Source organism: Lampetra planeri, chromosome 13 (assembly GCF_965212315.1).
Source record: "Lampetra planeri chromosome 13, kcLamPlan1.2.h2, whole genome shotgun sequence".
In the NCBI taxonomy this organism is placed as follows: Eukaryota; Metazoa; Chordata; class Hyperoartia; order Petromyzontiformes; family Petromyzontidae; genus Lampetra; species Lampetra planeri.
The window spans coordinates 8,213,492-8,330,800 of NC_136119.1; the positions used below are offsets into that span (position 1 = coordinate 8,213,492).

At 41.4% G+C, this 117,309-nt stretch overlaps 1 protein-coding gene across 1 annotated transcript; it reads left to right on the forward strand.

Moving 5' to 3' along the window:
• The first annotated feature begins 11,925 nt into the window (after positions 1-11,925).
• ADGRV1 (adhesion G protein-coupled receptor V1) lies at positions 11,926-115,052 on the forward strand. Its single transcript, XM_078600104.1, has 91 exons — positions 11,926-11,947; positions 13,569-13,756; positions 14,428-14,580; positions 14,787-14,882; positions 15,955-16,059; positions 18,096-18,209; positions 18,536-19,098; positions 19,329-19,599; positions 20,360-20,725; positions 20,937-21,113; positions 21,378-21,601; positions 22,289-22,321; positions 24,054-24,180; positions 24,652-24,843; positions 25,337-25,517; positions 26,474-26,637; positions 26,803-26,926; positions 28,282-28,551; positions 28,989-29,118; positions 29,516-29,733; positions 30,332-31,437; positions 32,528-32,701; positions 34,009-34,189; positions 35,415-35,617; positions 36,778-36,907; positions 37,631-37,723; positions 38,872-39,008; positions 39,154-39,757; positions 40,601-40,816; positions 41,754-41,969; positions 42,408-42,652; positions 43,381-43,562; positions 44,797-45,614; positions 46,063-46,272; positions 48,532-48,662; positions 49,611-49,710; positions 49,944-50,123; positions 51,816-51,979; positions 52,143-52,233; positions 52,595-52,624; positions 52,729-52,807; positions 53,091-53,229; positions 53,881-54,022; positions 54,712-54,974; positions 55,437-55,612; positions 58,034-58,158; positions 58,660-58,847; positions 59,902-60,030; positions 60,172-60,282; positions 60,552-60,831; positions 61,942-62,070; positions 62,482-62,704; positions 63,080-63,284; positions 64,093-64,239; positions 64,507-64,759; positions 66,940-67,142; positions 67,505-67,681; positions 68,071-68,253; positions 69,457-69,636; positions 70,065-70,229; positions 70,450-70,570; positions 71,413-71,536; positions 73,053-73,191; positions 76,463-76,648; positions 82,663-82,898; positions 83,787-83,932; positions 84,547-84,748; positions 85,176-85,395; positions 87,643-87,882; positions 88,806-88,955; positions 91,671-92,129; positions 92,297-92,440; positions 92,933-93,104; positions 93,836-93,971; positions 94,635-95,461; positions 96,142-96,262; positions 97,113-97,284; positions 97,598-97,840; positions 99,948-100,364; positions 102,170-102,354; positions 103,044-103,281; positions 104,243-104,382; positions 104,881-105,041; positions 106,015-106,115; positions 107,042-107,158; positions 108,303-108,481; positions 109,323-109,480; positions 109,857-109,978; positions 110,335-110,526; positions 112,522-112,699; positions 113,860-115,052. The coding sequence occupies exons 1-91, from the start codon at positions 11,926-11,928 to the stop codon at positions 113,976-113,978; spliced, it is 18,771 nt and encodes a 6,256-aa protein (XP_078456230.1). The 3' UTR covers positions 113,979-115,052.
• The last annotated feature ends 2,257 nt before the right edge of the window (positions 115,053-117,309 follow it).

A 117,309-nucleotide genomic window follows, 5' to 3' on the forward strand; every position in this document is an offset into this window, starting at 1 on the left:
GAATATTACTTCTGAAATCTGAAGCAGGACAAACAGTTCAGAATGTACTCGATTTCTTTTTTTTTATTCTCATCACTTTCGACGTGTTGTCTGAGGTGGACAATTTATCAACACACACACACACACCACGTATTTGTAACACGTGTACAAAGATTTAGTATCGACAAGGCTCGATTATTGCAACTCACTACTCTATTAGACGTCTGGTAAAAAAAATGTCCACGCTGCCGTGCGCACAAACATTAATTGGCATCTGTCGTGATGTGTACTGCAAGATCCGTCCACGTCTGTCCAGTGCTCACCGAGTTGCATTGGCTTCCGATTGCCGAACGAATTCATTATAAGGCCGCACTCATGACACACAAAGTGCTTGCTGTCAATGAACCACGATACCTCGCTGGTCTCGCCAAGGAGCGTAAACCATCACGTGAACTCCGGGCATCCTCGCGGTGGCTTTTGGATTGCCATCAACCAAACACGAGCACTGCATAGCGTGCTTTCAGATGTGCTTCTGCGGCCTTCTGGAACGCTCTTCCTCCCAAATATTCGGAAGCTACTGAAGCTATGCACTTTAAAATCTTGATTGAAAACTATATTCTTTAGAACTGCTTTTTGTGTTTAGTTTGGCATCGTACCCCCGCACCTTCGGTTGGCTACGTTCCGTGCAAAAGAAGGTCAACATACATACGGACATTTGTTGCCAACGTGTTCAATTATTTTTTATAAATCTGAACGTTATTGTGTCTTTGGGGGGAAAAGATGACGACCGGCTCGCGGTCTTCTCTGCCACGTGCGAAGTCGGCGGTCGAATGATCGACAAAGGGATTCCTGGCCTGATGAGCAAAAGTAAAAACGGCCCAAAGGAATGTGAATGTCAGCCCGTCGTTGCGAATAATGCAACCTCCGGTGAAAAAAATGCGATCATATGGCGATGACGATGTCCTGGCGCTGGAAGAAACCCACAGGGTCCGAGTGCTCTGGCTAGAAGATAAACGGATACGCCCTCGATTACGCAAGCCGCCATCTGAAACGTGATCGCAAAAGAAAAAGCAGATGCCATACGAAAGAAAAAAATTGTGTCTTGCATTAAGTTCATGATAATATTATTTCACGAGTAACTGCGTGTGTTCACAATTAAGAAACTATGTATGGACACATTATTTTATTTTTTTATTTTTTTGAAAAACAATTGTCTGCAAATGTCCACGGGCAAGCGTAATGTGAAATACATTGTGTTAAAGTAAGAGCACTGCATGTAACAGTGCTGCACATGTTCAAGCGTGAAAGTTGTTTTTCAAAATAAAACTACAGAAGAAGTTCCAATTCAGCATGAGCTTCCACGCAAAGTGGTTCTTAAGCAGCAAAAAAAGAATGACAGTACCCTCTAGTGGAATCTATAATCATTTACAACCGGTATGTAAACCATTACAAAGCGCCCTTTTTAACGTATAGGTTTGTCGCAGCCGCTTGCAATCCAAGGGTGGTGGTTTGTCCAGTTTGATGGGTGTCTGTGTGCGCAGTTCTTCTCTCGCGAGTTCGCCACGCGCGGCGAATTATCGATGCAAGTCACTGACGTGAGAAGAAATACTCAACACACAGCCCAACCGAGAATACTGCGCTTGGCAATACAACTTCCGTTGTACTCATCGAACCTAGGCATGTTCAGTCAAATACCAAATATTGTATTGAACACCTAGAAATTAACATTCGACTGATGTATGCAACTTGTATCGGTGCTTTTTTTCAATTCTCTATGGAGTGTGGTTTCACCATCGCTGTCTAAATAACCCAACGTTTCTGGTAAATGCTAAGTCTTCCGCTGGTAGTTTACAGCAAAACGTGTGATGAATATGCACAAACAGTTTACGGCATCTGAACAGTCACTTATGTTTGCCCGTGAGCGAGTTGATGGAACAGTAGCTGGGTCAAAAAAATACCTCTCTTGTGTGCTTGGCAAATACAGGCATGTGCTACATGGCAAACACACTGATCATGTCCAATAATGTATCCCGGAAAATGATTTACCTTTGACCGGTCAGTTAGGATTGCTTCACTGATCAATGAACAGGCAACAAACTGAAGGCGCTGCTGGGCATGCAGAAATGATAGCCAATCGTGTTTCAAATGAGTGAAACCCGGCATTGGAAAGTAGTCAGATGGCTTTTTTGTGCTCAGCGCTTGAATCTTAGACGTACCAAGAATTTGACGTAATTGGGGTAGAGTGCTCTCATAGACAACACAATGGTTTTAAGTTTATGAAAATATATATGGATGTGAGTATGTCAGCTCAATGTATGTATTTTAACCGTGCTAATCGGAGGTGCGGAGGAAGGACAAGAAACCAAACACAAAAATGAGATTTAATGAAATGAGTTTTCAATCTTGATTTAAAATTGCATTGTTCCAGTGGCATTGTGAATACATAAATTGGTTTGGAAATGCATGAAAAGATGAAGCCACTGCTGGAAGACGACCTGCCCAAGTCACGACCATGCTTCACGGTCTATGCAGCGCCTCTCACCTGACACAATCTCTTACCTGCATCTCTGGGGTCGATATCCTCTTGAGCCCGATGCCTCTTTGGGCTGCCACTCAGTAGCTATGCTCACCCACCGGCTATCATCCCTTCTGTTGAGTCGTCCTCCTCAAGTCCACTTATTTTTCTTCAAGTTACGTCTTCAACAGATATCTCTTAGTGTTTTAATGACCTCGTTGCGCATAATCATTTGTTTTTCATATTTATCTTCAGTCTTAACTTTGCACCCTTATGTATTAAGTTCTCCCATAATTTTCTGTAGTTAACTTCAATTGGATATTATAATGACAATGTCATCAGCACATCTAAGATATGTTTTTAAATGTATGCAGTTTTACCAATCAAAATATATATGTGAACCTGTTATCACGAGTACAGCCATGCCGTACAAACAATGACATTGCAGATGGATATCATTGACCACCAGCTCATTGCATGCTGTACTCTCAATTGGCATTCATTTACATTCTGTTTTCATTTGATCGTGAAAATGGAAATATAATATTGTATAGTTACGGAATTAGGTGTAGAGAAAAGGCCGTAACAAAAGTGACCATGAAACATTTTTTTTTATTTTGCTGAGATACTGAACCGAACCACCGTGGCATTACTCCACGTTGTAAACTATTGGCGGCGCTGTGGTGATGAGAAGTTAACTACCTCGCCTGGTATGCAGGAGGTCGTGGGTTCAATCCTGTATATTTGGAGTTTGCATGTTCATCCCTTGGCCGCGTGGATTTTTCTCCAGGTCCTGCATTTAAAGTATTTGGCTGCTATACATTTCCACATAAGTCACTTCGTTGAGCTATCATTTGTGGTCAGGACGCTTCTACACAATGAACTATACAGTTCATTGTGACTTTTATGGTAGATAAAATAAAACGTTTCTTTAGTGGTTTAGTTTAGTAGTAAACTATACAACATATAGTAATAGGTTTGTACCCTTTCATCTGGTACAAAAACTGACACCTTTATACAAGGGGTCATGTTTGCAATAACCACAACACAAGCAGTCAAAATGCAAACAAAAATAAACAACTTCTTGGTTCTTTCGGTAAAGTCACGTAGAAGGGTAATAATAAAATAATATAAATAAAACATAATAAAATACAATTCTCACGACGTTTCGGCCACAACGCAAGCAGCCGTCCTCAGGTGAAGAACAGGTCTGTCGGGAAGACAGCGTCTGAATGAACACCACCAAGCTTGGCAGCATATATTTAAGCTGGGTTAGAGGGCGCCTTGACAAATGAATTTGCATATCAACAGAGGGATTTAGCATATTTATGGAAAATGCAGATATGGGATTAGTCACTACTTGTGCAATGTGTAGGAGGTAGGGGGGGTCTCAAAGTCATATTATGCTCTGATAATGATATGCACTACAGGAAAGCCACCCACACCTACTTGAAACCTGATTCCCACCACCACCCGTCTCAAAACACTATACTACAAGAGACCCGACCAATCAACTTCAAGGACAGTGCATATCATTATCATTATCAGAGTTGTTTCTTTTTGTTTGCATTTTGACTGCTTGTGTTGCGGTTATTGCAAACATGACCCCTTGTATAAAGGTGTCAGTTTTGTACCAGATGAAAGGGTAAAAACCTATTACTATATTTTGCCACTGGTAAAGAAGATGTCTCATAGTGTAAAAGCTTACCCCGAGCTCTCAATACTCTGATAGTGCACTGTTTTTGATTTGTACGCCTTTTGGCGTCATCTGGTCCAACACCAATAGAGACTAGACTCTCAGTAAAAGCTGTCTTGGGTGTGGACCAATCAACTTCAAGGACAGTGCATATCATTATCAGAGTTCTTTCTTTCTGTTTGCATTTTGACTGCTTGTGTTGTGGTTATTGCAAACATGACCCCTTGTATAAAGGTGTCAGTTTTTGTACCAGATGAAAGGGTAAAAACCTATTACTACATTTTGCTACTGGTAAAGGAGGTCTCATAGTGTTTACAACATATACTAAACTATCCTGTTCTATTATTAGTACCTGTTTAATTAACCATAAACTGCACCTATTAGTATAATTCTGTTTTCTGATTAACTGTACCCCCGGGTAAAGCCACAAAGTATTTTCATATTCCCTCTACCGTAACTATTTTCCAAGATTTGCATGGATTAATGGAATGCCCTGGAAGTGGCAGAGAATACGGCCTATTATCTGTGTTCATCCAGACTTTACCACCTTGATCAAACAAGTCATTGCCACACATAAACGTAACATCATTTACCCCTATCAGCCCCGACGTAAAATCGGATGAGAGAGATTTCCACAGAAATGCCATACATTTCACATTTAGTTCATAGGCTGCAGTATCAATTGGTACCACATAAGGGAGTAACATTTTAGCAGCACCGATTAATGTGTATGGCTAATGAGAGTGACTTATTAGATAACCCCGCTCATATAATGGGTATCACAACATTCACTGGTCACACAAATAAATTGGAACACACTAAAGTTCGGTCACCTCAGGTGGTACCGACAAGTGAAATATGTGGTCTGGGCTCGTGGACTAATTTCTACTGTTCGTATCTAGTGCATATGTAGTGGTGATAACTACTCGCTGTTCGCAAGCGGTGAGAGAGCAGTTAGTAAACAAGATTTTCCCGCTCAATCAAACGGTCAGGGTCAAATGGGGTGAGGTAGGATGCAAACGCCAGATTGGGAAGGACCAATCGGAGGGGTCCACGAGGTGGCCGGGGATTGGTCAACCCGGCCATGAACAGGTATAAAAGCCAGAGCGCTGGGAGCTCTTGGCCAGTTTTGCTACACGAAGACCCAAGTCGGCTGAAGACATCTAGGACCCTGGACCAAGCCCTCCAGCCCTTATCAGGGCTAGGGCTCAGTGTAACCAGTGGTCGGGGAGAGATCCCCTAGGTCCAGCCAGAGGACGCTGGGATAGCAGGGAGATTAGATAGCCTGCAAGGTCCGGAGGCTGTGTCTCCTCAGGGTAACGGGTGAGGGGACCATATACCCCCTTTGTGTGATAGGGACTGTGTATTAAGATAATAAACAGTGTGTGCCATGAAGAAGTTTTAGAAGTCCGTCTTTTACAACACTACACATACACAACGATTCACAAATACTGCAGAGGATGCGTACGAGGCACTCTGTAAACGAATCGTGCAGCATAGCCTCATTTAGCCACACGGTGGCAGAAACCTCATGCTTGAAACGAGCTCACACCAGATGACACGTGTAAATAAAAATTAACCCGTAAAAACAAAGTTTTTCACTATAAATCCTTTATATGCGTGGCGGCTAGAGTCCTCTCGTCCTCTGGCTTGAGATGGCTGCCACCTATGGGTCAGATGATTGCCTGCCACCATTAAGCAATTGGTAATTAATATTTTTAAAAAAATTCCTAAAAAGTGTAAAGTTATGGAAAATTTTTTTCACGAAAATAAATTGTCACGCACAACGAGTTTGTGTGCAAAATGTCAGCCCAATTGGATCACGGGAAGTGGGTTAAAAAAACGACCGAAAGATTTGCACGGTCGTAAGCGCGCAAGCAAGCAAGCAAGTGAACTTAATATAAAGGATTTAATAATAAAGCAACATGCACGTGGCTGAACGTGTATTCACAACGAGCCCATTTATACGGAATGTATTAAACGCACTGTTAAGAATTCCCCTAATTAAAGTGCAAATATATTTACTGTGTTAGAATTCACAACGCTCTGATATTGTGAAGCTACTGGAACTGTGCACTTTGAAATCTAGATTGAAAACTAATTTGTTTTGAACTGTGTTTTTTGCGTGTGTTTAGTTTATTGTCCTCCCCCCGCATCTCCGATGATCACGGTGGGCTACGTACGGTGCGAAAATAAATTCAAAGTACGGTACATTGGCTTCTTCACGGTGTCCCCCTGTCTCGTTTGGCCTTGGGCTACGCATGCCTCCTGCTGTCCAATTATCAGATGACAGTTATGACCACGCCGCCTGCAAAGAAAACGAGTTACACGAAGCTTCGAAACAACTTGAAGTTCACTCACAATCAGTTGTAATTAAATATGGGATTGCATTTGGAAGGTGTCGTGTATTTGTTTCACTTGACATGTTTTCAATTGAAAGTGCTAACACCGCCACTACCGCATTGAAAGCCATTGTTGGCACAGGTTTTTTTTTTAAACCAAGAGCGGTGTGGAGTCGTGCAGTTTCCTTCAGAGTAGACGGCAATAAAATGCAGCAGGTGGAAGGAATTGTGAAAGCTGGGCTCAGTGGCCAAAATGAAAGCTTTTCTTCACACTTGTGAATGCATGCACATGTTAACATTTACAACGTATTGAGCCGCAAGGAAACCGCATACGGAACGCTGACAGCATTGCATGGCCTGGTAACTTTCCATTCAGGTACCGATGGATTGTATAGAAGGCACGCAGTATAATTGCTGCGCGTTATTTCCTTTGCACACGGCACACGGATTCCCTTTGTTTGCAAACTTGGAAACACGTCAATGACTTTTTGATTGATGAAAAAAAGTGTGTCATGCTCTGCAAAAAAATAAAGTAGGGCTGTTAATAGATTTATTTGTGAAAATACTGAGCACATTTGTCTGCATATAGTATCATAACTTTGTTAATCTTATCGATGTCAACGCTGTATTGAAATAACTGTTAACAGCTGCTAGAACATTTAGATAATCAATGTAAATTTTTTAAAACAATACTATTTGGCCAGTTAAATGTGCGTGCTTAATTAATCATGACACGATAATTGTTCGTTCAGATACAGTACACGTTCGTATAAGAATTCCGACATTTAATGTTTGACTTGTTATGATAGAAAGAATAACACGCATGATGTTAAACTGCATCCAACACTGTTGAGAAGGGCAGAGGAAAACAACCTCTACCATCCTTCCCTAGTTATGGCTCAAGGAGTCTAGATGGAGTGTGTTTTTGTAGTAGCATTGGATCGATGGGACAGAAGGCGCTTGAGCCATATACCTACCCTCAGAGAGAGAGTAACGAATGCTTACAACTATATTTTATTGCATTTTAAATATGTCTGACATTAAAATTTCAATCGCTTATCCACGTTGTTTATTTTCTGTTAGGTATACCAATATATCGATTAAATGCTGATAAATAGACCTCACCTGTGGCTGAAGAATTTTCACGACCGAAGTTAGCATCAACATACAGCAACACACGTGTATGTTGATCTTAAATTCCGTCATGAAAAGTTTTGAATTTGATCAATACATAGGCATGAATAAATCATATCGTTGTAAACTCATTGAATTGGTCACAAAAACGTACATGTTACGTTCGCAACATATTTTTTTTTACTCAAAATCATTTTAGATTTTTTTTTTATATACTCACGCCTTGAATATATTTTAATGCTTTAATCTATTATACTACACTTCTAAAATTTCAGACGATGGTACAAACTGCGTAGAAAGTATGCTCATCATACATGTTCGTTAACGATACACCACTGTTTCCAAAGAGATTGTTCTGCATATACAGTGCTATAATTAAGCATACACTGAATGCTTGTACTTAAAGAATAGAATAAATACTTAACGGCTAGACATAAACAAAGACGTCAGCCTTGTGAGAGACCACGGTTATGGGCTGGGTCTAGCACCATATAAACAAGGATGCATTTATGGCAACAAAGCAGCCACTGGTTCCAGGAACGCCCCACAGAGAGAGAGAGAGAGCCAGCCAGCTGTATATACGGATCGGCAAATTGAATGCATAGCAGTGCGCTTCTTTTGTTCGTCCGGTCTGGGCCATGCCTGCTGAGCAGTGCCCATCGTGCATGCTAATGAGCCCGAGGCAGGGCGAAGCGTCACGGCGAGAATTCTCTCGCGTGGCCTCGAAGCGATCGCATAATCCACACTGAGCAAACATGATGTCAGACTGTAAACAAACTACGCGGAGGATAATGGGAGGCCTCTGAGGACAACAAAAGGACTCTTTCTTGTATGGCATCAGTTGTGTGCATTTGTTAATGTCAGACACTATATGATCACAATACAAAAATGGGCGTATGATTGTTTGCAAACTTGTCACTATTGGGGCAAAGTATGCACTGCTACGGGAAACTCTGGCTGATAAGCGTATTTATTTTGTATTAATACTGACTTGAATCGCTGCATTTTATGGTGGTACTATAGACATTCACCAGTTAAATATACATTACGAACTTTCAGGTGGGAGGGATTTTTTGTTTGTTTTGCATTTATGAACGTGTATTAATAATACATGTCATATCAGTAGTTAAAGTTTATTCAAGGCCGAAAATTATTGATATATTTAGCTAAAATATTATCCCTGTATGTATGTTGAACTTCTTTCGCAATGTACATAGACAACCATGCTAACCGGAGGTGCAGGGGCAGGACGACAACATTAACACATCTGGATTTAAATGTGCATTGCTCCAGTGGCTTTGCACTTGTAAATCTGTATGTAGCCATGCGGTGTCAAATTGCAGTTAAATGCCCTTTGCATTAAGTGCATTGTGTACCTCATTATATAACACATCTGCAGACACGTAGACCATGTGGTTAATGACCATGTCACTAGTTTCCGCAACAACAATATATGTGAATTTTTACTTGCAACACTGTTAACCGTGGCAAATTGTTGCTTTGAAAAATTATCAGCCATGCAGCAAATGCACACGTTGTTCAGTTTGGCCTCTGAAACGAATATCAACGGGAGAGTTTTGCCATTAAACTGACAAGGGTTGAATTAGAGCCAGGGCTAGCGAGTCGTCGGCCTTTCCCATCATGGAGGCACACAGTGGAGGGGTTAAGACATCCATGACATGTCAGGGCCATCCATCACAGGCAGTCAGACCCCACGGAGATCTTACTAGTTAGCAGCACAGCTGTTGCCAGGCAGGATTTGCTATGAATATGTGAATTGATCTATGGGTTTGGGTGAAGAAACCTGTTGAAAGGTTCTTTCTTGCGACTTGATGAAAACTGAGGTGCAGTGAATAGCGAGCTCCGAAAGGCATTTTGCGGCATTATTGACACTGTTAAAGGGTTATTTGTCCAAGTTTGCATCGCTGTGGCAAAGCTGCCTAGAAACTGCGGTTCTTTCTTTCACGCGACACTGAGATATAGCTCCGATTAATTACATTTCTCACACCAAGGCTTGCCTTGGCCACAAGCAGTTTGCTTCATTGTTAAAGCACTTTTTATAAAATCCCAAACGATTCCCGTTTAATGAAGTGTTAATTTAAATATAACAATCCTTTATTGTGCTCTAGACGTTTAAAAGGGGCCGTTCTTTTTTGTTTCAAGTAATACTGTAATTAGGAATACTTTATGAAGTTAGCCTTCATGAGGTAAGCGTAATAAAACAATTCATACACGGTATTTCAGCTTTAATTCACAGGAGGATTCATGAATAAGTAAATAGTATGGCTAAAATTTGATTTTCCCAAGAACGACCACTGTCTCCTATTGTGCATGTTGAGCAAAGGCAGCGATGCCAGTCGGTATAAGATGACAACCTGTGGCTGGCTCACTGCACATGTTGTGTTCATGTGGAGTCGACAGAGCTGGGAGTACCACGGGGAGCAGCAGTCAAATGCATAGCGTGAGACAGCTCAATCACCAACTTATATTTATTTTTTCCCGATAAGCGTATTGATTTATTTCCAACGACAATACAATTGCTGAGAATATGTGGGGTTGCAAGTGGATTACAGTGCACTACTAAGTCAAATGTTGTTGTATATGTGTGTGTGTTCTGCTTGTCTTAGAGCTCTGAATAAATGGCCAGAGAAGAGGGTGGGATGATGAAAAGATGAAAAAGAAACACACACAAGGAGCATAGGCAGGCGTTGATACTGCCCTCACGGCGACGTCACGAAGTTAACTCCTCCCCCTTCCAGCACCCTCCCCATACCTCTCACTTCTGTGGACGTATGGGACGTGCTCCGAAGGTCAGGATTTGTATTTATTTGCTGCTTTTTTGTTGTTGTTGTTGCTGCTGCAAAAATGGTTTAAAACCCCCTCCCCCGAGTATATATTTCGTTGGAGTTGTGAAAACTGAGTATTGAGTGCAACAGTCCTTGTAATTGTCAGAACTGCTTTCCGTTTTTAGATATGATTTGGAATGTGCAAGGCTGCGTTTGTATTTGCAAACTGGTGGATCTCAGAAGTTTGGAAGCGCAACGCTAATCAATTACATGACAGCCGAGGTCAGAGGTGATAGAAAATTGCTTTGTCCATGACAAAAATAAACAACTACAAGGTAAGTGAAGACTTTTTGCTGTCAATTTTGATCAGCAGTTATATTTTTTGGAATTCCACTCTGTTCAATTTTGAAATGTCACTTAATAACAACTGTACTTATAGTATTAATGATTGTGCAATGCTAACGTTTTCAAAAATATATTCTATTGAGATGAAAAAACTATGTTTCTTGCCAATAAAATATAATTTTTTATATTAAATGGTGTTTTCTATATATTGAATGCAGTTTTGTTATTCACTCTTAATGCATCATTTGACTATGTAATAATTAACATTATGCTTTTTAAAAGATTATGTTCGACATCATATGTTTTTGTTTGATCAATTCCGTGAGTGTATTTGTGTTTATGCTAATATAGAATATGTGTGCCAATGCATAATGTGTTGCAAAACATGCTTTGTATGCCAAATTATTTTTTATACACTATGCATGAATTGAATTATACATACATTTTTTGGGGGGGGTTATTAATTTTATTACACAATAATACTCAATTAAATCAGTTGCGTTATTCATATCAGAAGATCAGAATCAAAATATGTATTCATTCCGGAGGAATCTGATGAGCTGTAAAGCTCTTTGTAACAAATGTCCAGTCGAACAAATATTAAAATTGCTATGCGGCTCATATTTTACAAGTACTTTAGTTTGCTACTATTATTATTATTGTAGCACTGCGTTGCCGTCGGGCAAATAAGTTCATGTTGACGTTGCCTCGTACCAAGACTCAATCCTACAACCTGATGCTCCTCCAGTCGGGAGACACGCACTGCTGCTGCTTATTGATAATCCCCGTCTGCTTCTCACAAAGCCTCCAGTTGGCGGGGGGGGAGCTGTTGTTAGTAGCTGTAGCTCCCGAAAGCCGTACAGAGCAAGTGTAATAAACCCGTGTGTCTGCAACTGCAAAGAAATGGTCGTGATCATAATCATAGGCAGTTGTTTCTGGCAGCCAAGATGATGTGATCAGTGTTTTTTTTCTCTCTCTCTCTTTTGTTGTGGACGGAAAACCATCCATCCGGCTATGTAATAGGTGCCATGTGTTTTCGTGTAAGCAGGTCAGCTCCTCGGTGGTAATCCAGCAGCTGAATGCTTTTGTAAATGTGCCTTAGTCGATAACGCCATCCGAGACGGAAAAATGGAGTCAAAGCAAAACAAATGTGAGTATGTACCCGATTATATAGAAAAAAATACACAGCAATTCAGTGACATGTTGTGATAATGTAATATTCGCGAAGATAATTGTCGTTTACAGCCCGCTGTTGTGAGTCTTTATTATCGACGTTATCGACTTCCTCGCATGTTATGCAATGTAATTGAATGAATGCTTCCATTCGCCTGTTTGAATGTTAGTTTGCATAAAGTGCCGTAATAGGGCTACATCTTGACATGTGATGCATCAGCAGCAAATGCCACTCTGTTCATACTCTTTGGTTCTTTCGGTAAAGTCACGTAGACAAATAATAATAGATCACGACGTTTCGATCGCCACACAAGCGGTCGTCCTGAGTCGTGAGCTATTATTATTTTTCTACGTGACTTTACCGAAAGAACCAAAGAGTATGGATTCCTGCAGTCACGAAAGCTTCAAATCAAGATTGAGCCAATCTATTGTTAAAAAAATTAAGCACCCTGATTGATAACACAACAAGTATTATCTTGCATAGTTAGGGAATTTCCTCCCCAATGTGGGATAGTCAGTGGGACATGGGTTAAACGATGCAAGCCTCCACCTGTGCCTCATTTATTATACAGGGTGTCCTATAAGTCTGGAATCATAGGAAAAACACAACTCTGTGTTATTGGCTCGCGGTCTGGATGCAGTCTGTTAAATTCAACAGCGACCTCCCTCTGTCTCTGATTCCCTACGAGTAGAATTATCCGGACTCGTTCTTCCTTACTCAGATACATCTTGGGGCTGCAGAAACAAAAAAATATGAATTCGTTCTTTTCCCCTACGATTCCAGACCCATGGGCCACTCCGTAGGGCCAGTATTAACACTACCGCATATTTTGTACTGTAACTATGAAAATGTCAGACATGTATGCTGGAATGTAATAAACAAAGAGAAAACCACCCCTGAATAAAATATTAGGCGGTAATCCAAATTGCTTCCGTGGCAGCTAGAGACAGCCTTCTGAAGCAGCATGTGTATCGTTGCATGCGACGTGGTGTAGGTGAGGCAGCTTGCATTTCAGGAACCTGAGACTGCCTTGTAACTCCCCTTTTTTTCTCTCTCTCTCTCTACCCGCAAGCTTGAATAGTCAACGAGTTATGCAAAATTGATGTCCGTGCATAGTGATGGGCGATAATTAAATGTATAGTCCGAGAAACTAAATTTGGAGGATGCCCCACTTGCAGTGACTTAGTCCTCGCCTTGTGACTCATCCGCAGAGGAGTGGTTTTGTTTTTGAAGGTTTCCAGAGAGTGAAAATAAAATTCAGTGGCAAATACAAAATATTCTCACTTATTGCATCTTCGCATGTGGCTGTATAATATAATGCATCGTTTTAATAGTGGTTATTAAAGGTTATTTTAAATGGCAAAAAAACGTGTTGAAGAGATGTGTATAATATTGTTGAATTAAAAGCAACTCCCTATGGCATCAAATTGATTACCAAATTTAACATACAGCTATAATATTGTGAGTTGTGCTTCAAATGCCACGTGAATGACGAAATAGATACATTAATGCAAAAGTATTAAACGTAAACATCTACTGTGTTACTAAAGGTTTTCAATTATACGAATACTGAATTTCGCTACTATTTGCTTTCCAGGTATGTTTACTGTGTTCTGCTCGTCATTGCTATGCCTTATTCTGTACGCAACCCAAACATCTGGAGCTGCTGAAATAAAGTTGGTGACACAGCCACATTTTGTCGTAACTGAATCGGATGGCTCTATCGTTAAAATAATTATTGAGAAAACCGGATCAGCTGCGCAAGATTTTGCTGCATATATTCTGGTAAGTAAAACACAACGTGCACTCTGATAATTTGTATGGATTGAGTCAATTTCCAATTACTTTGACATGAGGACAGAACACACATGGCAATCAATTTAACGGAGGTAAAAAGAAAGTGAAAAATTTTGATTTGCAATAACAGACAAATGTTCGCTTGCTTCTACTGACCTATAGATGAGTGCAATGTATATTTATTATTTAATTATGGTCAGATTTAACTTACAGGACAAAATAAATACCTGTACATATTTGCATTCGTGAGGAACGACCTAAATTTGATTCGTGGCAATGGTTAATTTCAGCGGCAAGTGATATTTGTTCAAATCCTGGGCTATTTCACCTTTTACCAAACCACACTGGTCAGGACAGTGAAGTAAGTATTGGTCAACCAACTCCCGTGACCAATACGGTTGTAAGAAGGTCGTCATCCAGCAGTGCATTGACAAAGTTGTAAACTACTTTATGTAATATATATATCTATATCACCCTTGGAGTGTAGCAATACATGCAACTAGAGATATGAAATTGCCATTATGCTGTCTTTTTGTGAATGCTTACACAACAACGCGTTGTTTGAATACAATCAATGAATTCATACGCGATGAAAGGATTTTGCTGTACGGCCGCAAACAATGCGCTGTAGTGCTTGTCATTTGTATTTGTCATCGCAGCTGCAAGGGGAGAACACGTGGGACTTCTTTACTCCCTCCGTGGTCGCTTCATTCCCCGCGCTGGGAAACCTCAGCAAGGCTGTGGTGCTCGGAGTCTCTGACGATGACATTCCCGAGGCAGATGAAACGTTCACTTTCTACTTGGCCGCACAAGTAAATCAGCAGCAGCGGCAGCCACACACACACACAACAAAAAACCGCACTTAAACAATTGTCGCCGCAACCTTTTTTTGTCCCAAGAAAAAAGAAAAGCCTTTCACGAGGGCATGGAAAAGTCGAGAGCGTAAAAGTTGACACTTTTGTGGTTTTTAGCGGGATGCGTTGTCCAAGTCGATTGTTGACGTTGCTGTGATTCCCAGGGTGACACTGCGGACGTGACGGTGGGGAGTCCGAAGTCAGTGACGGTCACCATCCTCTCAAACGACAATGCCTTTGGAGTCGTCGCCTTTAACACGGTGCGTCGCGGTGTTCTGATTCACCAAATACGCAGCGCATCAAACGCAACGGGGCACACAGACGATTGAAGTGTTTACAATTTGCTGGTAATTTATGGGGGGAATGGCGTGTGTCATGACATTGGCTGTGTATAATTAAGTGACAATTCAGTAGGCTTGTCGCCATGGTATTAGGCAATGTTTCCTGAAGCACAGTGAAGAGACGCTGAATACTGATAGCACGTATTTGTAATTTTTGGGTCTCAAGCATTTTTAAACCTTCATTTTATTTCCCCTTTAAAAAAAAAACCACGCAACAGGCCTATAACGTCAGTAAGGTTTGCCACAAGCGTATATATTTGATTTGTGGCCGAGCTTATCTGTTAATTTGTGAGGAATACAAATGGAGGGAAGAATGGAGTGGGGGGAGGGTTTCTTCTTATTTATAGATTTGAAGCTTTCGTGACTGCAAGGATTCATATTCTTAGGTTTTTTTGGTAAAGTCACGTAGGTAAAAATTTAAAATTAATAAAAGTAAAATAAAAACCAATTAAAATCACGATGTTTCGGAGGCAACACCTGAAGACGGAAGCTTGTGGTGCCTCCGAAACGTCGTGATTTTTATTTGATTTTTATTTTACTTTTATTAATTTTTATTTTTTACCTACGTGACTTTACCGAAAAAACCTAAGAATATTTCTTCTTATTCTTCATGGCTGCTGACGTCGAGGCAGAGCAACAGCTACAATTTCACAATCAGGTGGCCGAGCCAGACCACCGCATCAGGAGCAGCGGAGTGTTTTCGCCGCAATGTCTCCTTCGTGTTTGTGGATCGGACATTGCGTCGTCGAACGTTGCACGGTCTGTTCTGGATGACCACAGCCGCACTCTGTTGCGTAGGGCAGTGTGGTTAGGGTTCCAAAATGTGTGAGAGAGCTCAAGGTTGTATGGGATCATGGGGGGGGGGGGGAGTGGGGGTTTTACTCCGCACCCTGCTGTGGGAGAATTTTGCGTGTAAGCAGGAACACTGGTTAAAATCCCTGATTTAAAAAAGCCTAATTGGATTATGTTTTGTTTCCTTCATCTCCTCCAGTCATCGCCAATCACATACGGCGAGACAAGAGGCCGGAACCAATCGTTGGAGCTTGTGCTAAGAAGAGAAAAGGGAACGTTTGGAACTGTGTCTGTGATGTTTACAGTAAGGGCCACAAAACGATTTTGGTGCCACAAAACGGGTCATGATTTTGAGCATTTTCTAGACTATTTTTCTACGTAATTTAACAATGTAATAATTATGATTTTTCACACATGAGCAATATATTAATTGTCCATGTTTAACACTTTACAACTTAGGTTGAAAGCATTCATGCATCAGCTCTGTCCATCTCTCCTTGTGTTTGTCTGTATGTATGTCCATCTGTCAGTAACCTGGGGTCACAATAACTCACGTAAAGATGATTCAATGTAAACTAAAGGTTTGGATGAAGTTGTATTGCTATTATGGACGTACCGTATTGAATAGCATACAAATTGATCAAGCGGTTACCTTAAATTCGGCAAAATAAACCCAGCGTGAAAATAAAAAAGCCTTATTCGGCCAAGGCAATGATGTCACACGTCATCCACCATATGATGTCATCTTGTACGACCCAGAAAATAACGTTAAAATTAGCATCATAATCATCAACCATGATCATCCTACCGCTGATTTAAGTTTTCCCAAAGCTTGCCACGATTCCCCAGGGTCCTGTGATGTTACATTCCACCCAGCACCTGCACACAAGTTGATTTTAACCGCTCCTTCTCTGCGATGGACGCCCTCTTTTGTGTGCTCCCTCCCTTGGCTGGAACTCCAGAATTATTCTCAACCGACAGCCATCATCCCTGTTTATAGATGCATCTTGTCTCAGTCCACTTAAATCTTGACTTAAAGCTTTCGTGACTGCAGGAATTCATATTCTTTGGGTATTTCGGTAAAGTCACGTAGATAGGTTCAAAGAAAATAACAAAAAACTACGAAGTTTCGATCACAACGCAAGCGACTTCTTGTGTTGCGTCTTTCCTCCTGATGGAGATCGCTTGTGTTGTGATCTTTCGATTTAAAGCTTTCGTGACTGCAGGGATTCATCTTCTTGGTTCTTTCGGTATAGTCACGTACAGGGGCGGTTTCTTCATTAGGGCGATTGGGCGACGCACCACCAATGTCATTCAACCACAGAGTCACGCTAGCCGTCACTGTCAGCCTCTGGATATAGTCCAATCAGCGTCATGTCACGTTCTGTGGAGTACCGCCTCTTTTTGGGCGATTTCACTACGGCTGAGAATCGCTCCGAGTGGCCCCATAGACTTACATTCAAAGATGTTTTTTTTCGAACGGGGGCGCTGCAATGCATTCTCTATGGCTTCCGGGAGGGCATGCACTAACGTGCTTACGTAATCATACGTGCTAACGTCATCATACGTAAGCACGTTTCATCCAACAATATAATTTATCGCCACCTAGTGGAATCTTTAATAAAATAAACTTGAGTGGTTTGTTTTAATAGTGAGTATATAAACAAACAAGATGTATTGTAAGAGTCACTTTATTTTTCATTAATATTAAAGAAGTGAAGTTGCCTTTACATGCTTAAGCTGTTAATTTATTCATTGCATGGGTGGACCTTATTCTTATCAATCATCCAGACATTTGCCCCCCCTGAGAGATTTTGCAGGAGCCGCCACTGGTCACGTAGAAGGGAATAATTATTATATTATTTAATTTTATTATGTTTTATTTTAATCATTTTATTATTTCCTTCTACGTGACTATACCGAAAGAACCAAGAAGATGTGTTGTGATCGAAACGTCGTAGTTTTTTGTTATTTTCTTTGAACCATCCTACGTGACATTACCGAAAGACCCAAAGAATATCAGTCCACTTACTTTTATTAACAGTCCATATTATACTATCTCTAACCTGCCTGTGTTCTTTATTTAATTGTAAATCCAAGTATGAGCCTCTCCCCGCTTTGTAGCATGCTTTTAGCGTACACTTGCCATTATTTGTTCATTTTCCTTTTTTTGTCTTTAATTTCCATGCTTCTGATCCACGTCAAGGCATATAGTACACATTCGTCGCATTCGCGAATGAATCTATGGCTTTGTATAATTCCTCTCCCCTGCTTAATATGAGAATGTTGGAAGAAAGTTCAATAAAGCGGTGTTTTTTTTTTACATTGATTATTTTTCAGGTTGGCAATGACACCAATAATGCAGAGGGAGATGTGTACCCAACAAAAGGGAAGATTACGTTTTTACCAGGACAATCTACGGTTGTTTATAACATTTACATATTGGATGACCAGGTGAGCAGTAAGGTCATTGTATTGCATCTTTGAACGGAAAGCAGACCGGATTTTTCGTACGTTGTTAGAAGTCATACACACATGGAGTAAATGGTCATTAACTGAGCTCACTTTTTTTCCAACAAAAAAGATATTTTTGACTTACTGTGGTTATTTTATTTATGGATTTTATGTAATATAAATATACATACTGTATCAAGGATTGAGGTTTATTTTATTACAGTATTAATGTTACACAAAGCCAAAAAGAAACATATACTTTGGAGATATTGAATATAAATAATCCACAATAATTTCCATGTGTCCACCACAAATCTCTTGCACAGATCCCTGAAATTGAAGAGGAATTTGATATCAGGCTTGTGGCCTGTGATGGAGGCGCCTCGGTCGATGAGACCAAGAACGTTGTCCGTCTCATCATCAGCAAAAACGACAGCCCTGTGCGTTTTTCGCTCAGTGAGATCTCAGTGCTAGAGTCAGCGGGAGAGATTAGCATCTCCGTTATTCGGGGAACAGATGAAGTTGGTGCTTTTGCAGGCCTAGACGATGGAATTGTGACAATTGACTACCAGATAATTTCTGACGGGCCTTCAGCTGCCATCTTAGATGTGGACTTTTTGGATTTGCAAGCAAACAGGACCGTCACCTTTGCACCTGGGGCGAAAGAAGCAGAGCTGTACTTCCGTATTGTGGATGACACTACCCCGGAGATTAAGGAGACCTTCAGCGTGGTTCTCCAAGAAGACAGAATTGAGGGCGATGCAGTGTTGACCGAACCGCATGTATTGCACGTCACAATTGAAGCGAATGACAAACCATATGGAGTTCTAAGCATTAACAGCAGTATGATTATGCAACCACTCCTTATAAACGAAGATACAACCCCAAGGTAATAATAATGATGATAAAATGATGCAAATATATTTATATAAAACCAACGCACTTAGTGTACATTTGATACGGTAAGAATTTGTGTTTTTTTGTCACGGGAAGGTAAGAAAAAAGAAAGAAGTTGGTAACCTTCCAAAATTCACGGTCATGCCACTACAGCCACCACTGTTGGCATCCACAGATTCGTCACTGTCACATGTAAATGGTATTTTTTCTCTTTTGGCACAGGATGGAGGTTATTTTTGTGGTACGCACAGGCGGCACATATGGTGCGGTGTCTGTTGGGTGGAGAATCACACGGGGTGGTGATGACCCTTCTCCAGTGACCGCTGACCTATCCCCAACTTCTGGAGTGCTGCAGTTCGCTGATGGGGAGAGGGCTGTGGCCGTGAGTCTGCAGGTGGTGCAAGATGTAGAGGCGGAGGAGGCAGAGAAATTCATCTTTGAAATGATCAACGGGAGTGCCCAGGGAGGTGCAGAGCTAACGGACCCATTCCAGGTGCAGAGTAACCCTCCTCCAATGTTAACATTGCTTACCCACATGCTGTCTTGTTTAGTATATATGCAAGTAAACTCCTTGTTGCAAATGAGGTATAGGTGCAGTCCTGAAAAAGTGCTTGCTCATTCCACGTATTGCTGAAGGACCTCCACTCGAGGAAGCTCTCGAACGCCTCTCTCGAGGATATTTGGGTGACTCTTCTACACTTGCCAGATGTCTTGGAAGACACGAGAGGACCAATACTCTATCACACCACATATAAACTGCCGATCAACTAACTGTGGTATACCCATTGAGACTGCTGGTTGCAGCATCATTTACGATTTGCAACAGCACAGTATAATTCTGTATTGAGTTATATACTGCATTATTTTCAGCACCTTTGCAAAGTGTGGCATTAACCAATGGCTGAGAAGGTAATATGCCTGTCTCTGAGTTTAAATTCCCTAGTTTGAACCAAGATACCCCTGACAGTGTGTTCCTAGGACAGTATCAGGCATCTATTCTCAGGCAAGTTGATAGGTACCTTTGTCAAATTGATTAACTCGCCATAACCCACATCATTAAACATTCACATTTTTTGTTCGAGAATTGCACACTCATTATATACATTGCCATGGCTAGTTGCATCTCATCTATCCCTTTTGCAATTACCACTCTTTGGAAGAGATATACAGATTTGCAATGACCACAGCAGCAGCAACAGCTTTACAAAAAACCGTGCCACAAAACCTAAACAGAATTGCATCCCGCTTTGCAGGTGGCGTTTTTCCTGCGGGACAGCGATGACGTCTACGGGGTTGTGGAGCTGCAGCCCGCTTACGAGCACAGCATCGAGGGCTCTGCCGAGGGGAGACGCCTCACCCTGGGCTTGACCCGGCAGGGGGGGACACGCGGCGCAGTCAGGGTTTCTTACACGCTTCGCTACCTGCCCCCGGGAGTCCTGGAGCCCTCCAGGGGCAGGCGCGACGTTTTCAACGCCACGGACGTCAGCGGCGGCGGCGGCGGTGGCGGTGATGGCTTCAGTGGCGGTGCCCTCATGCCGTCCGAAAGCTCTGCTGTGAACTTCACTGCTCTCATCCGCAGCGACGCCTTCCTGCAGAGCGGTGCCCATTTTTACATTAAGGTGAGAAGCAAATTAATTGTTCATGTCATTGATCTATAGTTACACGAATGAAATGTTTACGAATCAGCTATTTCACTCTTGATATGAAATGTAGTTTTATATATATGTTTAATATAAATGTGTTAACTAGCGTAATACTTTATTTTAAACATCTACCAGCTGTGGAGTGCACACAAATCCAAATTAAAACTATGTATTCTTTGTTTTACAGCTTGAGAAAGCAGAGTTAGCTGATGTGGTACCATTGGTACCACCACTGAGTCCGCGAATTGGAAACTACCGGAGTGTTTTTCTGCCTATTCCTCTACATGTTGCCAATGAGGAGATCGGGCTGAACACCAACCAGACTTTGTTTGTCTCAGAGCCAGAGGATGGTGCACCAGTCCAGGTGAAATTAAGTTACTTTATTGAACGTGAATTGAAAGAATTATAAGCATTTTCAAATAACCAAGCAAACATATGCATGATATTTTGACCCATATTTGTTAGGAATCATAAATTATGTTCTGCGTTTAAATACTGGACTGCCAATACATTTGACTACACCTACCAATACGGCCCTCATTATTGCACTTATATAATGTTTTTTTTTATGAAGTTGTATGCGATTGGAATTTGGTGAGATGCAAATGTAACATTTTCCCTGTCCCAGATAACCATCCCTTTGCAGAGGGAAGGCTCTGATGAGCATGCAGCTGTCTTCTGGAGTTTAACCCCAGTTGGACCAAGTCAGCAGTATGTTTCACTCTCTGACATCGGCCCCTTTGAGGGTTCGGTGACATTCGCGAGTGGCCAAGGCACATCGGCCATAAACCTGACCATCTGGCCTGACGACATGCCAGAAATGGATGAGATTGTCCGCTTAACCCTGAACAGGTCAGTGGTATTGTATATGCAATAAGAAACATTGATGAACATTATCCATGCTACGTAAATTGTTTGCATATTATAGTTTAATTATATTATATTTTCCCCATAATAATTATCCATGATTGTTGTATAACATCAGTGTTCTTTCTATTTAAAATCCCAATTCGAAATTTAGTATTTGTAAACACATACAGACGATGCTAAAATGTTTACAAACAAGAAAATGGCTATTGAAATTTTTTTACAATTTTTTTTTATTTTAAGTGCTATGAACCTTTTTATTATTCTGAAAAGAGGCACAGAATTTAAATGAGCCTATTTTAATTAGTTCAAAATTCCCTGTCGCTACAAGCAAGTCCCGTAAATGGAAGAATACAAAAAACGGAAGAGGGAGGAAGGGAGGCATTGAAAAGGGACATTTGTAAGCAGCTTTTTGAGTTCGTTTCGCCAGGCCCACTCCTTTGACTTGTCACTGGCTAAGTGTGCCTATTGAGAGTGAATAGCGGCTGTGGCTTGGCATCTGTGGTTTCCAGCTGGCCTCAGAATTCAGGAGACCTGTTCCCACAGCCATGCCCAAGGAGCACCCCGTAATCCCACCCCCCTTGAATTTGCTTTCCAGGCCAGGATCTAAGCCATACCCATACCACATCTTTCCTCTTCACACGCTGCATGCCGCTCTCTTTCTTTTTTCAGGGTAGAGACAGAGAGGTTTTTAGTCTATTACGGGTAAGTGGTAAATTCCTCCTCGTTATTCAGTGTGGCAAGACTGCGATGAAGTGGCTTTATAGTTTTCGACAACTCGCTGTAAACTTGTGTTTTGTTGCACATTTAGATGTCCTTTTTTAATTGTGAGCCTTCAGTGGAGCCTTTGTTGTGTCATTTGTGTAATGCTGCATGCACTGCCATGCAGCATAAAATAAATGTTGGACATCGTCGCTTGTAAAATTGTTTAGCAAATCCCATGTTATGGAGAGCAGCAAAATGTGTATAAAGTGTCTGATAACTGTATTTTCAGATGGGTAAAAATTGCGCTCTGTAGTCTTTACTACAATAAATAAATGTATAAATGCATTTTGCTCTCTCCAGATGGCCCTTTACCCTTTTAGCTGGGACCCTGCTGGGATCTGTCAGTTCCTTATTCAAGATAACAGCAGGTCTGGCCCAATGCTGTGCATTTATAACAAAACTGGCATCCCCCAATGCCCCAGATTCCCTGCAATGTTCATCTTCCAGCCATCCTGCCAGGCTATCCTTTTGATGCATATTGATCACAAGCCATAATTAGCATTCCGTAACATAATGCATACGCGCTGACATTAAATTGTACCCTTGTGCCAAGGAAACAAAAAAAATATTCGCTTTGTTTTTTTTCATCATGCGAAGCGTTATGAAAGTATTTGCTGTGTATATTATACTGCAAGTTCGTATGTGATAATTTTCAAGTTCCAGCCCTCATGCCGCGCAAAAGCAAAAAGCATATGGCTTGCCAAAGTGACGAATCATTATTGCTATAGCAATTTGTACACAGCCGCATGCGTGCAGAATTGCATGTCACACCCCAACCCTACCCATTTCTCCTCCTGCCATGCATGGTGGCCATGCAAAGGGATATTGTTCCACACTATGGTTCTGTGTTAAATGGCCTTTTAGTTGACACGAACTTCACTATGGTTCATGCACAACACGTGAGAAATGGGAATAACTTTGAGAAACAAAAGCAAAAAAAACTTAGCAGTGGTACAAGAATATATTTGTGCTTTTTGTACCACCATGGAAAATGAGGTCTGTGACAGCTATACAATGAATCTAGTGATTGCTGTGCTATTGCATGAAATGTGACAAATTTAATGTATTACTTTGTTGTATTAATGCGTGTTTTGATTTGTTTGCTTTACTTTTAACACTAAGGACCTCTTAAATAAATGTTTACCCCATGTTTATGTCTCCTAAACAAAGTTTCCCAACTTAAAACGTATTTACTTATACACAAATTACAGACAATCATCGTAGTTCAAGTTTCATTTCAAATTTCATTTATTAGGTATAGCCCTGTGAGCAACCGCAACAAACAAAATATGAACAGAGAACATCTTAAAGCGACGACGCGCAACAGAAACATCCTGGATAAACCAGCAAATCTTCCAGAAAAAAAAATCGTATTACAACGCTGCGTGCAAAAATCTCAGTGTGATGCAAGTCAAACAATGACAACCATAAGACAATTTAGATTAAAGTTATCAGGCCAACTCCGCACTTCCGCAAGAAACATGGCTTAACCACATGTTTTCGAAATCACCAAAATAAAGCTATGAAATACAATGCAACAACAGTAATCATAGGAACTTTGATTCAAATTTTGATTCAAAGTAGTATGGTCAGTCTTTCAACCCTCGATATTAAATAGTGTTGAATGTTTCGTGTTAAATACTAACACTTTTTGACTCATTCTTTGTCACAGAGCAGAACCAGACAACCAGATACTTAAGTCCGGTTTTACCAGTCGAGAAATAGTCATTCTGCAGAATGATGATCCGGGAGGAACATTTGAGATCTCTCCATTCACTCAAGGACATGTCTTTGTTAAGGTAATGTCACGAGTCATTGCACTTTACATACATTGTTGGTGTACGTTTGTTGGAAGAGGGACCCATTACAGCATTGCTGATGATGCATTTCTTCAACGCTAGTTGCATTGGTTTCTCCTTTAAGCAATGCTATTAAAGAAGGGGTGGAGTGTCACAGTCAGCATGCTATGCTCTGAACCTGGCAACCTGAGTTGAATTCCCTGCTGTGGCTAACATCTGTGGCAAAGGATATCTGAACTGGTACTGAGCCGGTTCCAGCGTGGTGGAGTAATGTGAAACAACCCCGTCAGCAACCCACCACGGCAAGGCCTTTATCGAAGAGTGGAATGACAAATAATGATTTTTGTTAAAATTCAAAACAAAAAATGGTTCAAGAAATAAATGCCCTTTCAGCTTCTATCTGTATGTTTGTAATCACACAATACTTATATTTACGTAATATTCATGATTGTAACATGTATCTACCCCCAGGAGAGCCCATCCAGTATTGTTGCTGTGCGTGTTGTCCGGCATGGAGGCAGCCTGCTGCCCTGCCTACTGCGGTACCACGTGGTACCAGAGGGCAGCCTCCAGTTCATGGGCAGCAATGGAATTTTAGATTTTTCTCCAGGCGACACAGAGAAGGAGCTTTCCCTGGTCCCGCAAGCAGACGACATCCCCGAGGTGTGAAATCCTGGAGCAGATGCTGCTCTTATGAAAACTATATATTTGTTCCTATGGTTTATATATGCATACATATCTTCAAAAGATCAATAACATTTGTGTTACTATTATTTACCCAGGTCACTCAGTGTCTATTTTCAGCAGAATCTTTCTCGGGATTTTGATCGATGCGCTATTGAGGGGCACTGTGGTGACGAGATGTTAACTACAAAAACAGATGTTTCTCAAGCACCATTCTTCGGGTCAACAATCAAGCCAAGATGTTTACTATAACCATACCTCTACCATTTACATTTAATTACGTGATTGTGATGAATGGCTGATTGGCATAGAACACGTGACCGGATTGAGACCCGTGAGAGGGTAGTTTGAAAGCAACTCAGGAAAGTAATCAAACATTGTGCTATAGACACAATTACAGCATTATTTTGTGGTGGTGGGGGGGGGCGTGCATTGTTTTAATATATTTTACATTTACATTTTTTACGAACAGCTAGATGAAACATATTTGCTGCAGCTGAGCAGTTTAAATGGAAGTGCGTGTAAGGTGGGAGACAAGGATTCGTTGAACATCACAGTGCTGAAGAACGATGACCCCCACGGTGTGTTCGTCATCCGGAGCTCCCACCTTCAGCAGCGAGTCCTTGAGAGCAACGGGCAGAACAACCACACAGGTATAGCCTCATCAAAATGGCGACCGGCACGCCCCCGATGCATTACGTTAAAACCGTTACATTTGCTTTCGTCGGTATTTGCTAGTGTGCTGTTTTATTCATCAATGGTGTTCAGTTGCACGTGTAATACAATACAGCGTCCCTTCTCTGAGTACTGTAGTGGGTTAGCATCATGGGAAATAGCAGGCATAGTAGGGCATCAGACGAGTCCATGCTGGAGGGACACTGATCTCTTACGATGTCATAGCAACAATTTCCATTTGCTAACTGCATTGACAGCGTGTGTGGTGAGAGGTTTGTAAATGCTATGGCATGCGACATGACGTTCCCCTTTAAGTGCGATAACATTTGTAATCTGTTAGTGATCCTCGTTATCATAATTGTCACCATCGTCATTGCTTTCGAATGCATTAATCAATTGAAGACACTTGATCTGAAACCTCGCAAAAATGCTGGCGTCTTGTGTATGTATGTTGAACTTCTTTTTGGTTCTTTCGGTAAAGTCACGTAGAAGGGAAATAATAGAATAATAAAAATTAAACATAATAAAATAATTCTCACGACGTTTCGGCCACAACGCAAGCAGCCGTCCTCAGGTGAAGAACAGGTCTGTCGGAAAGACAGCATTCAGACGCTGTCTTTCCGATAGGCCTGTTCTTCACCTGAGGACGGCTGCTTGTGTTGTGGCCGAAACGTCGTGAGAATTATTTTATTATGTATAATTTTTATTATTTTATTATTTCCCTTCTACGTTGCTTTACCGAAAGAACCAAGAAGATGAATCCCTGCAGTCACGAAAGCTTCAAATCGAAAAAAATATGTTCAACTTTTTTCGCACTGTACTAAGCCAACAGTGCTGATCGGAGGTTTTGGGGAGTGGATTGACCATGGCTGCTGATCATGGTGATGTTGATGATGTCCTTTTCCTCTGTCCTCACTATCTTGTTGCCACACAGCTCAGTTCTCTGTGGAGAGGCACAGAGGCAGGTTTGGTGCCGCTTCTGTCTCGTGGGTAATCACTCCTGGGGGCACACGGGATATCTCTCCAGTCAAAGGGACTCTGCTCTTCGGTGACCAAGAGGCAGAGCAGAACATCACTGTGCAGTCCCTGCCAGACGAGGTGATGTCATGAGGCAATCGTATGCATTGATCGATGTTAACTTTACTCTGCCTTAGCTGCGTGAACATAACAAAAAAACTGCATGCAAATTTGTTTAATTGTTTTATTTGCTTGCGTAGACATTGCCATAGTCATAAAAAGGCTTGTTGCTTTATTGCATTCCAGATACCAGAAGATTATGAGAACTTTACGATCACGTTAAGTGACACCACCGGAGGAGCCTCCATTGGGAGCCCAGCAGTTGCCATTCTGACTATCGCCAGCAATGACGGTCCAATATATTTTAAAGGTTGTGTGTACACTGCGTTGCAGACCAAGCGTAATGAAAGCATTGATTGCAAGGAGGATGGAGTCCCACTCATTACCTTTGCAAAGGGCTCCAACCTCCAATAAACAACACCGCGCCTGCCATTGATTATTCTCGGCAGCCATGCCACCTTTCATTCACTGCAACTCGGCGTTATTAAACATGCCTGTTTACCCAGGAAAGTAGCCTCACTAAGTCACGTAACTCTTTTTCAGAAGAGTTCTGCTTACTTTTCACGGTAGGGGGTAATGATTGCTATGTGGATTCCCAGTGAGCAACTTTACTGTTAGCATAAGTTTTGTAAGTGTGTATGTTGAACTTCTTTCGCATCATACGTAGCCAACCATGCCTAATCAGAGGTGCGAAATGATAGTACAGGTTTTGTGTAAATTGCAGTGTAAATTGTGTATACATGAAAAACACACTAAAGTGCAGCATGAGGTTAGTTTGTTGTTTGATCAATTAAGAGACCCCCACACATGAATGGACTACAAGTATAATGTTAGAGTTTTAATGTATTGGTATTTGATAAACTTGCATGGTGATCAATATATACTGGTACAATATTTGAAAACATAGCTGCAGTTGTGCCACCTATTCAGTTAAATATTGGACACCACAATATTGGGCAACATGTTTAAATGGTAAATAACCCGCTAATTGTCCGATTAACTATACACATTTGTTTTTAACAAAAATACAAAAGGAGCACTTCGCGAAAAACAATTCTTAAAAAGCACACGTGTGTGTGCACGGATGTTATTCTACTTTCCAGGACAAATTTGGCTTCGTAATTATTGAGTTAGCGATGATATACATTCACATGCAATGATCTAATGAGGCACATATGGCTTGCGACATCATCACCGTGGCCGAAAAGGCTTAATCTACTTCTGAGTTTTGACCAACATTGATCAATTTGGCCAGTTTTGAAACAGAGTAAGCCTCTAACAGCAACACAGGTGTATAGAAGCATCTCATTTTTATTGGATCATTGGCACGGGATTTATCGTCACCGCTAGCTACAGACAAATGGACAGATGCTTTGACCCTATCAACTTTATACGGAAACTGTTCTTGTGTTTAGCTTGTTGTCCTTCCCCCGCACCTCCGATGAGCACAGTTGGCTACGTACTGTGCAACATAAGTTAAAATACATACATTGAGCTAACATACCCACATCAACATATAGTTTTCATCAACTGAAAACCACAGCGTTGTCCATGAGAGCACTATACCCCAATTACATCACGTTATTGGTACGTCTAAGTCCAACGTGAAGAGGCGCACCTTCTCAAGTGACGTGTTTCAATCGCACTGCTTGCATGCACTCACAGAACCCGCAGACCTGCGGGTGTCCGAGGGCTCCGTGGCGGTTATTGCCGTGCGGCGCGACGGCTCCAGGGAGAGCGCGGCCACCGTCAGGTTCAGGACCCAGCCTGGGCTGGCGAGCGCCGAGGATGGCGATTTTGTCCCAGTGGCCGAAGGGCAAGACGTGCTGCACTTTGCTCAAGGGCAGACGGAAGCCTCGATTTACATTTCGACCGTCGACGACGCGCTCCCGGAGATTGAGGAATCGTTCTTCGTTGTCCTCTTCGACCCGGCAGGTACCGTGGACGTAAAAGAGAGTGTCGCTGTTCGTAATTAAATCGTCTTTTGTAAACGTGCGGGTGCCATATGTAGAATGGACAACAACAGGGGCATTTTATGTCGTGCATGAAAATGCATGGAACCGGAAGGTGAGGGAGCCCTTACGGAGAATGGTTTGATGACTTAAAAGAAGGACGTGCACTTCCTGAGCCTATTGGCACAAGACAGAGGAAAGTGGAAACAAATGACGAAATGTGTGGTGGACAACTACAGGCTGTCTGCCTATGGATCGTGATGATGAAATGCATATAAACTACATCGCAACCTCCTTTATTTTATTACTCTCTTTCACGTACATTAATGAAGTCACTTGTCAACGTATTTCTTATTTGCTGATGTAGTGATTTATGTTGGATATATCACACGTGACTTTCTCCTCTCAAACTACCTCCAGGCGATGTTGTTCTTCATGGGTCATCAACAGCCACGCTCATAATTGAAGCCAACGATGATCCTAATGGATTGTTTTCTTTTAACGAACCACACGAGATCAACATTGAGGAAGGCAGCACAGCAATTTTAAGGTGTGTAACCTTACAACTTTTTTTTTGTACCACTGCTGGTGGATGAGGTTCTATTGGAGGGGCGGGGGGGGGGGGCTCTAGTGGGTCCCTCTAGATGTATGCAGCATTGTTTTAAGGTGCCTCTCCTTACAATTAAAGGTATCATATCCTATCCAATTATGCATGTGCACTGTTCGGCATGTCTGATATTCCTGCACAGCAATAAAATACGTCGCATCTGAAATGTCTTTGCAGTATCATCAGGGAAGTTCCTCTAGATGTATGCAGCATTGTTTTAAAGTGCCTCTCCTTACAATTAAAGGTATCATATCCTATCCAATTATGCATGTGCACTGTTCGGCATTTCTGATATTCCTGCACAGCAATAACATACGTCGCATCTGAAATGTCTTTGCAGTATCATCAGGGAACGTGGGTTGTTTGGGCTGGTGGCTGTCTCCTGGCAGCTGTTCAATGGCAACGCAACGCCGCTTGTTGGAGAGGAGTTCAGAGACAGCAGAGGGACTGTGGTGTTTCTCGCTGGCCAGAGGGATCACTCCGTGGTGCTCGCCGCTAACGTGGACAACATCCCCGAGTTTGACGAGACCTACACCTTAAAACTCACCTCTGTCTCAAGTAATGGATGCTCGTTTCTGCGTTCAAAGCATTGAGCCGAAATAGTGTCAGCGGAAGCCCGGTTCATGGCTGCACATTCGTAAAACAGATGTTTTAGTCCCATCAATTTTGATTTGCTAACATTCGAGTCTCCAGACCAACGTTATCTGGTAGCATTTGATTAAACAAGCAAACTCTGGATGGGTCTCACCACCAGTCAAGCTAGTTAAACAAATGATTCTGGGTGAGGACATGTTATTGGCAACAACACTCCCTCTAAACCATGGGGCCCTGTTCAATACAATTGAGCAAATATTGTATACAAACTCAAGACACAGAATTAAGTTCTGCTTACATGGGCTTCATCTTAAAATAGGTGTCATTTTTAAATGTTGAACATTAGATATAAATAAATTAGTTACAATTGTTTAGTTTGGTTCTTAAGTTTGTATTGTTTTGAAATGTAACACAATATATAATTGCATTTTTTCATTGTAAGTTGTGGAAAAGGATATCCTGTATATAAAAAAGACCTTGCAATTCATATATTGGAAAGTATTATTCTGTAAATGCACATGGAGTATGTTATTGTAATAGTTAATTTTTATTTCGCATTAAGGTGGCTTCCCAGGGCCTGGTGGACACTTGGCAAGGTCTGGCATCTTAATTAATGTTACAATCCCCGAAAATGACGACCCACGAGGGATTTTCTCAATCGCCTCAGAGAGTCTTTACCAAGAAATTTCAGAAGACCTGCTATCCCCTGACGATGTCACAAACGTCGCCAGTTTCACTGTAATGAGGAGGCAAGGCTTGCACGGAGACGTGAGGGTGGCGTGGGAGGTTTTGTCTAAGTCTGCTGCGGAGACGTTTCCCACCTCCAAGGACCTGATCCTGCTGGCAACATTTCCAAGCGAGGTTCAGCTCAGGCCCGAGGCGAGGAGGCCCCATACAGGCACTGATGCCTTATACTTTTCTGGCGACGATTATGCATTTGGAATCGTCACGCCTAGTCACCAGCCCGTCATCACCAACGCAAGCTTCACAATATCTGTGTGGCTCATTCCAGATCCAAACACCAAAGGATACATTGTGGCCAAACATGTCAACAGTTCACTGTTTTACTACAGCCTCAAAATCACGACAGGCATGGACGCTTCTTCTATTCAGTTCAGCTACTGGCACGGGGACGTCACCCGAAATGAGACCGCGGTTTTCAACAAACAAGTGGAAGACGGAGAGTGGCACCACCTCATTGTGGGTTTCGAGGCGGGCGCATGCGACTTTTATTTAGACGGCACTCTCAAACGAGGGGGCAGCAGCAACTTGGCGAATGGCACCACCGCGGATGGCCCCGGCGTGCTGGTGGTCGGCGCAGCGATTGGCGGCTACGAGCCGTACACGGGCCTCATGCAAGACTTGCGCATCTACGGCCGGAAACTCTCGCCGTCCGAAACCCACGAGGTGCATTCTTTGCCGGCCAAGTACGACCTGAGCCCAGTGTCGGGGTACCTGGAGTATTGGGAAGGCGAGGGTAACAAATCCTTCATCGTCGAGGCCCTCAACGACAACCACGCCGAGGGTGAGGAGATCTACACCCTGAGGCTCTTCGACGTCAGAGGCGGGGCCAGGGTGGCTCCTGTTGGGAGCGAAGCCAAAATCGTCATTGAGAAGAGCGACTTTGCCAACGGCCTCTTCGGTTTTGCTGGGCCGTGCATTCCGGAGGTAAGCAACGGCTCTGACGCGCGATGGAATTAAATAAATGCCCCCCTTCGCCATTGGAAATATTCAGGGGGAACAAACAAAAACACCCAAACAACCCGGCAACAGTACGTTTCCACGCCAACGTACATGCTCATTCAATTTTCATTCGTTAGTCACTTTAAACACAAGGGTCACCTATTTTGGATATATGTAGTAAATGTTGCGTTGAAAATACATTCGTATTGGTTAAAAACAATACTGTTATGCATGTAGTTGTTTACTTATTAACTTCACATCCTTATATTTCAAACAAAGTGGTTTGTCATCATACGATTGAGTAAGGGGGCTTATCTTTGATTAGGAGGAACCAGGGATCTATGCTACTGTGTTCGCAATTATCTGTGACCTTTGACCTTAAGTTAAAAATCAAATCTTGACGAAATAAGTGAGTGGCGCGCCGCCCAGTGGACACACCGCGGTATTGCTCCTCGTGTGAAACGTGCCTGGGTGGTGTGGGACGAAGTTTTCACGGACCTTCAGGTCCACTCATGCGATGCAGTGGCATTAAGGATTGTGATATTAGACAAGCTTGTCCATAGGACGTGTTGGTGCCAGATTGTTATTATTTAGCAGTTAAATAAATTAAACTATATATATAGTTTTTTTTTTATTTTACCAGGTTTGTTAACCCTTAAAGTGCGTAACTGATTTTCAAAGGAATAGTTGCAAGCGTTTCTGTTTTCAAAAAAACTTACATGAAGTGGTATGATGAGCTTTGGTAATCTATTTTAAACTTTTTTTTTCCAGGTAAGGCCCATTGAGCTACGTAGCAATTTTTTCAGAAGCGAGTTGGCTACAAATGAAATGGATTATGTGGAAAATTATAGGAGCTAAATATTATAAACGTAAATTTCTAAATGTGGAGGGAAAAACTGGAGAACCCGGATAAAATGATCTTATTGCTCATATTCAGTGGTTCTTAACCTGGGGTGCATGCACCCACCCCCTGGGAATACGAGATGCCTTTTCTGAGAATCCAAGGGGTGCAGGCTGCGGTGAAGGTGAAGAATCACTGCTCTTATTTCTTCACTGTTTCTTGTGTGTTACTCAGGTTTGTAGTGAGGGCTCAAAGCTATCGTGCATTGTGGAGCGGACGCGGGGAGACCTGGATTTCGTTCAAGTCAACTTCATCGTCACACAGACAGACTCACAACGCACCGATATGGAAAATGACTTTGACGTGCACGAGGGAGCCATCACATTTAAACCGATGCAGACGTTTAAGGTGAGCATTTGACGTAATAACCAAGAACGGTTTACAAATGAAATCATAAAATAGACGATTCGTAAACAAAATTTTTTGTAAGCACCGTCGTATGGAGAGAAGCGCATTAGATTGTGTGGGTACATATGTTGGCAGATGGTTATTCAAGCTTTGAAGATCGTGGTCTCTTGGTACTTCTCCATTTCCTTTATCAGGACAGATGTTGCACACTCGCACTGAAGGACGTGGGCAGGTGCTCCAAATCGAGGGCGAACACATTTATTGTGGTCAATCTGTAAAATGCAACAGCACGTGTGTCACACAAAGCAATCCTCAACCGAGTCGCCATTAACCACGTGACTGGTGTAAAAGTCCGGTTAATCAATAACCCTGCCAGCCACCCACAGGCCCAACTCAGTTATCGCATGCTGGTGTACACATGTGCATTGATGTACTGCACAGCACATAAGGACTTTTACAGCAATCCTCAACCGAGTCGCCATTAACCACGTGACTGGTGTACAAGTCCGGTTAATCAATAACCCTGCCAGCCACCCACAGGCCCAACTCAGTTATCGCATGCTGGTGTACACATGTGCATTGATGTACTGCACAGCACATAAGGACTTTTACAGCAATCCTCAACCGAGTCGCCATTAACCACGTGACTGGTGTACAAGTCCGGTTAATCAATAACCCTGCCAGCCACCCACAGGCCCAACTCAGTTATCGCATGCTGGTGTACACATGTGCATTGATGTACTGCACAGCACATAAGGACTTTTACAGCAATCCTCAACCGAGTCGCCATTAACCACGTGACTGGTGTACAAGTCCGGTTAATCAATAACCCTGCCAGCCACCCACAGGCCCAACTCAGTTATCGCATGCTGGTGTACACATGTGCATTGATGTACTGCACAGCACATAAGGACTTTTACAGCAATCCTCAACCGAGTCGCCATTAACCACGTGACTGGTGTACAAGTCCGGTTAATCAATAACCCTGCCAGCCACCCACAGGCCCAACTCAGTTATCGCATGCTGGTGTACACATGTGCATTGATGTACTACACAGCACATAAGGACTTTTACAAAACCACACTTTTCTCCCTTGCTGCACGTGGAAATAATTTAAAGAGTGGTCCATTCCTAATGTGCCACACAGAGCAATAGACCGGGCTTAAATGACCCTCTTGTCAACTGGAAAATTCGCTTTTCCACGTTTAACAAGAAAGTATAATGCAAGCAACTGAATGTGTCTACTCAAGCAGATAGCTAGATAATTGTTATTATATGCGCTCGTATCGTTACACGTACTCCGGCAGGAGATGACCTTGGAAGTGCTCGATGACGATCGACCGGAGCTGATGGAACACTTTGAGGTGGCGCTGGTGGCGGCGCTCTCTGCAGACGGGAAGGCAGGCAGAAGTCCGAGCAGCGGGGCGAGCGTCGATCGCAGCAAGGACAGGGCGCTGGTGGCAATCCAAGCCAGTGATCACCCACACGGTACGCCAGTCGCGGTGCTGGCCGCAAGAACTCTTCTCAAGTCAAATCAGCTGTGTCCCCATACTGCATGCAAGCATTTGGGGCACACAGGACTCAATTCAGTCGGCAGACCCTGAGCCAGCGGTGGAAATTCCACATTCGTATGGCCGGAAACAGACCCAGCCATCGGATGACCGACATTAACTTTTCAATAGTGGTGCCCGTGTGATTCTCGCTCAAGGGATGACAATACTCTACAGCGTGCACATTTACTTGTCGATGTGGATTGAAGCTGTTTGCCGAATCAACGTTCATGTTTTGTTTCCTGCGCATTTTAATGAACCGTTATACATTTGAATTGTGATAGTTATTCAATAACGTTGCTGAAAAGGAATGCACTTGACGACAAATTATACAGGATTATGCATTAACAGAACCTCTACTGGTATCTAACGAACCTCTGCATTTTCTTATCAGCAGGCGATTTAAAATTGTGCAAGCAATGGATCCATATATTACCGAGGAGTGTGTTAAAACAAGTAATAAGTGTAATGAGATTGATGTGAGACGTGTAGAAGTTATAAAGTGAAATGTTGTTCTCTATAATTCCCCCATTTTATCTGAGTGCGGTATCCATAATTAGATCACCCTGTTTAATCACACAGCTCTTGACATCAACATCAACATAGCACCGCTTTAGGTAACCATATGCAACAGTGTGTGCACCTATCTGTGATCTTAGCGCTTGAAACGTTACAATTGTTTTCTATGAGACAATGGCAGAACGAGTTAAGAGAATGAAGATTTAATGGCAGAAAAGGGCAGTGGACACCACAGTGGCGAGATGTTGACTACCTCGACTGGTATACAGGTCGTCGGTCCGATCTTCACGCCGATGCTTTAAACGCACATTTAGAAAAGTGCACTTATAGTACTCTTTGGTTCTTTCGGTAAAGTCACGTAGATATAAAATAAAATAAATTAAAAACATGAAATAAAATAAAAATGTATTTGATTTTATACCTACGTGACTTTACCGAAAGAACCAAAGAGTATGGATCCCTGCAGTCACGAAAACTTCAAATCTAGATTGCGCTTATAGTATTTGGCTGCTATACATGTCCACGTGATAAGCCACTTCGTTAAGCTGTCATTCATGGCCAGGTCGCTTCTCATAAATAAATGAATAAAACAATTTAGTTTAATTTAGAACGTATGACCATGCATTCGTTCTGCATTCCTGTAGGTCTGCTCCAGTTCTCTCTGGAGTCTGCTCCGAGTGACCACGACCCCGTGATCAAGCCCGTGAAGTCCGCGCCGGTTGTGACCGTTCAGGAGGAGGTGGGCCGTGTCCAGCTGCTGGTCGTGCGGACCCAGGGCTCCCTGGGGGATATTGTCGCTGGTTATCGCACCGTGCCACTCACAGCCACCAGCCCCCGTGACTTTCAGGTGAAGGGAGGCTTCGTCAATGAAACGCGACAGAACAGCTTCTCTTAATGTCTGTAATTGACAGTGGCAAGGCTCTGTCACGTTCACGTTGCCTGCACTGAAATCACCCTGAATGCACCCAATCCTGTTGCATCGTTGAAGCGAAGCAGGTTTGAACCTGGTCAGGACTGCACTACAATAGGAGACTGGCTGGGGATTATTGGTGGGAAGGAGATGGCAGTCGAGAAATAGTTTTTTTTTTACTTCATCGGTGTGGAGCTTTTTATTGATTTTACCCCATGTGTGAGGTTTATCTCCCCCCCCCCACGAGTACTCCAGTTTTCTCCCACATGTCTCACTCATTGGCCAAGAATCCCATTGCAGGACCCTGCTCAAAAAAAGTCTTCAGCCTCACTGCAGTGTTCCTCGATAAAGATAATTGTTGCTGCAGTGTTGTTTTATATAACACATTAGTTTGCATAATGGTGAGATAAAGAAAAAGATCCCTTGTATAGCCTTCAACAGTCTGTTGGGGCAAGTGCTGTTAGCGAGCACCTATGAAGACCAGCACGGCACATGAGGGGGTGGGTGGCCAAGACCATGCCTGGCCGCCTTTGTCTCCCCAGCGGCAATGTTTAGACACCGCATCAGGTACTCGTTTGAGGCTGAGTCGACCTAGGGGAGGCCGAGGACCAGCTCAAATAATATAATTATCACTGGGGTTGGCTGCGAGCGGGAATCAAACTCGGGTCACTGGATTTGTAGCGCAGCATGCTAACGGCTAGACTCCTTACATTTACTGCAACAAAATTGGTAGCCCTGTGAATAGTTTTGTTGCTGCTATTGGAATATTGAGTTCCCACTACTGGCTCGGGGTTACAAACAAAAGATGAGCACCAATCCGTGATGTGAGACCTTAATTCTGATCATGTTCGCAATGTATAATCAACGTTTGCACTCGCACACATTTATCGGTGACGCTGCATTGACGTTTTGATTTAAAGCTTTCGTGACTGCAGGGATTCACCTTCTTGGTTCTTTCGGTAAAGTCACGTAGAAGGGAAGTAATAAAATAATATTACTTCCCTTCTACGTGACTTTACCGAAAGAACCAAGAAGATGCATTGACGTTGTTGCACCGGCACAGCAGCATAAAAAGTGCCTTTGCCGCGCGTGTGCAGATGACTTCCGGTAGCCTGCATTTCCGCGAAGGAGAGAGATACAAGAACATCAGCGTGGAGGTCAGAGATAATTCAATCCCTGAGCTGCCAAAGTCCTTTCTGGTGCAGCTCTTCACTCACACCACGGGAGGTGAGTCGTGGCGACGGAGCGTTCCCACCGAGCCACTGCTTTCCCATCTGCTTTTTGTTTGTTGACTCGAGTACAAGGACAATGTTAACACAACGTGGGAAGCTTTTCGCGTGGTGATTACATTTTGAGTCGGTTCAAAGGCAAATGTGTAATTCATTATCTACTTATGGTTTATTGGTCTGGAACAGGAATTGTAATGCGTACGGTCATGGTAGCATGTTCATTTGGCTATAAAGATGAAATATTTACTGATAAAATGCAGTGCTTAATGATGACATGTGTAAGGAGCCAAGTATATAACTTTAGTCATGCAATAATGAATACGGGTATGTGATACATACTTTCAAAGCAGGCTTATCTAATCTTAAAATACACTTTTTTTCTTAACTGCAGCGGAATAGCTTGCAGATCCTGACAATGAACACTTTGAAATTTCAACCACGTGAGAATGTGCGTGACGTATTCCCATTAAACCTTTATGGATGGAGAGACAACCATATCTAAACTGCACCGGGGGGGGGGGGGTTACTTTCAGTGCAGTGATAAATCGCTCTTGAAAATACCCGTATATTTTCTCTGCAGATGTTTGCCAATATGGGGGCTGGGGGCACGAACATATGTTTCAGCTCCCCCAACTCTTGATGGATCGCTCTGCGTGAGTCATGCCCCAGCTTGCATGTGCATTTATATTTGTCGTCAGTGCTTGTGCAAACTTTCTTGCAGACACGGAAGATCTTCTTGATCTGGCTGCCAGTGGCAGTGGAGATGGAGACTCCGACTCGAGTTTGTTCGTCTTTAACAATTCCTATTCTTGGGGTGAGGAAATACCTTTTACACGATGACCATGGTTGTCACTGCACTTTGAACAATCCAAAGGAACATCGGTAGCTTTTGAAATGTATGTCGCGTATATTTGCAGACGTGAATGTGTCCCTAACATTGCTGCCGTACTGTGCAATTAAAAACAAACAAAAAATGCCCGCTTATGACTTGAAAGCTTATTATAAAATCAGACATCAATAAGCTTCAGCCCTTTGTAATTCCACTGCTGGATGAAGAAGACGTGCCCACACGAGGTCGTTCACGGGTATTTTTTGAACACGCTACAACTCAATGGTTCAAGCTGGTCAAGGGGTAGCGAGGGTGGCAGGACTAGTTCAGATCCGACCATGTCCATCCAGTGCTCGCCACACTGCTTTGGCTTCTGGTTTCCGAACGAATACGTTACAAGGTCGCACTCATTACACACAAAGTGCTTGCCACAAATGAAGCATCATACCTTGCTGATCTCGTCAAGGATCGTAAACCATCATGTGGACTCTGGTAAATCCTCACAGCGGCTTTTGGCTGTCCATTGGACAAAAAAAGTCACTGCATCGCGCTCTTTCAGATGCGCTTCTGCGGCCGTCTGGAATGCTCTTCCTTTCGATATTAGGAAGCCACTGGAGCAACGCACTTTTAAATCTCGATTGAAAACTAATTTCTTTAGAATCGCTTTTTGTGTTTAGTTTGTTGTCCTTCCCCCGCACCTCCGATTAGCTCAGTTGGCTACGTACGGTGCGAAAGAAGTTCAACGCACATACATTAAACAGTAATATTATCCAGGGCTGGCAATCAAACTCAGGCCATTGGGTTCACTTGAAGTGCACTAACCAAAGTGTCACCGCTCACTTGTGCTTATTATAGAATTGCATGAAAACTGTTCGTAAGCCAGTGACTTCACTTATAAACGTTTTATTTGGTTGCTTACAGACTTGAGAGAGTTTGCTGATGTTATATATTTACTTGTTAAAGTCTGATATGTTTTTTTAATAAATATAAAAATGGGTACATTTTTTGTTGTTGCAGTTAACATAGCAGTCTGAAGTGAATAAAATGTACTAACTACTAATTCACAATTAAAATAATGTGATTCTCACCTGAAGTAATGTGTGTTGTGTATGTGTCCGTCTATCTGTGTTCAGCTGATCTTGACAGGGGCTCGAGCATAGAGGTTATCATCGATGCCTCTGACAATGCTTACGGAGTGTTTAACTTTGCACCAGAATCATTGTCCGTCTTTGGTAATGAAAATGCTGAACAAAGCCTCGTCACACTTCACGTAAGTACAAGCATTCTTTACTCATGGAAAGAGAACTTTTTTTTCCTTTCCAAAAAAATATCTAATTAAGTACCGAATATTGAAAGTTATTACGAAAATGTCTGCGTAAATATACTTCTCAATTGTTTTATTTTATCTGTTGCAGGTCATTCGGTCTTGTGGAAATCTTGGCAGAGTGACCATTTACTGGAAGGTGGTCACCGATTTTGACCACGACCTTGTGACCCAGACGGGCAAAGTTGAATTCGATGTTGGTCAAATGGTGGGAAACGTGTCGCTTTGGATTGCAGACGATGCATTTGCAGAGATGGAGGAGACTTTCACGATAACTCTCGCGAATGTTTCAGCCGGCCGACTGGGAACCGATGCCACGTCTACGTTAACCGTCTTTCCTAACGATGACCCGTATGGCGTATTCATTTTCGCAAAGAGCAGCCACTCGGCTATAGTGCAGGAGGAATCGGGAAATGCAACTCTTACGATAGTTCGAACGCAAGGCCTTACTGGCGAGGTATTAGTGGCATTCTCTACCGTTGAAGACGACGAGTATTTGTCCCAAATGCTTCCACACACCTTGCTGGCAAATGAGCAAAGAGATTACCTTGCAACGGTTGGAAGTGTTATTTTTAAAGAAAACCAGAGCGAGGCTTTTCTCTCCGTACCTATTGTGAACGATGATGAGCCAGAAAGGGCTGAAACGTTGCTTGTGAGGTTGTTGAACGTGAGCCTTTTAAAGGGAGACGTCAAAGGTAACGATAATGTTCCTGCAAGTTCTGACACACTACTAATAACTGAATTGTTATTTTAAAAATAATGATTGTTTTACCTCTTTAAAATTGATTTCAAAGCTAATAACCACAAACTCTGCAGTACCAGTAAAACGGAGTGGGAATCAACCCTGCAGTGTGATATTGTTTAAAGGGCGGCATACAGAAACTCAGTGAAGGGGCATTGCACAGTCAATGTTAGACAACCTTTGAACAAATGTTGACCACAAACCAGAATTAGCGATATTATCTGCTCTTGTCTATCATGCATTCTGATGAAGCCCTCACACCCCATGTGTACGGGTTGGCTACGTACGTTGCGATATAAGTTCAACACGTACATACAGGAGAGACTGCGACATCTATCACTTAATTATCTGGTAATAAATGCATTATTACCCTCCCCCCCCTGCCAGGGACGCAACGATACGACTATGGACCTCACTTATTTCTCCCGACTCACTTTTACTGAAATACCAACGGATATTTTTAACCCGTATACAATTATATGTAGGCTATAACTATATATATTATTTTAGTTCCACCGTGTATCGGGTTGAGGAAGACAGTCTCACAGTGGAAGTGTTAATCAAATATGTAAAGGTACAATGCTCACAATTGTTATATTCTATTGCTATGATAGCCAGATGCGTTAATCGGGCTTGGTCCATGGCAGACTGCCCCTATGCATCGCATACGCTGCTGCATACCCCCCCCCACCCCCATAGTTGCGACCTCCTCCCTCCCTGCCCGCAATGCCACGGGGCCGGTGTGCACCATGGCATGGGCCCTCTAAGCTATCGGTGTGTGCTCTACGTTTCACAGTCGTGGATCCTCCACGGCTTGGGCCATTGGCAGACACCGTGGCTCGGATCGTCATCGCTGCCAATGACGATGCCAACGGAGTGCTTCAGCTCTCCGCTGCCAAGGTGCTCGTGTCTGAAGATTTGTCCGGCTCCTTCATCAATGTGACCAGGACAGGGGGTCTGTTTGGAGATGTCACAGTCAAGTTTAAGACGATACCGTTCACTGCACGCATAGGTAAGGACAATGACACAAGGCTGAAGGCAATCGTAAAGGTGTGGCTCTGTAATTGCATGCCCATGCCACTATTGTCGCAAGGACCTCCAGTAGAGGGAGCTCTAGATGAGCCCTTTTTCGGGTATTTTGCCTACTCTTGCACGCTGGCCAGACCTCTTGAAATAGGTTGGAGTACCAACGCTTTAACCCCACCACACGTGACTTACTCATCGCCAAGCTGTGGTGTCTCCATTTATACTGCTGGGTGGACAGACGCTAAGTCCCGTGCATTCATTCCAAATGGACCAATCGACCACGTGCCGGCATAAATACAGCACAGGTATACAAACGTTACGGATGCAGCGGACCCAGAACCGGCCCTAGACCTTTGGGGGCCTTAAGCAAAATTTGGTTGGAGGCCCCTTTGATGTATGATTTTTTTCACCCGCTAGCTAGCAGTGACTCTAGGGCAGAGGTGAGACAAAGTCATTGTTATGCAAGTCCAAGTCGAGTCGCAAGTCATCAAATTCATGACTCGAGTCTGACTCGAGTGCAAGTCACATGACTCGAGTCCACATCTCATAGGTGGGACAAAGTCATTGTTATGCAAGTCCAAGTCGAGTCGCAAGTCATCAAATTCATGACTCGAGTCTGACTCGAGTCCAAGTCACATGACTCGAGTCCACATCTCATAGGTGGGACAAAGTCATTGTTATGCAAGTCCAAGTCGAGTCGCAAGTCATCAAATTCATGACTCGAGTCTGACTCGAGTCCAAGTCACATGACTCGAGTCCACACCTCTGCTCTAGGGGGCCCTCTGCTGGCCACGTGGCCCTTTGCAATTGCAAGGGTCGCTTAGTGGCTGGGCCGGCTCTGAGCGGACCGTTTCTGTAAGTAGACCGGCGGTAGATGTGTCAACGTGAGCTGCCACCCTTGTGCCCCGTCCGCCAAACTGCAGGGGAAGACTTCACTGTGGGTTCCTCTGACGTTCTTTTCCACGAGGGCGAGACCTATAAGGCAGTCCCGGTCTACATAATCAGTGACATCAGCCCCGAGCTGGAGGAGACCTTCACCGTCCAGCTGATCGATGAGATAACGGGTGGGGCCCGGCTCGGGGCTGTGTCCTCTGCTATCGTTACCATTGAGCCGTCAGACGATCCCTTTGGCTACTTCGGTAAGTGCGTTTCCTTCTGTGCAAACTCGTAGTATGTATAAGATGAAAAAAAAAAGATCAAGGTGTGGCCCTGCAATTTCTTGTTTCACGCCGGCTGGTGTTGTCCTATAATGGTAACACCACCGCCAATGCAATGCCATTTTACTTTATAGAACGCATACAAACACATTGCAAGGGATTTAGCTCGTAAACACGAAAATGGATATTATTCTTATTCAGCAAACTTAAATGTTTGTACTCTGTAATTTTTGTTCGTTCTTCACTCCTTATTACCAAGTGCTCAATTTCAATGCAGGAAATACTTAAAGGTCCTGCAGTGCGTACCACACTCTTCCTCCACGTAAATCCTCAGGCAATTGAACAGAAAATGTGGACCGCAGCGCGTATATAACGGTGCTGTGAAATCGCCACGCGCTTTCGGTTCGACCCTCGCTACAGTGCTGCAGGACGTGCTCGCGCTGGTGGAGGAGCCGGTGCTCGGCACGCGGCCGGTGAGCCTCGCTGTCCTCCGAGCCGGCGGTTCCGTGGGAAGCGTGTCGCTCGCGTGGAGGGCCACGCTGGGGGGCGTCGAGGCTTTCGACGACTTGCTGCGGTCGTCCGGCGACGTTCTTTTCCTGCCAGGAGACACGGAGCGCGCAATCCGGATAGACGTCCTCGCCGATGACGTCCCCGAATTACAGGAGGTGAGAGCTGGGAATTCGTGAAGCTGCTTGGGTTTCGAGGAGGTTTTTTGTTGTTATTGTAAAAGAGTTAATATTGCCTAAGAGGGGCATGAATTAAAATACGTAGCAAAACGCTAATTTCGACAACCGTACGTAACACAGGTCTTACAGGTTGCCAATTGGGGAGCCACGTTGCCTGCAGAGGTCAGTGCAGAAATGTCAGATGTTGCACTGCACTATGCTCCCTGCCTTCGCCTACCTGCACTGACCAGCGTGGTGGAGTATGTGAACTCACCCCCACAGCTTGCATGGCGCGAAAAGACCCCCATCCAGCAATGTATTGGCAAGATGGCTGCAACTGTGCAGTGTTGTTTTGGTTAATGAAGGCTGAATGAAGCACTAATTAATGAAGCACTTTTTTTCCTATGAAGGTTGGCTTCGTACAATTAGCACAATTGGTAATGTACGGTGCGAAATGAGTTCAACAATACAATGCACACATCAGCGCTCAAAATATATCTGTGGCAATCAGAGCCGGCCCAGCCACTAAGCGACCCTTGCAATTGCAAAGGGCCCTATGGCCAGTAGAGGGCCCCCTAGAGTCACTGCTAGCTAATGGGTGAAAAAAATCATACATCAAAGGGGCCTCCAACCAAATTTTGCTTAGGGCCCCCAAAGGTCTAGGGCCGGTTCTGGTGGCAATTCGAAGTAAAGACTTCTTTCGTCCATGCGATGCATTTGATCTGCAGGTCTTTCTGGTGGAATTGTTGAACGCCTCCAACCGTGGTGTGGTTGGGTGGCCGGCACTGGCACAGGTCATCGTGGCAGCCAACGACAACCCCCATGGCACTGTGGAGTTCCTCTGGCCAGAATACGTCGTTCATGAGCCTCAGTCCGACAAAGACACTGTTAACATCACCCTGCACAGGATGTAAGTAGAAATGTTGCCAGGTCAGTCAGTCGCCCCCTTGTCACTCTTTTATCATGACTACCGTGGCTATTGCTCCCATTTTATTTATTTAGCGAGTGCTATTTCACGCGAACTTCCAGAGTCAAAACACCAGATACATTTACAAAATGTATAAATGGATAAATAATTAAATGTTCTTTGAGTCGACGCTAGTTCACAGAGCCACAGAGCCACTTTGCAGCCTCCTCCTCCAGCACGTGCAGAGCAACCAGTCTGCCCGGCACACCCGGAGGCACTGTACATTCATAGACGATGGTGCACCATGGTCTTCTGCTCCCCGCATTCACACAGTAGTGGGCTGTCACGTGGCACACCCCATCGATGCTCGGAAGCAGCACCTCACTCCCTGGTCACAGCAGAAGCGGTTTAACTGCACCCATTGGTGTCTTGGGAGGTCACTGCTCCCATGAACTGCACTCATTGATTCCTCCATCCATATTGAGGACTCTAGTCTATCGGACTGACTAGTCTCATCCATACTGTGTTCAGCCACCACGCTGCAGGTCAAAACAATTATCTTTATATTTCTTTCCTTGCACGGCTGGATTTTGAAATTCCCTCCCACTGTTTCTTTTCTCGAGTTCTTAGAATCTGGCTCGATTCAAAAAATGTATAACATTTGTTCTATGACAACTTTAACAATTGTGTTTGTTGCTGACCATTTTGAATTTTGCCCTTTGGGCTTGTGCTGAGCAATTTTTTTAAATAATGAAGATTTAGAGGTAAAGGCCTTGAGACACTAATTTCTAAAACTGCAGTCCTCACTTCTCCCTGGAAGCAATCGCCCCACATTTACCATTTTCTCTGTTTTCAGTTTCAGTTACTTGACGTTAAAGCTTGCATTGTAAATAAGCTTGAGAATTGGAATCGGAGAGCCCCTATTTTTGACTGTTAGAAGATTTGTTTACCTGTAAACATTATGCGGTGCACATACACTTTATTGCCATATACAATACTGTACTTTTTTGTACACAGTCAAAGCATCCAAGCAAACAATTGCCAAAGCCCTGATTAACCATCGTTATGCTGATTGCTCGGAACTAAGAAACAGAATACTGAGGTAATGACGAGATCTGTTGAGTATAGTTTTGTGCTCGTCAGAGAAGTTACAATATTGATTTACACCTCAACCATTTTTGGATGTGCACACTATAGCGATGTAATATTCGTTCCTTTGTGTGGTGTCATTTTCCAGTGGTGGCCTTTTTGGAAAACTGCGTATTTATGTCCGAACCTACGAAATCGGCATATTGGAATTGGCGCAAGATAGTGGTGCTACCGTCATGGATTTCTTTGAAGAAGCTGTGAATGGGAGTGCGACTGCTCGAATTGCTGTGCCCTTGCCCCTTCACGCGAACAACGAGACCGAGGTTTTGCAGTTTTGTGCGGCCTCGTGTCTACAAGAGCAGGCTTGTCTGGCCTTTCAATACAGAGCCACGCCTTCTGCTGCCGAGTGTTATTGGATGCCAACTTTGAACGAGACGTTCAACGACTCAACGGGATTCGTAATACGATCCAAGAAGACGTATACGTCGGAAGTGCTTATGAGGAGAATGGCCTTGTCCGGCAGTGATTACGAGGGGTTGACCTGGTCAAGCTTTGTCATGCCTCCAGGGGTTGAGTTTGTCCACATTCCTATCGTTCTGTTTGGAGATGACGTTCCGGAGATGGACGAGGCGTTTGGCCTGTCAATTTCAGGCGTCGAACTTGCGGACGCCAGCGCTGACGACACGATCCTTCCAAACGTTGGCAGAGATAGCTCTTGCAGAGTCATCATAAGACAGAACGATGACCCACACGGGGCATTCATCCTACGCAGCGCCGGACCTCAAGCAGGTCAGGATGCTCGTGAGATAATCGTCGAGGAGAGTCCACAGTCATTTGTGCAGATCGCCGTGAAGCGAGAGGGAGGAAGCATCGGTGATGTCAATGTGACGTGGGCTGTCGAAGGGGGAACAGCTCTGAGGAATGTAGATTTCTTTGCTGATGATGACATGCTTCTCTTTCAAGAAGGTGTGTGGATATATTTATTTATTGCAGTCATGCTTTTACCCACATTGTTAAACATCCTTTTAAATGTATGTATTTTACCCAATTGACGCTCGTTTAGTTTATAAGTGAAACATCTTTTAAATCACTTTAATTAATCAGTTTGTTTTCCTATTTTTAGTTATAAAAAAAAAGTAACTGTGCACAATATGAGAGCATAGTGCTGGTGGTAGCTATTTGGTGTTATGCTCTGTTCAGTGTTCAGTGTTAACTGCTTCAATAATTCGCGTGGGTTTCAACATTATATTCGCCGAGCTTAATAAAGTGCACAGTTTATTATCATTAGCAGCGGGCTACATTGATTCATTTGGAGAAAGAAATCGTGACATTCCTTATGCAATGAGCAAATGCATACATTTAAAATGAGGCTGCATTATAAAAAAAAAACATCCCTTGTTCCTTGCCACGTCAGGCGAAACGGAGAAAATCATCGAGCTGCGGGTGGTCGATGACCACTTTGGCGAGGTGAATGAGACCGTTCTGCTGGCACTGACGGCCGTGCAAGGCGGCGGTCGCATTAAGCCAGGGGAAGGAGCGGCCACTGTGGTTATACTGGCCAACGACAATGTGGCTGGCATGGTTGGCTTCCACGTGGCCTCGAGGGCTTTCATTGGCGATGAAGGTTTGTACCAATGTGTGCATGTTGAATCTCTTTCGCGTCGTGCGTTGGCGACCGTGCTAATCGGAGGTGTGGTGGAAGGACAACAAACGTAAACACAAAAAGCTGTTCTAAAGAAATGGGTTTTCAATCTAAATTTTTAAAGTGCATAGCTGCAGTGGCTTCCTTATATCAGTAGGAAGAGCGTTCCGGATGGCTGCAAAAGTGCATCTGAAAGTGCACGATTCGGTGATCGTCTTTCTTCGATGGCTAGCCAAAAGCTGCTGCGAGGGTGACCGGAGTTTGCATGATGGTTTACATTTATTTACCCTGAACGTGACTTGCGAATTTCCTCGTCAATTCTCCCTCTTGTTCTTCTTCTATGCTCCATTTCTGCTTGTCTCTCCCTTTGCAAAACGTGCACATGGCACTGCTTTAACGTTTTTATTAATCGGGGCGCCTCCCAAGTCCTTTCAGCTGACATTTGACACGTTTAGATGTGACCGAAAAAGAAATGAGTTCATGCAAGCCGTGTTGCCGAGGAATTACTCTTTGGTCACGTGATTTGTGGTTACATACATGGGTCCACGCCTTCTAACAATATCTGCTTGGGCTGATAAAAAAAACCCCATTATACTCATAATTACTCGGTGGCCTGAATGGCAATGTAGGCAGAAGAGGTTGCATGTGCTTCAGAACATAGGGGAAGAGGGAGGAGGATGGGCCGGGCAGGAGGGCCTCTCAGCAGTTTTTTTGGGTCATTCGGCTACTAAAATACAATTTGAATTATTTGTATTTTTAAATCCTTTATATTCAGTTCACTTGCTTGCTTGCTTGCATGCTTACGACCGTGCAAATCTTTCGGTCGTTTTTTAACCCATTTCCCGTGATTCAATCGAGCTGACATTTTGCACACAGACTCGTTGTGCATGACAATTTATTTTCGTGAAAAAAAATTCCAAAATTTTCCACTTTTTAGGAATTTTTTTTTTTCATATTTAATTTAAAACACCAATGTGATAAAATGAAACTCTTACTCAAGAAAAACAGAAATGAATAATAAAATAAAACCGATGCCACGCATATAAAGGATTTATAGTGAAAAACTTTGTTGTTACGGGTTAATTTTTACGACGTAAGGTTCACTCAGATTTCTAGCTCTTTTTTTCTGAAACGACCTGGCCACAAATGATAGCTCAACGAAGTGGCTTATCATTGTGGAAATTTATAGCAGCCAAATACTCTAAAAGCACGGTTCTAAATGTGGAGGCAAAAACCGGAAGACCCGGCCACACGACCGCAGGGAGAGTTTGAAAACTTCAAATATACAGGTGTCAGGGCTGGGCTCGAACCCGCGACCTCCTGTATACTAGGCGAGATAGTTAACATCTCGTCACTATAGCCACCCATGGCTATGTTCTCCACCGATATTTTTTTCCATTAACTTGTTCCCACGTGTCTGTAGAAAAGGGAATGCAGCTGACTGAGCGACACATCCTTATACAATAATAAACAGCATATTTAATCGCAGGACAATGAAAGGCGCTTCCTGCATGGCAATTTTAAACTATTCGTTACAGCAAGAGCACCCTCGTTGGGTCAAAATTCAGCATAGTCACTTCATGCATATATTCCATTTGGTTCGACTGGACAGCAATGAATATCGCTATAAACCTTAATACTTGTGTGTTGGTTGATGAGACAGATAAAATCATGACTGCCACACATGCATAATAAACCTGGCCAGGTAACTAGAAGACCAATGGCACCCATAGTGGGGTGGTGGGACCCTGGGTAATCTGTTGGTTACGAAAGAGGCAGATGAGACCCACGCGGTCGCGTGGGTCTCATCTGGGAAAGGTGTGGTTACAACCTAGCGTCTTGCTCTGGCTCCCAACTGCCATTTTATTAAAATTACAAGAGTTGTTTTTTTCTGCCAGCTCAAACGTCACCCAAATTACTAAGGTTCGCACAGTCCACTCAGGTAGCGAGATGGCTGTGGTGAAAAGTTGGCGAGTGGGCCCTGCCTCCCACCGACTATGGAACCATAGTTGCATGACAGTATGGCGACTGAAACGAAGAAGATCTAAGAGCAGATGGTGAGATACTGTTGGGGCTGATCGTGGAGGTTGTGTGTCTCCTGCGCAACAGCTGCATCATCATCTAACAGAGGTCATAAGAGTGCTGGCGAGGCGTGCTGGAATCGGCGTAAGCCCTGATGACATTTTTATAATTTTGATCTTGGTGGTGTGCCGTGTTACTTGTGTGTTTTCGTGCTGCTAGGCGACGTGTTGCTGCTCCGAGTGGAGAGAAGTGCGCCTGCTGCTGGCGCTGTGATGGTGGACTGGTCCATGACAGGGAAGAGCATTTGGAGAAACTTTCTCCCATACAATGGAACCATCCATTTTGCAGAGGTTCGGACTCACAGAATGTCGGCTCAGTTACTGTTGAAACAAAGTCAATAATAATGATTTTTATAAACACAAAACTCAACAGGTGACAAAAGCTTTAACTCCAATGCATCACATGTGTAAGGGATGCCGAGAGACATATCCTGTGAATTAAAAATAAATAAACAATCAATACTCGCCGAGTGACGACTTGTGAGTTCAAACAATGTGCTCAATTCCCATCGGTGATCTGTCACATTGAGAGCTGCCGTCTTGAGCACCCAACATGATTGGAGGGTTGGTGAAACATTGAAATCTGATTGGCGGAGAGATTAAATTGGAAAAGTCCAGGACACGTGAAATGTTCGTAATGTGTCGGTTGGAGGAGCGTTAGGGGAAACGGAGTTGATTGGCGGAGAGATGGAGAAAGTTCGAGAAGGGGGAGAATGGGATTAAAGGAACTGGTAACGGGAGCCCGTGGCGCCTGAACGAAGTAATTCACAGACGTTTGTAGGTGCTGCGGCTTGCACCTGTTGAAGAGTCATAAAGAACGAGCTACAAAACTTACCCCGACTGGAACTCCTTTACACGTGTATTTAACTATCGTGCATGCTCTTCCAAGATCGACAGTTGTACAATCCCTCAGATATAATATTAAGAAAATATCTGAAAATTTAAATAGCTGGAAGTGAAAAGTCTTGTATGTTATAAAATAAAAACAAGAAAATAACGTTTACAACCTTTCCATTTCTATTAGCAATAGCATGACGTGCACATTTAAAAGTTATCCTTCGTGAGCTTGTGAAATTCTAAAAGCATAGATGAAAGTGTCTTCCAATTTGTTTATTATTCTTAGTCAATTGTAATGCGTTATTTAGATACATATGCATTTATAATACATATGTATTTATAGTACACATATATTCCCCGCTCGTTTTCTCTCCGTGTATCCTCTCATCTGTGTCTGCTCAGGGGGCGCTCGGCGTCAACTTCTCGGTGAAGCTGCTGGAGGACGGAGTCCCGGAGGAGGAGGAGGTGTACGGCGTTCTGCTGTCCAACGTCAGGACACTTGGTCGGTCACGTCCCATCGTCTACACCGCTTGGCCCTGTGCACTTTTCATCCGCCTATGATCGTTGCAGGCCAGGATTTCTCCTTATAGCTCTACCCCAGTTAATGTCACATCTGATGACTAACCTCTGTCACTTCGCGTGCCGTGCCGGCCTTCATAGGCGCTCGCTAACAGCTCTTGCCCCTACAGTCTGTTAAGGCTATAACGGGGGTTCTTTGTCTTTGCGGTGTTTTAGGGATGTGGTGGGGTGGGTCAGCGGCCCTTGACGAGCAGGCGTCGGAGGCCGTGCTCACTGTCTCAGCCAGCAACGAGCCGCACGGAGTCATCGGCTTTGCCCCTCAATCTCGATACGTCTCGACAGCAGAGGGAAACACAACGATCACGCTCTTCCTCGTCAGGGAGTTTGGCTCGGAAGGTATCAGAATCATCTAAATGTTTAATTAGACTGGAGGAGGAATTCTCTCATCGGCGACGAAGCTCTTTGTAACAGGTGTTCAGTCTGGGCACGGGCGCAGCAAGTTACAGCGGCAAACGATACAAAAACAACGATAGGAGTGCAAAATAGAGGAAATGGTATGCAAGTCAAAAATTATAATTAATCAATTTAAGGAATACTATTTATCAACATTGAGCAAGGCAGCAAAAAGACCAACAGGCAAAACCTACGATGGGTATTTTTTCTAGATTAGAAGTTTTCGTGACTGCAAGGATCCATATTCGTGGTTCTTTTGGTAAAGTCACATAGGTAAAGAAAATAAAATGAAAATAAAATAAAAGATACAAATAAATAAATTAAATCACGACGTTCCGGGCACAACACAAGCGTCCGTCAACAGGTGGTGACAACCACAGCAATAAAATTGCTGAAGTAGGCAAAAGAGCAGATTGTGACAAGGGATTATATAGCTGAGGAAGGGGGGAGGAGCCAAGGGGAATGTGGTGGCGGGGCGTGGGTCAGAGGAGAGTGGCAAATAACACTGATGACTACGATGGGTACACTGCCTTTGCGCGGTGTTTCTGATTTCCCATCAGAATGCTTTTACTTCATATTAATTCGTATCGCTGCACGACCGCGTGGGTCAGGAATATCGACGCGTACGAAGGGAAGTTCAGAAAAGGTGAGAAATGCGCAAAGAAGCGCGAAAGAGAGGCATGCTCAGAATGGCATTGAACAGACGCAGAAATGAATGCACGGACCAGGGGGACAGACACAAATCGGAGACATCTCGTGTTGATTGTCAATCAGAGGCATAAGTCATATTGATGTGTGCAGGGCACACACACAAAAAAAGAACAAAAAATTGCCTGTCCATGCGACTGGTGATCAGAATCTGTATTAAGACTGCAGGAGGAATCCGATGCGCTATGAAGCTCTTTTTAGCAGGTGTTCAGTATGGGCATGGCAACCTCAGAGGTGCGAATGCACCCAAGAGGGGAACCACCATGGAGATGGAGCAATCACATCCGTTCATATGGATTGTTCATCTGCAGGCGCAAGATGCATTATTGTTGCAGCACAGGCGTGTGATGAATGCTCATCCAACAGTGGATTGATCATGAATTATTTAATATAATTGCTCCTACGTTACAGTTTGGATAAACTGTTGCAAGGCAAGATTGAGGATTATTTGATAGAATTATACCGAATTCATGGGTTTTCTTTATTTAATCAACGTGCATTCAGAAATGCCCCTAGCCACAGTACAATCAATGGTGATGAGTCCATGCTTGTATGCAAATAATGTATTACCCAAAACATAAATTATTTAAATGCTTAAATGGACTCTATTGCTGAACCAACAACACACATTTATGATAGATGAGTGTATCAATGCACACATATGTGCGTATCCTTGTCATCATCATCATCATCATATCGCACCTCACAAATATAAAATAAGTCTCAAAGCACCAACGGAATTGAAAAGCATGACTGAACAGAGCAGTGCACCTAGGTAGCACACAAACATCGAATCACAAAAGTTGAAATAATTATATCAAGCACGTACAATTATTGCACACATCCTGACATGTTTCCATTGAACTCTGAATTTTTTGCAATGGTGTCATCGGGCTGTAACGACTGATGTAATAATTTCGCTGACAGGAGCAGTGAATGTGACGTATATGACTTCTCGGGGTTCCATCAAGCCACTGGAGCCTGGAGAGATGGCTTTGGCAGATCCTAAGCAGGACTACCTGCACACGGCCGGATTCTTTATTCTAGAGGAGGGACAGACATCAACGTCCATCCGTGTCACAGTTCTGGAGGTAAATGCAAAATGTAAGGGTAGGTTAAAATTTCAAGGAATGAAATAAAACATGCAGTTTAATTGTTGAACTTTTCATGTGCCTGCACAATTGATGAGGGGCATTATATTGAGCTTCTCGTTCGTGTAAATACTGTGCACTTTGGCCTTGTATTTTTTTCTAGGACGAAATTCCAGAGGTCAGTGAGGTCTTTTTGGTGAACCTGACATCAGTCCAGTTGCTTGTGTCAACAGCAGCTGGGCCTCCACGTCTGGGTAAGCAGCTGTCATTCCACTCCCGTCACATTCCACACCTGTGCTATGCAGGGAATTTTGACATTTCAAATCGGAAGACTGATTTTTTCCAGTGTGGTGCATTGTTTAATAGGGGATATGTCACTTCACTGTTTTTTGTATGTGCATATTTATTTTTTCATAGTTGCTCAATGTATAACATTTGAGAAATTATTTTCTGACATACTTTCTTTGGTGCTTCCATGTATTGCCTTGCTGTAACCTAATTCTAATTACTTTATTGTTTCCTTTCAATAACTTTTTGACTTTTCTTCATCTTTGATTCTCTTCCTTTGCCATGTTCTTTTCAAACTTCAAATCTGCTGCATTCAATCCCATCAAGAACCTGAAATAATTAGATATAAGCTAAAAGGTAAATATCGGAATTATGGCTCTTTATTCATTTTGATATTAGCTTACTAAGTAATATGTTTCGAATGGACAGCTCATTAACGTACTGTGACGTTGCTGGCACAGACATCTTTGGCTTGGTGGCGCAAGTTGTTATCGAAGCTAATGATGGAGCAGGAGGAATTATATCTTGGAAAACAAACAGGTAACGTGTATGTATATTAATACTGTTCACATTGATGTCTTTTCTTATTCAGCAATGATTACAATGATACTAATTGCGGTAACTATTACAAATAAAATTGTTCCCGCGAAAAGAATGATGTAGTTTAGCACTGCCTACGTTTTTCACAAATTCACACGAAAGGTTTGTTTTTTTATTATTGTATGTATGTACTACTTATTTTGCACCGTACGTAGCCAACCATGCTGAATGTACTTTACCTTTATATTATTAAGTCGCCTTGCCATACGTGTTGCATTTGCAGCAGTGTGGTGCAGGAGGACGTGGGCAAGCTGAGAGTGGTGTTACAAAGGGGGCCAGTGGCCTACGGCAGGGCATCTGTGTTGTGCTACCCACAGAGCCTGGATGCTGAACTTGGACTGGACTATATATTCACTGCTGGGGTGAATATTACTACTTATAGTAACCATACCGATAACTCATATTCTATGGATATTTTGGTAAAGTCATTTAGATATAAAAAAATAAATAAATAAAATGCTTCTGTTGTGATAGAAACGTCGTGATATTTGTATTATTTTATTCACTTTCTTTTTATTATTTTATTGTTATAAACTTTTCTATCTACGTGACTTTACCGAAAGAACCATAGAATATTAATTCCTGCAATCACGAAAGTTTTAAGTCAAAACGCTAACTCATAATGAAGGTGTTTTTTTGGGTTAGATCGCGTAAATTGTGTCGTTCACCCACCACCGCCCGACACAGACAATTAGTAAGGTTTGTCGCGTAAACAGAACGTGCCAATTAACTGCTACTTCAGCACATCGTTGTGTTGGAGAGTAAACCCGCAACATTTACAATTTGAGTACGACGTTTCACTGGTGATTACAATACTATTGTTCAATATAACAGTAACGCTACTGTTTTTGTACCAAATTTTGTACAAAAGTACATGATATATTTCTTGAATGACACCCTGGATCTCACTTGAAAGGAGACTGTCTGTCTCATCGATCTTTCACTTGTCCTAAATTAATGTCATTGATTTATTGACTGATTAGACTAATGCTGTTGTTTTTTTTACTACCCAGACATTATTTTTTGAGCATGAAGAAGACATTAAAGTTTTAGAGATAGACATTGTGAATGATACTATTCCTGAAGGAATCGAAAGGTTTCAACTGATCATCGCCAACCCTTCTCCAGGTGTAGAGATTGGTCCTCTCAACACAGGTGACTACCAAACATTACCCCACTCGTACAGGATATTGTGACACACGTATGGTTTTCAACAACATGTTTTACATTTAAAAGAAACGTCGTCCTGATTATGATGTTAAAATTGTGTCCACTGATGGTGTCATCTAAAATAAAACCGTGTTGAGGAATATATATTCTTGGTTCTTTCGGTAAAGTCACGTAGAAGGGAAACAATAAAATGATACAAATATAAAATATATTTTATTGTTTCCCTTTTACGAGACTTTACCGAAAGAACCAAGAATATGAATCCCTGCAGTCACGAAAGCTTTAAATCAAAACTTGTTGAGGATGATAAGGAGGAAACCACCTCAACGCTCCCTTCCTACTTATACCTGCTGAATCATAGTATAGAGTACGGCGTTGCGAGGTGCTTTGGTTTGTTTGATTTTTGTTGCTGTTATTCATGTAAATTAAGGATGTACTGCGTTGCATGTTACTCGTACGCTCAGCTTCATTTTATCTGCGTCTGCCCGGGTCAACAGCCCAGAAAATATATCCACACCCAGCACACAACACTCCAGTATACTTCACTCTATTACCGGAGCTACCGGTCACGTTCCTACTTCAGTTTCGCCAGCGACCCAGAAAATATTCAGTGAGCAATTGAGCCCCTTGCATGCATGTCATGAATACATTCCTCCATTTCCCTCTTTTCGCAGCCACCGTCACCATATTGGCCAACGACGACGCACACGGCATTTTGGCCTTCGACTCGGATGAGGCGGTGGTGCTGTCGGAGCCGGTACTGTTCTCCGTCGCAGACGGCGTCGCACGGATGCTGATTGTCAGGGAGCCCGAGCTCGGGGTGTTTGGCCGTGTGAGCGTACGGTTCAGGGTGACACAAAGCAATAGCTCTGGCCCCGTGCTGGATCTGACCCCGTCTGAGGGTGTGGTGGTTCTGGAGGACAGGGTCAGATCAAAGGTATAGGACGAGAACACTTCCAACGTGCATGTCGAGTGGATATTGGCTTGTACTTAATGCATTTACGTTGACTTATAACATATTGTGATGGAACAATACTGGTTGTATTCATATTATAAGTGGCTGCGTGTATAAATATTTTAGAGTTATAAATATATAATTGCATCTTTTCTAAAGAATTTTAATTAAGGCTGCCTTGCTACAAAATCAATTTCCAGGGCAGTGAAGAGTTAACTCATTGAGTTGCAAGCTGGCATTCCCAATTATCACATCTCGTTTCAATCAATTTCATTTCGACCCCCAATTAATTGGTCTAAAAAAAATGCAACGTTAATTAGGCTTGCGGGACAGAGGTGCGTGCCATTGCCGCTGCGGATGCTGACGTTGAGTTGCTTGTGAGAAGTGCACACAGGCAGACGGGGCTTTTCGTGTGAGATGACACACACGCCGTTATCTTTGCAGCCCCTGGAGATCTCAGCAGTTATAGACGATGAGCCGGAGATGGATGAGATATTCCTGGTCACACTCTCTTCTCCCACCGGAGGAGCGGTTTTGGGAAACAAGACGCAAATGATCATCAGAATCCTAAGGAACGGCTCTCCTTACGGACTCCTGAATATCTTTGCATCTCATACAAGGTGATGTTTATTCATTTATCTTTAATTATATTTCATGATATACTTATGTAAATTAATGCAGCCTTATCGGTAATTGTAAATCACATGGCAATCAAGGGCGTCATTCAAAATTAGCTGCATCGGCCAGAGGTGTGTGCTAGAAAACACACTACTATACATTTGCCTAATTGAGGTACGATTCATAACTACCATACAGTGAAGTAATTCTCTGCTGAATTTTATTAGACTCGGGAGCTTTTATAAATCTCAAAGTTTGTGCATGTTATAATGTTATAATTTTAACTTCTGCTAAATATTCCACCATTGAAATTTTCGTCTTGTATCTCTTGGTTAATCCAAGAAATATTTACATGTGTGTGCTTAATTAGGCTGCATAGTAGATTTAAATGTACTACAGATTTAGTGTTTGTTGTGGTTGATAGTAACGTCTAATTGCTGTCCAGTTTCATTTGTATTTTAGGGATAATTTGTTTCTAAAATAGCATGGGCTGCCTAAACATACCCCATATTAGCATTGTATTACCACCTTAATGCTACATATATATGTAATTAAAACCCAGTGTACGTAATTTACCATTTCTGAAACATACCTTTTTAACTTAAAGCTTTCGTGACTACAGGAATTCATATTATTTGGGTCTTTCGGTAAAGTCACGTAGATAGGTTCAAAGAAAATAACAAAAAACTACGACGTTTCGATCGCAACACAAGCGACCGCTAGTTTTTTGTTATTTTCTTTGAACCTATCTACGTGACTTTACCGAAAGACCCAAAGAATATACCTGTTTAATTCACATCCAGCAGACATTGTGACACTTTAACAGTGTGCTCAAAAAGTTAACAGAAAATAACCAATCCATTAGTATTTTTATAATAATATACAACTCTTTGTCAACCTGGTTACTGGATGAACATCTCCGCAAACCGTCTCATTATTCAACCGTACGTCACCATGTCCTTCAGTGTGGGTTGGTGAATGAGCGGTGCGGCTGGTGGAAGGAATGCTGCAGATATCACTCGTCACTCATGTTAGCTTTGGCTGGGAATCGAACTCATGTAGAACGAGTTCACACTGCAGGTTACCACTACTTCAACTTATATTATAGCAATTGACTTTGACCTATGTGTCTTTGTATTTCATGGCAAAAGGCAGTTCTAGTGATTTAATAAGCGTTTGATAACAGCACACACGGAAACAAAGGTTATGCTTATTTTGTTCCAACAACTTATTGTTGTTGTATAATTATTATTTTAGTAATTACACCGATACTTGGTAGAATAATGAATTACAGTACTTAAATAATCAGATATTCCAACTCTAGAAATGAAGGTATATACTTTATTTATTCAAAGGGTGCCACGATGGTGAGACGTGATCTTCCTCGCCTGGTATGCAGGAGGTCGGGGGTTCGATCCTGACCCTGACCCCAGCTGCTGTATATTTGCATGATCTCGCCGTGATCGCATGGATTTTTTTTCTCCAGGTCCTCCGGTTTTTTCCTCCACATTTATAAACATGCGTTTAGACTCATCTTCTTCTAGATTTGAAGCTTTCGTGACTGCAAGGATTCATATTCTTAGGTGTTTTCGGTAAAGTCACGTAGGTAAAACTTTTTTTAATTTTAATGTTTTACCTACGTGACTTTACCGAAAAAACCTAAGAATACTCATCTTCTTGGTTCTTTCGGTAAAGTCACGTAGAAGGGAAATAATACAATAATAAAAATAAAACATAATAAAATAATTCTCACGACGTTTCGGCCACAACGCAAGCAGCCGTCCTTGCGTTGTGGCCGAAACGTCGTGAGAATTATTTTATTATGTTTTATTTTTTATTATTTTATTATTTCCCTTCTACGTGACTTTACCGAAAGAACCAAGAAGATGAATCCCTGCAGTCACGAAAGCTTTAAATCGAAATTTTATGCGTTTAGACTATTTAGATTATTTTGATGCTATAAATGTGCAAGTGATACGACACTTTGTTGAGCTATCATTTGTGGCCAGGTCGCTTTTGAAAAATAAGTTAATACCTGAGTGGGCTTTGTCTGGTAGGATGGAGATGGTTTAGTGTTGTATTTGTACGTGTTTGGGTGATTTGTTTACCTTTCTTGTACTTTGCACTACTGTCATGTTTTTGTATTTAGTTTTTTTAACGTTCTTACCCACCCCGACTGGACAAAGGTGAAAAAAGAGCTTCACATCTCATCCGATTCCTCCAGTATAAATGAATATTCTGATTCTGTAATGCGAATGTACGGATACAAAAAAAAATGAGGGCAATTTCTCGGAGAGAAAAAAACAAGTAGAGTTCACCCACTCAGCTTGCAGCATGGGTAACAACACATTCAGTACGAGGTTAAGTCACGGTGGAGCACAGGTGCGTGTCACGAACTCAACGCGCGTGGCTCTGTCCGCCAGGTCCGCGTCGGTGAGCGTGCGGGAGGGCGACGTGACCGTCTACATGCACGTGACACGGAGCCAGGGTCTGCTGGGCAGGGTGAGCGTGGAGTGGGAAACCCAGCCCGGGACGGCCCAGGGGCAGAGTAAGATTCGGTAGATCCTCTCTTACGCGTGCCACCCACGGCAAACAGTGGTGGATCTTTCGGGATGGGTGCCGGCTGGCGAGTTCGTTTCTCGTTTCCAATACCGTGCAGTAACGGCTAAAATATAAAGTGCAATACGCTTACACAGTTAAAGCCCCCCCACCCCACCCTGCCCCCCACTGTGCTTCTGATTCCACGCACATGTGGAGCATTAGATACGGAGCGTACCGTTTCTGTGCGGGGATCGTAATAGGATTGGAAACCATTCGAGATCCACCACTGAAATGCACATTCACCACACACCGCATTGTGTCGCTGTGCCTCTGAAAAGATCTCTTGCCAGCAGGTTTTGTTAAGTTGTCTCCAACTGAATTTTTTTTAATTTTTTTAAAAAGCGTCACACCGCTGTTAAAATATGAGTTGCGTGCTTTATTGTGACGGCAGAGACTTAGCAGCGTGGAGGGCTGAAATGGTTGCATTGCGCACGTTGTGTTTCCACAGGGGGTGATAGTAACGCATTAGCCACTCTGCAGATGTTCCCCGAGGCTGCAGGCTGGTGCTCATTTATTCATGACGGCTCCGTCTACGGCGTGCTGCTGCAGTCAGCACGCGTGAGAAACGCGAGCGATTCGAATGGCACAGAGCAGTCCATAATCTATCGCTGGCAAGGCGTGTTTGTGCCTCAGCAGGTAGGCCTCCGTTAATTGTTTTTGTTTTAACACGCCGTGCATAATCTTAAACGAGACAGGTAATGTGGTATTACATCTATGGCCGTGTTTAGTTTGGCGGTCCGCCTGTACGGGAATGTTGTATGGGGGGGGGTGGAGGGGGGGGTGATGCATCAATCAGGTTAATATTGCAACTGCTTAGTTGGTGAATGATGGGTTGCCGACTTGCTGGTTTGAACATTGCCAAGTTGGCCCACAAGAGGGAGCGCTGGCGTTAGCAAGGCACGCCAGTCGTACTAACCACACAAGCAAACTGTATAGAAACTCAATATTGTAATACTCTACGTTGATAAATATACGGTGTATGAAGGGTGGTTGCTCAAAAGGCAATTATTTCACCGGTCTAGGGTTCAACAACAAAAAAAAACGATTTCAATTTCATTAAGCATCTAAATGCAGCTGAATCTCAAGATTGAGTATTATACACACAAATGAGGGACTCCATTAGGGAAGAAGGTGAAATGGAAAGAGGTGGGTTGAGGGCAGGGACACGTGGGAGAGGGGAGAGAACAGGAAACACCCAGGCAATCGAATTGAAACCCATTGTAATATTTACTTTAAATGGCTTCATTTGTCTTGAGAAGCGAGGAGACATTTGTAAGGAACTGGTCCTGTATGTCCACTGCGTGCATGTAAGAATTATCTGCTGCATATATATTTTCTGTATTATTATTATGATTACGCGTGTTTATCCAGCAAAGCCTCACCGAGCCTCGTGACTCTTATTTAAGGAGGTTCCTGCCCAGTTGTTGCAGTCGAGGGCGATGATTTGCTTTGTACTGTAACATTGTATTCCAACTGAGGAATTTGCGGGTAGTTTAGTTTTTTATTTGCCAAATGTATACGCTTGACGCTGACACACGAGGGCCTACTCTTGCAAATGACAACACGGAATCTGTTAATATCCACCGTGAGGCAGTATTTGAACGTTTAATACACACCTGCAGTATTGCTCAGGGCGGCCGCTGGATTCTAAACCGTGAACCTCCGCAACGACGTTATGTTCTGTCTCCAGCATTTCCCTACAGATGGTGCTTCCAGTTGTGTGACGCTAAGCGTTAACAGCACTCCTCATGTGCTCATCAGCAGCGATAACGGAGGCAGTAATCTCTACGCCTTCCTTCCAGATGGGGGTATACAGCTGGTACGCTTCATTTTGAGTCAATGCCTTCAATTAATAATACACATTCTTTCATGTAACACATATATTACGCGTATATTTTCTGTCAGCTCTTGAATGTGCATGAATGAATTAATTCATTAAGGCCTACTTTCTCTTGAACAGCTTCAAGAATTCCCTGGAGAGAGATTCAAATCAGTCAAACATTTTATTTATGAACATAACAATTATTTAATTTGCCTTGACATATTCAATGAGACTGATGTGATCACACAGGTAAGCATATGTGCCGAGTAAAAAAAAAAAGTGTAACCTGTGAAAGAGAAAACAGGATAAATTCCTTAAGGGCTAGGTGTGCATGGTTTAAGACAAGAACGACATCATTTGGGAATAGATTATAATTAATAAACATTGTGACTTGTCATACTCTTTACACACTGTGAGCATTTAATAGCAGTATAAATAGTTGTTGGAAATTATTAACGCTAACAAAAAAATGTGCAGCTTGCTCTTGCCTTGGTTAACTTGCACTTTGTTCTTGCCAGGTTTATGTGTGGAATGGAACCGGGTTTGCGTCTTACCAGAGCCTAAGCACTCCCTGGGCCGGAGACGTGGCTATGTTTTACCTCAAGGGGATTTTAAATCTCCTGGTGTTACATGCACAGGACCCTGGTGACAACGTTGGGCGTTCCCGCTTGTACGCGTGGAGAGAGTCTCGCTTTCAGAGCCCTCCTCAGGAGCTCGCTACAGGAGGAACTGGAATCGTGCACGTCTGCTTCATGAGAAATGAGACGTTCTTATTTGTTTTAAATACAAGCAGCTCAAGTAATTGTTTTTCTTCCCATTTAATGATCACATATTTAAAGCACTATTTTTACATCCAGTGTTAATTAGTAGTTAATAATCATCACCGACGTCATCGTGTCTTTACCCTATTTGTATACCGGGCGGTGGTGGGTTGGTGGTTCACCGCACGAATATAAAACTCCCCTTGGGCATGGAGCTGCCATGCCCTGGCTTTCTAGGACAAGGCAGTACAGCGAAAAAGTTCTGTATGGGATAGAGTGTTTCCCCTTTGCACACGTGGGTTTTCCCCAAGTGCTACGGTTTTCTCCGACATGTAAACACTCATTGGTTGGGCAATAACACCTTTATATATATAGAACTGTAGAGTTTGGATTACTTTAGGCACCGGCTGTCACATGGCTGCATCCCTGTTTATCTGCGGTTCCTTGCACCTCTGAGCCATTCTCTCTATACCAGAGTCAGCGAATACTGTGTGATACGTTACAAGTTTAATTTATTATCCAGTAAATACAAAAAAAATCACTGATGTGTGCAAGTTGTGACATTTTGTGGATTATAGTTTTGCGATATTTAACCACGAATTTTGGGATTAGCAGGTTATTGGAGGATGGAACTATGGAGTTCTACTTTCTTCATTGTGTTTACATTTTGTATGTAAATGTGTTGAATGTATATCACAAGTTATTCAAGAGTTTTTATAGTTGACAGTTTGTTGTTTTACAGTTCCTGTACTTTATTTTTTCCATACCTGCCTGCCATTGCATGTGTTTGCATTTGTAACCCCGATTTCTCTTAAATAATTTCACGATCAATCAATAACCCTTTCTGACCAAAATATACTTGATTATATTATGAATGGTGGTATGACAATATAGATATATCATAATTGTATGTAGAATGTATTTATTTTTTTATTATAACTGTACTTTTGCATAAAAGGCAGCATGCATTATTGGACAATGCTGCACCCATTTGGAATCCAACTTTTTCTTTTTTTCAATTCATGAAAAAATCCTATATGTATTACACGATGTGATTATCATTTTAAACAGCTTCGTGTCATATTTTACCGGATTAAGCATAAATGTTAAGCTATATCTGCGTGGCTTTGTAATTAATGTTTTACAGCGGAATTGGGAAGCATGACTTTGGACATATACCGGTGGAATTTGGAGATGTCCTCCACTGTGCATCAACAGACACTTTTAATTGAAAGCTTAAAGCGCATAAACACCTTCACAGCCTCTGGAGGCAATGGTACAGTTTCTCTTGCATCAATACTCACCGTTCATCAAAGAGTGTTAATGGAACTATGATAATAATGATGATGGATTGTGGCTGCATTATTGCTAAGCTCAAAATTCTCTAAAGCCCTAAGCTGTTGGGGATACCAGCACACAAAACATGTTTAATTTATCGTACCTTTTATTTTCTACTCCAATGAACCATCGCCCCTAAAGTAAGCAGATGGGACTAAATAAATATCGTCGTAAAGCACGTTTGGCTGGATATACATACTTGGGAGATGCATATATATATCAGTAAAACAACCGTGACGTATTTTATTATTCATAATCATCGCCATTACCAGCATCGCCTTTAGTTGTCGTCAATCACCATGCAGTCATGCTCATCAAATTTTTATGTCATATTTTTTTAAATATATAGTTTACCTGATTCTCTCTGGATCAAGAGGCTCATCTCTCTTTGAATGGAGAACAGACACGGGGCTGTTTGAAAAGGCACTGAATCTTCCTGCAGCCAATGACATCTTCCCACTCACCGTGGCTTCTTTAAACGAAAGCAGAACTTTACTTGCGCTTGCCGCAGAAGGTTATTTTGCCATATATGAACTTTCCAGCATACACCATCCGTCAGATTTCATACCTGTGTGAGTATACCTTTTTTCCCTTATGACGTTTTGTTCATCTAAATGTAAAGTCATAGTGCTTATGTTTATGGTTTTACATGCCAATGCGGCCATCCTCTTAGACCGAGTTGAATTAATATTTAAATACTCAGACATATAGAATCTGCACATAGTTGCCTGAACAAGTGTATATAAAATATATTTGAGTAAATCAATAATTTATATTTCATGCCTAAACATATTTTTGTTGGCCTTCAATAACTTTGGGGAAAAATTGTGCGTAAATATATTTTATGACAAGTAAGCATACTCCTGATGAATGGGATGTGGTTTAAAATATAATATAAGAACACAATTTTTTTATGATTATTTCATTTGGTTATTTTTTTTTTGTAGATCTAGCAAGCTGGTGTTTGAGCCCATGGAGAGCAATATGACAATTGCTGTGACTATTCTGGAAGATGACATTCCAGAAGATGATGAAGAATTTAAAATTGTTCTCAAACATCCGGATGGAGGTGCAGAAGTTGGTCCGTATAGCCAAGCCACGATTACCATCCGGTCCAATGACGATGTCCATGGGGTATTTGGATTCACCAAGGTGGGATGATTGACAGCGTGATTGGTGTTGAAGGCTCGTTTCTTTAACCTGTTGAGAAATCTTAGTAGATATTCAATCTGGGACACAATTCATGACGGGTTTCCAGCTCTCATCCAGAGTGATGGACTTTTCACGAGTCATAATTTCACCAGTGGAATTGCAGCTTTTCTCTCTTGGGGGGACATGGCAAGGTGTCATGAAACTGGTGACACATTGATTACTAATCACAGGGTGTTCGACAATGTCCACTATGCCACAATTAAGTGGAAACCTCACGACAAAAATACACCTGCCTGACCCTCTTGGAAAGGAATCAGCTGCAATGGAGTTAAGGAGTTTCCACCATTTGTGGAATTATTCTGAATGCGTGTATGTCAGGTCAATCACATCCTGATTGCTCTGTTACGAGCATGGTTGTGGATTGTTCCCATGATACCATAACACTGTGGGGAAATCTCTTGCCCTGCCCGTTACATATTATTGGCTGGTTCATTTTAGAGTGCACGGTTATACTGCAACCATTCCGCTCTGCTGAAACGTGAAAATAGTCGGTCTTGAATAGCAGAAATTCACCCTGTCCATGAATTGCACCGAAGCAGTTATATAATTTTTCTATTATTGGTATTTACGCACGCTAAATCATGTTTTACTCGTGACGTTCAAAGGATGGCAAAACAGTCTCTTTAATAGATAGCGAAAACACATATATCATTATCACGCGTGGATTGGGTGTTTTCATTACAGGTGACATGATTCCATCCTTTGAGTTTTTAGAAGTGATTTATACATGTCACATTCACTTTTGTAGGAGTCTCTTTATACAGAACTGGAAGAGCTCCCTGTAGACCAAATGGTGAGCTTCATTGTGGAACGTCAGCTTGGGACTCTGGGTCAGGTGTCTGTGCACTGGATTGCCATCGGTGATGTGAATGACATCACACCAAATTCTGGAGTGGTGAGTATCATTAAGAATATTTGATCACAATTTTTATTAACAATTTGTAACTTCATGTGTTTTAAAAATGCATAACTTGTATCGATAGGATTGATTTTCATTGTGTTGATATCTGATGAGACACCGTTAAGATACCTTTAAAACTTTTTTTAAGCATCGCTTCAGGCACACATTTACAGTGGGTTAACTGGTATTGCATCACGATTTTAATGTTTACATACACGTGCAAAAAGTGCCTAAATAATGCGTATTTTCGTTCATTTTCAGGTCTCATTTTTATCTGGCCAAAACATTTCTGTGCTGAGCTTGACTGTGTTCGAGGATGCCATTCCTGAGTTGACGGAGTCCATCTCCATACAACTGAGGAGTGTCACTGTGTCTGGACGGGATGGCCAGACAAGGGCCAGGATTGACGCCTCCAGCGGCAGTGCTTTGCTCAACATCTTGGCTAATGATTCACCCTTCGGTATATTCGGCTGGCATCCTGAGTCATGGTTCGTCACTGTAGAAGAACCCTCAGGTATTTTGGCTTCAGGGCCTCTTTTTAAATCAAAACAACGTGACACAATCTACCATGCAGTGGAATGAGAAGAAGCTACGAGGCTAGTTTATTAAAACTGTAAAAGGAAAAAAAAACGCCACTTTTTGGGATGAGTGGTATGAGACCAGTATATGTATTTCCAAAATTTAATTTTAAGTTCTGTGCTGTTAGAACACTTTTACAGTTTAAAGCAATGCTTTTTTTAAATGAAATCATGTGTTTTATGGGTGTGTGTTCATATATTTGAATTAGGTTTGGAAGCAAAGAAGTATATATGCATTTCCAATGTCAACGATTTAAATCTTTGCATGAGTTTAATAATTTTTTTCGTTAAAGGTATAACGAGCACTTTTAAATATTTCATTTCGTTAATGTCCACACACTTTATTAACTATAACCTGTAGTAACATCTAAGATTAAAATGTTAAATTAATGGACGGTTGAGTTTTAAAACAAAGCATCCTAAAACTAAGTTTAAAATTGGAAAGTGCCTTCATATTGCCTTAATTTGATCTATCCAAATTTCACATCTGCAGTCTTTTTTGTTTTTCTCAAACGAATTTAATTCCAATTATGCTATCCGACAGCACATGATGCGACGAAGAATACTTTTTGAAATCTCGCAGGGCCATACTGCCACTGTGTCAGAGATCCCTTGTGGAAGAAAGCACTTTTGATGTATCCTTTCCATAACAGGGGTCGCATTTCTCAAGCATTCTCTGAGATTTTCACATGACAAACAATTATCTTCGCTCTCAGAGATGAAATTTTGTCAAGTTAATTGTAAACCCAAATTCAACACGATATTTTGTTGGAGTGTTATCATTAGTGACAAGGGTGAGACCATCATATTGCTACACTTGAGAATCCAGTTTAATAAAATGTGGCTACCTGTATTCTAACCCACGGCAATGCCGGCTCAGTGGTTTGAGCTTTGAGGCCTCCAGTATCTTAAAGTTAATTTGTGTTCGGCTGGCTACGTATGGTGTGAAATAAGTTCAACGTACACACATCCATCCATCCATTGATTCTCCACAAACGGCCTGCAACTTATGTTTAACTCCTACTCTGCTTGCTTAACACTGTCGCATTGTGTATGGGTAATTACAGAGCAAATCTAACCACTCTAGATGCTACAGAAAGCCATGGAAATGTCGTTAAAAGCGCAACTGCCCTTTTCCATGACAATGACTATGTGCATGCTCTGGCAAACCTTTACTTCATCTTAATTTTAGAACTTTCGTGACTGCAGGAATTATTATTTGGTTCTTTCGGTTAAGTCACGTCTAAAGATAAAATAATAAATTAAATTAAATAATAGAATACGACGTTTCGATTGCAACACAAGCAATCATCATCAGGTATAATGAAATAGCGACATAAAATCTAACCAGAAAGCTATAGACAGACATATTAGCAGACAGATATCACCAAGATACATAGCGGGAGCAACACAGGTAACAGAGAGGGGTGATCGTCTCTGTGGGGTGGCCTCTAATTAACGGGCGCTGAAAGTGAATGTGCACTCATAAAAAAAATATCTTCAAGGCAAGGACGTCATTGAATCAGAGGAGATCGGGGAGGTGACGATCAATTATATATATAAAGAACCTTATAAAATTATTTTGTTTCCAAATTGCTCTGTAATTATTGATCAGAATCACCCAAGTCCACCTGTATATGTGACAGTGATCATTAGACAAGGACAGCTTTTAACGTTCCGATTTAAAGCACTCCTCAAAAGGCACACTTATTATAACGTTATTTATTTCTGCTACCGCTCTTACTTCCACATGGGTCCTTGATAGTTTCATTGTCAACATTTCAGTAATTGTTATCGACATGCCATGATGTGCAATTAGCTTTTCAGTACAATCTTACTAATGTAGGTCAATGTTTAGATTTGAAATAACTTCTACAATGACCTTCCAGGGGGTGTTTTTTTTTAATTACCAGCAATCAGAGGTCGCTATTTTTAGTATTTTAAAGGGCTATGAAAATAAAAGCCAAGCTACATCATGCCTTTCATTAAATTAACTTGGCTACATCTGACATTGGCACATCCCAAAACGGAGTGCTAATAGCTTTACAATGTAAGCATGTCAGTATCTGTTATACGAGCCATTTAGTAAAATTAATATCCTTTGCTTTCTGTGCAGAAAATGTCAGCCATGTGGAGCTAAAGGTGAGCAGGGAAGGTGGCTCATATGGAGATGTGGCCGTACATTACTTGACAACCGTCGCCAGATCCCAACCAATGGTGCACAGGGCATCTGAGAACATGGATTTTACTGCCACAGTGGCCAGCATCATCTTAAGAGAAAACACAACGGAGGCAATTGTCCAGATAGAAATTCTACCCGTGAGTATAAGCGTGGTAATCTATTTTATGCAAGAGGAAATTGTAAGGTTTCATGGATGGAGGCCTCCATATAGTATGCTTGACCATGCGTGTTGTAATTCAGCCTTTGCATTAAAAAAATGAATAGTTTTCATTTTCTGTTACAGCAGGTTTGTTCAAAATATGCACATCTTGAAATAAATCTGCGTATGTGTGGCAGCATGGTGCTTAACTCATGTGCCCGTGATCTAGCTTAATACAACGGCTATGTAATGACATTTTTTTTTATCATTTGGCCAATAGCCAAGTTGATTTTGATAGCAATTATTTAAAACGTTACAGAAAACTTGAGAATGTTTTCTTTTTACTTACTTACGCCTCAGGATGCAGTTCCAGAGCTGAGGGAGATGTTCTACGTGAACATTTCGTCCGTGGAGCTGTTGGGAAACGCGTCTGGGGACTCCCGGCCGACCGTCAGACGCCTTGGGGCGGAGCTGGCTGGGATTACTGTGCAGGAGAACGACGACCCTCACGGATTCATTCAGTTCAATGTCACCCGGGTAATAGTGTCTTGTCTCCTAAGTCCAACTAATTCCAATTACATCCCTAAATGGATGCTTGAAAGAAAAGTGTCGATAAATACTGGAATTTTAATAGACATGAAACCAGAGAGAAGCATGTACTTGTAGTTAGGTAATATATACATTATATTTCATTTTACATGAAAAATATTTTTCACAACGGTAAATATTTTAAAACGTTCATATTAGACAGATTTAAATTGATTAAGGAGTTGTATATAGTGTATCTAATTTCCATATTCCTATTCTGTTTTGATTAGCCAATGATCTCCTTAGGCTCATTCTACTCTCATATATGTGTGCTTTTTTACATCGGTTGAGTGTTTTGTATGCAATTGGCCTACTGCCACGTTGCGTGTGCGATGCAGGAGATAAGTGGAGTTGTACTTGGCCATGAGCTCCCACCCCCTGACAATGTGCTGCGGCTGCCAGTGATCCGGGTGGCTGGACACTTTGGAGATGTGGGCCTGCATTGGGAGGCTCGTGTGGGAACAGCTAGCCGGGAAGACTTCACTCCAGCAAGTGGAACAGTGGCCTTCACTGATGGCCAGGTATGGTGCCTTCTCTCATAGATTTTTTTCCCAAAAATCTCTTGCACAAGAGCCATACGGTAGGGATCTGTTGCTGGCGTTCGGAATGATCGAAAACTTGAATCCAAGTGTTGAAATTTCAGATTAATTGAATGTTTTGTTTTTAGATTGAACCATTCTCGATGATTGGATTGATGTGAAAATCATCTAAGGAAATGACGACACTAATATTACGTGACTCCTGTGCTTTCCCCACCAAAAGTGGTGTCGTGGCATTGGGTAGCATCACGCTTTACTCGTGTAGGGACAGTACGGGGAGAGAGACAGTGCGTGTGGAGACAGTGCATGGGGGGAGACAGTGCAGGTGCAGGGACAGTGCGTGGCCGAGTGGTCACGAGGTGTAACTACAGAAGGTAACCATCTGGGAAGTTCGGGAAAGTGCGAGCTAATGCGAGAAAGAAGGCGTGACCGAGGGCGGAGTTTGGGGTCCACGCCGGCAATAGAAAGGGGTGATAGGCAAGGTTCGGGGCTGCCGTGGGATCGGGGTCGACTGTCTTCATGCCATCGCTGTCTTCGCGTCGTCGCTACTTGCGTGCCATCCCTGGCCCAAGCGATCTGTGCGTTATCCTTGGCCCAAGCGATCTGTGCGTTATCCCTGTCCAAGTCAAGTTACCTGCGTGGAGCATCCTAAATAATAAATAAAGAAACCTCTACAGTTCAAGTTGTCTGAGCGTCACTACACTAGTACTAGAACACATTAAACTGAAACACAATGCAAATAATCGGATAATCTAAAGAAAAGATCCAACATTGAGATTTTAAAGTTTTTTTTACCTGATACTTGGTTTCAACATTACAGATAAATGATAATGTAAAGGGCCCAATTTACGTGGTTCTGGAAGAACGGTTTCTGTTGGAAATATATAATGATATTTTCTCTCAACTTTACATAAATTAATGATTTCTAAAAATATTTTACATTTAAAACATAGATGTTGTTAATACTGGCCTTAGAATTGAAAGCATGTCGGTAAAATGTTTAAATATGGCTCATTTTGCGTGTAAAAATTTCTGATTTTGTTTGCCATTTAAACAGTTGATGACAAAAGATCATCATGAACCCATGATTTGCTCTATTTTTGTTTATTAAAAGTTTGCCTCCATTTAAAAATATGATACTTTTTGACGGCCAAAAACATTTTTTTACATTTACGTGTGTTTTAGGCTGTCGGTGTCATTGAAGTTTCCATTATTGATGATGATATGTTTGAGCATATGGAGACCTTCAGTATTCATCTGATTCTGGTTACTGGAGGAGCCAAACTCGGAGGAGATATCATTGCCTCTATCAACATCCCAAACAACGATTCTCCTTTTGGCCTCTTTGCTTTTGAACAGACAATAGTAAGTGCTCTTTGGTTATAAAATACTAGATACATGTACATATTTTTTTACGTAAAAAAGTACATACAAATGTTTGTGTGCCATTTCTCTCAATATAATAATAATAACTGGTGTTTCTCATGCATATTCAACCCATGTAAATTTTGGTTCATGTGTGAATATATAAAGTAAAGAAAGAAACAATTACATGACATATTTCTACATTTGATTTCTAAACATATCCTTTACAAACAGAGCAATTCAACGGCCAACCATAAAATTAGGAGTATAATATTAATGCGGTTAATTTAATTTTCAGGGAGTCACTTTGTAACTTCATAACTGGCGGCGTGGCTTTAACAATGCGACGTCTCCCTTTGCTTTCAAAGTGGGTTGCCACCGTTATTCCGCTGACCCCATCAAATGTCCTGTCATTGGTTTGGCTACAGCTGCACGTGCAGGAATCGCGCACATTCGATGACCCCGATGGCCTGTTGGAAGCTGCCATCACCAGGGCCCATGGAACCACTGGGACCATCCAAGTGACGTGGCAGCTGGAGATGGCAGCTCGAGATGACCTTATTCCTCTATCTGGCATTGTCACTTTTCGAGACGTAATTGAAATGCAGACGCCATGCTTTATATATATGAAATGAATTTTTCGTGTAATTTATTTGAGCAAATATGTGAATTTGTGTCATTGTCTGAATTTAGCATGTCAATTATCTATATGATTATCCACTGCCTGTGCGTGTCCGTGCGTCATTCTTTATCAAATCGGCAGTGAGATGTCAGTGTGTTTGAAGACCTTTGTTGCGACTGTGTGTTGAACAGGGTGACAGCCGAAAGACAATCAGCCTCCGCACCTTGCCAGACTCCGTGCTGGAAGGGGAGGAGACATATACTGTACAGCTCGTGTCTGCCGCCACCAACGGCGAAATCTCTGCAACGGGTGGTATGCCGCCATGGGAAAGATTATAATCGTAATAAAATATCACACTTAAATTATAGTACAGCAGGGTGCTGAGCAGAATATCAAAATGTATTTTTTTTTTTTGCTGTCAAAGACACCTTGATTTGGCACCTTACATACGTTTTTTTGTTATTGATCATAATAGAGATGTTTGTTTTAAATCAAATACCATGTAAATGTATGGTTAACTTGAAAACAAAGTATTGGTTATCTCAGTTTAATGATTATATGTGCACTTTGCAACCGTGTAACAGGGTTGCATTAGGTTATTTGGAAAGGCATTGTATGAGGTGTGGGGTGATATTTAATATATCTAATGGCATTTAAACTTAACACATCAGTAGGCGTTGCTCTCATTTTCACCGTAGATGTGTTGCAATGCTACTGGATTTGCTGCAGATGTCATGCTACACCTATGAATGCAGACGATGTTATTGTACATTGCACATTCCTGCTGGATCATACACTTGGCATGATATATTGCCTGCCAAAATGGCAAATACATAAAAGATTCAGCTCATTCAGAAATATTTCTTTGTAGTCCGTACCATGCCAATAATACATATGTATTTGTTTATTTATTTATCGTGAACAATTATCAAAACAATAAAATATAAATTCATGAAAATAATAAAAGTAGAATTTTGCGCAAAACTTTACAAGTGTACGAACGTCGGCTGGAAAATAATAACAAACTGCAAAGGTATGAAATACTGTTTGCCAACAGTACCATTCCCTATGACGATGACGCTAATTGAAGTCAATAGCTTGTTGGTCGTACGTAAAATCAGCAATGATGCCCGCTGTTAATGTGCCCCTTGCAGGCAGAGCTGTGATTGTGATCGCAGCGGACCCAGACGCAGCAGGAGTCATCTTTGTCGCCAGCTTATCCAGACAAGTGTTCATAGGAGAGCCTCATGGGACGTACAATGGAACCGCAGTAGTGAAGTATTGGCCTCTTTTATTCTTGTTACGTCATTTCCCATTACTCTGCAGTGCGATCTCAGTACTGTCATTCGAGTGTCCGCACTCATTGTCCTCATTCGCTTCATTACTCAAAACAGTCAACGGACGTTGACTGTTTGTGCAAAAATCACACTGTGCGCTGTCTTTTGTTTTCAGGACACGGATGAACGGCGATTCAGTGTAACCAATCTTAAGATGTCTATTACAAACCTTTTGTATATTTACTGAAAAATCGACATTTACGATGACTGGGTGGAGTGGTGGTGTAGTGGCTATAGCATTACACTAAGACCTGTGTTGAGAAGTATATTTAACAACCCCTATGATCAACACAGCATGGGTAGGACCTTCATCCAGCAGTGGATTGACAAAGGGATGTTGAATTATGAATTAATATTCCTTAACATCCTGTAATACTACTTGTGTCCCTCTGAAAAAAAGTGCCCTGTTGTATAGTATGAGCAAAGGCAACTAGTTATTTCTGCAAATATGTTTTCTACTATATGAATGTTGTATTGAGAGGTTTTCAATACATGATATATAAAACACAGCCTTTCAAAATAATGCTAGGCTTACTTTGAGGCCGCATTTTCTGCACTAAAACTTACATTGAAGTGAATAGTGAAATACCGACAAATGTGGCATGTGTATAGGTGTGAGTATGAATGTCTGTGATATCCCATTTCGTGGAAATGACTGATATATTTACAGCCCACCGATTAGTATATTCTTAGCCTTCAAGATTCAAAAACTCCATTGGTATCCAAGTTTTGTTGTTGTTTCACTATTACGACAGTGACATATCTATGCTATATTATCCACTTAGGTTTATCAAATTAATGTGACAATCTTCATCTTTTGATCACATGTTTACTTTGAAAATAATATTTTATATAAAAAAAATATACATGCTGGTATGTGTCTATAAGTATATAGTATTGCCTTTGAATTATTTATATTTGTTGAAAGGTATTTAAAAAAAAAACGTTTCACGTTTCAACATATTTTATAACTCAAGTTTAGCTGTTTAACTGTTTTAATCCTAAACTGTAAACACCTTACCGCACAGTTAGGAAAGTGTCAAGTGTGTTGACATTTATTATTGATATTCAACTAAGTGTTCCCAGCACAAAACTTTCTCCAAGTGGGGAAAACACAAAATCACATTCCAATTCACCAGTGATTTTTTAAAATCAATTATTCTCCTTCAACATTCATATATATTTTCCTAAAGTTCGAGGAGGCTCATATTGAGATTAATCTTTTACGTGGGTTATTTAGTTCATGCCACTTTATTACCTTACATAGCCCGGGTAACTACTGTGAAATCGTGTTCATATCATGCTTATGGGTGGTGCATAATAATTGGTGAAAGTTACAAATATACGTAAAGCCAGCGTGCTTCCTGGTCTTATTCGGGTGACGGTACATTTAGCAATCAACAAGCTCAAAACTTTGCCCCGGTCAACACATTATGCAATGCTTTCTTGTCTTCTAGTCTTGAGCGAGGACCTGGCATCTTTGGAGAAGTTTCAGTCACATGGAGGATGGCCCCAGAGGATGACAGTGCCTTCGCAGAGACATCTGGCACAGTTTTATTTGAGAATGAACAGTCGGCCGCGAACATTTTCCTCAAGGTACCGCCACTCACCAGACACTCAGCGCGTCGCCACGTAAATCACGCTTCTCATGCGCGGCTTATTGGAATGCTGCTCATCGTCCACATGTCATTGCAAAAACCCAATCCCAGTTTTAATGATGAGGCTGAGTATGGAGCCACCCCCTTATCAAGCTTTATTCATTAACTTTATAGTATTTCCACTTAATTTTTAATAGCAGATTTGAGCACTTATCAGTAGCGCATGCTAATTTAAAATTATAGCCGGAGAGAGATTATAATACTTTCCCGCGGCGCTGAATAAATGTCAGGAAGGCGAACACGAGGCAAAGGTTAATGTGCAGCCGGTGGGTGGGAGCAGTCCAGATTATGGCAAAAGGCGTGAGCGGAATGGAATATCTGAGCAGCGCCACTTTAACCCTCTCTGGGGCAAGGAGCCCAAAGTATTTTGCTGTTGACTTTTAAAAGTGGTCCAAAAGTTATCGTGTGAAAGCCATCGACCTTGAACTGAACATTGATTATGTTTTTTTTCTCTCGAGTCAATATTATTTTTCACCCATAATCAAATGTGCAGTTGCCCCCCCCACCCACCGAGAGGGTTATTTGTATGGTTTGTTGAATGGTTTATGAAAAGGTAACTTAAAATAAGACCCAACACGGTGACCGTCTTTATAATAAATAAGCCCGAATTTTTACTTGATGTGAAAGCAAAACATGGTTAAAAGAGAAAGTTGCTGCTTAATACTTCATGTTTAATTAACTTGAAACACCGCATTTTCTAACGATGTATGTGTGGATAAGGTATGTTTGTAACCATAATCGTACCTTCGTAATGCGCTTATTGTTAAAATCTCCTGAAATTCCTGGAATGTGTGATTGTGTTTAACATTCAGAATAGTAACAGTTTAATGATAATAATATTGCACACAGAGGGATTACACAATTCTTCATTAAATTCTTCAGTCAGATAGCCAGACATTTTAACATTTGCTAATATTTTACAAAGGGCGACAAATCTTAAGTACTGGAAATGGTGTCAAAATACGTGTGGCTGAGTGAAGCGTGTGGTTTAGTAAATTGCAAGCTGGGAAATCTCCACACCAGTTTAGGAGGGGGCTGCATTTTCAGCTGCAGAATGTAATTGAGTGTCAAGTCTGCCTCCTACCCGGTCGTCACTAAGCAAGAGATTGGGTGGCGTACGGATAAAAGAATGGGTGATGGTGGAGCGAGGGAGGGGTTATGGAGTGCCAGGGGGATGTATTTGGAATGAGGGGCTTAAGGAGTGAGTGAGTGAGGAGGGGTGCTGGAGGGAGTTGTCACTGGATGGGGCCAATCGGGATAGAAGGGGGGCCAGTTGTCTTCTGTGCTTTTCCTCCGTATTTTTGACAAGATATAGAATTATGTTCAAAGCTGAATGACACAACGTATCAATTCTGTAGTGCCGTTCTTCAAACCTATTTCCAGTGGGGGGGTGCCATTTATTTAAATTAACTTGTGTTGGTCACATGTACACATGTATACATCTGTGCAGGCAGGAGACATCAAATGTGGGGCAGGCAATGATCAAGGCCTTCTTAGGGGACTTAAGTAATCTGAAGCCGCTTAAGAAAATGTTTCCGGGGCATTTTCCCATTAGAATTTTAAGGTGGTATATATTTGTGTTGTCCTTTTCACCCTTTTGTCTATTGTTCTTTTTACCTATTCATTTTGGTTTGTAATGTTTAATTGCTGCAACTCTTGTTGTGCGGTAAGTCATTGCTCTTTGAAATTCACTTACTCTGGATTTATCCGCATTTAATGGGTGATTCAATTAATCTCGTCATGATCCAGCATCTTGATTCGATTCAAGGGAGATCGATTGATTTGTTATCTCGGTGTTTTTACCCATCTCATTTGTGTTGTTTCCTCCTGTCTTCTGCGTCGCTCGCCAATTAGCCTAAACATAAATCGTAAAAAAAAACAACTAAGTCTACATTTAAACTATGCTATAAGAAATAATATGCTCTTTTAAAAAAGTACTCACCAGTCCGTCGTAGATCATTGTACGTTGATTGTGGAGAAGCGGTGGGGCCGTAGAGAGTGCGGTAAACAGCAGTTCTGTACTCTATTGTGGTCATGGGACCTTTTTTGCCAGTATCAGAGTATGAAAACTAAGAATAGGTTTTACCCTTTTCTGGCAAATAAAACAGGAGATGTTAAGTCTTCTTGGTTCTTTCGGTAAAGTCACGTAGAAGGGAAGTAATAAAAGAATAAAAATAAAACATAATAAAATTATTCTCACGACGTTTCGGCCACAACGCAAGTACCCGTCCTCAGGTGAAAACCAGGTCTGTCGAGGGGACAGCGTCTGACGCTGTCGCGTTGTGGCCGAAATGTCGTGAGAATAATTTTATTATGTTTTAGTTTTATCATTTTATTACTTCCCTTCTACGTGACTTTACCAAAAGAACCAAGAAGATGAATCCCTGCAGTCACGAAAGCTTTAAAAAGGAGATGTTAAGATGTTCAAACACCAAATAGAAACCTTTTGCAAGGTATCAAGTCTGCGTCAACCACACGTACTTGTGGTGAACATGCAAACAGAATCATGCTCTGATAATCATATATGCACTGTCTTTTAAACTGATTGGCTTACACTAAACCTGATTCCTTGCAAAATACAGAAATTTGGTGTTTGAACATTTTAACACCTGTTTTATTGCCAGAAAGGGTCAAACCTATTCTTATTTGTTTTCATACTTTCATGCTGGCAAAAAAGTTATCCCATGATGTAGCTGCTCACCCCGAGCTATGAATGCTCTGTTAGTGGCATTGTCTTTGTACTGTTCACATTTTGGCGTTCTCTGGTCTGACACTGGGAGACTAGGCCATAAAAAAGAAGGCTGTCTCTGGTGTAGGCCAATAAGTTTCAAAGACAATGCCATATATGACTAGAGCATGTTTTGTTTGGATGTTCACCACAAGTGCGTGTGCTTATTGCAGACTTGATTTGTTGCAAACGGTTTCTATTTTGTGTTTGAACATCTTAACATCTCCTGTTTTATTGCCAGAAAGGGTAAAACTTATTCTTATTTTTCAGACTGTATTACAGTCTCCCGCCAGCACTCGGCAGCTTCCCGAAGCACATGGCAGGATGCCGGATGGCTGTCGAACTTTTTTTCCGGATACGTGAAGGAAGATTTGTATTTGCCGTCTATAACAGATGCCGGTTAGTACAGCATTCCGGATGGTAAAAATGCCGGATAACAGAGCTTTTTTTTTTGCTGTACGTTGCATCGTTCTATATTCAGGCATTGGATGATGACATCCCGGAGCTGCAACGGACGTTTCAGCTGAAGCTGGTGATGGCGAGTGGAGGAGCCAGGGTGAATAGCTCGGCCGACAGCGTGGAGATCTTCCTGGCAGGCAGCGACTACCCTCATGGCAAATTCCACTTCTCCCAAGATCTCATTCACATGTCAGAAGCCGCCCCATTGGTGAGAATTCTGCACTCGGTGATATTTTTGCATATTAAAAACCGACTTGCTGCGCATTCGCACTTTGAGTTTAGGTTATCAACTTCGAGTTTATGAAAACAAGAATAAAACATGTTTATCTGGTAAGCCTAAAACTAATTTGGAAACTTTACGAGGATTTTTTTACATGTATTTTAATGATTGGCGGCCATTTGTTATTTTAAATGTTGGAAGAACCGGAGTATCCATGAAAAGTGAAATTTGTGCTAAAAAAAACATATAGACAGGTCAGCATCTCATTGTATGTCTGGCCATCTATTGGATTGCTTATCGTACAGCTACAGAAACTGCACTAGAACTGTGAATATCCACGACCCTGTTATCCACGGCTTCTCATATCCGCGGGACATATAGGGTTCCACGAAACCTCCTATTATCCCTGACCCCCCATTTTTCCAATTATCCACGTTTTTCCTTCTCCCCATCCCAAATTGTTGACCAGATTGCGATGTAACACGTAGGCTTTCGCGACCAATATCATCCATAAGAGTTTTTTTTTGCGATCTAACCCAAAAAAAACCCTATTACAGATTGCGATTATCCAGTATTCTTCACGGCTAGATGGAGTTCATGCACAGATACCAGAGGTGGGACAAAGTCATTGTTATGCAAGTCCAAGTCGAGTCGCAAGTCATCAAATTCATGACTCGAGTCTGACTCGAGTCCAAGTCACATGACTCGAGTCCACACCTCTGACAGATACCATTGCGGATGAGAGGATCTACGCTGTTCCTCCCTTTTGCAGGACAGACGGGGAGTGTTTGTTTTTTGTGTACACAGTATCAGAAGTTTTAGACGAAAAAAATCTAAACCTGCATGTCTTGATGGTTGAATTTTGTATTAAAAAACAACATTGCTAAAGCACCCCACAATTCACACGAAAATAATATCAATGTAAGTGGATTCCCAATCTGTAATGCTGACTTTAATGTACGTACCGTTCGTTAATTACCATAGTTTTTGAAATCCCCATTGAAAGCCTGTTATTATAATCAAGTTACAAATCAAATACTCCGCATTTGAATTGTCTAGCTAAATCCCACAGAGAAACTAGAACAGAAAAAAGGGCTCAAATATAGTTGTTAGAAAAGAGATGAGTCAAATTGTGAATGACAGCATAGTCAAAGACGTATGAGAGGATGGTGTAATCTAAATCCAAGAGGGTATCACTATGTTAAGTGTCTCACATGTGAAAGTGCGCCGTCAATTACGCTTGCTTGAGAAATACTGTAGGAGCATTTTTGGTATGATTGGAATGAAATGTGTAGTCTCTGCGTTGAGGAATGTTTAACTGGTTACCATGCCAGGCTATCACAAGTAGCATAACAATACTATTCAAGTCTAATCACTCATTGGTGTTATCTTAAAGGATATCTTAAATGTGGAGCTGAGGTTTTGCATGGTTTTGGAGATTGCCCAGAGAGGGAGTGTCTCATTTCCAGTGAAGTTAATTAAAACTAATATTTTGATTGGACATCTGTGAAGAAAGAGCTTCATAGCTAATCGATTCCTCCTCGATAATAAAGTCTTATTCTGATTAATACGAAGGAATATATTTGCTCTAAGCAATGCACAGTCGTATATTTTATGAGAATACTAGTTTAAAATATAAATTAAAGAAATTCTATTTTACATAAACAAGAGTATTGTGTTAGTGTTATATATGGGATTGTAAACTTAGAAACATGCGTTTATATGATTTGGCTGCTATACATTTCCACATGATAAGTTAATTCGTTGAGCTATCATTTGTGGCCAGGTCGATATTGAAAAATAACTAATAGCTCAGTGGGCTTTAAATGGTTAAATAAAAATAGTAAATTTTTTGTTTATCTTTTTGTTTTATTATTTACTTACCTTTTCTATACTTTGCACTCTTATCTTTTTTTGCATTGTCATTTGTAACTTTCTGACTTGCCCTTACTGGACATATGTGAAAAAAAGCTTCATACATCATCGGATTGCTCCAGGATAGATAAAGATTCTGATTCTGATACCTTCCGAGCCAGATTCTCTAATGAGGAAGGGTGCAATCGTTGTGTTTCCCTCTGCTACGTGTGATATATTCTTACATAGGTGATACCATGGATGGCAGTGTGGTACCCATACATTCCACCCACGCCCTCGACTTGTCAGACTCAAGGAAGGGCATGGGGCTATACTATTAGAGCATAGCCCCCCCTCCACTCCCCCCCTGACTTAAATTTCCTATGCACAACACTGGGATTGGTTAAAATATTGCAATAGAAGTTGTTTTAAGTAAGGTAAAAACGGTGTGTCAGTTATCACGGTTGTGAGTCTCATTTGCAAGGGTGACCTGGGTGACGAAAAATGACCAACAAGCAAAAACAATCAAAACACAGTAATTAGTGATGAAGTAAAGCGATCAGAATAAGAAGAAAACACGCCCACAATGGGCAATAAAACATATTGCAAGTCAACATGAAATCGAAATTAAATATTAAATTCCCTGCAGCGCTAATCGACTCAGGCAGATTAGGGTTGCACGTCCTGGGGGCTTCTTCAGGAACCGATGCTCCAAGCATGCCGGGCAGTGCGTGGTACAACCTGAAAAGACATCGGGAGAGCAGAGAAACTCTGCCGTGACAGAGGTGGGATGCTCAGGACTCGGGGACAATTCTGTAAATGACATTTGATGTGGAGTTACAGAAACGTCGTGTTTGTACGGACTACTCTTCACACATTAGTTAATGAGTATCTATGGTTGGAATGTTAAAATAAGTCACGTGTAATCTTCGCCGGGGTATAGAACGCGCGCGCTCTGCATCTCCAACAGCGCCGGCAAGGAGACATCAGCTACTGCTCGCTGGTAGATACTGCTATTTTACTGTTGCTGCCATTTTACTATCTAAAGTTACCTAACGATGCACAATATCGCCTCTAACCATGCTTCCAATCCACCGCTTCCACGGCACCATGGAGTCGGCTACCTACGCGTGTAAGGTGGTGGTACCACTCATGGATTTATTTGGTTCGCGGTTTGTCTGAATGGCACGTGTTATATTTTGTAGATAACTCATGTGGATTTAAGTCGCTACTATTAATTACATGATTTGGAAGGTTCTTACGTAAAGAAAAATAATCTCTAAATTGGGCATTGAACATCATTAGACCTCCTATGCCAGTACCAATTCAGCAAGGGACATCAAGCGCCCTACTCTACAGTGGCACTCATGGATCTCGGTTACGTTGAACATCAGGATCTAGTAAATCATTCAGCTGATCAAGACATTACCCGATCTTGATGTGTTTTGACCTTGACCAGGTCACGTTCCGATCCATGCTTGTTCAATGCAATCTTCTGATCCAAACTGAGAATACACACCCAAAAACTAGTATTGTTAAAACCATAGCTATTATATAAAACATAGTATTTGTCTACATAAAGGGAAGGCATAGCGTAGTTGATTAGATAAGAATTTAGTAATTAATTTATTCATAACAGCCGTTAGATTAAAAACATGCCCAGGCAATTTTTAATGAATGGGGAAAATGAGACCTTTATTCAAAAGGCCACATACTTGTATAAGCAAACGCGAACAACATTTAGAACATGCATTAATAAGCTTTAATATAAATCAGTATAGACATCATCTACATTATACCCCAAGCCATCATAATTTAATCATCAAACTCTACCGATTGTGACACTACAAACAACATCTCATCTATTTATTTAGCAGTCGATGCTGCAGTTGCCTCTTTATCAACTTATGCAATTGGGGGTTGCATGCTACTGTGTGGAAAGAAAAATCGTCGGTATACCTTCCAATTCCTACATCGAAAACGCAACCTTATTGTCACATGATCCAAAGGGATATGCAGATTTAATTAGGAAAACAGCAGTCATGGTGATGTTCTAAAGATAGTCAGTTGCATTACATTTTGAACAAACATAAGTATCAACTCACATCTGTGACAAACTGAAAATCAGTTTAACACTTAGGCTTTCGCGACCAATATTATTCATAATAAACGTTTTTGGGTTAGATCGTGTTATTTACAACATTTACAATTTGTGGATTCACTGTTCAACACACCGGTGGGCTAAAGCAGTGAACTATATGTCTTATGTCAACGTGACACTTTTTTACTGATTGGCCATGTCGGGTGGTGGAGGGTCACGACACATTTATAAATAACGCGATCTAACCCAAAAACGTTTATTATAAAAAACTGAAAATCCTTTCCCACCGTAGGTGGTTTTGTTAGCAGAAACTCCTGGTTGCATCACTGGAGGCAATGAAAGAGAATCTGCAAGTCCATTGTCTAAGCTTACCGTGATATCATGATATGGCTAATAACCATGATATCATGATATGGCTAATAACAATGATGACTTAATCACCCAGAATGCACATTCCATCAGATTTATGAAGCTAAGTTGGATTGAGCCTGGACACTTCTTTGATGGGTGACCACCATGCAAGCTAGTTGCTATCGGCTGTGCAGTGATCTGAGGTGTGCAGCAGAGGGCAGTGCAAAAATCACTATGGTAGTTGTACTGCACTACTATGTTCCACACTGACCAGCACAGTGACGTGTGGTCAAATAACCTTCACAACCCCCGTTGTGTTTGGAGGCCCTCATCCAGCAGTGACTCTTCGGCACGTTATGTTACATCGTGGATCATATCATAGCTGTAACCTGTATAAAAATCAACGTGAAAAATAATTAAACAAATGAGCATTTTCGTATTCAAATATACAGATATTAAACATAACGTTCAGCATAGCATTACCGAAAAAGGTAACATGCACAATGCATGAAAGTCGATTATATGGGGTGGGTGGAATTCAGAGTTGATCAATTGGAGACTTGCCAGTTTTGCTTCTTTTGTTTTGTCCTTTTGGGAATGTCGATGTAGTTGCGGAAGCATGGTGGGCATGCGGCTCCATGCCCACTAGAGTTTGCGGCTTTCATGGAGATGCACAGTGCTTACAAAATCGCTGCATTTTCCTGCAGCCCCGTGCTTTGATCTGCAGAACATTGCTAAACAATTGCTCACTTATATTCCCTCCGTAATCTGGGGTTGATACAGCACTGCCTTTTAGGTTCTTTGTAAGCGCAGCTCCGAGTGGGTTAATCCTGTTTAGGGACTGGGTGGCAGCAACATGAAAGCAATCGGCCTAGTGTGTGCGTTTCCTGCTAAGTGAGAGAATTGTTGATGTTATGCAGAATTCTCCGTGTAAGTACTGAGAACAGCAAATCTCGGGATATAATTATTTGGAGATTATGCTTCAGTTATGGACTATTCTACTCGGATTGGTATTGAACCATGGCCCTATTGTTTAGTAGGTTTCATGACACCAGATAGAAACTGAAAGTCAGTTGTATCCGATTGCATGTATCTTCTTGAAGGCAAGGGTAATACTTATATATGCAGTTTGCAGAAAGCTGTGGGAATTAAATCAAGTTTCCTCTGCAAGCGATGGTGCATTCTTACTCACGTTTTACAATCATACAGCCCACAGAATAATTATACAGCACGTGCAACTATTACCCACTGGCTGAAGTGCACCAACTACAATGCTCTAGATCACTTCTCCGATGAATACTTTGTCGACATAAATCCGTCAGAAATAAAGTATGTAAGGCTCATGAAATGTAATGGGAATGCTTTTTAAGTGTATTGTTAGATATTTATTGCCACATTTAATTTAGTCAAAGAGTTGGATGTGCTTTTAAAAAATGTTGCCAGTCCTGAGATAGTGGTTGAAATTTATCGGCTTCCCACAAAGTGGTACCAATTTTATCCTCCTCAGAAGGTTAATCATAGGCCCAGCCAAGCACAGCTTAGCATTTAAGCTGAAAACGACTGCAAGTCGAGTGCTCTTACCACACGGCCACTCAACCCGATAATGAATATGTAAATTCAGAACGAATGTTGACTTGCACGCTTTGAGCCATCTCTCTACAGCCTCCGTCGCTTCACTCGGTGCATTTGTGTGAAGGCGAACGCGTCTGTAGTACGTGACGGCGGCAGCCTGGGTTATGTGCGACTGCTGTACCTCACCGTGCCTGGCACGGCCACCGAAGGCCGTGACTATGAGCGGCTGCACGGGGATTTGGTGTTTGAGGAGGGAGAGCGGCTAAAGCTTCTCGGACTGAAGATTCTGAACGATGAGATATCGGAGGGGCCAGAGGACTTCTACCTCAATATCACCCAAGTTCAGCTGATCTCCGATGGGTAATTTGATAGATGCAACTCATAAAATGAAATATTACGGTCCCTGTAACCTTTGTGCCCATCAGTTTGGCAGGATAGCTCTCCAACAATGAATTTGGTTGCAAATTATTACATTTATCACACATTTAACAGTTAAATGATTCGAGTTTTTTTCTGTTATATTTGCCAACCAATCATAAATACGTTTGCTTTCTCAAAAGGATCACAGTAGTATTATTGTAATCCAGTTTTTGTTTGTGTGACATTATTTGTAAGCACACAAACATGTTTTTTCTACATTTGTGAGCTATACTATTTGAAACATTGATGCGGATATTTCAAATGCCATTTCCAGTAAGTTTTTAGCCAGCATTATCTATGTAAGATTTCTGTACAATTTTCACTTGTAATGTAATCAAATCATTGCATTAAACTTAGGTTTAATGCATTAAAATAAAAAGCAATCATTTGAAAATGTGCCTACTGCACTTTTAATGTCCCAATTTGAAAAACGTTTTGGAACGTCAAATTTTTTTGATAAAGATAATAAGAATTCGCTTTTCAATAAATGATGCGGGACTTTTGTTAAGACACCGTTAACATTTTGCACTGTTTAATTAGACTCGTGTTCAGAAATTAATTGAACATTAATCCGTTTTGTTTTACACGTAAAAAAAAAGTACATTTGCAGACATCTAAAAAAAGCAGCGCTAAGCACTATTATAAAAGCATGAGCAAAATACAATTTCGAATTTCATACAGAAGCAGAGCGCACGTTTTTTTTCTCTTTTTTGCAAACTCCGCAAGTGAGTACTGTGAAGCTAATCCCCAGTTTCATGTGACGCGTTTGCATTAAGTTGGCTGGCACACGCAGCAAGTGGCAATTTGTGCTTTGCACGGCGTGTGCAGCGAGAGGGATTCTGCGGAGAGAGAGCGCGGCTCGGGAGACGAGGAGCCGCCTGCTCTGGGTGTTCCCTTCTCCCTGCGGGTGCTGATAGAGAAGGATGATGGCGCTGAAGGGGTCATAGAGTTTGACTCTGCATCTGGCATGTCTGGTGAGGCAGAGTGCCTTCCACTAACACCACCAACCGCGCACTATCAATCACCCGAGTGTTTTTTTTTAAACTTTTTTTACGACGTTGATTACTCAAGAAAAAGTCTGACAAGTAAAATATGAAGTGCAATATTAAACGATGTTATGCAAAATTACCAAAATAATGAAGTGCAAATGCAAGTTTCTAAAAAAAACATTTTTACTTGCAGAAGATGTCACATCAATAGGAATAATCGGATTATTTTAACATTTAAAAGTTAAATGTTGTCTCTATCTTAAGTGCAAATATTGACATGTCTGCAAGTCTGATCATGCACTTTGACCTGCAACCTGTCATCGAGCTATGCCTTACAACTTTATTTCAATAGTTTGGATGTTCTCCAGGCCCGCCAGCATCCTTCAACCTACAAAATACAACAAAAATCAATTGTCCAAGTAATCTCATGTAACACTCACTTGAAATTAAGAGGAATTAAGAGATTCCTAGTAAAAAAAAAATGCTACAAAATGCAATCTCAGAAAAGTTTTTACTTTGTCACTCAACTCACTTTGTGTGTGATCATACTTGCGTGTGCGCTCACACATACGTGCGCCTAATCTTCCCGTGTGCTGCAGTTGCGGAGGAGGATGGTGTTTTGCTTGTGCCACTGGCACGACACAAGGGCACGTATGGGTCAGTCATGGTTCTTTACGTGTCAAGGGGTGTCACAGCTCAACCCGGGGGTGTAGATTACCTCCTGCCGGATGGCGCGGCCCTCTTCATGGATGGACAGAATGTCAGCTTCATCAACGTATCCATCACCGATGATGACGAAAGGTGGGCAGCTTCAGCTGAGTGCACCAGCTTGACTTGCTACCAATGCAGCAGCTTGCTTTGAGCTGTGAAGGTGTTTGGTTGAACGAAATACATATAAACCGGTGTTATTTATGGAGAGTATTTATGGATGTGATATAAATATATGTATTATTTTTTTGCTTTTAGTCTTTACTTGTTCTTCTAATTGGCACTATGTTAACAAAGCAATAAACTAACTATTGATTTATTTTTGCAAGTTTGTAAATAAATTCTGCTCCTTTTGATTTTAAGTGAGCAGCATACAACTTGTGCAGACATCGATGAAATATCAAGGACTTTAAAGTATCAGATGGGGCGTGAAATATTCCGTCTGTCACACATTAGCAGCTCAGGATTCGGGAATACAGATCAGGATTTTCTCATGCCTATATTTCTCTTGCCTGGACAGAGAGTTTGAGGAAACCTTTGAAATTCAACTGGTTTCAACAACGGGCGGTGCAGTGCTGGGCTCACGTCTCATCACCACCATCACCATAGCCAAGAGCGATGCTCCCAATGGCCTCATAGGCTTCCTGGGAGGTACGCGGCTGATTGTTCCCAACCCCAATGTTACTCACCAGCTGGTGCTGCCCATCAGGAGGAGTGGAGGCCTTATTGGTGAACAGCAGGTACTGAATGCTTGCGTTTTTTTTTATTTGCGAATATTTCAACTGCACCTGCAAAAGATCAGCAAGTCTGTTTAAACAAAATGCTCTCATGTAACCAAAATAGGTATTTGTGAGAGTAATCGGAGCTTACATCCCACTTGTTTTAAACTGTATATTATTCAAAACTGTGCTGTCCGTGAAAATGAATGGCTCTGAGATTATTTTATATGTTAGTGCATAGCAATAAGGGTCCCTTGCCCAGAATATTCACCCGGTTTATATTTTTGTCCTAAGAAGTTTTAACGATGAAGACGGTGAGTTTGATTTTGTTTGTGCTTGGTGATTAGTGGTTTACTTATTGAGGATTTATGGACAGAATAGTGTTGTGGACAAAATAACGTTAATATATTAATTTCTTCCATTATGCATGCTTTAAATAATGGTATTTGACCATGCCAGTTTTAAAATATCCATCCACTTAAAATATGTACATTTTGTATTGAAACTAAATATTGCCATGCTTCAGCAAATAGCATTATTTTTAATGCAAAATATATCTGGCAGTTTTCCGTGAACATGTTCTCGGACTGGTCTCTTTCTCAATTGGTAAATGGTTTGTTTTCGAATCATATCTGTTTTTTTTTTCTATATTTCATGAATGCCGCTATATAGGTGTGCAGCTAACATCGCCAAGTTCACAAGAAATCCATTTTGAAAATGGCTTGAAAAGGAGGTGTTTATCCCAACATATTACTCAAATTCGAAGTACCTACATTGGCAGTGTGCGGCAGCTGTCTCATTTCAAATGTTTTCCTTCAAGAGGGCTAGGGATGCTCGGCCTGACGTATAAGCAGATTTTTTCCCTGCAGCCCAGCAAACAATGAAGGCTGTGCTTCTGCAATCTCGCCTGGTAAATCCCTGCACACGCCTGATAAGCGCAGGCAAGGCAAACGCTGGAATAAGTACAGCTGTCAGTAGGGAAATGAAGACATCACAAATGTTATAAGCACCACATTCCAAAACTAATAGAAATGTCTGCACTATTTCATTTCATGCATAAGCTCTGCAAACATGGCTGGGTGCAGATTACCCTCCTGAGTGACACCATTACACACTGGACAGGCCGTTTTCAAATAATCTGCCCTTTAAAATTGCCTGGTAGTATTTGTGCATATAAAAGGTCAATCTAATTTAAAGAAGTGGACAGTAACCACAGATTTTCGTGTACTTCATTAAAATCTGATTGTACCGAGGGCCAGAGTCTGTGGGGGGAATTGAAAGTGTTCGAACTTCTTCCATTGCAGCAAATATATTGGGTTTAGCCCCAAGTTAATGCCTGACAATATCCTCAAATAGAAAGGGGAACAAGTAATTTCTTGAACTATGTTGATGACTAGTATTCATTTAAATGCAATATAAAATTGTCGACAAGTGATAAGAGTAATAGAGTGAAATTTTCTATATTTTTTTGTTTTGGTTATTGGTCAGGAACCTTTTTACTTTAAAGATTTTATACATTGTAATACAACTGGGTATAGGTTTGCTCGTACTAGATATAGGCCAAATATATTATATGAATGTGTGAATATGTGTAAGGCGGTATATAACGAGTATCTTTGAAATGCAAAACTGCTAATTCTCATAACTTTTTACTCAGTGAAAACAAATAGGTTTAGTAAAATATGTATTCGTAATAATTGATGGATTAACAAAAAACAAATGAGGAAGACAATAGCGTGGAGTAAAATAATCATAACAAGTCATACATACTTAATTTGGAGCTTTTGTGACTGCAGGAATTACTCTTTGGTTCTTTCGGTAAAGTCACGTATCAAAAGAAAATAATAAATAAAAAAGTATTGAATTTATTATTTTCTAATAGTCATACAGTGCAATGTCGCATATCCGACTTGCTGGGGACTGAGGAGTAGGTGGGCATGCTAAAACATTGGATGTGTGAAGATCTGTATAAAATGACAGTTACAATATACGCAGATATATTGCACTAGATATGGGTGGTTTAACTGGTCAGGGAGACTATGTGATGCCCGGATGTGCGACATTGTATTGTACCTGTAAACGTGTTCTAAACCCAAGCATTTGCAATATTATTTTGTGTTTCATTTGTTGTCCTACCCCCACACCACCGATTAGCACGGTTAGCTGCGTACGCTGGGAACGAAGTTCAACAACATACATGCACGCATACAATATCGCATTAACGGAAATCAATTTTCGTGATGGTGACCGTTTGTCTCATCCCTTCAGGTACACTGGGAAATTTTAGGTCCCAACGGTGAGCAGGCCTTGCCAGAAGAGAACCAAGACCTGCTGCCTCCAGTGCAAGGGCTTGTGGTGTTTGATGATGGGGAGGGTGGAGAAAAATATTTGAGGTTACAAGTCCTGCCGCACGTTGGGGCGGAAGTGACAGAGACCTTTTTCATTCGACTGCACCGAGTGGTAGGAGGAGCCGACCGACAGCCCGAGTCCTGGGAAGTGTCTCTCACCGTACGTAGAAGTGAAATGCAATTTATCACCATCAGGGGTCCATTATCGTCATTTAGCTTGGGTTGGTAGAGCATTGTTTGTAATCCAGCAATTTGTACGTGGGGGGTGGGGGGCGTTGTCGAATCAAACAGACGCTTTGTGTGACGTTACCATCTTCTGGGCTGTGAGCAACTCTTCAAGAAGGCAGTACGATAAGTAGGTTGCTGACATTCCTGTTGAAATGTTTTGGTGGGTTTTTTTTCTCCCGCCCTCCAAAATATGGGCATTCTCTTTTACAAAGATTGACAAGCCAACAAGTTGTCAAATGTGCAGACCTTAGGTTTTTTTTTGCACTTCCTTATCGGCCGCATTCTGCCCCATTGATTCTAAAAGCCGTGCTAAGTTTTAATATTTTGACACCAGAACAGCTTTACCTGTGTTCGTGTATAGTGGGCATATCGGTAGATTTATACACCCGACACAGCTGTGTGTCTGCCCCACAATGAGGGCTTTTTACACACCATTTCAAAAAATGTCAATAAACTCGCGGCTGCTGTGTAGATCCAGCATAGATTTTGGGCTCTACGGCTTGGACTTCATGGTTGACTTAGCGTGACTCCACTTTTGAAAATTCCCCGTGCAATTTATACAACATTAATGCAGTGGGGAAATGATGCTAGTAGTGGCCAAGGCAAATGTACAGCGGAGGTAATGGTTGCATTTTGTGAAATGTTTTTAAAACAAATGTTCCTTAATATACGGTACAAACATTGCAACATCTCTCCATCATACTAGGATTACCAGAGGGGGGGCACAGGTGTGGTCCATGTAAGAGATGCAGGGTTTAAACAATATATCCGTATCTTTTTTGTAACTTTTTTTATATGAATATTTGTCGGTGTTTATTGAATAAGCCATTAAATATGGATTAACATTTTCTGCAGATTCTCAAGCACGGAGACCCTAATGGAGTAGTACAGTTCACTGAGCAGTCTTTAATGCATAAAACAATTGTGGAGCCCACGGTGAAAGAAGGCCCTCTCGCACTTACCTTCCCGATCACCAGAAGCAAGGGAACTATGGGAGACATTGAGGTACGCCATTTTATTGCGACACCACTTCTGGACCGCGCAACTTTCGATTGGAACAGCGTTGCTCATTGCGTATGAAGTGGCTACCTCAACATTGAATATCAGTGTTTTGTTGGCCATTATATGTTGTTTTACATGTGGGACGTTCGGCTATTTGATGCACATAATGGTAATGTTGTCGAGATAGTTTATGTTTGTAAGTTTTGTTTAACTTTTTTTAAAAATTCCGTGCACATTACATTTAACAGTGATGACTGTTTAAAGAAAAATGTTCAGTGCACACAAATTACTGGGAATACCGTCGTAACAAAACAATACCAATCCCTGTTGTATTGAAGTTTTACGAATAGGACATGGTGCAAGGGGATTACCAGGTTTTAAAAATTATCACTCACTTTGTATTGTCATTATAATCGTGTAAAAATCCAAGTAAAATCTATATTTGCAACAAAATAAGGTAAAATATAAAGGCTTACTTTTGCTGTATAACTGAATAATTCTATTACCCATGGGCTGAAAGTGGATAAAAAAAAAGTTCTTAGAAAATAAATTGCATTCCTGTTGTTTTGTTGAGCTTGCAGTGATACAACTATTAATCATCTTGCTCTACAGCATGCTAATGATCCCCTTTTAGAGAATAACAAATACAAACAGGAATGTATTTTTAATGGTGCCATTGATCAAAGTGGCTTTGCTGAACTTAATTAGCACTGTCTTCGCCGGTACAGCGCTCAGGACACCGTGCGTCATCTGTTAGTGGTCCCAACATTTTCGAGCACCATCGCCACCTCCGGAGAACCACGGCTCCCCCCCGTATAATGAGGCGAATCCAGCGCGAGATCCCGGCTCATCTAAATTCATGCGGGCAGCGCAGCGCGCACCACGCTCCATTATGCGCGTGTCTGGGGTGCGGAGATAGACTCATCGCTCTGGCTTGTCACGCCGGCCGGGCCCGGGGTAATTAAGGGCCGGGGCCGTTGCGGCCCCATTAATCCTCGTGTCGTTGTGCCCCTGTTGTGCGCTTACAGGAGGTTAATGAAGTGATGTATTTGTGCGTGATATCTGAGATGTGTCCTGCGAGTATTTAGGGTGATAAATGTGAAGAATGGTGAAATTTTGTTACGCGATACCTTTGGTCCTAAGTCGGTAATTTTAAAATGACCAAGAGGCAGATAAAGTGTGTGTTTAGCTTATTTATTTCGCCCCGTAGCGTTTTAAGGGTTACTTACTGAAAAGTATGCATGCCAAATATTTGGTGATGAATTTGATACATAAACTGGCATTCCTGGGAGGGAAACATAACAGGCAAGTTTTTCTTTTCAGACACTTGGAACACCCTGTGTCTTGTGGTCATAAAAAGTACCGTGTTTTTATTAAAAGTACTTTTCCATTGCAAGTGAGCACTTGGGCAGGTAGACGAAGACTTAATACCACTGCAGTTATATTTGAGATGTTTGCCTAAAATATTTTTTCGTCCCATTAAAAAGCAATTTTCTAAGCATATATAACGTATTTTCTTTTCTATACTGTTGATATTCAAGAAAATGTAGAGCAAATTTATAATAACACAAGTTACATGAAACATTGCTATCTCTGATGTTTTATTACCGTACTTGTAAACACACTTTTCAAGTATAGTTATATTGTCCAAATTCAGGCAGATATTCTTGGAATGTGATGGTATGTCATACATTTAATCCATCTCAAAACTAACTCTTAAATGCGTTTTTTAAATAAAATTATGCAAAAGAAAATTCCTAATGTTGTTCTTCTGTTACATGTTCTTCTCTGGTGTAACATTTGTTGTTTACCTGTCTCAGAAGTAGCACGCTCTGTCTCGCGAGTTCATCTCTTGACATTTCTGCCTTCCATCCTGGACCCTGCTGGTTGCTGTGTTGTCACGTAATCAAATGTCGTGGTACTTTATGTTAATCGCGTCCGATTTTGAGTGCTGCTTGTGATGTGGACACTTTTCGCGAGATTAGGTAAAGGCTTGCTGTACGATCGAATGACATGAAAACACTATTATCAGTTTGAAAGTACAGAATATTCCTTAAATTTTTCAAAGCCACGTGATAAGCAACATAACATGTTATTAACTGCATGATCCCCGTATACACCTGTTGATTAAAGTAAAAGGAAATGTAGGACCACATTGTTCACTTAATATCAAAAACATACTTTCCATCAATGTACTAAATGAGACATTTCTCAATAAGGAATTGGCCAAACATCCTCAGCAGGATCCTCATTAAACATTCGTGAGACTTAGCTGAGAGTCTTCTGGGAAAAAATAATAAGAATTTAAAATTACGATTTAAAGCTTTCGTGACTGCAGGGATTCATCTTCTTGGTTCTTTCGGTAAAGTCACGTAGAAGGGAAATAATAAAATAATACAAATTCAACATAATAAAATACAATTCTCACGACGTTTCGGCCACAATGCAAGCAGCCGTCCTCAGGTGAAGAACAGGTCTGTCGGAAAGACGCGTGAGAATTGTATTTTATTATGTTAAATTTGTATTATTTTATTATTTCCCTTCTACGTGACTTTACCGAAATAACCAAGAAGAAGAATTTAAAACTCTCATGAATATTTAAATTGGACAAGAGGTGACATATAAAAAATAAGCTAGGAAGACATGCCATGGATAACAGTTGAGGACCTATTTTTATTACTTTTTAAACGACCTTCATGAATATAATTTCATTTGCAGGTTTACTGGGAGGTTCAAAGTGACGCTGGGGTTGAAGAGGATTTTGAAACAAGTCACGGAGTGGTGACAATCCCTGACATGGAGAGAGATGCTGACATCATTCTTTGGCTCCTGCCGGATGATGCGGCAGAGCTTGATGAGACTTTTCGCGTCTCCATCACTCGGGTGGAGGGAGGGGCCGAGATAGAACCTGGCAGGAACAGCACCCTACTCACCGTTCCTGCCAACGGAGATCCACATGGTATTTTTGCACTGCTGCCCAATTTGCAGGCAGTGGTCAGCAGCCAGAATGTGACCCGAGCGATCAAGCTGAACATCAGCAGGCTGGCGGGAGCCCATGATGATGTGGTGGTGTCATACCACGTCCGGGCATCAACAGGCCAGGATATTGGCTTTGGGAGCGTAACTATACAAGATGGGGCCTCCTCTGGCTTAGCATTCATTCCTATTTTAATAGAGGTAATTATTATACCCCTTTATAACACTTAATTATGATGATACTTTTTTTCTGTTAGTCATGTTATGGTGTTTTACGGCATGTTGAAACTTTTACTAAAGAAAATAAGTTTTATGGATGATAAATATTTTATATTGAGGATTCAAATGTACGTGTGTGTGTGTAACAGGAGTTTCTACCTGTCGGCTTCACATTCGTGGCGACCCTCACAAATGTCCTCCTGGAATCTGGCACCTCCCCCCGGCCTCCCAGAGTCCACAGTGATCAAAACTCCGTGATAATTACAGTTACTGCTGAAGCTGCAAATGCCATGGTGAGGACCTGCTTGAGCACATTATTTGTATATATATATTTTTTATTATTAATATTTTTTTACTCTGGTGTCAGGCCCATGCTGAAAAAGGTGTTCAATCCCTGATGTCAACCAACACAACATTGAAAATTTAATAATTATATGTCCAACACCTCTAACTGAGTAACTCCAGAAGTCTTGGTGTGATTGAATAGGTGTGATACATTTAATTTTCAGAGTGTTAAACTGTACCAAGTGTGCAATGAAAGAGTTGCATGCTTTTGGGCGAAAAACCCCCACATATTAAAGTACGAAGATGTATTATTCGTCTGAACATGTCCATAATGTTTCATCGGTTAGTGTTGAACGATCAGCACATACCAAGTTTGAAACAATGCATTAATGTATAATAATAATAATTGTCACACCCAGTACATTACGTAAGGTGATCAAATATGATGTTTGAAAAAATAATATGCCAATGTCTCCAATGTTTTTGATGTGTGTGCCCAGGTGGGTTTTGAGAAGACAGTTGTCAGGGTGAGCAATGTAAGCTCCGGCGAGTGTGAGGCTGTGGTCTCCCGCTACGGCAAATTCGGGGATGTCACTGTGCGCTGGAACAGTGGGTTTCCAAAGGGAAGCAGCGCAAATGCCTTCTCAGCGGGCATAATTCTTCCACCAGCCGGTACGTACAAAATTGTAATGAGGATCAAGCCACCGTTTTGTTTTGTTTTTAAATCAAAATACACGTCAGCTGCTTTTATTTGTTATTATCCCAGGTGAGCCATGTTCATCTAATACTGGCACAATTTCAGCCTTGGCCGTGCACCGCCTTTTACCTTTTACCGTGCCTGGGAGTATTATTAATAAACTTTGCACCCTTGCAAGAAGAGACATTAGGCCAATTATTTCTGTTTGCTTCATTGTGGCAGTAACTGGATCTCGTGATGCTTTGCACAACAGCAGATCATTATGTGTCCGTGTCATGGCCATTTTGAAAGCATAATTTGCCTTTGAAGCTCCAAATTCACCAGCAGGGAGTGGAACAAAGTTTTCTTTTAACAACCTTTCTCTTCATTAATAGCTCCGCTCTGTGCGTAGGTGTTCACATAACAAGAAACTACATATAGCATAGACAGCATTAACAAAATAATATATGTTCATTTATGTATGAGTCATTTTAACCTAATTTGTTATTCATTAAAGAGGGTAACAATTTACTGAACTTTTCATTGGTTGTTTCAAGTGGGTACCATCCTTTATATACGACGTAATGATTAGTATTGGGTGTATAATCACAAAATGTGTGTAATTATAAAAACAATCTGCAATCAATTATAAGCAGAAAAATAAAATAAAAATGTTAATGCATCCAGGTTTTTAAGTTGATTGAATTGTCATTGTGTTTTTCTGCAGGTTTGATTCACTTTGCCCATGGAGAACAACACCATTCTGTAGACCTTAGGCTGATGCCACGTAGCAAGCAGCTTGAATCATTTGCTATTCATATCACACAGGTATACAGCAGTGTAACTGGTGGGGCCAAGATAAGGTAGATGATGTCATTTCCCCTTCTACTTTAACTCAGAGATTTTGATCAACAGAACGATGTGTGGCGAATTAGGGATGTGATCAGCCTTTGGTTGCATTATGTGCTTGTTTGGTTGTATTTAACAGTTCGTGCCTAAAACAATATTCAGTCATAAAATAGTTATGTTTGCTGAATGAATTTGTTTCTTTGCATAAATGTACAAACGTGAAAATATGTGTAGGTAATGCATAATCAGAATGAGGTTTAAGTGGGATTATATTTATATACGTTCAGAAAGGGATACTGATTTTAAACTGGCAGAGATACATTCACCCCAGATAGTGTGGTGGGACATAAACAGCTTTGCAATAGGATTAAGGGATTTTTTTTTTATTCCTAAATCGCAAGCTATGGACACATTTTTGCTGTTCATCACAAATCAGCTAGGTGCAGCTGTGCACAGTGGGTTTAATGCCATGTGCAAGTATAGAGCTGGGGGCAATGTTTTATTTCCAGGAGAGAAGAAAAAAAACATACCATGTGTCTGTAAATAAGTGTATTACTATAAGCACGTAATATAAATAATACTGTGATACTTGTTCACAATTAAAATAGTCTTGCTTTGATGGAAAAATATTTTTCGCTGACTTCACATTTTTCTTCCCCTGATATTTGTCTCTGAAGGCAGAATCAATCATTTGCCAAAATCGAGCCATTTGGAGTCTTCCAGTTTGACCAAGCCGTGCAGCCCCTGAGGATACAAGAAGCCAATGGCTCTGCCGTGCTGAAGATCCAGAGACTGTATGGCTATGAAGGCAATGGAACTCGATTGACATACCAAACCATCAGTGGTTCAGCTACACCAAACTTGGACTTTGTTCCTGTGCTCGAGGGGGAAGTGATATTCCAAAGGGGACAAATTGAGGCCCTGATAGAAATGTCTGTGCTTGATGATGACATACCTGAACCGGACGAGGTGTTTTTCGTTAACCTTACTGGCTTATCTGCTTGGCCTGAGCCTGATGACCCAGAGCATAGTCCACGACTAAACCCGGATGGCAGCTCTGAGGCCATTACCATTGTAGCAAATGATGACCCCCACGGAGTACTCGGTTTGAGTCCCAGTGAAATGCTTGTTGTGGAAGACAAGGTCCACATTGTAAAGTTGATTGTCCGCCGAGTTCGAGGGCTTTTTGGAACAGTTGGCGTGACTGTCAGAGCTGCAGGAAGCCGATTTGTTCATTCTCTATCGGCCTCCGTTGAGTTGCAACATGCTCTGGCCAACAATACGTTACCGCTGGCGACAGAGGGAGAAGACTTTGAGTCATTGGATGTGAACGTGAGCCTGCATGAGGGAGTGCCGGAGGCTTTAGTCACACTCACGATCCTCGATGACGATGTCACGGAGGGCAAGGAGGCTTTCTTTGTATACTTGACTGATCCCATTGGAGGGGCCTCAATAGCAACAAATGACTCTGGACTGAGAGGATATGCTAAAGTAATCATTCTAGGTAATACGACTGTTTCCATTGTGTGTGCATGCATGGTGTGTGTGTGTGTGTGTGCATACGTATAAAATGCGTGGTTTAAGTGTTACTGCTATAAGCATATACATTGTGAGGTGTACCTTGCATAAAGGATTTGTATTTGAATTCTATCTGAATATTGCCTTGGCAGATTTACAAATACTCTATCCCAGGCTGATGGGAAGTTTCACTCTAATCATGCTTGTTAGCCTCAGGAACAACTGGTGTAATAGATTAATATGCAAGTGCATAGACATTCATATTATGCCTGACCTATATATTTGTTGTTTGCTCAAATATTACGTAAACATTTTAGGATTCTTATTTCACCATTTGTTAAGCAAATAAAATGTGCACGGGCAATTATTTTAATCTACTATTCAAAACCAGGTGTAGGCTAAAGAATTGAGTCTAACAAAAGGTTGTTTTCTAAATATATCATATAATGTGGTGCTATTTGTGACCAGTAAATGTAATACAAAATATTGCATTGTTATGAATATATTTATTGCGTAATTTCCACATTGCAGCCGTTTTGGCCAAAAATACCACAGCTTATTTCCAAATCTTGGTGAAATATTCAATCCAATCATATTACAGCTGGGAGGAATGCTTTGTCTGGTTTTGTCGATAATTTACCACAAGCTGTTTGTTGCTCGCCCTAGGAAATGATCTGCAGAATGGAATGTTGGGATTTTCTCCACATTTCCTGTTGGGAGTGGTGCTGGATGAAGATTCGGAAGAAGGTCGCTCTGCAGAGCTCATAATTATACGGCAGAAAGAAAGGTTATTGTTATTTTCATACAGTTAGTGGCAAGTATATTGAAGCCTTTCCCGGGCCTCCCTTCGGTTAACTCCGTGCAGGCGTGTCTTGCTTTCCGAGCGCTCTTTCTGCGAAAATTCGCTATAACGAACATTTTGAATGTAGACCAATTTGTTCGCAAAACGAGCAAATGTTTGCGTAACGAGTAGAGACCGAACTATCGAATGTGGCAGGGGGCGAACCGTGGACCGCAGCTGTTTGTTTACCAGTTGTGCTGTGTTGTGTGATTTGCCATGTGGGAGAGGGGGGGGGCTCGTGGTTGCACTGTAATGGGTGGGTGGCCGAGCAATGGGTGGGGGGGGGTGTTAATCACAGACGCTGTGGACAGGCACCTGTAAGCACTGTGGTTCTTCATGTGTGGTCAGTGTTACATTTGATGTTTATTACTTTATTTTAAAATTTTAATTTGTATTTATCGAGTGAAAAGGTTGTTCAGAGTGGAACATTTGGGGCTGAACACATAATTCAGCTTGTAACATGGGACTCAATGGCAAAACGACGATCATGTAACAATTTTTTCGCTTAACGAGCAATTTTCGGGTCCCGTATCTTGCTCGTTAAGCGAGACACGCCTGCATTAAATGAGTGCTTGGTGCCTGGTGCGGCGTATAAACATCAGCACTGGGAAGACAAAAGGTAGCTCGTTGGGCATGGAGCTGGCAATACCACCTCCATGTGCACCACACCTACCTTAATCGGTGCTTGCTGGCATAAATTGCCCCAACCAGTGCACATGGTTATGTCGTCAGGTGTTTGGTCTCTGCGTGTTTGTGCTGTTGAATGATGCTTTCACGTGTTTTGTGTCGACAACAGGGTCTTTGATGATGTACGTGTGGCCTGGAGGGCGACCTTTGACAAGGACACAGTGCAGTTACACAGAGAGGGTGTGAGCCTTGAGAAGGAGCTGGAGGCGGTGACTGGGGAGACGGTGTGTCAAGCGGGACATTTCAGCTGTCCAATTCGTGTGGGCCTCAGGCCTGATAAGGTATCCATTTTAACAGTAATGTTAATGCACTAAGATGCGGGTTAATGACGCTCATGGTGATTAATATACGTAAACAAATATGTCGTCGTTATAAAGAAAATTAAACGTGATTATTAATTTACGGCGATCAGTAGTGTTGATATATGCGTGGGCTTTTACATACTCTTAAAAAGGTTAAACGTATCGACGTTTGATTATTTTTAAAGCGATGCGATTGTCACAAGACGCTGCGACATTAAACTTTTCGTTGGCAATAGCCGTTGCACCCTGCGGTGCATGCGTAAACCGCAATTAATCCACGGTTGTCTTCAAGGTGCCCGAAATCCAAGCTTGGTTCCTGCTTGAGATCTACTGGGTTGGTGAGGGTGCGGCGATCAACAGCACGAACCGTTTTGCCAACGTGACCGTGGAGAGCAGTGATCACCCTCATGGCCTCGTCCTCTTCGCCGTGGGCTCCAGGCTGATGGTCACGCACCAGAAGTCCAGCATCGTCACCTTGCGTGTCGTGCGCGAATACGGCATCTCCACGCCCGTCGCCGTGCACTATAGGATTCTGGTACGAGGCTGCCCATTATCATGATGATCATCATCGTCGTCATCATCATTATTGCCATCATCCGTTTGAGAATCCACTGCTAGTTAAGGCCTCCCAACTTGGATTGCCGCACTTCTCATCTTACAGTCAGGCTTGTTCCCAAGCAGACCTTCTTATTCAGGTTATGATTGAAAAAAACACATTTGGAAATTGTCTAAAATCTAATTATATTGGGGTTTTTTGCAAATAAAATGCATCTATTCAATGCCAATTAATTGTGACCAGACTTGAACAAATTACTCGAGATACTGGTATGGCAGCAAGAGTAGTTTATGCAAATGTTGTCGCAAGAGGTAACACTTTTCACTTACTATGCGCGATGAATGCATGAATGATACTTCATCGACTTGGTTGATCATATTTATGTTTACAATTTGTAAAATTTTATCCAAATTTATGTTTTCCCAATGCATCATCAGAATGAGTGTTCATTCAGAACTCTTAGAGGCCAGTGCAGGGCACCCTCCACATTAGAGAATGGCTCATGCAAGGATATATCACAATGTATTCACAGATCCCTTCAACTGACCTCTGATATATACACCAGGGGTGCTGTGCTTACCCACATTCTCTGCCACAGAGAAACAAATTTCAGACTGGCAGTAAAACCAACATTTTTCATTTTCAAGGGTGGAATTTTGTCAAATTAAGTCAAAAAACAAATTGTATGTCACGTGTTTTTTGTGTGCAGTCATCAGTGACGAGGTTGAGACCATTAACTCGCTGCACTTGAGAACTCGGATCATGATTTGCTATCCGGATTGGAACTCGGGGTCTCAGCAGTTCTCAGATATATTTTAACTTGGGCAGGACACATTAAGATTAGGGATAATAGCCGATGGACAATTAAAATGTTCATGTTTTATTTATAAAATATTTGTTTTCCTTATAACCGAATGAATTTAAAATGCTAGTGTCTAAAATTACATGATAGCTTTCATGAATTTAGAAAAATGTAACTGAACTTTATTCGTTCAATGAAAACCTTTTAAGATGTTGTCTTCTCTGGATTGTGTTTTACCTTTTTCCCAATCATGAGTCCGTAGTATAGCCCCTTCTGTTGTCTTTGTGTCATTACAGGGTAGTCGCAATAGCCACTGTGTATGTATGTTGAACTTGATAATTGGTTTTTTACCCTTCTATCTGGCAACAAAACTGACACCTTTTTTTACAAGGAGTCATGTTTGCATAGACCACAATACCTGCAGTCATAATGCAAACAAAAAACATAACTCTGATAATGTATGCACTGTCCTTGAAGTTGTCATCTGGTCCAACCCATGTGAGACTAGGCTCTAAGGAAAGCTGTCTCGGGTGTGGACCAATCAACTTCAAGGACTGCATACATTATCCGACTTATGTTTTTTGTTTGCATTATGACTGCTGGTATTGTGGTCTATGCAAACATGACTCCTTGTAAAAAAGGTGTCAGTTTTGTTGCCAGATAGAAGGGTAAAAAACCAATTATCATATTTTTTACTGGCAAATGAGGTTCCAATGGTGTATATGTTGAACTTCTTTCACACGGAGGTAGCCAACCATGCTAGTTAGAGGTTTGTAATTAAATGTATTAATAAGAGCAAGTGTACAGATAAATATTTATATTCTATCATGACGCATATGGTGCCAGACATTTCACGACATGTCTAGACTTTTAATTATATTCTAAAAATATTTTATTATAATTTTCTTCCCTGTTATATATTTTTTTACTCAAAATGAAAGAAAAAAATCAGTCCAACTTTAAAGTGTTATTGATTCAAATAACACGTTTTCGTCTTTAAATGTCATGAATGTGAAAATCTGATTAACCTAATTTTGTCATACATTTATGCTGCTCAACTTTTTGTTGAAGATAAATACAGGAAAAGTTATGAAAATTAACAAATTAAAATATATACTGCATGCATTGTAATGATTACAGTCCTTTGTCAATCCACCTTAGGATGAAGGCCTCCCCATACTATGATGGTTCGAGGGGTTATTTGACAATACTTCACCACGCTGGTCAGTTAGGTTGTATGTATTTTCAAATTAAAATTCTATAATTGTTTTTTTTTTCCTGCAGGAGCTGCGTCGTGCAGAGATGGAGATGGGCGGCGTGATGATTTACCCAGCTATTGCAGACCAAGATTTTGTTCCATCTGAGGGGCATCTGGAATTCCAGCCAGGCCAGCGTGAGGTGTCCCTCGACATCACACTCACGCCCGAGAGTGCATCTCCCAATCCCGTCCCCAAGCGCTTCCAAGTGCTGCTGAGCTCCCCGACAGGGGGCGTGGGCCTGGACGAGAGCTACAACCTGGCCAATGTCACCGTCGTGACGGACGCAGACACCCAGTTCTACTGGAGTCTCCTGGATCCTCTTCAGCAGCCTGTGGAGGAGGCTACCATCAAGCGCATCCTGCAGACTCTGGAAAGCAAAGTGGGGCAGGAGCAAGAGGCCTCACCCGAGCAGCTCAGCGCCTGCCTGCAGGTGCTGCATCAGGTATGGAATCGCCTGGTGAACTGAGCGCAATGGGTTCGTTTACCTGCTTGGATTTTTCAGAGAAAAAAAATCACGTTGTGTAACACAGATGAATGTGAGCTCCGTTAGTTAGAATGGTATATAGGCTGAGGGCTTAGGGGTATCCTATGGGCAGATTAATTGCTGTCTGGTAAAACAGAAAAGACCGTCAGGAAGATGATGGTCATTTAAAATGAATTAAACGTCTGACTGAGAGGTTGATTAATCAGAACTTAATAATTAATTGGAAGGGAAGGACCAGAGGAGTGAGTGGGGGAGTTTTGTGGATAACAGGAATATGTTTTCAGCTCTTTGATGTGATTTCTGACTTATCACACGTAACTTGGTGTGATGTCCTGACATTTCGCACCAAACACTTCCCAGCATGCAATCTCGAACACTTGGAGAAAAAAGTCACACATCAATACAACCCTAAAAGACATAATAAAGATAGCACAATGGTGTTAGCATTGATGGAGACCTTGGAAGAAGAGATCTGAGATGGCTGGCAAGCTGTATGGGAGGGAGGCAGAGGCTTGGAGAGAATGTGTGGAAAGATGTGTTGTGAAAGAGCTACGGAGGTAGGGTTGGACACACCTGGATGGCGACTGATGGGAGTCACAGCAAATGTTTTCGAACATCACAAGGCTGTTAAACATTGTTATTGATAATTAAATACAAATGGAGCTCTTCATTGTTGACATTGTTTCGCGGAGGGTCTGCTGAGACGTGAAATTCTACAGCGGCGGTAATGAAAAGAGATCGTAAAGCAATAATACATATCACACCACCCTGAGGGCCATCTTACAGCGACCTGCAACAGCTGAAATGTCGATCGTCGGCATGGAACTAACAAACGTGTATGCTCTCCAATGTGTTTTCGGGTTGTCCTGTGTATTATTCCAATGTGTTTTCGCGTTGTCCTGTGTATTATACCAATGTATTTTCTGATTGTACTGTGTATTATTCCAATGTGTTTTCGCGTTGTCCTGTGTATTATTCCAATGTGTTTTCGCGTTGTCCTGTGTATTATTCCAATGTGTTTTCGCGTTGTCCTGTGTATTATTCCAATGTGTTTTTGCGTTGTCCTGTGTATTATTCCAATGTGTTTTCGCGTTGTCCTGTGTATTATTCCAATGTGTTTTCGCGTTGTCCTGTGTATTATTCCAATGTGTTTTCGCGTTGTCCTGTGTATTATTCCAATGTGTTTTTGCGTTGTCCTGTGTATTATTCCAATGTGTTTTCGCGTTGTACTGTGTATTATTCCAATGTGTTTTCGCGTTGTCCTGTGTATTATTCCAATGTGTTTTCGCGTTGTCCTGTGTATTATTCCAATGTGTTTTCGCGTTGTCCTGTGTATTATTCCAATGTGTTTTCGCGTTGTCCTGTGTATTATTCCAATGTGTTTTCGTGTTGTCCTGTGTATTATTCCAATGTGTTTTCGCGTTGTCCTGTGTATTATTCCAATGTGTTTTCACGTTGTCCAGGTGTATTATTCCAATGTGTTTTCGCGTTGTCCTGTGTATTATTACCCATGGTGTCTGGAATTTTGCTCCACGTACTGGGAGTTTCTTCCATTAAATTCCTGAAGTAGCTCCCAGCAGATCGAGTGAAACGTTAGACATCTTTGCCGAACGGCATAGGCTAAGACAAACACGGGCTAGAGAGCTTACACATCACGCCTATGCAAATGTGTAAAAAACAAAATCAATATTGTAGAAGGTGCAGTAAGGCAACGAGTGTAAAACATCTGCAATGGCTGCTCTGTTTATTGTCCCCTTCGGTAGATAATTAGTGAAGGAGAGAAGCGAGCTCTCAATGAGTCGATTAATAAGGTGATCTACAACATCTTGTGTCACCTGGTGGACCCAGGCCGGCTCGATACGCGTGGATATACGCTTCTTGGGGAGGTGACGGAACGTTTTGCCTTCTCCCTGCTTACAGGCACCCAATGCGACTCTGCCCCAATCAGGTAAACCATTCATTTGGACAGCATGGTCTCTTAATTCATCCTTTTTTGGTTTCTATTGGAATGTATTTATACCTTAAGTTTAATCCACTATTGAGAAAATGAACGTTATGGGTGTCACAGATGTTTGTTTATAATATTAATATATATATGAACAATTGACGTTCGAATAATAGGTGCGTATTTGTGTTAATTCTGGTTTGGATTTTTGTGCAGGGTGTTATACCAATTAGTCCAGGTGATTACAATGAAGCCACAGAAGCAATCTTTAACTACCATGGATTAACTGTCATGTGAGATGCCCTCTAGAATTGCACAGCCAAATCTACATTTATTGTTTTCTTTGTGATTTAATGCACACTTTAGATTTCCCATGGTGGCATCTATGTAAAATCCCAACAGGGTTATTCAAGAGTAAAATTTACACCATTCTTTGTTAGGCGAGAAGTAGTGCAGTGCTCGGCACACTGGTACGAACCCAGTGAAATGTGTGCAACCCCTGACCATGGCTAACATCAGCGGCGAATTATATCTAAACCGATCTTGGGGCCCTCATTCACCAACGCTCATCGACACAGAATGGGGAGTCTGTGATCCAGCAGTGCATTGACAAATGGCTCTATATAATTAAATACAAATGTATTTTTCTTTTTGTGAAACTAACCATGGGCATTTCCCTTTGCACACAACAGAGGCAAGACCATGCTGGATTCATGTGGACGTCTGATGGTGCTGTCTGCCCGTTGGTACCCTCAACAAATAAATGGACATCACTTTGTGGGCCGAGCCGCAGATTCCTTGGCTCTGCCAGAGCGACTGCTGCCCGTGACTGGCTCTAACCTGCAGGAGTGTTATGATGTTCTCTTCGTTGAGTACCGGAGCCAGCAGTGGTACCAACCAAAAGACCAGCCATCTGTGATGGCAGGCACGGTGAGGGTGGCGTTTGTGTTTGAAGAAAAAAGTATGAAGAATTCCTGTATATTTGTAACGATGTGAAATAAAGTTAATGGTATATTTTGAAGTTAATGGTATATAAAGTATTTCTACGTGACTTTACCGAAAGAGCCAAAGAGTAATTCCTGGAGTTACGAAAGCTCCAAATCAAGTTTGGTATATTTAGTTTTGTAAAGGATGTCTTAATTCACATTTTGGATCCCTGATCATAAAAATACATTGAATTAATGCCATACACATTATGTTGAGCCATATGCTGTTCCAAGCCAACACATTTGCTGTATGTGTCTGTAATGATTTGATAAAATGATGATCTGTAGATCAAATATACACACGGTTCATGTCAAGGGATCATAAACTACTTTTGCCTTGAGGCAACCAGCTGGACTGCTGTTATTGATACTGGTTTGTATTTACGCTGCATTGTGTTCAGCATTTTGTAACGCGGATATGATTTCTGAGCTTTGGTAAAAAAAAAAATGTCATTTCCAATTAAAATGTTTTATTGGGATATAATTGACAACCAGGATAAGCAAGGTACATCACTTACTGACTGACCCCACCCAAGGAAGTGCTTTCTAAAAATACATTTGACAGCTGTGGTGGATGAGGGATATTTATCATGAATATGACTGCAGTCTTTACGTGGTTGCAGTGAGCAGCACCCTACTCGTTATCCCTGCTGTGGTGATTCTACTTTTTGCAAGCTTTTTTTATGGTTAAAATGCACTCTAATTTCTTGTTAGAGGGGCCAAATGGGGTTTTACGTTTGTTCAGTTCTCACTTATAACCAGTAAGTTACATTGAGCAAGTAAAATGGCCTCTTATGGGCCTTTCATTGAAGTAATTTGGTCTCACTTAGCCATTGGCAATTTTTTGTCTTGTGCAAGGTTGTATGGAGTTTAATTCATAACCTGTGCCACGTACGTGCATTCAGGTATTGTCGGTTGGCGTGAAGGGCATCCCACCAAGGCCACTTACACAGGAAGGAGAAGTCACGTACAGGATACACGCCACAGACAGAAGGGTGGTGCCACATAAGTCTGCTTGTCTTCTCTGGAACCCTGCTGATGAGGGGTACAAAAAATGCATGACTTCCACTCAAAAAAAATCCCCAAATATTAACGAGTTTTAATCAGAGCAATGCAATTAAACATCACCGTGGGTATCATTTACCGAGCCAGATGTATACGTGTCAACATAGCTTTATTTGCACAGGAGGTATGCATTCACTACTTGGGATTTGACTTGGTTTGTGTTATATGTATTTCAGGGAAATGTTCCAATTTTTAGGATAAAATTCTGACAAATGTTTTATTGTGGATTTATCTGAAATTATGATGTCACGGTAAATGGCGTCACATGTTACATCACTTTTGGGATTTCCCACCAAAAGTAGTGTCACTTGATATCGAGTGACATTGTTAGCACGAAGTTACGTTAAATTATACGCAATGTCAGTGATCCGAAAATCTTTAAGAAATTGTTCTTTAAAAAATGAAAACCTGTAATTTTTTTATCCAAAACCCATCCTTCACCATATATATAGAAATCTTGTGTGTCATCTGTCCACAGTTGGTTGGTGGACAGCAAATACTGCCGGGTTGTAGAAGACTCTTTCAACTTTGTTGAATGCGCCTGTTCTCACATGTCGACATATGCCGTTTATGGTAAAACGGACAACCTGGCTTCATACAACATAGCGGTCTACATATCCTGTATCATATGCATGACTGGTAAGGCACCGTACATGAATCCCCTCCTGTGTATGGCAAGCACACTTCAATTATTTTTGTTATAACAACAAAAATACCAAATGGGCAAGCAGCTAAACGACAATACATATTAAGATGAAGTAGTAGCTGAAAAATCACAGAATAGATTGTACTCCCTATCTTTAGCATAGCTATGTTTCGTTCCAAAAGTAAGCGAGAGTTATTATTTAACAGCTTCTGTCAGTTGGTCATTTTTCATGTGTAAATGCTTGGGAGTTAATTTTACGGTTTGTTACAAAAATCTGATGAAATAGAGGTCTCAATATGAACTTCGCACATTGTGTGTTTTCTGTGTAAACAAACCTCCCTCCCCCCAAATAAAAGTACCCCATTATTATGAAGTCCAATAGACCTGCGCAGAACGATGGACGCATGTGCTGGTGAGAATAAAAATCACATCTGCTTTAAACAAATAAACAAAGTGGCGAGAATAGTTGAGCATTGAATGCATCAATTATGTCTTCGTGCACTTGCGTGTGGCTATTACTGTGGGTGGGCTGCCTGCCGCGATCCACGGTCGCCCGTTCCATCTCCCGGGCCACAGCAGTCGACAGAACGGTGCAAAGTCTCCGAAATCTCTGCCACCTCCGTTCGCCCGGCAGTAGAAACGGTGTTTGCCGCGGTTCGCCAGATCAGCACGTCGTGCGCGGTGGGATAAAGAGTTGAGATGTTTTCCGTGGAATACTGTTAAATGAGTAAAAATAAAAAATGATTTATTCTCATTCTACACGACACCTGGCCAGTGTGGAAGCGCAGGTAAAATACCCTTTGGCGAGGCTCTCTGTAGTGAAGGCTCCCTCTCGTGAAGGCCCTTTTGTCAGCTGTGATGTAAGCAAGAAATTGCAGCGCTGTCCCTTGAACCTGTACTTTATACACAATCATGCGAATGCACACGTGGTTTTGACAGCTGGTGTGTGTGTGTACTTGTGATCAGGCCTAGCACTGGCGCTCCTTGCACATCTTCTCTGCTCCCGTCTCTCCATGTTTGCAGCCAAGCTGCTCATGCACATGCTGTTTGCATGCTTTGCCACGCAGGTAATTTGGTGGCTTAATCGCCTGAAACATTGATTTCTTTTGTGTCTGTACAAATGAACGCTATATTCTTGGTGGGTGTAATCCTCCATGAATCGTAACAGTCTTGCAAGTGTTCTGCGAATAACTTTGGCGAGAGCAAATGCACTGGCCCGACTCTGAAATGTATTTTGTTACTTCATGCAGTCTCATTGTCGCTGTTTCATTATTTCAGATGTCTTTTTTTATCAGTTCTAAATGTTTTCGTTTATGCCTCGGTTTGTCAGAGCTTGGATGACTGCATTAATGTTTCACTGAGTCAAATGCCCTTGTATAGTCTACAAAGGTGAATTGTAATGGTATTTACCATTTATTTGTCTTTTCCAGAAATTGATTGATAGTATGTAGGTGGTCAAAAGTAGGAACCCCTTTTCTAAATGTGGCTTGCTCAAGTGGTTGGTGAGAGTGGTTGCTGAAGACATTTATTGAAGCTGCCTGTTTTATTGTTGCAACAAAAATGAATCATTCCCATTATTTTGAATCAAAATGCTAAATACTCCTATCGTGTATTTTCTAAATTAAATATGGCACACTAAGATCTGGACTCAACGTGATTAGATACACATCTCTCCATTGATATTGACATGATTCACTATTTGGAGCAATATTATTTATATAAAACATAAATATATAGTTATCCAAGCGTAGTAGCATAAAAAAAATGATACACCATGCTTCACGTCATGAGAAGTGCTTTTCTTTTCACGACGTAGAACATCTCTGCAGAGCTAACATACGGTGGGGCAAATTCTCCTTGGCATGTTTACCTTAATGATGGGTAATTGAAAAGGGCTTTTATGACCAACACGGCGGGGTGCACATGTGACAGGCTGTCATGCTCACCACTGACTGCACTAATGCTACCGATTAACATTTGTGTCCGCCATCAGGTGGTCTTTCTAATCGCCGCCTATGTAAGTGGCCAGGTGTCAGACGAGAGCTGTTTTGCGATGGGACTGATCGTGCACTACTTCTTCTTGGCGCAGTTCACCTGGATACTGGTGCAGGTAAGTGTCAGCCTCGGGTAAAGTCGACACTTCACGGGAATTGCATTGTAATTCATAAGGACTCTGTGCTTCCAATTTCACGTGAAATCTGCTGCTTTGGCACAACGTTTTTAATTATATATCACAATGATTTTAGAAAAAGTAACGTGTACCAACCGTTGCAATTTTTTTACATTTTATCTTATTTTTTGATACAAATTAACAAAAAGGAGTGTTATTAACATCGCATTGCTTCGTCATACTGCAGTGCAATGCATTCAAATGTTTGCAGAGTATTTCAAAATACAAAACGTTAGATTCCTTTCATATTTTAAATGTATAAGTGACTTAGACTTTACTTTATAAAACACATCAAATAATTGTTTTGGGGTATTATTGAGAACTAAATAAGCACTTCATGAGGATTTAATTGTTTTTATGCAGGGGCATTGAATTTGAATTTGCCTGGATAATCCAGGGAATAAAAACCTGGATTGTGAATCAGATGTTATATAAAACGATGTTTACAAGTGCTGCTTGCTGAATGTATAGTCTAAATTACAACAAATTGATTTGACTCTTTTCATATTATCTAGTCCATGAATGCATGAAGATGAAATAAAACCCTGTCAAGAGTTCTTGCACATTTGGAATTAACTACATTTTGTGCAAATCCAGTTGTCATTGTGCTCACTCTACATGTGCTCCATTTACTATGGGCAAATCTTAATAGATACAGATTTCTTCACAGGGGTCTACTACAAATTTAGCTATAAAGACACTGCAAATGCACATTGTTTGCGACTGAGCAGATTTTTTTTGTTACCAACAAACCTCAAAATCAATGTTCAAGTGGAGGTCTTTATGACATCTGCAAAGCTGTATGCCACCTGACAATGGCAAAAATGCAAATTTCGGCAGCCTAATTTTTCACAACCATACAAAGTGCCGCTTGCCCTATGCGTTTGGGTGCCATTGGGTTGAATTCATAAACATGCACAAAGCATTCATTTTAATTCACACTGATTGTATTCAATACAGAAACCCCCCCTAAAATGCTCACATTGAAATATTAAACCCATTGTTTCAGGATGTTTATTATTACCCATATTAACTTATTCTTACTTGATATTGTTTCACCTTCCCCGTTCCCCATTGCTTTTAGTCCATCAATCTGTGGCAGGTGCTGGTGCTGAATGACGAACACACGGACCGGCGTTTCCCGCTCTTTGTAATCCTGGGTTGGGGGCTGCCCGTGGCCTTGCTCGTCCTGTTGGTGATTGTCCTCTTGGCTGCACTCGGCTGGGAGTCACGAAACGTTTACGGCGCCATTCATGGTGATCTGTAAGTCCACCCAGCGCAAGCAATGCCTCGAAATTACTACGAGGTCACAATTGAGAAAATTGGTAAATTAAATCATTTTTCAAAAGGATAAAGGGTGTATTATTTGCAGTACTTTATTCAATTCTATCACTGAATTGTGTCTGTTTTTTTTTTTTGGGGGGGGGGGGGGGGATTTAATTATCAGAACTGTCAGTGTACCGTTGAAAAGGACAATTTTTTACGTGTGTATTTCCTTAATGTAATTGACAAAAGAGCATTGCTCTAAATATATTCACCTGCAAAGCAACTGAAAGCCATTAAAATATCTTACGTTTCACAATTTATTACTTAGAAAATAGGACGTGTAATATGAGGATACATGAATAACATTTCTCAAATCAAATGAAAGAGGAACCATAAATGCAAATAAATATTTATCCTTTTTGTACCATGATGAATTATTTTAATTAAAAGGATTTGAGAATGTCTCATTACTTGTGTTATGCCCTATGTTATTAGATAGAAAATCGACTATGAATCTATTTCATAGTAAACAGGATTGTTTACATATAAACCAGGGGTGCTGCCATGGTGTGATGGTTATCACACTGGCCACTGCAATCCTGAGGTCACTGGTTGGGTCTTTCTGGCATGGCAAAAAGTCTGACCAGTGTGGAAGAGTAGGCCCAACATTACCTTCGAGTGGGGCTTTCTAGAGCTCCCTCTTGTGGACTCCCTGCTGCCAGCAGACGCAAAAGCAAGCAATGCAGGGCGACACTTTTACTATTGCCATTTACAAATAACAACCCCTTTGACGGACGTGTTTTGTGTTGTGTCATGGGCTGTGCTTATTGCTCTGTAGCTGCTTTGTCCGTGAGCAGTACGTGGCGCTGGTGTCGGCCGTACTTGGACCGCTCGTGTGCCTGCTGGCTTCAACTGTCACCCTCCTGCATGCCTACCAGCTGGCTGAGCAGTGGCGCAGCTACGATGACGTCTTCAGGGGCAAGCCCAACTCCTCAGGTGGGGCCACGTGCAGGACGAAGTCAACGAGACTTAACGAGCCCTAGTCACACTTTTGGTTGGTTATTAATACGTAGATAAATTGATTATGTGGTGGGTGAATATATAGCTGGAGCACAAACATCCTTATGTCATCAAAATAAATTATGACAATAATGGTTACTTTTGAATGGGCACATACAATGGGTTGCACATGTTAGGAGCCTTTCACATGCATTTGATAAACAAAAATGTTTTTCTTAACCCTATTCAAACCATATTATTGGTCTGGTGACAACTGAAATATTATGACATATTCCACTGTGCACACATTGCTTATCAAGCATTTCTACGTTTGACATTGTACATGTATGTTTCTGTGTGTGTGTTTTCCCAGAGGTCCCACTTATCCTGTACTTGTTTGTGCTAATCACATTGAGCTGGCTCTGGGGAGGACTGCACTTGGCATATCGGAGACTGTGGATGCTTATTCTGTTTGTGATCTGCAATAGTCTGCAGGTAGGTTTTTTTTTTATTCTATATTTTCTGCTCTATTAGACCCTTGTTTATCCACATTTTTTATTCTGATTTGTCAGTTTTTTATTGCAACAAAGTCTGAGAGATAAAAGAGCATGTGCTGCTTTTAATCAATATACAGCAACCATGCAGAAACTGCAATTGTTTGTATTTCCTATTGATATTGAAAGTCATTGGTGGACTCGTGGTGCAATAGCTAGAGCACGGCATATGAACCTGCTAACCCGAGTTCGATTCCACAGTTGGTTTTCCAAACTTATTTTACATCAAGCGTTTCACTGCAAAATGTGTTGCAGTTATCACAATGCAATTTTGGAAATGTGCCACTGCCATTCCAGGGCCTGTACACGCTGGTGGTCTATGCAGTGCTGCGGAATCAGCTGTGCTGGCCAGTGAAAACCAGCTACAATTTAAATGCAAGCAGAGAGGCGTCTGGGAGGGCAACTCACCCCTTACCTGGCAGTACGTATCCTGAGGACATTGGAGACATCAACAAAAGCACCCAGAACCTCATCACTGCCCTAGAGGAGGTAATAACCTGTCCACAACAACCACTCTTCCTTGCACCATAAGTCATTACTTTATTACACTGTAATTTAATAATAATGCCCTTTATCTAGGAAAGCCTGAGATGTTCTTTTTCAGGAAGGCCCTGGAATGGGCTGTATGACCATTTCCATTATATTTAGTATTTGGCAAGTGGATGAAACCAGAGTAAATCTGGAGTAACCCCATGGATGCGAGTGAATAAAACTCAAAAATTCTCACAAATGGATTAAATCCAATTCTGTACTTTCTTAAGATAGTATTGGGCTCCTGCATTGTACATGTAAAATGTAAACAAGGGTTATCAGTGCAGTATATAATTTGTACAATTTGAGGTTACTTCAGATATTGTGTCTCTAGCACTTGGTTCTGACAGCAACTGAAAATAAGATGGATTGAAATGTAGCAACATGGAAATAGAACCTATTAAAAATAAAATAACATTTTGCTTGGAAGCAGTGGGTGATTAGCATTATATATTAGAATGATGGCTTCCTCAGGAAAGCCTCACTGACACTCATGATTGTGTTTCAGGAGGGTCTAGCCAAGTTTTCGCAGGAGGGGGTGTGGGGATGATTGCTGTGTATAATCCCAATTGAGTAATTTGCTGGTAATTTTTCAAATTTGGCAAATGCGGACCATGACGCCAGCAGACAATGGCCTACTATTGTGAATGTCATCCACTGCGAAGCAGACGGTGTGTATTTTATGGTTAATACACCTACTGTCACGGGATCCCGTGGTGGCGAGATGTTATCTACCTCGATTGGTATGCAGGAGATCGTGGGTTCAATCGAACCCTGACGTCTGTATGTGTTGTTTGGAGTTTGCGTGTTCTCACCCCGTGGTCGCGTGGATTTCCACCAGTTCCTCCAGTTTGGTTCACCACTTTTAGAAACATGTATTCAGATTATGTGACTACACATTTCATAAACCACTTCGGTGAGTTTTGTGTGGCCAGGTCGCCTATGAAAAAGAGCAAATAGATCACTGAGCTTTTCCAGAATGTGATTCACAATTTTGCCTATGGCTACTGGATTTTCTTTTGCAATTTAGTGAAAAAATTACATTTGTTTATTGTGGTGGAATATACAAATGTATTAATAACCTGGCTTGTTTATTTTAAGTGTGGCTTTAGACAGGAAACAATATCAGCTGAGATTTAATTGTATTTAAATGTGAATACAATAGTTGTAAGACAGTTTCACACGTAGGCTTTCGCGACCAATGTCATCCAGAATACAGGTTTTTTTTGGGTTAGATGATGTAAATATACGTGTCGTTAAAGTCGTCACCACTCTACACAGCCAATTAGTAAGGTTTGTCATGTTAACAGAACATGCCAATTCGTTACTAGTACAGCACACCGGTGTGTTGGAGAGCAAAGCGACAGTACTCAGATTGTAAATGTTGTGCCTTTGTTCTCCAACACACCGATGTGCTGTACTGGTAATGAATTGGCATGTTTTGTTTACATAACAAACTTTACTAGTTGGCTGTGTCAGGTGGTGGCGGGTTTAACGACACATTTATATATTTACGCGGTCTAACCCATAGTTGTAAGACACTGCTTATAGTGGGGTGCCGCGGTGGTGAGATGTTAACTACCTTGCCTGGTATACAGGAGGTCCCCTGTATATTTGGAGTTTGCATGTTCTCCCTGTAATCACGTGGTTTTTATTCCGGGTCCTCCAGTTTTTACCTCCACATTTAAAAACACGCGTTTAGAGTATTTGGCCGTTAGAAATTTCCAAGTAATAGGCCGCTTCGTTGAGCTATCATTTATGGCTACATTGCTTCTGAAAAAGAGCTATATAGCTCAGTGGGCCTTACTTGGTAATGTAAAATAAATTGTTACATAGTTACATTGCACGGAGTTAAACGTCAAGTGGTATTTTATGAAAACATGCGTGAAATCTGTGCACAGCCTTGTGATTCAGTGGTGCTCAGTTGACTGTGCCTTTTGAATTCTGCTCAAGACCCAAGTGGACTGGCCTGGCCACTCCGTACGCCAAGCGAGCCGTGCCCAAAGCCTTCCCAAGCAGAGCCCTCAAAGGGGCCTCCGCTACGACCCCACGTACGCGTACGTCAACAACGGACTGCTTCCAGACGAAGACTCGCAGGACTTTGATGACCTAATTTTTGCACTCAAAGCAGGTGAGTCTACCGAGAGAGCCATTTCAGGGGTGAATGAATTAACCGGCAGGTGTAAGGCTGCGACGTTTGCTGTGACAGTAAAACAAGGGTTCACTCAGCAGCTCCCCACTTACTTATGCAGGGAAATTCTGGTAGTGAATGTTACACTACAATTACATGAATCGCTTTTCTCTTATGTGAAAAAAAGACTTCAAAGAATGAAATCTGAGAAATTGAATTGAGCGCATTGGCAACCATTAAATGGTAACAGATATGCGTTGCGCATATGTAAATGTTTACATTTGCATAATTATTGTAAGGTCCATGGAAGCTGAGACGTGGCGGTCTCTGCCTGGTCATAGTAAACAGGAGTCAATGGGGACCCTCGGTAACATGAGCACCCAATGTGCCTCTTTTCACCTCTCCCAGGTCTCACCATGCATACATCAAGAGTATTGTGTTGACCTTACATGACCATGAATACATAACTGTTTGGTGTATCGAGGTTATTTCTGAAATGATAATAAAATCCTGGGGCATAAGCATAACATATTTTGCTTTACAAAGAGTAAATATACGGCCACCTGTGACTGATTTATGCTCATTCATTGCACATAGACAATAATATAATGTGATGAAAAATTGTATGATAACATGTCTTCATTATAAAACATATTTTCTAGTAGTGTGTTTATTTTTCATTTATTTACTTTTGTTGGTTATATTTTACGTGGAACATTCAACAATGCACGGATGTTGTACGATATTGTTGTGATACAGTATTTGCATGTTTAAAATAAAATGTATCAAACTATTACGTACATGTAATTTTGTGAAAAAATTTTGACATAATTCTAATGGAAGGATTGTATTCATACCATTAACACTTGAAAATTTTGTATTAGAATGATAGATTAAGCAATTATGTTTGATAAGATATTTTTCTCTACAATGTATAACTGAAGTTATGTTCCAAAGAGCTATTGAAAATATGCCAAGAATCATCTAAATAATTTATTGGGAATTCATAATATTTATAACCGGTGTTTATCACATCCCAGTGTAAATCATTTAACGTTTTCAAGAGATTATCCCATTTAATTGATTAACTAGCGATGTCATTTGCTGCAATGTCCTTTGATAAATTTATTTTGATGTTCATTTCATTTTTGTTTATTCAGGCGCTGGACTGAGTGTGAGTGAGGATGGCTCCTACAGAGACAGCCATGATGACGGGAGCATAACGAACTCCCAAATCGTGGAACTGAAACGGATTCCAATAGCAGACACCCACTTGTAACGCAGCTTGCGGTTTCGAGACACTCTTTACTGAGAACAATAGCTGAGTAAGTATAACTCATTAGTGTAATTTTATATTTTCTTTTCAAAGTATATCGATAGAAGATAAGATTTTCACCCACAAAACCTGTTTGTCTGTGGAAAGACCAGCTGGTTAATGATGTTGTTTTGCTTTTGACATACACAACATAGATCATTTAATAACAAGTAATTAACAATGCGGTGTTGGTTGTGTGTGCGCAATTTAGATGCAGGAATGAAAGGGGTGGTGTTTTGTTGTTTCTACATTTGATATTATTATGTGCATTAGAATTAGTTTTTTTTACCCAGAACTATGCTCCAAATTAGGCACATTTAAATTAGTATGCCTTTTTAAAGCTAGTAACAGTATTTTATTGTTAATTTTGTTTTCTTCTTTGGTGCAGCGATAAGTGATATATTCGAATAGCAGGACATTTTTGTAGTAAATTTACGTAGGTCCTGTAAAAGTGTATCCATATTTATTCCAATTGGCCTCATTAAACAGCAATAACTGCATGAGTTTCCGAAGCAGTACGACTAAACAAAGTTGCTTTTATATTAATATATGTGAAAATATATGGCACTATGTATGGTATATATTTAAATTAATAAGGTAAGACCACATTTTAATTAATAATACAAACATAGAATGTTCATTGGAAGCATTGTTACCATGCAGTTATCATCCAACATTTATATAAGGTACTACGTAACATGCTGAAATAACCATCTTTTTGCTTGACTGAAAACAGTAGTAAATGATTTTTTTGGATGGGAGGTGGACCAATATACGCGTTACATGACGAAAGACTTATAATGAATTAAAGGAAACTGTACATGTTTACTTAATGTCATTTTGCCAAGGTTATGTTTATTTCCTTCAACATGAAATACACATCTATGAGTGAATTTAGCATTCTTGTAGAATGTTGTTTGCGCTCTTGTAACACCACTTAAGCTTCAGCTGCTGACCTGCCATTATAATGTACTGTAGTAGTCAGTCTTCATTGTACTCACCACTGTCTTCAAGTAATAATAAAGGAACTGTTTATAACTCTGATTATTGAATCGGCGCATCATTATCATTGTGGAATGGATGAGAATATATGTCTGGCACGGCGAAGCAACATTTTCTGAAGCCTTTGTTTGCTACAGTTTGCAGTTCATCAAAAGTTGCTTTACGAATAGTTTTGTGGTTCATAACTAGAGGAATTTCATCTCATGGCAACCGCACTGCGCAAGTCTCTGCTGTTGTTGGTACGTTGTGTACAACTAAACTTACAAACTTGGTTTGCAATACAAAGTGAACCGACTTGGGAAAGAAAATGTTTTAGCTCAGGCATATTGACTTAGGAATAACTTTGTGGTTAGATGTGGTATATTTGTTCGTATTATTTGAGCGTTCATCGAGGTTAATGTATTTTATAGGTCAACATGACACAAAATAATGACATCCACGGTTTAGTTTAGCGCTGTGGTGGCGAGATGTTAACTCCCTCACCTGTTATGCAGGAGGTCGTGGGTTCGATCCAAACTCTGACGCCTGCTGTATATTTGGTGTTTGCATCTTTGTCTGCGCGTGGATTTTTCTCCGGGTCACCCAGTTTTTCTCTCCACATTTGGCTGCTATACATTTCCACGTGATAAGCCACTTCGTTGAGCTATCATTTGTGGCCAGACTGCTTTTGAAAAAGAGATATATAGCTTAGTGGGCCTTGGTAAAATAGAAATACTTTAGTAGGATGATGGTTGGTTGTTTCTTGATTAATTTTCTTCGAATTTAAGTGATCTCAATTATTACATTGGATTTAAATGTTCGAGTATGCAACTCCCGGACAAATTATTGGGTTGTCACAAGTTCGTTAATTTTGTGAGCTGTTCATGTTTACTTTAGAAATGGAGATACCTATTAAATATGTAATTCAGTTACATAACCACAGAACACTCAATAGGCATTGCAAATTTGGCAAATAATATTTAAAAGAGAAAAAAAGTGTGAAATGAGGGAGCAACTGCAAAGCCATTGTACATTTAAATATGGGTACAGAACAAACACATCATAAAGGTTTGCCGTGAAATGTCACTTAGCTGTGTTCATTTTTAAGTGGCCAGCAAAAGCAAGCGGAAAAGTGTTTTGTTATGCAGTTCCACGCAATAAAAAGCAGTTGCCTGGATCAATAAAAACACCAAGCCTTGCGTTACCAACACGCATTTCTCAGCCCTGAGCAAACAACGCGACGTGGAGAACACTTTTGAAGATTTAAAACAGCAAACCATCCTCCCACGAACTGTTTTCTTTGCTACGAGTAATATTAATAGATGTAGGCTATAAAATAAACCGAAGTCATAATTTCAGAATAACATTTCGGTAATAACCAAAAAAAAAAGACAGAAACTACGAACCGGTGGGGCAGTCGGCTGATCTTGGTGAGTTATAAACAACACCCAGGTTGCAGAAACATTGCACTAATGTTCTCCACACGTTTAGCTTTTAAATGTAGTCTGATACGCATTACATGAAGCGCCCTTGATTGCATTATGCCATGACAGAGTGGTGCGTTTCATTTCTCTGGACATCTTGTACAAAAGAGTGGAGAAGTGGGTCTTTTTGAAGTGCCTTTCAAGACGTGTGAGCGAATGGAGAATGCTGTTCAGGTGCATATTTTTTTTGTATTGATGCGTTGCATGGCATTTGAAAGCTTTTTTTTTCTCTCTCACATTTGTTTTGCACTTAAAGAATTTGTTCACGTTCTTTAACTTCAGCCGCATGATCAATTGAAGAAATGTGTTTGTTGAGTACCAAGCAAAAACATAGAGTTTTTTATTTATTTTATTTCACAGAAAATATGACGAAGTTCATTTACAAGTGTGGAAAGTTGTATAACTTTAAAATGGTGTATTATTAGTCATGAGAAAACCCCTTGACCAGCTGTGTGTGAGCAGCTTTGAATGAAGGTGTTTTTGTTTTAATATGTATTGAGTCATTTATGGATTCTAAGTTCATGGTGTTGCTGCACCCATACAAACAAAACCTCAGTCCATGGCAAAGTCACGAACTGGATTTTCTAATGCAACATTTTCTGGGAGCAATCATCCACAATATGTTTTGAGTTGCAATAAGTAATCATACCACATACATATTATTGCCACTTAGGGCATTTCAATGTTTTATGTAAAAATGTTTACTGTATTTTCAGTGGGTGAACATTGGACGTGATTTAGGAAAATCGCATTGAATAAAAAGTAGTGCAATGTTGTAAAGTGAAGTGATTTCATAAGACAATTGTCTACTCTGGTCATATATCGAGATC

Coding starts and splice junctions, on each gene's coding strand:
- ADGRV1 (XM_078600104.1), top strand. CDS start 11,926: ATGGAGTCAAAGCAAAACAAAT. Junction 19,099..19,328: donor AACGAAGATACAACCCCAAG/GTAATAATAATG, acceptor CTTTTGGCACAG/GATGGAGGTTATTTTTGTGG. Junction 37,724..38,871: donor TAACAATTCCTATTCTTGGG/GTGAGGAAATAC, acceptor ATCTGTGTTCAG/CTGATCTTGACAGGGGCTCG.